The sequence below is a fragment of the Cyprinus carpio genome, chromosome B19, assembly GCF_018340385.1.
Source record: "Cyprinus carpio isolate SPL01 chromosome B19, ASM1834038v1, whole genome shotgun sequence".
NCBI lineage: Eukaryota > Metazoa > Chordata > Actinopteri > Cypriniformes > Cyprinidae > Cyprinus > Cyprinus carpio.
The window spans coordinates 26,740,758-26,866,789 of record NC_056615.1 but is presented as its reverse complement, the minus strand read 5'-3'; the positions used below and the strand labels follow the sequence as shown (position 1 = coordinate 26,866,789).

The 126,032-nt window shown below is 35.6% G+C and overlaps 3 protein-coding genes and 1 pseudogene across 3 annotated transcripts; 3 read left to right on the top strand and 1 right to left on the bottom strand.

Annotated features, from left to right (window-relative positions):
* Nucleotides 1-19,534: 19,534 nt before the first annotated feature.
* Nucleotides 19,535-20,690, top strand: LOC109062066 (fer3-like protein). Its single transcript, XM_019079149.2, has one exon. The coding sequence runs from the start codon at nt 20,031-20,033 to the stop codon at nt 20,463-20,465; it is 435 nt and encodes a 144-aa protein (XP_018934694.1). The 5' UTR covers nt 19,535-20,030; the 3' UTR covers nt 20,466-20,690.
* Nucleotides 20,691-23,067: 2,377 nt separating this feature from the next.
* Nucleotides 23,068-26,555, top strand: LOC109062075 (twist-related protein-like). The gene is made up of 2 exons (XM_019079156.2): nt 23,068-23,814; nt 24,510-26,555. The coding sequence occupies exon 1, from the start codon at nt 23,254-23,256 to the stop codon at nt 23,782-23,784; it is 531 nt and encodes a 176-aa protein (XP_018934701.1). The 5' UTR covers nt 23,068-23,253; the 3' UTR covers nt 23,785-23,814; nt 24,510-26,555.
* Nucleotides 26,556-61,061: 34,506 nt separating this feature from the next.
* LOC109056436 lies at nt 61,062-94,015 on the bottom strand (annotated as a pseudogene).
* A 740-nt stretch (nt 94,016-94,755) lies between these two features.
* Nucleotides 94,756-125,736, top strand: LOC109056447 (sorting nexin-13). Its single transcript, XM_042745346.1, is given in 26 exon segments — nt 94,756-94,952; nt 103,022-103,134; nt 103,250-103,352; nt 104,930-105,025; nt 109,040-109,161; nt 109,336-109,457; nt 110,503-110,607; nt 111,328-111,416; nt 112,223-112,306; nt 112,382-112,520; nt 112,698-112,786; nt 113,712-113,811; nt 113,892-114,088; nt 114,167-114,271; nt 115,576-115,708; nt 115,790-115,827; nt 115,909-115,978; nt 117,337-117,479; nt 118,461-118,568; nt 118,645-118,755; nt 119,901-120,062; nt 120,278-120,349; nt 123,107-123,252; nt 123,340-123,408; nt 123,492-123,604; nt 124,780-125,736. Coding segments are annotated over 26 exon segments (2,946 nt in total). The 5' UTR covers nt 94,756-94,868; the 3' UTR covers nt 125,013-125,736.
* Nucleotides 125,737-126,032: the final 296 nt, after the last annotated feature.

The window sequence follows — 126,032 nt, the reverse complement described above, 5'->3', positions numbered from 1 at the left end:
TTGGATAGTTATTTTATTATAATATTTTTTAATTTTTTTTCCAAAAAAGAGGGTATGTGATGTTATTTTATTTTTTTTTTTATAGTTTTACTCTTAGTGTATAACCATTTTTGACTTTTGTGTGTATTTTTATTTCACTTTAAGAGAGTTTAAGATGCAACATCTGAGAAAAGATGATGTTTTTATGATTTTATTAGGTTAAACTCTGAGCAATAAGGGTTAATACACAGAGTCAAATGACTTATGTGTGTGAGTTGTTTAGTCGACAGATTTTGCTAACACATCTCTGTTTTCTCCATTTCTCTTTCAGCCCTGCACCGCGGCCCCTAGACGGAGACGTCACGCTGAGAAAGAGGCTCCTGGGAGAACCGGCCCCGCATTGGTGCCCAATAAACCAACCTTTCAGCCTCAGATCAACAGCCATTAGACTGTTACCAACACCAACCTTCAGGTTAGAAGCTGAAAAGTGAGATTTGAGTCTCCTAACAAAAAACAAAACAAACAAAAACACACACACACACACACATTTTGAAAGAATTTAAATGGAAGATCCAGATCAAGCAAACAATCTTGGGACACTTTAAGAAATTAGTTGTAACTATTTTATCTATTTATTTAAATGTAGACCAGCAAATCTTAGGCCACTTTAAGTTGTTTATTTATTTACTTTACAATATATTGACCAGCTAACCATTTTAGGCCAGTTTATGCTGCTGATTGCTTGCTTATGTTTATTTTATTTTATTTTATTTTATTTTATTTTATTTTATTTTGGTTGGTTGTTTAATTTTATTTTTATTTTATTTTTTTTTTCATCTTATTTTTAACAGGATGGCAAGCCCTGCACTTCTTGTGCTTCAGACGTAAATGAAGGTGGGACCGGATCCATATTTACAAGAACAGAAAATCACTTGAGGGTGGACTCATTTGACTCACGCCAGTAAGTAACCACCTAGCAACCATCGAAAACACCCTAGTAACAACACATCAACATGCACCTCAAAAACCATTCTGAACATAAATGAAAAATAATGCATGTGTGAAATGAGATTCAAATGGAAAATAAAGATGACGTCATAGTTCCAAAAATTCCCCGGCTGACCTCTGCGGGGTCGCGACCTCCTGCAGAAAGTGTAGCTCCACGTCTCTGCTGCAGACGCTCAGCATCAGGCAGCGAGCTCAGTACCAGTGGTTTGACATTCACCCAGCTGGCCTGAATAACAATATCTCATCATTCTGTTAAGAAACAAAGCTGTAATGTTCTGACGTGTTTCTGGAGCAGTGCGCTGCGATCCGTATGGGGTGTGTTTTGATCTTCAGCATGTTGGTAAGTGTTGGATGTGTGTGTTTCTCTAGCTGTGGTTGTGTGTGGCGTTGCACGGGATTTTCTGGATTCTTGTGGTGCCCTCAGATATTGCAGGTTTTGTTGTTTATACTGCTGCGGTAGTTTTTATATGAATAATTATATCATGTGACGAGTGAAGCGGGGCACATGGACACAGGCTGTGTGATTATTTGATGGTTGGCACACTGGCAGAGACACTCCCTGACCTCACAGGACCCATAATGACAGCAGCAGACGCTCAGAGACGGCTCAGAGCCGCAGGTGCAGATGTCTGCCGTCTCTTGTGTGTGTGTGTGTGTGTGTGTGATAGACTCTCCAGACTTTGCCCTGTGCCTCTGTAAAACGAGCCCCTCCACCCTGATTCTCATCTTGGTCTGTGGCCCTGTAACCCCAAACGCATCCATCTAGTGCATTATCACACCAGCATGTGTCTGTGAGTGCCATGATGCTGCATTTCTGTTTAGAATGCTCTTTAGCCGCATTAAATGCCATTCACAACCCATTTTACTTCAGTAATGAACTGGAATTGTCAGAACTGGAATTGTTTATGTTTTAGGTCATTTTATTTTATTATTTATTACATTTTTAAATAAATAAATAGATATTTATGTTTTTTGCAATGGTATGCACAGATGAATCATAGAAAAATAAGACTAAGATTAGAATATTCTAGCCATTTATTTGTTTGTTTGTTTGTTTAATGGTAATTTATTCATTTATTCATTCATTCATCCATGCATGACGTGCACTGATGAATCAAAATAAGTTTAAGAATATTATAGGCTATTTTAAGGCTAGTGTTGTATGTGATGCAGCATTCAAAAATTTTTTCCAGTAGTTAAATAATTTTCTAATGGTTAGATTTGAAAAAGCAGCATTATTATTAACCCCCCCCCCCCCCCCCTTTTTTAATATTTATTTTCAAATAATTTTTTTATTTTTTAAAATAGTGTTCCTGTGGCTCAGTGGTAGAGCATTGTGTTAGTAGCGCAAAAGGTTGTGGGTTTGATTCCCAGGGAGCACACATACTGGTTAAAAAATAAATAAATGTATAGCCTGAATGTACTATAAGTTGCTTTGGATAAAAGCGTCTGCTAAATACAGAAATGTAAAATAACATTTTTTTTTCTTTTTTTTGCTTGCTTACAGCAATGACATGCACAGATGACTCATGCAAAATAAGACCAGGAACCTTTAACTTAGTTAACTAATTTTCCAATAATTAGATTTAGAAAAGTAACATTACCACTGGCATATGTTGAGAGTCATGTCAAGGAGTAAAGTGTATTTATTCATTTTTTTTTAAATATTTATTTTAAATACCATTTAATTATTTCAATTTGTATATTTTATATTTGTTATAATAACAACTGTTTCTTTGGTTGTTTGAACTTGCGAGGTGAATCATGCAAAATAATATTCTAGGCTATTTTTAGACTACTTTAAACATGTTTTTTCCACCCCAGTAGTTAACTTGTTTTCCAGTTTTTAGATTTGAAAAAGCAGCATTACCACTGGCATTTGTTTGAGAGTATTGTATTTGTATATTTATGTATTTTTTAAATAATATTTTTATTTATTTATGTAATTATGTTTGTATTTATTTACAGTAAAATGCACAGATTATTCATACAAAATAAAACAGGAGCAAAAAAGGTGATCACTTTATTTATTTATTTTTTTATATATTTTAATATTTTATTTTATTATGTCTTATGAACTGGGACATACACATTTGGATCAAAATAAGACTAAGACTACTGTTGTAGTTCATCCAGCACTTAAACTTTTTTTCCCCCAATTGTTAACATATTCCAGTAGTTAGATTTTTAAAAAGCAGCATTACAATTGGCAGACATAGAGATGCTTGTGAGGACGTTGCGCTGTTTTCTATCTGACCATGTTTAAAGGCATTTTGCCGCCAAGCTGAAAAACGTCCCCAGATTTCATCTAGTCCTGCTCATTATTTCATGTTTATCAGTTTATTTTCCAGCAGTAGAGCTGAAATATTCAGCATTGTGCCCATCGCTGAAGCTACAGACAGCAACAAATCTGTTTTATAGGCACAGAGTCCTGAGCTGTCTTTCATCTTTTAACCCTCGGCTCTGAGGTTCTTGTGCCAAACACAGCTGAAGTCTTTCTCTGCCGCTCTCATAGTCGTCAAACGCTCTGGCCTGAACGTACCTCGCCACCCCCTCCTTCCCCCCTTAAAATTTACAATGGAAAACTTTCCTCTGCACTTCTAATACCTTTTTTTTTTGGACCTTTTTCCAAAGCCTGTTTCAGCCGGTGTTGAAACGCCTGACATTTTATGTGTTTTCGAAGCAGAAGAAACGAGGGTCACGGGCAGGTTTCGTGCACCTGTGTAGGAAGTCGCGGGGAGCCTGGCGTGGCGGTCAGATCCAGTCAGCCAGATTTCCACTTTCAGCTCAGGAAGTGGACGCTTGCACTTCAAACACGACTGCAAACAAATAAATGCTGAAAACACAGCTCAGGTGCCAGACTGAGAGACAGCGTGGCATTTTTCTGGCTTTCTTTATATGCACTAGTGAAAACCGCTTTAATGAGAGCATTTGCTTGTATCTTATAAAAACAGGGGAATGTCAGGTGATTAAATTTTTAATGAGGTGACACCCAAACTTCCACCCAGAGAGCCAAAAGGTAAACAAGACACTCCCATCGGTCTTTACAAAATAAATGCCTATAAATATCCAAGTGTTTAATACAGCACAATTTAATGATGCACTGGGAAAATGGCCAGCTGAAGCTGTTTGCTGGCCACCTGAGTTGGAGTAATGTTGGTGTGAGATCGTCCAGGCCTGTTTGTGTGCACACTGAACTCAGGGCTTGCTCACACTAGCATAGTTCAAACCACAACATTTTATTTTAATATTTCAGTAAGTTGCGCGGTGGGTGAGTGGGAGAGCCGAGTTGTTTTCCTGCCAGACATGTGGTTGTGGATCTGTGACTATATATATATGTATGTGTGTGTGTGTGTGTGTGTGTATGTATATGTAATTTTTTTTTTTTTTTTTTTTTTTTTTTTTTTTTTTTGCAGTAGTCAACATTTGAAGTGGATCAAAACCTTTCATCAAAGTAAAACCAAAACAATACCCGCTCTTTATAGGACAACTTTGACAAAATTTTTTGGTCCACTTCAAATGTTGATGTGAAAAAAAATATATATATATAAAAATAAAAAAAAATATATACATTATATACAGTATATATACTATATATATATATATATATATATATATATATATATATATATAATATATATATATATATATATAATTTAAATCCTGTATTTTAAAATATTTAATTTAAAACATTTAAGCAATATAATTTTAAAAATGTACACACACATTTAGACATGTATATACATTTTTTAAGTATTTTTATGAAAAATGTAGATATTTTCTTTTCTTTAAAACTATAGACTTTCCTGATTTGTGACATCAAAGACAACAGACAGAGAGAATAAAATTTTCTCATAATCTAATTATGCGATAAACTATATATGTTGCTTGCCAAAAATTATTGTGTCAGACTGCACAGTTACTTTAAAATGGCTGTCAGTGGAGAAACATGCATTTTGACAGCCTATTTTTATAGTTTTAACATCTGCCAGTATGGTTAACTGACCCATGCTAACTATTCAAACCGTGAACCCTTGATTATGTCATGAAAGGAGTGAAAATATAAGAAGGGCGGAGTCATATATAAGTGGGCGGAGCTGCTCCGCCTCCAGACCGACACCTGCAGCAGCCAGTTCTGGAAACTCAAGCCTTTCCACCATAGTATTCTGTGTTTTGTGTATTTGTGTGCATTCAGCCCTCAGTGTTTTGTGTTCTTGAGAACCTTCTTTGTTTACTGATCTTTGTTAGTGATTATTCTGGGATGTAGCTCCGGGCGGCAGTTTACACGGCCAGTGAGATCAGTTACTGGTATTTACAAGTTCTTAGTGAGGATGTTTTTTACTGTGTTTTGTATGTGTGTGTTTTTTTACAGAATTGATTGTAGTTAATTTCTCTCTTTTGTATGATTTTTTATTATTCTTTTTTCAGTGGGTGGGACGGCTCCCATGACCCCCTGCCTTTCTCGCCACAGCCCACGCATTAGAGCAGCCATTGATAAATTGCCCCATGTTCGGCCTTCACGATTAATTCCTGCCCCTCAGCAGTGTGAGGGCTGTGGCTTTGGGGGTTTATGTTGGCAGACGTGAGGCGTAGGTTGAGCATTCGAAGGCCGCGGCGTTAGTCCAAAAACAACATTTCTCGTCGGCCACCAATGCCTGACAAAACTGGCACAAATCCGGCCGATACGGACTCTGATGTGAAGTTAAATGGCTGGGAAAAGTGGAAATGAGGCAGTGTTGTCTTTCGTAGCTCTCTACAAAATATCAGTCCCTCGTTTCCTTCATCCAAGCATGTTCTTCTGCTCTTGACAAAACAAAGCCCGGCTCGGCCGTCTCTCATTTAGAAGGATCTATGGCTCTCGGCCTCTAAATAAAGTCCCGGAGGTTTTCCAGAGATGATGGAGAGCGCTTTGACGTCTCAGTTGGAGCGGCGTGCCAAACTCTCAGGCTCTCCAACCGACAGAACGATATCTGGGGAGAAATTCAACAAACTGTGCGTCGATGTGCCAGAAGACTTAAAGCGACACATGAAACGGAGCGCTTTGATTTGTTATGAACTGCTAGTAAATATCTCGGCTTCGAGCTCCAGGTCCTCCAGAGGAGAGGTTGATTTTTTTGTGCTTGTTTGCGTGGGTGTTTTTTTTTTCCATGCATTATGGTTGTGTTGTGTATTGCAAGCCAAGGACCTTTGAGGAGTGTTAATTAGAGAAAAAAAGTAGTCCAGGTGCATTTTTGAAGCCTTTCCCATAAGAGTCTTAAGATTTAAGTTTCACTAAGGTTTGTAGTAAATAAATTTGTTTTTCCCCATTTATTTTAAGAAAATGAGTCATGCTTGGCAGAAAGTTTTGCACAGACATGTTGGTATTGTGTTGTGAGTGGTTGCCAGTTTATTGATGATGATTAGTTATTCAGTCGTATCTGACTCTTGGCGATCCAGTGGGCCAACTCTCACCATGATTTCCAATCTTCTACTTTCTTTTTCAGCTATTCAATGCCTAAGTCTGTGTCACTTCTAATAATATCAAGCCAATGTGTTTTTTGACCAGTTTATTAATTGCTTGCAAAATAAATAAATAAATAAAATAATATATTAAAATATTAAATCAGCATGCACAACTACTTTTGAGTAATTGGGAAATAATCTTTATTTATTTTTTGTATTTATGAGTTATAGTAATGCTTGCCTTAAAATCTTCTAATCAATCTCTCTCCATAATGGATTTTCAATTTTTTTTTTATACACTGAACAAAATTAGAAATGCAACACTTTTGTTTTTGCCTCCATTTTTCATGAGCTTAACTCAAAGATCTAAGACTTTTTCTATGTACACAAATACCTATTTCTCTCAAATATTGTTCACAAATCTGTCTAAATCTGTGTTAGTGAGCACTTCTCCTTTGCCGAGATAATCCATCCACCTCACAGGTGTGGCATATCAAGATGCTGATTAGACAGCATGATTATTGCACAGGTGTGTCTTAGGCTGGCCACAATAAAAGGCCACTCTAAAATGTGCAGTTTTACTGTATTGGGGGAGGGGGTCCGAAAACCAGTCAGTATCAGGTGTGACCACCATTTGCCTCACACAGTGCAACACATCTCCTTCACATAGAGTTGATCAGGTTGTTGATTGTGGCCTGTGGGATGTTGGTCCACTCCTCTTCAATGGCTGTGTGAAGTTGCTGGATATTGGCAGGAACTGGAACATGCTGTCTTATACACTGATCCAGAGCATCCCAAACATGCTCAACATGCTCACTCGATCCACAACGTTGACATCAGCAAACCGCTCACCCACACGACGCCATACACGCTGTCTGCCATCTGCCCTGTACAGTGAAAACCGGGATTCATTGGTGAAGAGAACACCTCTCCAAAGTGCCAGACACTACTGAATGTGAGCATTTGCCCACTCAAGTTGGTTACGATGACGTTCTGTTCTTACAGTTATTTTGGTATTATTTAAATACTATTATAGTTTTTATTATTATTTTAAATGAGACTTTTATAAATTATATTTTTAATATGTAAAAAATGACAAATAGAATTTTTATATAACTATGTTTTTTATGTTTTTGTTTTGTTTTATTTATTTATTTATTTATTTTTATTTTTGTGTGGGTTTTTAAAGATATTTCTTAACATTTTTATTTCAGTGTTAGGTTTAGTTTTAGTTAAATTTTAGTTTTTATGTATTTCTAGTTGGTAATATTAATGTTTAAACTTAGGGTTAAAATAGGGTTAGTTCACTCAAAAATGAAAATTAGTCTGTGTTTTACTCACCCTCGAGGCATCCTAGGTGTATATGACTTTCTTCTTTCAGACGAATCCAATCCAGTCCTGGCTATTCCAAGCGTTATAATTGCAGTGGGTGAGTGTTTTTTTTCAACAGTCTACAAGACGTCAAATAAAGCACACACATCCATAGTAAAACGTGCCTCACATGGCTTTGGGGTGTGAATAAAGGCCTCATGTAGCGTATCCATGCGTTTTTTTAAGAAAGATATCCATATCTCAAACATAATAATCACTTTTCTCTCACTTCCGCAAACTGTCGTATACGCGGAAGCTGTTCTGGTGGATGACGTAGTAGGTATTATTTTTTTTTGATGCTGTTGTGTATGTTTGGTATCTCTAGCTTTTTTGTTGGGAGGAAAGGAAGCAATGTTTCCTTAACTTAGCATAGGAAAACCAAGTCTCCTCCTGGCTTATATCGAAATCCTCCAACATTTTTCTTTACAAGTCCTCGGTTTGTACTTCTACAAACTTCTTCTTTTTATGTAAACTTTATTTTAGTTAATACATTTTTTTAATACTTTTATTTAACGATAATAGCTCTGCTTGCTTGTCACCACCAAATTAGATTCCATTAAATGTGAGGTATTTTGTTTGTAATTTTGGGTAGTTCCCCAATGTTTTTCCGGCCAGCATGAAGGGAAACGGAGTGGACATTAGTCAAGCGGGGAATTCTGCGAGGATTTGGAGTCTTAAGTTTGTTAACTGGTCACAAAAATATATTTACACCCACCAGTTTAGTTTTCAGTGATGTAATATTTCCTGAGCTTTAGCAGGGCCGTGTTGGGTTGCGCTCAGAGCCGTGTGCATGCGGCGCGCTCCGAAGGGGGGTGAGTAATTGAAAAGTCATGTTTTATGAACAACATCTGTTTGGGGTTTTTACTGCAGCTCCTTGCCGAATGGATCCAGAGAGCTGCAGAGGTGCTAAAAGCCCCAATCTGACAGCACACTGCCACCACAACAGCAAGGTACTTTACTTTACTTTTTCCATGATATCCAGTGAAAACGGGGAATCTGTGTAATGCAGAACCATCACGGCATCTTGAAGCACCTTTATTTTTAAGAGTGTAAATAGGAGTTTTCTGGGAGGGCTTGAAAGGCGGAGCCAAAATAATGATGTAATAATGTCTGTATTCTGTGTTTGTCCAATCAAAGCGTTGTTTACAGACTCTGCACAGCATGATGTGTATTTGTCAGTAAGTTTCTAAGATTCAGAACGTAGGGTCATTGTGATTTGTTATTGGTTATTATGACATGGTTTCAGTGCTTTAATGATGGGTCACAATGATCTCGATCTTTTTAAACGAAGCCAAAACAATAACATTCCCTCGACGTTCGCTGAAATTCCCGAACTATTCAGAGAGACACGCCGTCATATATCAAGGCTTACAAAGACAGTGATTTCATTCTTGGGAGATGAAAAAACTACAATTCAGATAAAATAAAGACAGTAATGGAAACAAAAATAGCGGACGGTTTTATCTTTGTGACGAACAAAGCAGGTTTTCTAAAAGATCCTGAACTCAATGTCACAGTTGGGTCGTCCTCTCGAGCAAATAAATACTGCTGCACCTTTTACACTGACGCTAAAAAAACACAGCCAGGGCCGAGTGGGGAATTGGACGGTTTGATATTTTTGGGCTAGCTGGAGTCTCTCTCTGGTCACCCAGCTGTGCAAACATCCTTCAGGCTTTGTTGGGGAACGGCAGCCAGTAATCCAGGGAAACAGCGGGAAGGTGGCGAAGCCTAGGAGGCAGGTCTCTGTGATGCAGCCACCCAAACACAGCAAACAGCAACAGAAGAGTCGTCAATTGTCATCAAATTTTTACATATTATGGAATCATTGTATTAAGCCCCGCCTCTTTGGAAGTCTAGAATGCTGATGCACACCACGAAAAATTAAAGTTCTAAAAGGGGGTTTTCGCTGTGATGTCATGGAACAGCTATTTTGGGTTCCAGAAAGAACCTTTCAGTCAACAGTTCTTAAAAGAGCCATGTTTCACAGTTTAATAATCTAAAGAACCTCCTTCCACAATAAAGAACTTTTGTGGAATGGAAAGATTCCATGGATGTTAAAGGTTCTTTATGGAAACATCTATGCCAGTAAAGAAGCAATATTTTTTTTTATAAGTCTACATTTTTGTTGGGATATTTCCCAAAGGAAATGTAGATGTTTCCCCTTAGCAAAACTTGTGTGTTGTTATGTGGGTGTTGCTAGGTTGATCTAATGGCTGATCTAAGGCATTATTAATGTGTTCTGGGTGGTTGCCTACTGTTAAGAGAGTCTATAAAAATGTATGAAATTAAATTTGCATGTTTTTTTTGGCACATTTTAAACATACATGTAATATATTAAATAGGTTTTATCTTCAATTATTTTTTTTATATTTTCATTTTTTTTATTTTAATCTTTCGTTTATTGTGTTTTTAATATAATTATGTTTTATGTATTTTAAATTCAGTTTCAGCAATTTAGTTTTAATTTATTTCCAATAAGGATTTTTCATGCTTCAGTTATGTTTTTCATATTATATTAATATTTTATTTTATTTCAAATTTATTTGATAATAGGCCACATTAAATGTGCTTGGTCATTTCTATAATTTTTATTTATTTATTTTAATTATTACTATTCAGGTTTTAGTTTTTATTTACAACTTATATTTTTGGTTACAGCTTATTTTCAAAAGTATCCACACTCAATTCTAATAATATTCTGGGCTCTAGATAGGTTTCACATCTCTCTTTCAATATAAAAAAATGTTAAAGTCTCTACAAATATAAGTTTTAAATATACTTTTAATATATTAAAGCGGTAATTCACCACCGGCAGGATGGGCTTTTAATAAAAGGTATATAAAATTATAAAATAGAATCACTTTTTCTTTTCTTTTTTTTTATTTTATTTTATCTGTGCTGCAGACTTAAGAAAACCAAAAACTTCAACACCCACAATGCACTTTTGATTATGGCACAGCTGGAATTTTTTTTTTTTTTTTTGCTGATAATTAAATTGTGATGTCTGGGTTAAGGTAACATAAAGAATAATGAACAATGTGTACTCTCTTTGTTCATTAAAATATACTAGCGATATTGGAACAATACAAAGTGAAAAGTTTGTTTAAGAGTTTGTTCAAATCTCAGACCTTTAGCTAACACCATTAATCACATCAGTGATCTCTGACTGGTGTGACTTCCTTCAGCAGGTTTCTGCTCTTGTATCTGGAAAAGGTTGCACACAAATGTGCGTGCACATATGTAAACTCCCAAAATCTCACACTAAGGCCTGATTTCTGTTGGAAAATTAAACAATGTGGTTTCTCTAAAATAGGCTTTTATAAGCAGGCGGAGGAATCTGGCAGGGTGAAGCTGGTGGGAGGAGCCTGAATGTTTATTGGTCTTTTGTATTGGTAGTGTGAGAGTTTAGTCTGACAGTCATCTCACTCACACTGGGGGGGAAGATCACTCCTCAGCCTCCACACAGCTGGAGAACTTAGCCAGCCTTAGATTTAGCAACGAATATTTTTGGCCTGTAGGGTTCTACAGAGGTTAGGTTTTTAAGATCAGTTTACTGGTTTCTGGGTTCTTTCAAGCACCAGAAAGATTTGGTTTCTTTGTTTTTTGAAGCGAATATTTTTGGCTTTTGCATATGGTTTTTTGTTTACATGTAGCTGTCCTTAAATGAAAACAACGTAGCTATCCTGTTTTTCCGGCCAGCACGAAGGGAAAAATGGAAAACAATCTGTCAAGTTTGTTGGTCACAAAAATATATACACAACACCCACCAGTTTAAAAAGTGCATGATAAATAAAGATATTGTCTCTCAAAAGAGAGAGTCGGTTCTGAATCGCCGTAACGAGTCGTTATATTTTCAAATCTTTTGCCTGTTATGGGTATACGTCACCGGGTAACACATTTGCATAATCCCCGCCTGCCCGCGAAATATGAACAGAGTCAGACCTGCCCACAAACACTTTTGCTATTAGTGCGTTTACATCATGTTGAGAAGACGCGGTGTTCAAGGATACCACAGAAATACAATTCGAACCTTTTGTTGTGTGCATGTCATTTTACCAAGGACTGCTTCTCTAATCTTGGCCAATCAGAGCAGAGTAGGCTTGAGGAAGGGACGGGTTTGCGCCGAACTTGCTGGGAATGAATCATTTCCTAATCATTGGCAAATGACTAATATTAAATGTATATTCATTACAATGTTTTCTGACCTTAGATGCATTTAAACTCCAAAACAATATTAGTACACTTTAAAATACCATATGACCTGCTCTTTAATATCAGTGGAATCTTTCCATTGCATAAAAGGCTCTTCATAGGGATTAGATTATTATAATATTTTGATCACTGAAGGGTTCTTGTGAAAACCCACTTTTGGAACTATATTTTAAAGAGTGTTGGGATGGGTTTTCTATGTGAATATATGTTAAAATGTAATTTATTCCTGTGATCAAAAATTAATTTTCAGCATCATTACCCCAGTCTTCAGTGTCACATGTTTCTTCAGAAATCATTTTAATATACTGATTTGCTGCACAAGAAACATTTCTAATCTTATCAGTGTTAAAAAGAGATGTGCTGCCCAATAGTTTTGTGGAAATGGTTGTACATTTTATTTTTCAGGATTCACAGCTGAATTGAAAGTTTAAAAGAACAGTATTTATTTGAAATCAAACTCTTTTGTAACATGTCACATGTGATCCATTAAATGTGTCCTTGCTGAATAAAAAAAAAAAAGAATGTCAGTGTGGTTGTTTTTCAGGCCAAGAGATCTAATAAAGCTGCAGCATTGGCAACATCAGCCTACTTAACAGTAAGTAATATTCTGCAAATAATAGTTAAAGATCGCACCTTACACACTCACTCTCAACTGCTATCTAGTCCACATAGTTTGTCTGTCCTTCAGTCTGTTAGTGTGTGCATGTGAGGTTCAGTCACTGTATTACTGGTTTTATTTGGCTCACACCCCTGTGAGGATCATTAGCCGTCCTGAAGCACACTAGACCTCTCTCAAGTCCTTTAAAACATCCAGTTTCATGTTTCTTTGCTGTTTTTAAAGCTCCAGATCTCAGAGCAGGTCATTTATCTGTATCCTTTTTGAAGGCATAAAGATAAATGTTAGGATTAATCTCACCAGTAACATTTGATAGTGTTAAAAGTTCTAGATGAATAATTTGATAATCTTGAGAAGTGTTTAAACTTCCTTGTTAACATTATAAAGGCATAATGCTTTAGAAGTCTTAAAATATAGTGCACTAGTTGTATGGACTACTGTTTTAGAGCTTGAAAACGTCATTGATTTTAATTGCATTGAAAAGCATTCTTCTAAACTTCTTTTTCCACAAATCAAAGAAACTCATACAAGTTTGGAACAACATGAGGATGAGTAAATGGCAGAGTTGTATATTTTTAGGTCTACTGTCCCTTTAAGAAAGTTGGCTTTGAGATGCACAGAAGATGAAGAGGCTGAGAGAGCGAGCTGGACGCAGACAGAGGGAGGACAGAGGGACACGGGAGGGATGGAGAGAGATTCAATTTCAGATTTATTGCTGCATTGCGGCCCAAATGCATTATGAACGAATCTCAGAGGAGACACACCAGTTCAGATGCCTTACACCAAACCTGACAACATCCACATCTGACAAAACACATTACTGATCTCACCTGGTAGCTGCTAATTTACTGCGATTTTGTGTGATAAAACTAAGATTATAAACATTATAAATCCTGAAATGTAGGTTTTAAACTTTGTCATTTAGTAAGAAGTGAATGACTTAAAACAGGTTAAAAAAATCTCCCAGATTTATATCGAGGACCTGAGCCATATCTATAGAGACTTAAAACGACACTGTAAAAAGAATACCTGTAAAATTTACAGTAAAAAAAAAAAAAAAAAAAACGGCAGCTGTGGTTGCCAGAATTTTACTGTAAAAATACGGTAGCAGCATTTTAGGTTTTACGGTTTCAATTTATATTTACACTTAAATACCATAATTTCATTAACTGATATAATGTTAATATACCAACCTACTGAAGTACTGAAATGTGAGATTTGTACCTCTGTAATACACTCATAGCCACCAAAAGCAGGTGGTGATGAGAAGGTCACATGATGAACCAAAGCCCATCACAAGCAGCTTTTAAATATTAACATATATAGAGGGTGCACAGAGTCATTCACACAAACACTAAACACCATCATGGTAACACACATGAAACTGAAATAATGCAGCAAACATTAATTTAACAACATTAGATGTAACATACAACCCTAATGTACAAAACTGCATGGTAATTTTAATAAAAATAAACATCAAATTTAAAATGTAATGCAGGGAATTCTGGGAATGTCAATTTACGGTTCTTTTTCACTTCCAAAAACGGTATACTACCGTAAAATTGCATGTAATGTCCATTGCAGTTTTTAACCGTATGTAGTAGGGGAACTTACCATTAACCATTTAACAGGTTTTTCAATGTCATTTGTTTTTTACAGTGGACAGTTCACCCAAAAATGATTATCTGTAAATTTACTCACCCTCAGACTACCCAAGATGAAGGTGAAATTGTTTCTTCAATAGTACATTAAAAGAAGATTTTTAGCTGAGACTGTGGTCCATGGTGATTCATAAAATGCAAGTCAGTGGCTGCCAGCATTTTAAGAGTTAAAAAAAAAACATATCTAGGAACACAAAATTAATACCCTTGGCTCTTGACGATATATTAAGGTCTTATGAAGTGAAACAATCAGACTGTGCAAGAAACTGAACATTATTTACAAAATTATTACCTGTAATCCAGGCAAACAGGGGAAATCTGATTGTTTATCCAATGAACTGATTCACCTATTCTCTTAAGTAATCACTCAATGACATCACATTTACACAATTATTATTACATACCCAATAATGATGTGAAATGTGGATTTTTTTACATGTCTAAAGCATATAAAGCGAATAAACTAGTCTTCCATGAAAACATTAATTTTGCCCCTTCATTCAAGTGTTTGGTTCACGCATACACATATCAGCGGCTCTTCGGTCTGAGTTAAACTGATTCCTTAGTTCAGGACTGTTGGAGCGTTGAATCAGTTTATTATTCAGAGGATCAGATACGCTGGAGTCGGAGTGACTGTCAGGCGTCCACAAGTGAGTTTTGATTGAGTTACTTGTAATCTGTGCTGCTCGAGTCCACAAACTCTTTCAAACGATTCAGTCTGATTTGGTAAACCGATTCAATCAGTTCACTAAAAAGAAATGGTTCAAAAGAATGATTCATTTGCGAACTGAAGAATGATTCAAGACTGACTGACTGAAGCTCTGAATTACAGGTAATGATGTAGTAAATAATGTTCAGTTTCTTGCACAGACCGATCGTTTTGCTTCTTAAGACCTCCTATATCGTCAGGAGCCAAGAGTATTATTTTGTGTTCCTTGACATGCTTTTTTTGACTCTTAAAATGCTGGTGTAGCCACTGACTTGCATTTTATGAATCACCAAGGCCCACAGTTTCACCTAAAAAATCTTCTTTACTGTTCTACTGCAAAAAAAAATGTAATCCAGAGCTAAAAAAAACTAAAAATTTGTTCTACTAAAAAAAAGTCCCCTACACACTTTTCAAATGATGCTGGCAACACTGTAGAAACCACTCCAAACACTTATGAAACTGCATAGCAAAGACCGATTAGAACATCTTAACATCATATCTTAACATCATATATTATAAAAATCTCATTTTAATTCTAGCATGGATTACAGTTCTTTTGTTTTTCTTTTTTTGGGGGGTGTTTTTTGGGTGTCTTGCTGCTCATTTAACACCTCTCTGACAATTCATCACCGTCACCATCTTTCTCCCCGGCCACGATTACATTCCTTGTTTGTTTTGTATTCTGCTCAGTCGAGTAATAGCTTTTTTGTAGTCTATCCGCAGATCTCTCACAACAAAGTGAGAGGAAATGATCCCGGACTGGAGCTCTGGGAAGGAGGGAGAGAGGAAACGGAGGCTGCTCTTATCTGCCGGACTGCTCCGATTCCAAACCCCCCGGGCTGAAGAACTGGATCATGCAGGTCTTGGGTTTTACCCCACACTACCTGCAGGGCTCAAATAGCCTCTGTTGAGTTTTCATGTGCTTTTGTGATGCATGATATGGATTGAAAGCTCTTGTCGCTCCGCCAGTGTAACTATTTCATTGCCAAACTCAGTCTATAGATGACCTTGAGTTACTAAGATTGACTTTTCTGTTTGCCACTGACATATTTAAAGCAGTGTTGCTAATACCAACTAAACCAACAACAAAAAAAATAAAAAATAAATAAAAAAAATCAGTAATTGAAATAAAGCTTAAATTAGAATAAATAAATAATGTAATAAATCTGTAATATAGAAATAAATCTTAAAAATTAAAAATATTGCTATAATATTGGCAATAATTAAATTAAGTTGAAATGCTGAAATTACTAAAACTAAACTGAAACAGATAGAAATGAAAGCTAAATAAAAATTAATAAAAATAATAAAAATGACATACAATGTACTGCAACTGAACTAAAATTTTAAATGAAAAACAACAAAAAAATATAAAAAGCTAGTTCAAAATGTAAGTCTATTACTTTTAAATTACTATAATAGTATATAATTAATTCTTAAATTAAATTAAAGCATTGATTCAAATGGATATGTTGACAGAAAAACTGAAAATTCTTAATACTTTTTTAAAAACAATACTTTTATGGTGCTTTTTTGTAGCTTGACAGCATCTGTCTCCAGTGAGCACTCTATTTGTGTTTCTTTCGGGGTGAAGTGTTACTGTAAATGGATTTACAGTGATCTGTGTGCAGGTGTTTGTTTCAGTGGAGTTTTTTGTTTTTTTGTGAAGTGTTAATTTTTGTTGTTTTAGGTTTATTTTTGTTTTGGTTTTTTTTTCAGTGGAGGAAACATGAACTGCTTGGTTTTCTCTTTACTGTATTTCTTCGCGTTTTATTTCTTATTCAAGATCAATATTTACCCAGCAGTCCCTGGGGCTCGGGATTACCTCATATTCTCCAGGTCCAGCTGTGCTTTCTCAGCGTCTCCATAGCAACCTCAGGAATGTGCACATCATGTTTATCCTACTGCCAGGAAAACAGAGAGAGAGAGAGAGAGAGAGAGAGAGAGATTAAGGAAAGGTTTCTCTCCTTGAGTCACAGGTACTTGAGTTAAGCTTGTTCTTTGTATTAAAATTAAAACTTTTTGTGTCATGTGACACATGTAATGATTAGTAGTCACTTCACAATCAGATACACTACCATTCATAAGTATGTAGTTATGGTGAAGTATAAGTTGATATTTATATTTTTTTAAGAATTGTTTTATTTTTTTGATTGATGATTCTGTAAAATTGTGAAATATTATTGCAATTTAAAATAGCTGTTTTCTGTGTAAAAATATTGTAAAATGTAATTTATTCCTGTTATCAAAGCTGAATTTTCAGCATCATTACTCCAGTCTTCAGTGTCACATGATCTTCAGAAATCATTCTAATATGCTGATTTGCTGTTCAAGAAAAATTTCTGATTATTATCAATATTGAAAATAGTTGTGCTGCTTTATATTTTTGTGTAAACCGTGATGCATTTGATTTTTTTACTGTAGGATTGTTTGATAAATAGGGAGTTCAAAAGAACAACATTTATTTGAAACAGAAATCATTATAAATGTTTTTATGGTCACTTTTGATCAATTTAATGTGTCCTTGCTGAATAAAAGTATTAATTTCTTTACTTACAAGAGAAAAACTTCATGGAAACTTCTCAGAAATTTCAAAAGCAATGCTCATATTGCCAAAATGGATCCACAAGTTAAATATTACATCAGTTCACCTGTTGCAAACTACTGAAAAACAAAAAAGCGTGACACTCAACACAAAGTTTAATGAAATGCTACCTATCTGCATTTAACTAAACTGACTGCCATTTTGGTTGTTTTTATATTATTTTACATTATTTTAAATATTTTTTTACTTGATGTTTTGTTATCTTAATTTTTGTAGTTCTTAATTAATATTGATTATCTGCTGTTAGTTTTGGTTCTAATGTTGTTCCAAGGATTCCAAAAGAATTCTGATTATGATACGATGTTGCAATTGAACTATTTTTATCAGCAGAGCAAAACTAAACAAAGTAGCAGCTGCTATTTTGTGTCTGAATGTCAGTTACTCAGTATTAGCTTCTTTTTATTGAACTGTTGTATAAAAGCACCTACAGTATCAGGCTGGAGATCATGTGCTGAAAATGATACTTGGCAGAACAACACTGCTTAAAAAAAGTGTAAAGCATTTTCTTTAAATGTACTGACTGCTTCATTCTTTCTTCTCAAATGAAACTTAAGTCATTTGGACATAACTAGATTTTTATCTTCTCTGGCACGGTGAGGTCATGCCACCATCATCCAGCCTTTAATGATGATGGAGTGTTTTGGTTTCTGTCTGTGTTTAGCAGATCAGCATGAGTTTTTCTTACGAACTGTGACCACATAAATCAGCAGCCGCTGACTGTGTTCTGGGACATCCTCCCACACGCATCTCTCTGCTCTTCTACCTCAGCATTTCACATCACACTCATCGTCCAAACGCTTCGCCACTGATCCACTGCCATGTGGAAATGTTGCTACTTCATCAGAAACTCCTATTTAGCGGTCAGAGATCTGAAGTCTGAGTCCTGGACACCTGGAGGACTTTATAAGATGGATGGACAGATGGATGGAGGGATGGATGGATGGATGGATGGATGGAGGGATGGATGGATGACAGAACAAAAAATTAATAAATGATAGATGTATGATAGAACAATGGATGGATGATAGAATGTTGAATGGAGAGAATGATAGATAGATAGATAGATAGATAGATAGATAGATAGATAGATAGATAGATAGATAGATAGATAGATAGATATAGATAGATAGATAGATAGATAGATAGATAGATAGATAGATAGATAGATAGATAGATAGATAGATAGAAAGATGGATGGATGGATGGATGGATGGATGGATGGATGGATGGATGGATAAAATGATAGATCAGTAGACAGATGATAGAAAGAATGGATGGATAGACAGATGGATGGATGTATGATGAGCAAAAGGATGGATAAATGGATAAAAGATGGATGGATGCATAGATAGATACATATAATGATGGATGAATGGATAGAACGAATGAAAGATGGATGATAGATAGATAGATAGATAGAAAGATAGATAGATAGATAGATAGATAGATAGATAGATAGATAGATAGATAGATAGATAGATAGATAGATAGATAGACAGACAGATGGACGGACGGACGGACGGATGGATGGATGGATGGATGATGGATCGATAAAATGATAGATCAGTGGATGGATGATAAACTGAATGAATGGATAGACAGATGGATGGATGTATGATGAACAAAGGTGAAGGTGGATGAAAAGATGGATGGATGCATAGATAGATACATAGAACGATGGATGAATGGATAGAACGAATGAAAGATGGATGATAGAACCATCTATAGATAGATAGATAGATAGATAAGATCGATAGATGGATAGATAGATGGATAGATAGATAGATAGCTAAACAGATAGATAGATAGATAGATAGATAGATAGATAGATAGATAGATAGATAGATAGATAGATAGATAGATAGATAGATAGATAGATAGATAGATAGATAGATAGATAGAAAGTGAACAGTGGAAACTTGGTCTTTTCCATGGCAACCAGCAGCTATTTGCACTAATTTGCAAAAGAAAAGCAGTGGAAGTGTAGTGTGCTCTGGGGGAATGTTATATTTGGTCTATCACAGTAATAGAAGTCTCATTATTTAGCTTTTCAGTGCACCGGGAAACCGAGCAAACAGTGACCCTTTGTCAAGCACCTCATCCCCTCTCAGGATCTTCGCGGCCCTCGGCCATCAAATGATCCAGCGCAGCACAGAGAGGCCATGCAGACGTCCCTCAAGTGCCCTTCATTGAGAGATCTGGAGGCATAAAAAAGGGACACACTCAGGGTGGAATTGAGAGGCATATTAAAACAGCAGGACTGGGGTCATGGACTGCTGCCAATAGGATCTAACTTCATGGATCTGACCAGATTTCGAAATAGAGTTTGGTGATCCACGCGACATGGACAAACCTGGCCACCTCTTCAAAAGCAATGCAGTCTGATCATGTGCTGTTTAATCACAGCGCATAGACTCTGAAAAAATGGATATGCAAAAGTCGTTTCTGAGTTCTGCAATGATCGATTTGGTCAGTGATGTGGACTTCATGGAGATGATGCCAAACACATCCGTTATGGCCCCAACGGAGACCCAAAGCACCGACTGCAATGGACTATACCAGGACTTGACATCTATCCACGAACTCGACATCTCCACAGCTCGATTAAATGACTTTTACACGTCTCCGGTGAGCGCCAGCAGCGGGAAACCCATGCGCAAACGGGTGATCAGCAGCGTCCAGCGCCAGGTAGCGAATATCCGCGAGCGCAAACGGATGTTTAGCCTCAACGAAGCGTTTGACCGACTGCGCAGGAAGGTTCCCACCTTCGCCTACGAGAAGAGACTGTCACGGATAGAGACTCTGCGCCTGGCCATCGTCTACATCTCCTTTATGACGGACATCCTCGAGAACAACTGAGCTAGTCAGTGATTCAGTCGCATTGTTTAGATGAACGTTTATCAAGGTATTTAAAGTTTATTATGGAAAAAAATAATTTTGGCCTACCTTTATGGCGTGAGATCTGTATGCTGGAGTTAATCAATAAAATATGGACTGGAAAAGCATTTATGTAAGGCTGTAAAAATAAATTTCAAATGCCATTTCGCACCTTTTTTTTATTAAAGAACCTTGAACAGGTCTTAAAAGAACCGGGTTTTTTTTTGTTTTGTTTTTAACATTCTAAAAATCTAAAGAACTTTTTTTTCTTCACTATAAAGAACGTTATGTATAATAGAACGGTTATGGATGTTAAAGTTTCTTCACAGAACCATCGAGCCGGTAATGAACCTTTATTGGGACGGTTTTACAGCTGAAAAGTGAAGAGTTCTGTAGGAATTATTCATTATGATATTATTTGACTTCTAATTATTTCAGATATTGTGTAATATATCAAAATCCGTGTTGGAATAATGCTTTGAAAGTGGACAGTTAAATGAAATCTCATCTGCAGGAGTTTAAAATACCCCAAAAAGTAATTTTCCATGCCCAATAGTGGTGTTTTGGCCTATACAGTATAACAATATTTTTTTATATTATATTTTTTAAAATCCCCATAGGTTCCTTTAAGATTGGTTCCAAAATAGTTGCATTTGTTTTGGATTTTGGGGTGGTTTACGTTATAATTGTATTTGGAAAAAAAAGAAGAAGAAAAAAAAAAACATTAGGAGCCTTTAGCATTGGTTCCAAATTATGACATGAATTTTATATAAATATATAAATTGTCTTATTTATTTTGGATTTCTGAGATGATGTTTGAGTGGTTTTAATGTATCTATTACAATAAACAAATATTTTTTATAGCTGTAAATCAAACAAAGTATAGCCTATTTTACAAGAAAATGTTATGAGTATTTCTACTTCAAAATGTCAAGTTTGTCGCTGTTTGTTTGTAATGGTTTGTGAAATGTATTTTTTGAGTGAAAATTGTACACCAAATTATTTTGTATGTAGATATGGGTTTGTTTCAGGACTCTTGACAGATCTCAATGGACACCTATTACAGGTAAACCAAGAACAGGTGCGTCGCCTGGACAAGCGGCTCCCAGAATGACTATATATATATATATATATCTATATATATATATATATATAGATATATATATATATATATATATATATATATATATATATATATACTTTTGAATTAACCTCTGCATTTTTAAACAGAAAATTCCAAGTCATTTTGATCATTTATATATAAATTAAAATACAACATATTTATCTGTCATCATTGTGTTTTGGGTGAATCTTGAATTCACATTATTACAGATGTGAGCTGCGCATTTACGCACGATGGCACGTTTGGTTAAGTTTCGTCAGTGCGCCCCCTTGCGGAATCTTTAAACATTGGCTTTTTACACTCAAAAGGGAGCGTTTCCGCGGTCTTGCAACATTAGAAGCCTTTTAGTGGTTTGAATTTGAATGTATAATGCTGCTGTGTTATATAACATTTACAGAAACGTCAGTTTGTGCAGACAAAGGGGACGCTTTGGGTGTATGGGGAGCGTGTTTGTGTTGGACTGAAGCGGCCACACAGTTTGCGCGTCGTCTGCGCTTGGCGACCCGCTGCGTATGAAAACGCTGCAGAAGGAAACCTGACTCTGCAATAACACTAACACAGACATGCATTTCAGAACACGTTCAAATAAACAATGAGGTCTACTTAGCCAACCCAGATTCGCTCTTTTCTTTTTTACAGTGACTTTAGGTGGATTTCAGCCCGCTGGCTGAGACGAAAGCGCAGATTGGCAGTAAATTATATTAATACATTAATGGCATGATTAATGCTTTGAACGTAAAGCATCGCTACTGACCAAAGAAAACCTTAATTTTAAACTTTTAAGAGCTTTTTTGGTCCAACATTTCCAGATCGCAAATCAAGTCTCTGCACTCATTCCAGAAACCACACTGAAATCTGTCCAGCTTTTTAATGATTACATATTAATCACTCTAATGGGTTGGCAAAATAGCTAAAGATTAAGTGCTGAATGTTTCAGTTTTTTATGATATTACTTGACGGTTTTGACTATTTTGAGCGTTTGATGTGTTTTTAAGAAATGCATTCAATGCAACATATTATTATTCTAGTTTGCTTCTATTCTGTATTGCAGTTCAGATATCTGCAGACGACTATGAAGCTAAATATGTCATCAGTTCATCAGCTCATTTATCAAAATTAATCACAAGCCTACCATTAATTTGTCATCGTACGTTTCAATATTGAATGTTTCAGTATTTTGGTTGGATCACACTGATGCTTCAATGTTTTGGCATGATGGATGTTTAATATCATTTTTAATATGTTTGGCGATATGTTAAAATCCAAAAATAGATTCTATTTTATTCCGTTTTTGAATTCCATAAACATCAACATTGGTTTAAGGTCGAATACGTCATCGGCGCGTACGTTGTTTCGTTTAAACGCAGCGCTGTGATTGGCTCAGATGTTCGCATTAAAGAACTGAATCTTGTATAACGCAAACCTCTTGGACCGAGCTCCTCTCCAGCCTCCCTTCTCTTGCGTCACCCGCGCTTCTCGTCCAATCGCAGGCCACCCCAAAAAGTTTGCGCGTTCCAGACTATAAGAGCCTCCAAACTTCCCTTCAAGTTTGAGAAACACCTCCGTGACGCACAAGAGGAGCAAGGGACCCCGTTCCGCCGGACAGAGGGAAACTATATCACTTGCGTTCTCCAAACATCAGAGGTGATGTTTGAAGAAGAGCCGATGCAAGAGGAGCCCAGCTCCCCGGAGTCTCCAGTGGACAGCCTAGGGAACAGCGAGGAGGAGCCAGACAGGCGACAGCAGAAGCGCTGCAGCAGGAAAAGACGCCAGAGCAGGAAGAGCGGCGACGACGCGGATAGCCCAACTTCAGGGAAGCGGAGCAAAAAGTGCAGCAACAGCGGCAGCGGTAGCGGCGGCGGCAGCCCTCAGTCTCTGGAGGATCTGCAGACGCAGCGCGTCATGGCGAACGTGCGTGAGCGTCAGAGGACTCAGTCTCTAAACGAGGCGTTCGCGTCGCTGCGCAAAATCATCCCCACGTTACCCTCGGACAAGCTCAGCAAAATACAGACGCTCAAGCTCGCGGCTCGGTACATTGATTTCCTGTACCAGGTCCTGCAGAGCGACGAGCTGGACTCCAAAATGTCCAGCTGCAGTTACGTGGCGCACGAGAGACTCAGTTACGCGTTTTCCGTCTGGAGAATGGAGGGCGCGTGGTCCATGTCAACATCCCACTGACGCACTGCCGCGCGCTTTTGGTGCAGCATGGTATGCGATGCAAAACTTCACAAGTCTCTCCGGATCGCATTCACAATCTGGCAGTCACAAGTTTGGACACATTCATTTATAAAAGTTTAAGACCTAAAAGCTCGTGTTTAAATGTTTCACATAGACAGATATTATAGGGATATTATAGATTCAGTATAATGGCAAAAAGTGACCCAGTTTACCTGAATTCACCCCGTATATTTATTTAGAAATAGAATTTGAGTAGATAGTGATGAGAAACCAGCATGCACTTTATGAGCTGAAATCTAGAAACAGAAAACGCACAAATATAAAGTTTTCATTTGTCTCACATGTTTTAGTCACTAAATCATTCCCGTACTTCATAATCTGTGCTATTTCAGTGTTTGAATGATTTTACATTTTTTTTCTGCAGCGTAGAAAATAGTCATAATGCATACTGAGCAGATGTGTCCAAACTTTTCGCTGCTAACTGTATGGTCCTCTCAATATCATTTAATGTCTAAATGAACCGTTGTGCATTTTGTGTTTTCAAAACATGGTTCTATAAAAAAGGCTACTTTTGTACTTAACATAGTTAATAATTTAGAAATGTTTTTAATGTTGATGCAACCAAAGTTTGGGGGCTTTTTGCAAACGTTATTTATTTTCTGGTACACACACACACACACACACACAAACTTTCATCTTTGTTTTTTTTATTTTTATTTTTTCAGATTCTCGGCCCTGAGCATCGAGTCAGAGGAGCTGAACCCACCGGAAGAGCGACACCAAACAAGGGCGAACATAAGGATTATAAAGGGAAGGTTCTGGAGCGTCATGACGTCGTTGCGAGCACTTACAGTTGTGAACCAGGAATTACAATCAGACCTGTGCTGTTGTGACGGTGAATGTGGAAAACATGTGCTTCTGTCTGTAGACCAACAGAGAGACCCGCTGACCCGCTTCTGACAGCAACTGGCGTCATATTTATTACAGAACGAATGAAGGAAATATGGAAGAAACCCGGCTCATAACACGATCTTTGACTGGTCCTAGAAAAGACATTTATTTATTTATTATTGATTGTCACAATGCAGAATAGATCTGGTGTCTATGCATTTTCTATTTTAAATACGATGTAAATATGTGTATATTTTCTGCAATAAAACATGGTTTGAAATGTACTTATTGTTATTGCAGTTTTATGGATGATGGATTTGAAAAGTAGGCTATATGAAAACAAACGAAAATAAGCTTTTGCACATAAACAACTGCAATAATTATTCGATACGATTTTTTATTACTTTTTTTTTTAGATTACATCTAGAAGGAAAGACTCTCACCAGCACATATACAGGCATACTCAACTCATTTAAATATTGCAGTTTTGTTTTTTATATCAAGATGTTGTTATGAAAAGTAAGGAAAGGAAAGCATTTGAAACTGTTTACCAATAAGCATGTCGAAAATTAAAATAACGAACGTTTATTCTAAGCCAGAACTGATTCTTATCTTTTGCTATTTGTTATTTAAATGTTTATTTTTGTTTAGCAGTAATGCTTTTTTAAAAAAGCTAAACGAAATAAATGCAAAAATGGGTCTAATAACTGGACAAAATGGGTTACACAGAAATTATGTTTGCATGTTATTTTCTGCGATAACACGCCAGGAAAATAATAACATAAAAAAATAATTATGAAGACATTTGTGTCGTTTGCGCGGGTATTTTAACCCAAAAGGAGAACATATGACAGGAGGTCTGCAAAAGCGTTTAGGATGCTGTGAAGAATCATTTGACGGGCTCCAAACATGTATGGAATCCCCAGATGTCTAAAGAAGAGGGGTCAGGAAGGTCACGGAAAGGTGCAGCGGGTCAAAACCAACATTTAACAATCAAGACTCCTGTACTGTATCTATAAATTAAAGGAATAATTAAGAATAGGCTAATCCTATTTAAAATGCATTTAAAGGAGGAAAATGATTACTGAAAAAAAAATGAGGAAACGGGAGGTTTTGATATAATTATTGTAAAGTAAAATACTTTAAAACCCATCGCGATCATCTCAGACAGCCACTAGAAACCTGCAAATATTTTTTGCAGTATAAAATTTTAAAACAAGTCTAGTTTTACGAGCCCCAGAAGCAGGGTGTGATTCGGGTTGATCTGGCGTTCGTTTGTGCTGTCACTGATCTCTCCAAAGGTTTGCATCGGTTTTCAAATGCAGCCTCGATCCAGGAGTTTGGGGACTTGGCGAGGGAGAGAGAGCGAACGCGAGAGCTCAGGCACCTGAATCAAACTTATTTCTACCAGATGTTGTTAATATTTTTCTTAACGTCACGTGAATAGAACAGATGCTGAGTTGCACAGACCCGCCTTCACTGCACGCAGTCTAACACAAATATCCTTTGAGTTCTTAAAAAGAAGTTCGACTCGATTGGATAATGATGGGAAACCTGGTTTTGTGTGTTTTGAAATGCAGCAAATGGACGAGGAAAAGGCAAGGATTCGGGATTTCTGTTGGAGTATTTCAGGGATTTTATCATGCATTGAGGAAATACCTCTGGTAATTATTTATCTAAAACTTTGCATCTGGATTCGGTTTTAACTCGGTGTGTCTCAAGTTGTCAGGCTGAACATGGATATACTGCGATTTTGTGTTTTGGCAATCTAGTGCTTTTCACTCAAATAAAGAAATGTGAATTATTATTTCGAATGCAATGTTCCTGTTTTTTTATGCATGCTCAGAAAACAAATAAAAATATCTTCACTGCAAAATCAAGCATGCATTATGACTGCAGTTTATTTAGGCCTTCTGCATGTTCGTCAATGAAGTGTAAAAGCAGGGGTGAATCCAGTTAAACGATTTGACGAATGTCGCATCAGTTCCGACCTGCAGGGCCGTAAAGATTCACCATCTTCAAACGAGCATGTTCGTGTTGTGTTAAACTTGAGTCTGAAGCGGAGAAGCTCTCGTGGAACTGACTGACTGCATGAGATTCCTGATCTGAGTGAGTTATACAGCATGCGTCTGCACAGCAGCTCTTTTATGTGTGTGACCCGATGGCTTTGACATCATGATTCAAAATCTAAAGGCGTTTAAAGACATAAATGCACCAGCATGAGTTCAAATTGTAGGTAGAAACCTATAAAATGCATATAATGTGTACAAAAGAAAAAAAAAAGATTAATGTCTAGTATTTCTGTTGGTCAAATTGTATTTTTAATTGTACTTTCTTAAAAACATGGCTTGACTGAATTAAACAGTAACATTTATATAATAAAAATGCATATTAAACAAAATTGCACTGAAATTGTCAACAAGTCAGAAGAAAACAGAAAAAATTCATAATTTTCTGTTTGTTTTGTCACTTCAACAGGTGTAATTTCTGATAAATATCTTAAATTTATACCAAAGTCAAATATTCCATTTAATATTTTTATGGAATTAATCTGTTCATCAGCAACTCAGAAATCTGCATGCTTTTGTTATGCATAACAATTGAGAAAAATAATAAGATTAGTTAAATTTATCAAAAAAAAAAAAAAAAAAAAAAAAAAAAAAAAAAAACGGGTGCTTTTGTAGGAAAGAGGAAAACATTCCTGAGTTTATGGTGAAGTAAAATTAAAATGTCTATTTCTAATCTTGAAGCGAGCACAGATATTGTTACTCTTTTAATTCAACCATTAAAGTATTAGTTTGTAATGTCATAGTTTTCCTAATCTTATAAACAACATTTTAGCATAATAATATTCTGTCTCTGGGGTCCACACTATAAAGTCAGACTCAACAGAATAAGAAGGCTAAAACACAATATTGACTTTTGAAGACTCTTTGATGGTGCAGAGAGGTCAAAGGTCAGCTGTAGTTGTGTATTCCTGGACTTTTTGGTAATACGATTGTTGATCTGAGATTGTCCATGACATGCTGCTTTAATTTTGGCTGAGTGGAAACTTCTAGCACACAATGATGCCTCAAACTGCTCAACTCAACAAAGTGTGTACATCCTGGAAGACTAGATTAATATACGATTTGATTTGAGCGAAGGCCTTTTCATCTCTGATTTACTGGGTTCTGCGCTGTAAGCAGAAACACATGGATTCAGCTCTTGCATGTCACTGCTGCTCCAATCCCATACAGAGGAGATTCTGATCATATTTAAATGGTTATGAGCAGCCAGATCTTGTGTGCCTGTTTTAATTGTGTCCAGAGATTCATTGCACTACATTTCTTTCATATTCAGTGCAGACGGAGAACTGCAGATCATTCAGCCACAGCAATATCAGATTGTGCTTGGAATGGCATTCTATCTTACTGTCTGCAGCATATTTAATTATGCACAGCATGGTCATTTTCTTTGCATGCGTTAGATTAATAAAAGCCCAGTCTGATATTATACAAAGTTCTGCAATTAAAATGTGGCTTAGATTTTTAGTAGGATGCAAAACATTAACATTACCACATTTCAGAGACATTTTCTTCTCTTCGACCGTTGATTGTTTTGATGCAAACAAGCCTTCCAAATAAGAAACCCAGTGTTGAAATCTTAAAAATGCACAGACATGACCAACCAAGACATTTTATTGGTGTTAAAAGTCGTCCCACACAATAACAGGAATGCAAGACATTTTCAAAACTTGAGCAATATGAAAGTGTTGGCCGCATGTTGTTTTGTGGTAGGCATATTTGATTCAGTGTGTTGAATTTACTGTGGTGTAATGTGTTTCAGATAAACCCACCCCTAAACAACATGTAAAAAATGCAATGAAAATGTTTGGTTTCTTTACATGCTGGTCAACATAGTGGCTGTTCATGGTCAAAATAAACTGCAAACTGAACCCAACTTTATGTTGCAAGTTAAAAAAAGAAATAAGGATTATGGTTAGTAACCCAAAAGGTTGTAGGTTCAAACCCCAAAAGGAATGAGTGTTCCTGTAGTAAAAATAAATAAATAAATAACGTCTGTAAATAAAGAAGAATCAAGACTCTCTATCATAGAGTCTTACGAAATAAGAATCCGTTTACTGAAACCTTAAAAATGCACAAACATGAATCGCTCAAATTCGTCCCACACAATAACAGCAATGCAAGATATTTTTCATAACTTGAGCAAGTGTTGGCAGTATGTTGTTTTGTGGGTTGGCATATTTAATTCAGTTTATCCAACGCTGGTTTCTTAATGTGGTATAAAACCGCCCCTAAATGGCACGTAAAAACAAAACAAAAAAGGTTGGTTTCTTTACATGTCAGTCAACTAGTGGCAGTTCATGGACAGAATAAGCTGCCAATTGAACTCAACTTTATGTTGCAAGTAAAAAAAATAAGCATTTTGGTTAGTAACCCAAAAGGTTGTAGGTTCAAACCCCAAAAGCAGTGATTGTGCCAGTTGTGTAAATCACTTTGGGAGTGTCTGTAAATAAAGAATAACATGATGTAAAATCGAATCTTTCTTATAAAGCCTCACAAAAGTGCATTATGCCAGTGCCTGGTCACGACCTGCCTCACCACAACCGGTTTGTCCTAGTCCTCAGGTCCTCTGGATGTGTTTCTGGCGATGTAATAGTGAGGTTATTGTGTATATATACCACCCAGGCAGCTGTAATGCCATCTGTGTCACATGGCAGAGCGACAGGGCAGCTCCGGCACGACCGCCAGCCCACATCTACCTGTGGTTTCTGTGAAAATAAACAGGCAATCAGAACGCAGTACACAAAGACATCACACACTTTCATGCAGGATAAAAGAGCTGTTGTCTGATATTTATTTGTGTTTGCTGGTTGCCTCCTGAAATAAGTTTCAGCCTGTCCGAAGAGGGTAAACACAATGCAAAGTAGAGAGAGAGCTCTGATTTAAATCATCCTGTTGCTGTCCAATAGATTTCAGTGATGGAGAGGGTGTTTCTTCAACTATGGGTGCTTTGGGAAATTAAACTCCCTTAAAAAAACATTTCAGATGCTTTAGTTTGTTTTATTTGCATACTAAGAAAATCTAGCAGTGATTTTCCTTTTAAGGTTCATTAGATTTTTATGTACACTAAATAGATATTAATTTAAAATAGTGCATTATTTGGCAAAATAACAGCTTGAGAATATGGACATGATGCACACTAAACATTCTAAATTGGAAGAGTTTTCTTCACACATCACGTCTCATATTTCATATGCAGTGTATTTAAAATTAAGGATTTTAACAACAAAAATTTAGGTAAAACTACTAGCAAGTATCTTATCTTAAAGACATTTGAAATGTAGTAGAAATAAATAATGAAGATCTAATGAAAAGCAGGTCATGGGTTCAATTCAGGGAATGCTTAAACTGATGAAAAAAGTACACGCTACCTTGACTGCATTCATGCTATGTAGGTTGCTTTGGATAAAAGCGTTTTCTAAATGCATAAATATAAATGTTTAATGTGACCTACATACTACATTCAACAAAAATCAACCACTGGGGGAAAAAAAGTGCACAAAGTTGAAGTAACACCCCTACATCATGACTGAAATGAAGGATGTTCTAGGAACAAGAGAATATAAAGGAGTCACTTGCTGACCTGTTTCAGTAAGATGTATGAAGCCAACTCCCCTCTGACTTCCTCTGTTTCGCTTCTGGATCAGATCCCTGCTTGGAACAGAAAGTTATGAGCGTGCATTTGCCCTGCTTTATTCCCCTGAATGGCTGGAATACACACCAGGTCAAATCTATCCACTGGAAACTTTTAAAAGTGAAATATTTTAATTAGACTGGACCCTGAAACTAGCCCTCGGCATTTCCGTATAAGCGTTTTCACGCCAGTCGCCAGGAAAATCTGATGGGCTGGATCAGACACACAGTGCAGCGCTTTTTGTTCTAGGTTGACAAACACTGCACATTGTTCTTGAGGTCCACGGTTTGGTTTTATGTTCACAGATTCAGCATGAATTAGCATAATTGTGGTATGATTTGGATGTTCAACACGTCAAGTCAGCGGTAAAGACAGACTTGCAGCGTTGGACAAGCTAGCGATTGATCCAAAGCTGAGAAAAGTGAGAGATTGTTGGAGTGGTGACCTAGCGGTTAAAGTATTGTGCATGTTTCAGCACTTCAGTCAAGTTCTCAGTCACAATTTCCCATCTTTTTCTTCTCTCTCATAAATAAAAAGTTACAAAAATAAAACTTCCTTGTAGAAAACACAAGCTTCAAAGATGGTTTGCTGGTTTAAGTGCGATTAAAATGCAATTTAGTTAAGTGAAACTTAATAATTAAGCCTTTAATTCCAGCATACAATCAGAAAGAGGGATCATGACATGAGAAATCAAATTTTTCTTGATGTTTTGACATATAGGCTGAGAGGGCTTCATGCAAGTTTCATAGCTTAGAACGAAATCCTGTTTATCCGCCATTTTTAACGTAAGAGCGGGCGCGCCATTTCTAACTTGAATGTGCGAGACTTCCGGTCTTATGCTTTCAGTTATTTTTAGCTGTACAAAAGCTGGTTATGCTGCTTGATATTGCAAACACTTATTTCTTATCATATTATTTTAATATACTGACTAAAAATTGAATACTTCTACGTCATCGTGCCATGAGCTTCGCAAACTGGTGTTCGGCGCTTGACAGCTGGACACCTGTCGACACACAACTCTACTCTACAGTTTGTAGATGCACATTCAATTTCTGACGTGAGGAGGACAATGGAAGGGTACAGGAACTCGTAGTAGCTAGTAGGCTACTCTCTGGACACGCAAGGATGCTGGCGGCAGGGACGAGTGGAACGGCATCCCGGATCAAGTCGTAGGATTATATGTTTGTTCGGACATTTGTTTTGTAAACGAGGCACAATTATGGAGACTTCACAGAGAATCGGTTGTTGGAAGATGAATTGTATCGATCTGACAGCAGCTGCATCGCAAACCGTAAGTAAACAATTTCATAATGTTTTAATATCATAGTCTTCTTTTTTTTTTTTTTTTTTTTGTAAATGGGTTTTGTATGGATAATGATTTCAAAACACTTGCTCAAGTGCATTAATGAGGGGCCTTCCCATAATTTTTCTTCGTATTGACTTTTGCCAATTATAACAGTGGGCTTTGACTGACCCGCCTTAGATGACCCGCCCACTTAAAATAGCATTTCAGATAGAGGGGCGCAATAAGGGTTAAAAAATATATATATTTTTTTTTGCTAAAATATGACTGTTTTTTTGTGAATTTATTAACATTACAAATGACCCTCAATGAACATATTAAAATAATATAAAATCCATTTCATGACCCCTTTAATTTAAATAATTAAAACTAAAAAATAAAGAAAATAAAACACTCTAACTAACCGAGTGGTATGTAAATGAATGAATGAATGAATTAATTAATTAATTAATGGCCTGGATCTGAATTTCTATATGTCCCGCTAGTCAATAAAAATCGTTCTTGTTGTCCCAATGCCAATGCATAAAGTACACTTCCAATTTACAAATTTAAATTGATTTATTGTGACAATTTTTCAAGCACTAATTTAACATTAAATTATTTATTTTTTAAAAAATATATATTTTTGGAATACTGGTGTTCAGGTAGTTGTCAGCTAAGTGCCCAAAACCCTTAGAAAAAACAAAAAAACAAAAAAAAAAATTCTGGACTGGTCTGACCAGTGGAAAGCAGCCAGGTATCCAGCTAGAAGCAGTAAATCACCAAAACATGGATTTTCATGGAAGTGTGTATTATCACATCACAACATTATTCCTTTTCCTTCACAGCATCTGTGGTACTTTCTACACTGATGCAAATTCTGTCAGAAGATGTACTGGTTGTCAAACTCAGCTGTAGATTCTGGTCATGTGATGTGCATTGAGAAGCGAAGAGCATTTCTTCTTAAACTTATTGTTGGAAATGCTGCATGAGATGTACTTTATTCATGTGTATCAAACAGCCACATTCTGACAAACTAAAGGGCCGTACACACCGGGACGAATATCGGTGCGCGTTATTCGCCAGCGTTTTTCAACGCGTTTTTTTTGTGTTCACACCCAAGCGATTTTCGCTGACGATGAGCCGAGTGAACATGCAAATTCATTCCCTGACATTAGATGGCGCTTAATGTAAAACAGAAATACTAGAAATACTAGTTCTCTTTTATCAAGATTTTTGTAATCGCTGTCGCGTTTGTCATATAGTTCTTTGTGTTCCGACACCAACGAGACCAGCAACTCTACATTCATCTTGCCTTGCATCTTATTTCTTCCCGGCAGTGTAGACGCTACTTGGCGTATATCTTCTTCGCCATTACGTATGTGTGCTCAGCAAGACAGTTTTGTGTTTGAGCGCCCCCAAGTTGTGTTTTACTGTAACTTCAGAAGCTCCAGACACGTGTGCAAAAGCGCCATTCTCATTGGTCGTATAGTTTTTTTGACGCGGTGCGTCAAACCAAAAAAACGAACCCGAGGCGTTTTTTAAAAAATGACATTTTTACGCGTGGCGTTTTTTTTCGCGTCGGTGTGCACACTCACATTGGCGCCCTTTGTTTAGTCACGAGGCGTTAAACGTCGGCGAATATCGCGCGCGAAATTCGTCCCGGTGTGAACAGGCCTTAAAGCCGCGTGTGTTTGAATGCTCGGATTGGCGCCCTTTTTTCGTTTCAGAGAGGCTTTTTCTTTTCTTTTTTTCCTTTTTTTTTTTTTTTTTAAAGATCTGGTTAATGCATCTTTGTCAGGCTCTCCTGGAGGGGATCTGTGGGGGGTAAATGCAGACCAGCATCCCCCTGGGGGGTAATTAGCCTTCAGTGACACCTCCAAACATTGTGCTGCCCCCCTCCAGGGCAGAGCTTCAAGGCTTCATTAAGCCTCGTTGACTGGTGTCAGCCTGACACAAATGCTAAACAGATACATACGTGTATAAAGTTCATAATGAGCGCATGATTCGTGCTTCTTTTCAATGTGTCAGCCAGGTTGCTCAGGGTACATGCATTGTGTCAAGGCTAAAAAAAATAAAAAAAATCTGCATACAGACATGCATGCATGCATACGCACCAGTAGTCTTTGTTGTTGTTTTTTTTTGTCCAAAAATCAAATAATACATTTTTTTCTATCATTTATATATATATATCTTATATATATATAAGATATAACAGACATATCGCATTCCGAAATGTCTCATTGCAATTCGCAATGTAATGTCAATATGTTGCCAAGTGGCACTACAAACCATTTTCAGTAATATGTTTATTCAGAAAAATATGATGTTTTTAAACAAGCTGTTTAAGAGCTTCCCAGTCGTGATGCTGCCTTAGTAGGGAGCTGCCTATGTAGACAGTTGACAGCAAGGCAGCTCATGTTGAGTCACTGCTATGGCATTTTAAGTGTGTATTGCGTTACTGCTTGACTCACTGTAAGAGTGATTCAAACAGTTTCACATCCTGTCTGTTACTCGGAGCACTTTAGAGGAAACAAGAAAATTGCTCTGTGTTTGAAAAATCGTAAAGAAAAATCTTTCCGAATGAGTGAGCTTGTTTTTTTATCCTTTACGAGAAAATGTTGTGTACACATTTTGAAATGTCAAACCCATCAATGAAGTTCGGAGATGTGAACGCTTGCATGCTGTCCACCCACCAGAAATGATTCAACTACACATGCTGCATTCAAAAGGGAAGGAAGCGGAATTATTAGATGTTCGTTTTAGTTTTAATACAGGTTCTCTCACTGGTGCTTGTTTGCATGGTTGGTTTCAAAAACATTGCTGAGAAGTGAGTGTTCAACTTTTATTATCCCTCATTTATAGGTCAATTAAAACCTGATCTCTTAGATCCAGATTCATGAAGCTTTATTTATTTGCAAACTCTAGAGTAACGTTTTCCTACGAGACGGTGTCTAATTCGTAAACAATTCATTGTTTTGATTCATTGAATCAGTTCACAAAACTTTTTAAGCTGTGTTTCCCAAAATCATCATGATCATGACCAACATTTGAAGTTGTACAGATTGAACTGAAGTTTGCAATGTTGCAATTTAAAATGTAGCATAAAACCCTAATGTACAGAACAGATAAGAAACATTTTTTTTTTCAGTGAAAAACTATCATCAAATGTGAGCTGTTGCGCTAGAATGTTAATTTATCAGGTTTTTTTAACTGTAAATTTAAAAAATGACTTGTTCTTATTCACTTCCAAAAACTGTATACTTAATTTTTTTTTTTTTTTTTATTATTGTAAATTTCCATGAAATTTCCATGAAATATACCATATATTTCACCATATATAGTACGGAAAAGTTAACCAGTTAATAGGTTTTTATCATTTTGACCATCTTTACATGATAAGATTATGATAATTTACAATACAACCATTGGCACCAATGCTCTCTACAATCTACTTAGGGTTAAGCTTTTGGGAAATGCTTTATCTACATTGTATGGAGCAAAAAATAAATTAATAAAATAAAAAATAAACAAATGAAAGAAAACACTTAGACATCTTTCAAAAATATTATCTTTTGTGTTTAGTAGAAGAAAATAAGTCTGGTTTGAATGACATAAGGGAGAATAAAAAATAAATAAAATAATTTTCATGTTTGGATGAACAATGCATTTAAAATGAGGTAAATGTCCAGAAATGATGTTCTTTTGTATAATGAGACTAATTTATGTGTTCATATTTCATTCACACTCATTGTTCATTGAGTATGTTTACATGCACTCATTTTCATAAATCTGAATGAATCCATCCTGATTTCAGATTCAGTTTATGAACGCAAACTTTGCAATCCAATTCACATTTTCAATGACATGACATGAATGAATTTCTGATTTTATGTGATCACCAAAACTCCAAGTTGAGGGTGCTGGTTTGTGGAGGTCAGGAGCAGGTACCTCCTGCTGCTCTGCATGCACCATTTACTCCAGAGAGAACGAGAAAAGTAAAGACAGAGAACCTGAAACAGATGGTCCATCGCCCCATGCAGTCTTAACCAACAACAAGCGCTGCTCCAGCACTTCATCACCCCTGCATTTTCTGCCCCCCGCAGGGGTAAAAGAGCCTCTCACACCCTCAGCTCCTCCACGGGGGCCCGCCAGGACTATACGGAAGTGTGAAGCTCAAGTTAAAAGTTGTGGACAGATAAGAGGTTTTAAAAGCCCAAACTGGGTTTTTATGTCTCAGCGGGGCATTGTAAATCCTTCCTCATTAGGTCTCCATTCCTCCTTCTTCCCATGGATCTGTTTGCATGTAAAATGAGTTTTTAGTGGTGTTTGCTCAGTCAAGCATCAATCTTACTATTGCTCATACTTAGGGTTGAGATTTCAAGCTTTAATCCAGAGAATTAAACTATGTTTGTGTAACTCATCCAATGCCATTTGCGTTGCAGTGATTAAATAACCACCTAGCAACCATTCAAATGACCATAGCAACGTGCAAACAACACAATGGCAACCTCTTGGCATCATGGCAGTGAGTTTCAAATCTTGTTGACCTTGTCTTCATTAAAACCCGTAGTTACATCCTGTTTTGACATATTTAACTGAAAATCCAAAGTTCCACAACTATTATTAATAAAAAAAAATAAATAAAAACTTTCCCTTCAATTTTTTTCCGCCTTCTTTTCTCTACTGTACTGCCAGAGCTGCCTTATGAATTCCTTTGTGAATGGTTAAATGCAGATCAGGGCAAACCCAAGCTTTCAGTTGCATTAAAGGAATAGTTCACCCAAAAATAACTATTCAATAACGTTTATCAAAATAGATAATGTTTTTTCAAACATTTCTTCTGTTGAACACAAAGTGACATATTTTGAAGAATGTTGGAAATTAATGTTTATTGCATTATTTTAGTGCCTTGTGCTACCATGATTTTGACTTGTGATGTACTTAAATAAAAGAAAAATAATACTTTAGTAGGTAGTACTTTAGGTTGATATTTTACTGTTAAATCAGTAAAAAAAAATATTTATTTATTTATTTATTTATTTATTTATTCATTCATTTTACTGTAAATTTAAGTTCAATCTGTAAAACCTAAAAAGTTGTAGCTATATTTGTAGGGTACATTTCTGACACATACTGGCATACAGTGAATTTAATAGATTTTTTTTATAGTGTGTCTCTTATGAACTGGTACTTTTAAGTTAATTGTTCCAAAAAGACTAATTAATTTAAAAACAGCTGCAGAAAATGTAATCATTAAAGGTGAAGTGTGTTATTTCTTCCTATTACTGCCACACAATGAAAAATGGAAATGCAAAAATGATTGTTATCAAATAGGTTTTCTAAATATCTTTCATTGGTTGTTCAAACAAATAGTCCCTCCTCCAAACTCACACGACTGGTTTAGCTACTGTTGCAATGTTGGGCTCAAACCAACTGAGCAAAAAAAATAAAAAAATAAAAACGTGTTTCAACCCATGAATGTATAACTTTTATCTCTGCATATTAGACTGAGATAGTGAGGTATTTTAGCTTAGAAAAACACGACACACATCACCTAACATTAATCATTATATTCCGTGAGGTTCCCATCCCGAGTTTCAGACATTTTTCTGCACCTCCTTTTGGCGACCTTTCAACCTTCCCTCCACATTAAAAAAAGAAAATGGATCGAATGCATAATGACTGTTTTCCTGTGCCGTAAACTCCACGACAGCAAAAGGGCGATAATTAGAGTCTCCATGGCAACGGGCCCAGCAGGCTGAAGTTTCGTTTGAAAACTCGCTTAAGGCTGAAGTTGAACAAACTTCAAACAGACGTATATGAACGTGAGAGGGGAGTAATGAATAAATGGATTTGAATGAAAACAGAGTAAGAGAGAGAGAAACCGAACAGGTTTGGACTAGGTCTGGATTTCATTAGAGCCAATTACCTTATCTGTTTCATCTCTGGAGTGACCCGCGGGTGCGCTGCTCCGGACACACACTAATACACACACACACACACACACACACACACACATGCATGTAACTATACACGCCAAACACATTCACACACACCGCATGAGCACATACCTGCAGAGAAAGAGAAAAAGCAGCCACGCTCCACTGCTCTGAACTTCAGCGCAGCTCAGAAGTGCCATGTTAGATTATTTGTTATATTGAAATAGGATGAAATAATGTTTTTCTCTCTCAGAGGTGTTTATTTATGTAATGTTCTTCAGTGAAGGTGTTGATCTTTCCACTGTACGGCATCTGAAGTGTCATTCAAGGCTGGACTAACACAACAAACTTCATGTGAAGACAAATATGAAATGTTTTGCTGCTCGAAATGTTGTTAAACATCTGTGCAGCACCTAAAACCCTCAGAATGCCACGTTTAATTATAAAATATTAAGTCTTGCATTTTCTTCAGAAAATGCAACTGGTACTTGCCCATGCAAAACTGGTCACCACTTAAAATAAACATAATTTTAACGGTAAAAGACTATAAAAATGCCACTATTAATTGGTTACCAGTAAGTTTTCATACTCAGTATGGTGAAAAACTGTGATAAATCTAATGTGACATTTAATGTGATTTTACAGCATAATATTGTTACATTTACAGTTTGTCAAAGTAATCCAAACAGAAAAAAAAAAAAAAAAAAATGGCCAAAATATATTTTAAATACTATGCTGAATATGTCATAAACAGTGAAGCTCAGTTAAATATATTTTTGAATTAAGTATTAAGTTAAGTTTTTAAGTTATAAAAGCATACACAAGTTTAAAAAGAGTTGGGTGGAAATTTTATTTACAATGAAAACAGTTGTAATGAGATTGTCTCTATTAGGACGTACACAACAAGATGAGGTACTCAAAATTAACTTGTTCAAACTTATTGAATATATGCTGACAGCTTGATATCTTTTAACAGTCAAACACGTCTTCTAGGTGTTTCTTTCTAAAGGTTTTTCTTTAGGACATTGCATGCAGATGTGCCTAATATGGGTTTTAAAACCTTAAATATTTTATGCATTGCATTGATGTATCATATCTTTACTCATTTGATCGATGCATATCACCCCTAGTTGCTGTTTGCTTAGCTAAATTCATACTTGCCCTCGCCGAATATCTGTCCATCGCAGCGATTCAGCTGAATGACGCGTAATGAACGAACCAGTGAAGGAGACAGAACAAAATAAACAACGACAAAAGAGTCGGCTCACTAACCTCCACAGATGCTAATTCTGCCTAATGAATCGTGACACAATCAAACCCAATCGCGCTGTTTAATTGGCTCCCCATTCAGGCAGCAAAGAGGAAACAGCTAAGATAAACATGGCATGACAGGTCGCGCTACACACGCGATGTAGCTAAACCTTAGCATGCTTTCCTTTTTAACTCAAAGAGCAGAAGATTGTGAAATACAGCGATTACTGCTCAAAGAAACGAACACTGCCCAAACCCAAACCTCTGAGGAGATTCACTGCCATGTTTGATTAATGGCTTTAAATATGAGAGGAAAACAAACCTTATGCTATGCTAACAAGGTCCTATTGCATTTGAGAAGGATGGATAAGAGTAAAAAAAAAACAACTTACACCAGTCTAAGATAGCATGGGAAAACCAGCACCTTAGACTGGTGTTTTTGTAGGCCAGCCTGTAAACCTGTTTCCATCATCCTGTTTCCTCCGACAAAAAATACTATTTGGATTCTATTGGCTTTTGGATTATTGCAGAGAATAAGCTCTGTGACCCACAAAAGTTTTTGATTCTTACACGCTTTGTTCAAATTGAACACAACTATTATGAATTTTGGAGCCTAAATACAATTGGCAGAAGTAAAAGCTAAAGTTAGTCTACAAATGCATGACTTTAGTATCACCATACTAATCTTCTTATGCTTTCGGTCTTTATTTCAAATCTACAAGTTTGAGTTCAACTGAATTAAGTTGAGTTAATTGAAAGTTTGAGTTAAGAATTTGCAAGAGCTCAATTATAAACCCAGTGATTTGTTAGCAACCACCTTTTTCAAGACAAGTAATGAATTTTGTGAATTTGAAAATATCTTGAGCTTGTGTTCACCACAGACCATATTTCAGGCATTTAACCAAAAATTCATTTAAAAAAACCATTGACTTCAGATCGATAAGACTGGAAGTTCAGAAATGCAATTTGTTGAAGTTTTAAGACTTTTTCAAAAGACTTAAGGAATTTTAGAAATTTTGTTGTGTTCTTGTAATTTTTATATGCCTGTATACTGTTGTTATTAATATTATTTCCGTATTGGTTTTCTTAGTACATCAAGTTAAACTAAATTAAGAAGTTGAGAAGATTAAATGAGAAATGCTGCCTTGATAACTAACAGAAATAAAATGTTTCATATATATATATATATATATATATATATATATATATATATATATATATATATATATATATATATATATATATGTACATTGTACATGCCCCTCTCTCTCTCTCTCTCTCTCTCTCTCTCTTTCTCTCTCTATATATAATTTCAGTTTACATTTTTTTTTTCTTTTTCATATTTTTTTATTTTTTTAGTTATAGTTCACTATAATAGCCCTGTGCAAAATATAAAGTATCTTTGACTTTGTAGCACAATGCATCTTTTTTATGTGTTACTTCCTGAAGGTCTTGTATTAGCGAGAGCGAGGGAGAGAGAGAGAGAAACTTTGACTATTTTTTTTTTTTTACCACCATCACACGATCACTCTGAGTTCTGATGGCTTCCATGTGTGGTGTGTCCAGCTCTCTGTCCGATGTCATATCCTGTTCCAGGCTGGATGTGCTGTAAGGGTCTGCCGTGTCACTGTGTGAGAGGGGGAGTCTGGGTAATGATGGCAGGAGACCCTGCAGGTGTTCAGCTCCCCTTCCAGACATGCATACCAGTGTCAGAGCTGAGCTTTTTAAATACAAGCCCATGTTTGCCTCCTGGAGCTGATTTCCAGGGGCATTTCCAAGTATATCAAAACACACTGTATGTCATGCAATTTTGTCAAATACCTAGATGTAATCAATGCATTAAAATAACTAACTGAAAATATTCAATTTAATGCATGTTAAGTTACATATAAAATTAAATCGGTATCAGCTCATGTTTTATGGAATAAGAAATTAACACATTTTACCGCCATATTTAGAATTTCAGGGGTATTTCTGACACTGATACTATCACATATTTACCTAGCTAGCATAAATATATTTAGTGGGTTAAAATAATGAATTTACAAGTCTATGTCATAGTAATTATGGGTAGTAACTGATTACATAATTTGGATTACATAATCATATTTCAAAAATGAAAGCAATTATATCACATTTTAAGTTATTGTTACTGTTTTATGGATTACACATATTATTCACACAATGGCAGTAAATTCATGAATTATCAGTTCACCCAAATGCTTTTTTTTTCTTTCTCCAAACTCCTGCTGTAATGTAATGTTTAATACATTGCACAATGCTGATAACAAGGAATGGAATATATATTTTATATTAAGTTATTTATCCAGCACTGCATATAGATGATATCCTCAGTGCTAAGAGATAAAACTAAAACTGAAAGCCAAAAAAACTGACACTATCTTGCAAGTAAATATTTCTGTTGACTTTGCATGAACCTCAGAGTGATGCTGTCGGTTAAAAGGTTGAGTAATTTCTGTGAGTTTGTGTAGGTGGACATGTGTGTGTAAGTGTGTGTGTGTGTGTGTGTGTGTGTGTGTGTGTGTGTGTGTGTGTGTGTGTGTGTGTGTGTGTGTGTGTGTGTGTGTGTGTGTGTGTTGAGTGCTGAAGTAGAGGGTCACTACTGGTTCACTCCAAAACCACAGTATTGTCCACCTGAGCAAACAGAAAAGAGGTGTGGTTGCATGTGACGGCTGTCACAGAGAGATGGATGAGGATAGACAGCTTATGACAGACAGACTGAGGAGGAAGAGAAATAAAAGGACTGGTACAGGAAGTCAGGGATGAAGAAACATCACTAATCTGATTTCCAAATCCCAACCTAGTCACACTAAAATGTCTCTGTGTGGCTGCTTTTACTTCATTTTTGGATGATTTCATAAAGCCTCTGAGGTTTTCAGGTGTTCATGTGTTTTATAGACGCTATGGTTAGATGACAGTACTGTATGAATTCAGTTTGTTTGCTAAGTGCATAAATGTAAACGTGAAAGCTGATTACTCTGCCTGATTGAACCTTACATGTTTACACATTTACATTTATTTACATTTGTATTCCTGCATTTGATGGACGGCTTTCCTGTAGCTCAAACAGTGAGCATGACGCTAGCAACACCAAGGTCATGGGTTCGATTCCCATGAAAAGCAAGAACTGGTCACATGCAAACGTGTAGCTTGAATGCAATGTAAGTCACTAGATGAAAGCATCTGCCGAATGCATGAATGCAGATGTAAATTCATAGCAATTTAAATTGCATGCAAGCAAAATAAATTTTTTAATTTATTTGAAATTTGAAGTTCAGATGTATAGTAGAAACAGCTTTGTGAATAAAATTCGATGCTGATGCTGAGACGGATTTTGCTGGGCATTTCATATCAATATCACAGTGAAAATGCATTGAATCCACATCTGTATTTACATTTAATAATCTAGCTGATGTTTTATGCATAATGACTTACAGATGAGGAAACAGCACAGGCAGTTTACCATAAAAAAAGAGACATTTATTCTTGTTCAATGCGTTGTTTCTCTCAGAAATTTTAATGCTTGTGAACATTATTTCATGCTTTCCAGCACCGAGAGGTTTAGATATGGCTCAGAGATGGTGGAGTTGTGCAGATGTTTCTGAGATGCGCAGCTCCTCCATCAGTCAAAGCACAACACACACAGCGGGAGTCCTTTGAGTCCTGCTGGCCGCTGACACCACGCCAATACACACACACACACACACACACACACACACACACACACATCTCTGCTTTCACGCAAAACTCGCAGAAGCACTTTGAATTTACACAGCAGCCAAAGAGACTCTTGATATTAAACACGGGTGTCATACGAAACAAAAGCAGAAACAGACAAGAACATTTTTTAAAATGTGAAATACAAACCATCAGATAATACAGAGTTCACTGATACAGGAATATGTATGGTTTATTGATAATAATGCAGGTGCACTGTAGTAATGTAAGTATAGTGTAACTACAGTATATTAAACAAATAGAGTGTAATGACAATGCATGATCTGTCTGGAATATGAACACATGACCAAAAAGCTTATATCTTATTGGTCAATGAATATTTTTGGCGAACAGAGGAAGGGAAAATGGTGACAAGGACATTTTTAATTTTATTTTTTGACATTAGACGGATATTGTCCTCTATTTGAACAGGTTCATATCAGTTATTGTAGTATCATTGATAGAATTTTATAGTTTTTGTTCATATTTAATTAGTAGTTTAGTTTTTATGATATTTTTTTTTTTTGTTTTATTTACTTTTAGTTATTTTAGTACTTAAAGTTAATTCAAGATAAACTAAATGAGAAATGCCTTGCCAATTAGCTGAAATGTTTAAGTTATTATTATTTTTCATATTGCATTTTTTGTATTTTTTTTATGGTTTTAGTTTTAGTTAACGATGATAACTGTCATTTAAATTGTGTTTTCTATGTGAATACCTGTCAAAATGTAAGCATCATAACAGTCTTCAGTATCACATGATCCTTCAGAAATAATTTTTTTATTATATTTTTTTGGAAACCATGACACATTTTATTTTTCAGGATTCTTTGATTAAGAGAAAGATCAAAAGAACATTATACAGGTCTATACTGTCACTTTTGATTAATTGAAGCATCCTTCCTAAATAGAAGTATTCATTTCTTACTGACCCCAAACTTAGTATACGGTAGTGTATATTTTATTGTGAAGAAACCTTGTGTTTAATGCCCAGTTAAACTGCACTAACCTGCCCGTGGTGTACCTCAGGGCAGAAAGATTTCCTGTACAAATACACAACAGTGATTGTATTGTTTTCAGATCTGGAGCCAAATTGGATTTGTGATTTTTTTTTTTCTCTATAAATACATACATCCAGAATTACCGGCCGAGTGTTTGCGGTGAAGTCCACTGTATTGTTGCTGTTTTCTTTGCTGTGTTGCTCTATTAGATTTTTTTTCCATCCTTGGTTTCCTGAACCTCCAAATCCACATGAAACAAACCCGAATCCTGCTGGATTAGAAACAAAATGCCAATAGAAATAACCAAGACAGAAAGCATACAGTATCACATCCTCGACCCCCAAACAACCAAAAACTGACTCACAGCCTCTCTGGAAAACAATATTTATTCTTCATCTCTAAGCTCCTTTTGGAAAAAAAGGAATAAAAACAGTGATCTTTGTTCTTTTCAACTAAAAGTCTCACTGGCTTGGGTTTTGACACAGATGGCCGTCACGGTTTGGGGCTTGAAACAATCCAGACAGAACTGGATCAGTCGCTCCGCTTGAACACAGAAGTACACAGTTGATGCTCTTCAAGCATGTTTGCATAGATAGAGATAAACAAAAACTACAGTAGCCATGTAAAAAATGTCAACCTGACCCGATTAATCCTACACTCTCAAAACGGATCTTCCATCAGTGTTTTTTCTCGCATGCGAGCGCCATTAGTCATGCATAGAGGCCGTGCATGCTGGGAACTCACATGGTTTTATATTTGGAGTGGTTCGTCTTGTGGAATTATTTCGTCATTTCTTTCACAGCTGGAGATGCCCAGGTTCCAATTGCTGTTTTGCAACCGAAATCTTAATTAAGCAGTTTATCATGCCGGGTTATGCTGAATCTCTCCGCCTGTCTCCACGTCTATCTGTCGCTCTCTCCTCATACCACTTCATTCATCTCCAGTCCGCTCTGTCCACACCATCCAGATAAGCCAGCTATATATTTTTGAGAGAACTGTAAATTGTAGTCGTTGAAAGGCAGGAATAGTCCAAAGCATCGGTTAGATTTGCTCTGGCTGAGATTTACTAGGGTCATATTTATCTGCAGACCCAGTGGACGGGTTTAAAAACAGGGAGGCTCACTCCAGCAGCACAGCAGATGAAATATAAACTCCTCGAAAATCAAATGATAAAGGGCTATCTGAGTGGAACACAAATTTTCACCCTGACAAGATGTTAAAAAACATCACTTTATGAAGTGTGTTACTGCTCAAACTGTTAAACATCTGTCCAGATGCCAATGTTTTGCTCCATTCAGAAGTGAATTTCAACTGAAGCATTAGTAAGATTCAGAATTGGCATCTGATTTTGAATGTAAGAAAGCAGAATTAAGATAGTTAAAACAAAAAAATATGTAATATATATAAAAATATGTATAAATAAAAATATATATAATATTAATAAAAGTTTTTATATACACTTTTTATTTCCTTTTTTTCAGAAATTAAATTTTATATTGTGTGTATATAGGTCTATCTATCTATCTATCTATCTGTCTATCTATCTATCTATCTATCTATCTATCTATCTATCTATCTAGTGTGTGTAAAAAGAAAAATAAAGTTCTGTTTTTACAATTAAATTTATTAAAAATGTAAAACTGTTACATATAAAAACACTGTACATATTACTTTTATTATATAATTTTATTATTATATAAAAAAAATTTAATTAATTTTATTTAGACTTTCCTAGAATGCATTACCTGTGTTAATTCCTGTTCCTGTCATTTCAATTCAACTTCCTGTGTGTTGTGGCCATTTCAGTATGAATTCACACTTATGAATTGAAAAGGAGCCAATTCTTTGATTCTGAATAGTGCACAACCCTGTTTGACACTAATAAAAACAAAGGCTATTTACATTCTCGTCGAGTCTAAAATGTGCAGGACTATCGAGCTTCAAAAATCACAGTCAAGCTCGCTTTGAACATCTGCATTCGTGATGAACTTGGGAAAGCCGCGGATTGAGGTTTCCGTGGGGTTGCAGTTCAAGGGGCACAACCCATAAAAAAAAAAAAAAAAAAAAAAAAAAAAACTGAAAAAAGAGCTTTCCGCTATAATCAAATGCTAGACTGCAATAGCAAGCATTCTGTCTTACTGAGCGCCTGATCAAAAAGCAAAGTGCCGGGCTGAGGAAGGGCTTTCCGCTGTTCTGCAGCGGGGGCTTGATTTGTGGTCATGTCTGAAAGCAGATCTGCTCCGTCTGACCTGTGTTAGCAGGAGGGAAATCAATGTGCTGATTAGGAGAGCGGATCGAGTTTCTGATTAAAACCGCAGCGTGTAAAAAAAACAAAAAACATACACTGAATCCTCATCTCAGTGCAGGAAGATTCCCAGAATTCCTTCAAATGAGGCGTCGGTGACATCACAGTCTGATAAGGGCACAGACTGATTTGAGTCGTCCAGTTCATGGATGTGTGTGTTTCTTGAATGTAAACAGCTGAAATGAATAGTGAGCTGAATTAGTCAGCGCTTTGGCAGTGGCAGGATAGATTATCTTGCTCAATGTGATCGTAGATACAAATTAGACGGCGCTGTGGCCTGGCGGAGAGCATTAGGGCTGCAAGATTTGGCCCAAAAATAAATTAAATAGTCATTATTTTGATAAATATCACATTTGTGATCTGAATTTTGATATGATAAACATCTACTGCAGCGTCTCATACTGCTGCTGCTCACCAACGATCACACTGAACAGAGACTTGAGGTGGACTTTATAGACGTAACTTTAGCAAGAAGCTTGGAAAAAAAACTCTCAAAACACTTTTGCAATTACATAGCAAGCAACAGCCAAGCATTTTGGCATTTGGCATATTTTGCAATTATTATTAAGAAGAGAGTAAAGGATCTGGAAAGCAAACTTGTGCCAGATTCAGACTTCTTCAATGAGAACTGGGTTGATTTTCACATTTGGATTCACTGAAGGAGCCCTGAAAATGGTTTAGAATCACAAAAAACAAATCATATTTTCATTATTTTGGTAAATATTTGCAACCATGATTTTACTTGTGATATAACAAAATCGAACATCTCTATTATCTAACATCTAACATCTCTATACTGCTACTATTTAGACAAAAAAGCTAAAAAAAAACTTAAATTATACCATAACATACCCTAAAATACCCTACCAACCACAAAAGAATACTTAAAACAACGACTCACAAACAATCACAAAGCAACACCGCTAGCATTGTGGCCAGTGTTTGGGAATGTTACTTTTAAAAGTAATGCATTACAATATTGCGTCACTCCCTAAAAAGTACTTTTTATGGAAAGTAATGCATTACGTTACTTTTTTTCATTTGGAAGCACAGATGTTACATTCATCTAAAGTCATTTTTGCTAAGTGTGGTTGAACTGGATCATCAAAGGTCAGCATCAAAGACTGTGGTTTAATAAAGTGGGCTTAAATACTTAAAGGGTATTTGTGTTATGTAACGTTTAATTATTGCAGGTTTGCGTAATATTTTTTTCATTCCACTTTTTATTTGGTTTGAGGAATACTGAGTCTGTTTATGTGCAGTGAGGTGTGTGCAGTAAATGCATGTTCACATTTTGTCTAGAACTACAGTAACATCATGTTCACACAGCTCACACATTTTACTCCAGATTTTCTCAACACAGGGACAGGACAGCTGTTCATCAATACATGGGAAAACAAAGTAATTGCTGTTACTTATTTGAAAATGTCACTTGGATATTTTCTTGTAAATTCTGCTTTACTTTACTTGAAAAAAAAAAATCTGATCACGTTGCTCGTGTTGCTTTTGTGTTACCACCGACACATTGTAGCAACCACTTCTACATGGGCAAAAATATCTTTTTTTTTTTTTTTTTTGCAATTATTATTAAAAAGAGCATAAAGCACAAGACATGATGGGGAGAATCTGGAAATCAAAATTGGCCCAATGTTTCAGATCACATTCTCCCAGTGTTTCAGAAAAAAAAAAAAAATTCTAAATTGCGATATGACATAAATGTATAAACATACATTAGTAAAAGGTGAAATGAAACACTGTAACGACTTACTTGATAGTGTATTTTTTTATTTCACGTTCAGTGTAAATTCAGTGAGGACTGGGTTCACTTTCTCTCAGTTTACTTTTGGATTAACTGAAAGAGCCTGAAAATTGTTCAAAATCACTAAAAATATTTTTTTCGCCCTAGTAGTAGTGATACTTGTCTTTGCACACACACACACACACACAAATGGATATTCACTGGCTGTTTCCTTGATCACAGTGACAAATTGACAGCTAACAGAGATGCATAAAGATTACATAAGCTGTATCTGCTTCCAATAAAGAGGGTCGCAATCTAAAGAGCATCTCAAAGAATGAGAAAGAGACAGACAGAGAGCGAGCCAATGAAACACTACCTTGCTGTGGGCTATTTGTGTTAGTAAGTAAGTTAAGTATAACCTCTTTAGCCTCGGCATACCAGAAAAAAACTCATTTTTTGATGTGGCTCTTCATTGAAGAAAAACAAACATGGATGTATTACAGAGGGCAGAGCAGCATTGATTCCAAGAGATATGTGCGTAATTAGATTCATGGCATTTTTTCAGGCCTTTTATTAAATTATAGGGAGTTTCAACAATATTTTTGTAAACTGAATTCCTCCCTCTTGGGTTTTTAAACATAAGAAATGGGAGACTGTAGACTGATGGTGAATGATACGGGACGCTTTCATTTTTATAGAAAAGAAGTCAAGAGTGAGAGAAATGTCACAGCTGAAAACTTACTCATAGAGAACAAGAGAAATGCTAGTTGAAGTGAGACAATTAAAGGAATAATTCACTCAAAAATGAAAATTAGCAGGAAATGTCCTCATCCTCAGGTCATCCAAGATGTAGATGAGTTGGTTTCCTCATCAGATTTGGGGAAATGCAGCATTACTCACTTGCACACCAATGGATCCTCTGCAGTGAACGGGTGCCGTCAGAAAATTCATCCAAAATTCAGCCAAATCCATCATTAAGATATTTTAACCATGGAGTGGTGTGGATTCCTTGTGGATTATTGAGATGTTTTTATCAGCTGTTTAAACTCTCATTCTGACGGCACCCATTCAGGATCCATTGGTGAGCAAGTGATGGAAGGCCACATTTCTCCAAATCTGATGAAGAAACAAGCTCATCTACATCTTGGATGGGCTGAGGGTGAGCAAATTTTGGGTAGTAAAAAATAATCTTAATGCAGCTTCACTCAGTGAGCATTTAGCATGCAAACATGTGCTGTTGTGAGTTAGTAGTTCGTGCTAACTAGCAACAGCACATAATTTCATGCAAAATAGTAAATGCTCATTGAGTAAACCAGCATTAATTACATACCCATTCTCAGCCTAAAAGCTCCACTTTTTACCACAATGATGATGCAACATAACACAAACCATTCAAAATCCCCTATAAAAGGAGCCCTTTTTTCTCATCTTGCACAAAAACGCTTGAAATAGCACTTTATTTCAACATTTGCTCTCCCCATGAAACCCCATGCAGTGCATACTGGGAACTGCAAATCCCTGGCCAAGTTATGCCAACAAAAATGATTCATGCCTCCAGTTTTCTAATTTAAATAGATTGCATACAATAAAAAAGTTGTGATAAAATGATCAAGAAATGTGTTGCATTCGCTCATTTTAATTAACAAGCAGCTTGAGTTGCATCAGCAGGATTGTTCCTAATCTCACATACTATTTAAGACAGATCTACAATGATGAGGCATAACCGTGCCAATGTGCATTGGCTGAGAGACTGAGGACGTGTTTTTTGATGGGATGGGGGGAGGTGGAAGTGACCTAAACCTGAATGGATGAAGATCTCTTTGGACTGGAGTCTGCCTCTCATCCACAAAACGTCTCTCCATCAACCAGCAGATAAAACTTTTCTCTTTTGAACTCCAGGAGTGAGTTCCCCTCCTCCAGTGGTCTTATCTCCCATAACTTGAGAGGGAGTGCTGATCTTTCAGAAGGGTTGAGATAACAGCGTGGACCATAAGAGCAATCAGCCTGACAAACTCATAAACCAGCTCAGTTAAAGGCTCATTCATCTTCCTATACATGAGCTCTGTGTGTGTGTGTGTGTGTGTGTGTGTGTGTGTGTGTGTGTGTGTGTGTGTGTGTGTGTGTGTGTGTGTGTGTGCGTGTTTGTTTCATTGACTCAATTCTGTGGTGCAGGACATGTAAAAGTTAAATGCAATAATTCATCTAAAATATTCAACATTTACTCACACTTGTGTGCTCATATATTATTAGTGGAAAACTGCTCTTGCCAAAGTTGCCATAGAAAAACACTTCAAGGCAAGACTGTCAAGCTTTAAAACGACAAAAAAACTAGTCAATACAACTTTAAAAACTTGTATGGTGCACTTTATAGAGTTCTGGAGTAATAACATATTTTTGTAGGCCAAACCAGAAGTTTGCATCACCCTGGTTCCCTCGACAAAAACCCAACAGGATTTTTCCATTGGCTTTTGGATTATTGCAGAAAATAAGCTCTGTCATGTTCATGGTTATCTTCCCAAATTTACACAACTTTTACCAATTTTGATGCCTAAATACAATCAGCTGAAGTAAAAAGCTAAACATAGGCATCACAGTCACACAACTGCGTCGCCACCAATTAAGCTTCTGACAAATCTATTTACAAAATAAGTTATAAGAGCTTGCAAGAGCGCAATTATACACAATGAGACTGTGAAAATCTGTTTCGTTTAATGAGGTTTTTGTAGTCCTGTTTAGCCACTTGAAGGCAACAGCCTTTTTCAAGACAAGAAAAAGCTTTAAGGGGATATTAATGATGTATTTAATATGATAGACTAAAACGTGAAAATATCTTGAGCTTGTGTTAAACACAGACCTTATTTCATGCATTTAAAAAAACCCATTCAAAAAAAAAAAAAAACTTGACTTGAGAGCAATGGAACTGAATGTTCAAAAAATGCAGCTTGTTTCTGGGTTTTGGCCTAAAATAATATGTTATCCCCGCAGCACTCTATTCAAAGCTCTTAATTTGTCCATATAGCGAGTTGGCAAATACATTTGAAGGAAACATATCGCTCCCTCGAGTACTGAGGTTCATTACCACCATTCTAACTCAATGGGACCACACAGCTACAATGAAACATTGTTGAGTCATTTATTTTCATGTCCCCATCTTAGATATATTATATTGGAGCATGACCAAACATCTCTCTATGGCCACTTTTAACTTTGATTCAAAGGGTTGCATAAACCCTTGAGATGTTATCTTGCGTTTTAAAGAATATGGAAGTAGAAAACAAACAGTGAGTTTTAAAGTGCCCCTATTATGCCATTTTAGGGTTCCTAACATTGTTTTGGGACCCTTCTACAATAGGTTTACATGCATGCAAGGTCAACAAATGCTTTCATTTTCTCAAAATATGCATTTAATATCACCTCATTTTCCAACGATTCTCAATTCGTTCAAAGCAGTTCTAAGATTCAGTCTCCTTTCCGTTAGCCTACTCCTCTGCTCTGATTGGTCAGATTGACCAGTCTGTTGTTATTGGTATACCTTGTACAGTACATGTCGGAAACGATACGCACATTGACATAGTTCTGTATTTTGATGTGTTACTGATGACTTGTTTAGTCTGTTCAGAGTTTAAGACAATGTAATTCAATTCAGCAGAAGACTTATATTAAGGTTGTCAGGCAGATAAATTGGAAGTAACATTTCTAATCTAATGTGCATTAATAAAAGAAAAGTTTTATCATTTAATATACAACAAATTAGATGAAAAGCAACAGTCATCACAGATATTCAAAGATAAATGAGATTTTATGTTAAGAGTGTAGTGGTTTTACTTTTGATTTGACTTAGGGTCAGTGTTTATGTACTATTTACTTTCTAAAAACGTTTCTGGTTTTATGGTGAATGATTTATCAATGCACTAAATGTGGCATCTTTATAATCAAGATTTAATAACTTGCTCCGTCTCAGAAACAAATTTTTCTGTTTTCTGACATCACAAATGCCTCCAACCACTTTGCTCCATTTTACAAAGCAACACCCATTTTTCAAGATCCAATCAGTTCCTGATGGTTAAAATCTAATCTGAGTGTACTTTTCTCAGTTTTGTTAGATTACAGAGCTAAAATGCGTTTTGTGCATCGCTTTATGTTGACTTTAGGTGAATTTTTAAATATTGGTGTCAGTTGCACCTGCTTCCGCTCAAAAACCAAAATGAAATGTTCTTCACTGATTCCCACCATCATAACGAGACTTTTGACAGCTGCACCCGAGAACAGCGATCTTAAGTTTTTTCCTGATTCATTCATAAATAGCAGAATGTTTTGATTATTTGCCTTTAGCGGCTGTAGCAATGTTATTGTAGCCTTTAAAATCTACAGTGATAAAAACTCATGCTGACTTTTTAAAGAATGAACCTGTTAGGCTTCATTACGAGTATTTTCGGTTCTGTCAGTCATTGAAAAAAAGAAACAGGGAGCAAAAGTTTGCGGTGGTCTGCCCCGAGCGCACAGCTTATTGCGTCATTTATCCTGTAAAACTTGATTTTCTCCATCCATGCTGAAGCCGTAACTGTTGGCTAACCGAACAAAGCCACGTATTATAGTGGATGGTGCTCCCAGCCGTTTTGGACGGCATGAACAATCGGACGGCACCAGACGAGCGCGCCGCTTGGTAGCTTCAGAGTCGAACAGAAAGGCTTCACTGGGCCTGTGTTTGAGTTCAGGGTGGTCTGTTTTATACTCTCCGCATTGAGTTTTTCCCTTAAGCCCAGTGCTGTCCCACGCCACTCGTGCGGTAATAATGTACGGAAAGAATAACAGCCACGATACATTACTGCTTCATACCCGAACACCTGCATGTGCACACAGGAACGCTGAAAGAAGAATAACAAACCAAATTCCACATGCACACGGCTCATCATCTCTCCAGCTTTCACAAGTCTAATCTGTGCAGTATTCCTGCTGACAGGTGGACAACGTAAAGTTGTAAAGTTTTCACTAACAAAAGTTGCAACTGGTTTTGCTTACATTGGACTTCAGGTGAGGATCCAACAAAAGTTACTTAAAGGAACGGGTACAAGACAAAACAGAAGTTGCTTTTTAAAAAAAATAATTAAAAAAACAGTTGTGAAACAAAAAATGGCAGTTTTGAGATATAAACTCAGAATTGCATAGTGTAAATTCAAAATTTGAAGGAAAAAAGTCAGAATTCCGAGATTATTATATCTTGCGGTTATAAAAAGTTTTTTTTAAATAATATATATATTTTAGTTTTATTGTGTAAATGGGCTCCCATAGTCTGTCACATTCATAACAAGACAACAACAACAACAAAAAATATATATATATAAAAATAGACAACAACAAAAACATAAATCAAATCAAAAATAGTTTGTATGACTTGAATGAGTTTTGAGAGCTTAAAATTTTTTAGTCTGCTCTTCATAAAATATTGCATAGGAACAAATATGCAATATATTATATTGGAAACAACACACAAATCTACTTTAATAGTGCCTTTTTGTCCTATGTTAATCATGTCTTTTGAACTGGATTAAACATAGGCAAATATTATGTATACACGAATTGTTCAACATCTGTAATATGCATTTAGAAAATGCATTTCATGCCAACTTGAAGACTACTGATTTCTCTGTCCTAACTATGCACATTTATAGTTAGTTGCACTTATTTGTAGTTTATTATTTGCACTTATAAGTAAAGCATCTTATATGACTTATAGTATAGCTGCAGCATTTTTACTTACCAACAGAACAAACCTGCGTACCACCAGGTGAGAACCGCTGTTCTCCACTTGTTTTTTTGTTATAAAAGAGTTTGAAATCTTTTTAAACATTCAAAGAATCAGTGGTGGTGAACATCAGTTTTAAATATATTTCCCCGTGGCCCACGATGCAGGATTTCTTTCTTGCGTTATGAATCTTCAGGGGCACATAATTCTCTACATGGGTTTTGGATGACGTCATGTGAGCCCCATTTCAAAGCATAAAACCAAACTCTTTTATGCATTTTACACTCTTTTATGGTAGTATAATTCTTAACAGAGCATCTCTCCGCTCCGAACGTGTTGATATCACATATATTATGCACAACACAAATTTATTACCTTTCACACCAGGGTTTCTCTGCAGCACAGGTCATGCTGCAAGAATGTGCTTTCCTTTGTGTTTTTTCTTCTCTCCCCGCCATCTTGAGTAAAAGAAGGGAATAATAAACTTCTCGTGGGACCTCAGTGTCAATGCAGTAACAGGGATGAATGTTTTGTTTGTTTAATGATCAGCTCCGCTGCATTTCAAGATTAACCGGGATAATTGCGAGATACACATAAACTGAACACAGGCAGTTTGTCTTGTTTATTTGCCTGCTGGTGGAAGGGGGTACGGTCTCCATAAACCTGTGTGTTTATGGTTCATGTGCCTCTGTTCTCCAAAAACACAGATGTACTCTGGTTTATCAGTTGCTTTACGATCTTTCGTTTTAGCACTCCCTCTGTGTAATGAAAAAATACTCAGGTGATCATTTATCTGGATCAGATGCAGCTACTGAAGTGTGTCATTTTTTGATATTTTTTTCTCTATTAATCTTTTTAAATAAACTCAGACTCTGGAGTCTCTCGGTGGTGACTGACATTGTTTTTGTTTCTCCGCCAGAGTCGATCCGTGCAACATCATTAAACTAAATGACAGGAAGCTTCTCTTCTGTAACCTCGACCACACACATCACGAGGGGTTAAAATAGCCCCAAACGCTCCGGAAAGAAAAAATTATTGGCAGTTTGGTTGTCAGTCCAGTTTTTGTTTGATCCAGTACAGTCTTGAGCTTGAGTTTTCACTTAAAGGGATGCTCCACCCCAAAATGAAAATGTTGTCATTAATCACTTACCCCCATGTCGTTCCAAACCCGTAAAAGCTTCGTTCGTCTTCGGAACACAATTTAAGATATTTTGGATGAAAACCGGGAGGCTTGTGACTGTCCCATAGACTGCCAAATAAATAACAGTGTCAAGGTCAAGAAAAGTATGAAAGACATACCCTGTAGTCAGAATAGTCCATCTGCCATCAGTGATTCAACTGTAACGTTATGGAGCGACGAGAATACTTTTTGTATGCTAATAAAACAAAAATAACGACTTTATTCAACAATTTGTCTCCTCTGTGTCTCTCCACATCACCGTAGCGCCGTTTTGGAGAATATGAGCTGAACGCAGGCAGCTTACGCTCTTCTGTGTCAGCCGTGCCACACTTTAAAATCAAAACGTAAATACACGTAGAAAACATATCCTTGTGGTGCGGCTGAAATTGTTTGAATTTGTTGTTCAAATTGTTGAATAAAGTCGTTATTTTTGTTTTATTCGCATAGAAAAAGTATTGATGGCAGATGGAGTATTCTGACGATGTCTTTCATACTTTTCTAGACATTGACACTGTTATTTACTTGGCAGTCTATGGGACAGTCACAAGTCTCCTGGTTTTCATCCAAAATATCTTTAATTGTGTTCCGAAGATGGATGAAGCTTTTACGGGTTTGGAACGACATGGGGGTAAGTGATTAATGACTAAATTTTAATTTTGGGGTGGAGTATTCCTTTAAAATACCATTTAGCAAGCAAAATGCTTCCAAATTTACATTGTTGATATTCTAACCCAAAAATATATATTTTTTCAGTTTTTCAAAATTTCAGGTTTAGTTCAGTGTGTTACTAGCTGTTTCTCTGTAATTGTTTGAAAAGATGTAGCCATTTCTGAGTGAAAAATTGTTTCTACACCTATTTTTTTTATGACCCAGACAACATCAAAGGGTTAGTTCACCCCAGAATTACTCACCCTCATGTCGTTCCAAAGCAGAAAGACCTTTGGTCATCTTTGGAACACAAATTCTGATATTTTAGATGAAATCCGAGAGCTCTCTGACCCTCCATAGACATCAACACAACTGAAATGTTCCCAGATCAAAAAACCTAGCAAAGACATCAGTAAAACAGTCCATGTGACATCAGTGGCTCAAACTAAATTTTGCAAAGCTAAAGAATACTTTTTGTGTGCAAAGAAAACAAAAATAACGTAATTTATTCAACAATTCTTGCTGAACGTAAACAACGCTGATTACGCTGATTAGCTACGTCCTGGGGAAAGCACGCACATGCCTTGTGGTACTCTCCAAAATGGCAGAAGATGGTAACTTGGTGAGAAGAATTGTTGAATAAATTGTTAAACGAAGGTCTTATGGGTTTGGAACGACATGAGGGTGCGTAATTTATGATAATTTTTTCATTTTTTGGTGAACTATAATTTTATATTTTATTAAGATGTTTTGTTTTGTTATTGATGTGAGATGAATTATTGACTGCTGAAAACCAAAAGTTCAACTGATGTTTAGAAACCAAACACTGCAAGCACTTCAGCTGTTGTTTATGCATTTATGAAATGACACTTTTGGAAATGGTAAATATTGTGCATACTTTTGGGCCTCTGCAGTTCATGGATATATAAACAAATGATGAGCATTTTCACTGTATTTTGTGCTGAATTCAGCATGCTATTAAAAATAATGTTTATTATTATTATTATTATTATTATTGGCATTAAAGAACCTATAACATCCGTTGTAAATTTCCAAAGGACAAATGCTTCTTTATAGAGAAATGTTCTTTAGATTAATTAAATAGTCTTCACAATCAGTGCTAGATTAAAGAACCTTGATCTTTAAGGGTGAACCTTCCTGTTCTGTTGGGGTCAGTTTGACGGACACTCGATTTTCAAGTTGCTTGAAATACTGGTTAAACTATCTATTTCTTCATGAAATTTGGTGAATATTTACTTATTTTGAGTCATGAATGTGCATGGAAAGTTTCATCAGATAGATGTTTTTTGAAAAAGCTATACAATTTTTGTAATAGCGTTTGTGTTGGGGTGAAATTGACCACTGGTTTCACTGCCCTCTTCTGAACCATTCAAGGAAAACTCACTGTTTCTTAATCTAGATGAGTTTCACAGTCAAGAATGTTTGACAGAAGTTATTTTTTGTTGTTCGTTTTTTGGATCTCAATCACTAGACTGTTGCAGCACTGAAAAGAAGTGTGAGAAATCCATTTTACCCTCACAAGGGTTTGAGTTAAAGATGTAAAAACTATGATAAATGCTACTTACACTAACTACAAATCAAGATATTTGTACTTGAAGTTATTTGCATCTCAGTGCACAAATAGTCATTACAAGTATGACAAAAAAAGAAGTTGTCTTTTGTTTGTGCAACTAATTGTGAACATAAAAAGTGTGTAAAATTAACCCCTAACAATTGAAATTATTCATTTTCTTACATATTTTATATTTTCTAGTCTCTGACAGCTAGAAAGTTTTTTTTTTTTTCCACCATTTTTTAGCAAACTGCATGGAAACCAGTTTAACCCCAACACAGTTTTTGAACATACTGTAAGGGGAGGGTTTTCACCGAAGGCTTCTGTAGGAAACCCAAAACGGTTCTTCTATTGCATCACTGCAAAAACCCTCTTTTGAAACCTTTACCCCCAAAACTCCCTGTTTCACTGCTGTTTCTGCTACTCAGATTTGGCACCGAAGTGAACATAAATGGGTTATGCAAGGCCTAACATATTACCTGTAACCGCCAGAATAGCTGCAAACCGGAGTAGCCCATGTAGCATTTAATCTGCGGTGCTGGAGTTTGCTTTCACAGCTGGCTGCGGATGCAGGTGGGCCTGTTTTCTGAAACCCTGCTGAGCCTCAAGATGAATGGCATACCTCTGCAGGAAGGTGGAAGGCGGTCTAATTGGGGGTGGGTGGAATAATTCCTCTATTTTGAGGCATTTCCTAATCTATATATAGGAATGATGTTTGCCCTTAGTTGTGGAGAACCAAATGTCCCCTTGCTGAAAACAGAGAGCCGATGTCAAATTGAGGTCTGACCGCAGCGTTTTCCAGAAAATAAGTGTACAAGAGCCGCATGGCAGAAAACGTGACACTTTCTTTGTTGAGCAGGTCTGAAAGCAAACCAAAGGAAGGAGTCGCATTACAGCCGCTGGTTGTGTAACTGCTTGAGAAATAAATATTAATTTGATGAAGGATGTATGACGTATTTAAATCTTTGTTAGATAGTCCAACAAGGTTGTAGATTTGATGTTATATGTGACCCTGGAGCACAAAAGCAGTCGCTGGGGTATACTGTATTTGTAGAAATAGCCAAAAATACATTGTATGGGTCAAAATTATTGATTTTTATTTTATGCCAAAAATCATTAGGATATTAAGTAAAGATCATGTGCCGTGAAGATATTTTGTAAATTTCCTATACCGTAAATACAACAAAACTTATTTTTTGATTAGTAATATGCATTGCTAAGAACTTCATTTGAACAACTTCAAAGGTATTTTTCTCAATATTTAGATTTTTTTGCATCCTCAGATTCCAGATTTTCCAATAGTTGCATCTCAGCCAAATATTGTCCTCCTAACAAACCATACATCAATGGAAAGATTATTTATTCACCTTTTAGCTGATGTATAAATCTCACTTTTGACCCTCATGACTGGTTTTGTGGTCCAGGGTCACATATGAGCATATATCCTGCTAAACTGCATTTTTGTTTTGTTCAATGCAAGTTAAGTTCTATCAATGGCATAATCAATTGTTAAATCAGAAAATATTTTTTAAAAGGGAAAAAAGTAAAACATGCGGTTTAGTTTCAGTAAAAATACAACAATTAATGTAATGCACTTACACTGAATGAAAACTGGCTTTGAAACCATTTTCATTCAGAAATTACTAGTAAATTTTACAAATAATTACATAGATATGGCAAGTAGCACATTGAATTAAATGTGAAATTAATTAGAAAAACTGAAGTGGTATTTTCTTGTAAAGCATACTACAATAATCCTTATTTATTTTATATTTACAACTTCAAAAAAATCTTTTTGAGAGTGTACAACAATAGTATGTGAAGCTCGTATTTTTGTTAAAGCACATGAAACATATTCTATTCATAAAGTTCAAATTGTTTATTTACCATAGATGAATGAATTCTAGTTTTAAGCACTTATTTTGAATGTAAAAAGCAATTTTCTGGCTTACTGGGTTTACTAATTTTGCACAGGCATGTTTACTAAGCAATTATAAATGCACAATGTTTGAAAAAAAATTGTAGGCTGCATTTATTTGATCAAAAATACAGCAAAAAAAAAACCATGTATAGTATTAATTGTGTATGTGAATATATGTTAAAATATAATTTATTTCTGTCATCAAAGCTGAATTTTCAGCATCATTACACCAGTCTTCGGTGTCACATGATCTTCAGAAATCACTCTAATATGTTGATCTGCTGCTCAAGAAACATTCCTGATTATCATCAATGTTGAAAACAATTGTGCTGCAAAATATTTTGAAAACTGTGATACATTTAAATTTTCAGGATTCACAGATGAACAGAAAGTTCAAAAGAACAGCATTTATTTGAAATATAAATCTTAAGTGATGTTATAAATGTTTTTGCTGCCCCTTTTTTAATCAGTTGAATACATCCTTGCTAAATAAAAGTATTAATTTCTGAAAGCAAGGTATTGTATATTATGCCATAAATGCTGTCAGCAGAGCTTAACATGTATTGAAGCTTTAGAAATGCAGTCTCCATAGAGGTCTGTGATGTGATGGTCCTATATCTGCATCAGACACATTCCCTTGATAGCAGCCAGAAGATCACAGGTTCTCTTAAGCACACTTCAAAGGGTTAACCTGATCCCACAGCTCTGCCCGAGCACAAGAGGTTAACGCAACGCTCCCTCAACATCAGCCTGAGACATGAGGAGCTGTGGGAAAAATGTGAGAGAAAGACAGCGAGGTCAAAGCGGAGAGATCGCAGTCCTGTTCGCTCAGAATTACCTTCAATAATGAGACGAGTCTGAGGAGCTTTACAGAAGTTTACAAACAACTTTTATTTTAAAACTATAATGTCAACGTAAACATGACCTTTGACCCAAGGTTTTTCATGCAGTTATTGTTTCAATCTAGCGTAACAGTGGATAATAAACATTATTTACAGAGCAGTGAAGTAAAAACAGGCTCTTGTTGTACTTTTATGGCCACATGATTAAGAATCCGTCAATCATCCGTTTCATCAGTGACGGCGATTCATTCATCTGTGCATCTGTACATCTCACAGGCCTTCAACACAGTGTATGATCACAAAATGATATTGCAAATTCACAAAACTTTATACATCTCTGTGCTGGCGTCGTCGCGAACTGTGGAAATCTTGGACTTTAGATGTTATAAACATGAAATATCAGTGTTTTTTCTACAAACATCACATGGAGAAAAATTTGCGGCATTAACACCATTGGCGATTCACAGCAATATTACTGATTCTGTTCATGAACTAATGAGACATAAAACACATCTAAACACCAACACTGACTGATCTGAATCACTGAATTGTGAATCTGACTTTGACTGATTCACTGAATCATGTGAATGTAACACTGAGTGAATCATGTGAATCCATTACTGACTGAATCACTGAATCATGTGAATCCATTACTGACTGAATCATGTGAATGTAACACTGAGTGAATCATGTGAATCCATTACTGACTGAATCACTGAATCATGTGAATCAGTGACTGTCTGGACTGCACACGCCACAAACACAGACCCCATCATGTAAACAAACACTGAACACCCAAGGCCGGATTCATGAAACAGTCTTAAGAAAAAAAAAATCTCTGTAACTGCTAAATTTAAGAATAAAGTTATGAATATTTTGAAATTCCCAAAAACATTTATTTTTCTTCTCATCTTTTAGCATCTTTTATTTTCTCAAGCTTTTGCTAAAGACAAAACTTAGAAGAATTTGATTTCCTGGAAAGAATGTTCTTAAAAATCATCATAAATAACTTTATAAAGTTAGGATAACCTCCAACTTGTCTTAATTTCAGAAATGTAACACCATTAATTCATTTATTTGGGTTCCTTCAAATATAACCCAAAAAAAACAACAACAACAAAAAACTCGCTACTAGGTATTATAGATAAATATTATTGCTTTTTTGTTTATTTTGATTGCTTCTATTGTCCTCATTTTAAGCTTTGGATAAAAGTCTGCTAAATGATTAAATGTAAATAAAACTAAAACTTAAAAAAAGAGTAATAAATAAAAACTAAATAAAAATAAATGGTACTTGAAATTATGAAAACTTTTACTGAAATAAAATAAAAAATAAAATAAACCCAAACTTTTTTTTCCAGCAAGTTTCCAAGGCAACATTTCTGGTAAAATTAAATAAAAATGAATAAAAACTTTAAAAACTTAAAAAAAGATTAATGATTAAAGACATAAAAAAAACTCGAAAACAAATAAAAATGACAAAAATAAAACCAAAACAAAACTACTAAAACTTCCAACTAAAATTAAAATAACAACAAAATACAAAAATAACAATAAAATATCTAATTATTAATAAAAAATTATAATATTTAAGTGCTACTAAAATAACACCACTGATTGATAAACAGTGGTTGATTATTATGATCATACATGAAGTAGATTTTTTGCTTAATTTGAAATTGAGTTACAACCCCTAAAATTGAGTTGAAAGGGAAACTCATTTTTAATTTTATAAATTACAGCAATATAATTAATAATTTTCAACAGCTTCAGAACATATAGTATGAGACATATATTTGATTTATTTGAGTTCTCATACATATATCTGAGAACCTTTCAAGAATTGCATTCTTACAAACTTCTAGAGTTTATCTAAAGGAACTTCTTGACTTCTTTCTTAAGAAGACTTTGGTGAATCCGGCCTCTGGATGACAGCAGGGCATAGCAATCATTGCCTTTTAGTGATAAATCCCATCTCTTCCATATAATGTGAGCTTTTGTCTGTGACCGTGAAAAGAAATGAGCGACCTAATAGTTTTCATTGCAACAAAAAGTGTTTTCTCTAATTGTATGTCACTAAACTGTATTTTGTGTGTACATTGTCAGTGGTCACTGGTCGACCACCAGAAACAAGACAAAAAAACAGCAACAGTTTCACACCAAGGACTTGTTTAGCATCATTTCCGACAGACGTTTAAACAGCAGCAGAAAAGCTCGCTAGCATCATTTCCTCTGGTCACATGAAAAGCAGCTGCTGCGCTACTGTTGGTTTAATGTGGGGGGCCAAATGAAGCTCTGTGGTCATCGCTTTTCTTTATTTAGCTTCACACACAACAACAACAACAACAACCGAGAGGGGAGATCACAGCAGAGGCAGAGGTCAGAGGTCACGGACAGTGTCACACTAACAGGGCTGAGGACGGACACAAGACAGACGAGCACATGTTCACTCTCATACCTGCCCACTTTCTCTTTCCTTTCAGTATTCCACTTCACTTTCATCCTTTCTTACTACTTGCTGTCTCACTTTCTTCGGTTGAACCTCAAATAAATGTCCAGGTCACATTTCACTAACATTTGACTTTATTTTGCTTAAAGTAAATGGAACTTCTTAGATAAGATTTAAGATTGCTTTTGCACTGCCATGACAATCACATAAAAAAAAAATCTGTTTTGTTTTATTGTATTACAGTAATTCTTGGCCAAATTTTTAACCATTGTAATGGATCTAAAAAAAAATCTTTTTAGGTTTTTAAAAAAATAATATCAAACCCAAGATTAATGTTACGTTCTTTATGGTATTTTTGCATGATTTGAGTATTTGTTCTATATATCTGTCTTTAATGCTTAAATAAACATAAAATGTAGTCATTTTACTATATTACAGTATTTTTTATTTAAAGTATGTAATGTAAAATTAATATTATATTATGTGTGGCATTTTTGCACAATGATTAATTTATGCTTACATAAAAAAGTATTTATTTTTACTGTATTACAGTAAGTCCAGTGTCTCAGTATTGTAATGAATCTGAGCATTTTGCTTTCAAGTTAAAAACCGTATAATAATAATTATAATTAAGAATGTTAAAAAAATTGTCACAATGCATAAAAACTGTAAAGCTATATTTTCTTTAAGCAAAAAATATTTTGTAATATTTTATAAAATGTTATTAAAAACAAATAACTTTATTTATTTAAATAAATCAATAAAATATGACCTGAACATTTTTTTTTTTTGTAAGTTTTGTGAGATTCAGCCCTTCCTTTCCTCATTTTTTTCTCTTTTTCAAACATCAGTTTCCGTCATGTTTTCCAGACAGTGTTCGGAGTCGCTTGGCTTCATCTGCGCTGAACTCTCGTCCTGTTCTTCACCTGTGTGTCTCTGTGTGTCCCGTCTCTCTTGCTCTCTCTCTCCGTCCTCAGGCTCAGTTTTGAGGCGGATGACTCTGGCGAGGGCGGCCGCGGGTTCGCTCTGAGAGTTTCTGAAGCTGCGTATGACTCCAGAAGGGGGCGACGTGATCTGCGCAGACGCTCCCTCTTCCTCCTCCTCCTCCTCCTCCTCTAGATGGGTGCTGGGGTTCCTCAGCTGCTCGATGGACTGAGACAGAACCTACAGAACAAACACCAGAGAGAGAGAGAAAAGTAAATCATTTTATAGTTTGTATCGTCATGGATAATTTAATTACATCACTTGCAAAGCTCCATGGGATGAGTAGCTCAGTCCATTAAATACATATATGGCTTTGTTAATTAATTAATTTATTAGATTTTCTGACTTTTTAAAACCTAACTGGTTGGTTTGTTTGGTTCATATGGAGAAAATGTTTTGGGAAAGTACTTCTGGAGCTTGAGACAGTGTCTGCAGCTGTAAAAGGTCTGTGTGAAATAAAGAGTGGGTCAATTATACATGCAGATACATGTGTGTTAAAGTGCTGCCAGCGTCTGCCTGCAAATCCTCTATACTAGACCTCAGGAAATGAAAAAAAGAGATGAAATGAATGAGAGAGAGAGAGAGAGTTATATAGAAAAAGGTGTATTGAATAGAGAAAGAAAACAAAGTGTTATTAGAAGGAAAAAACTGGGTGTATGGGGCATTGAATGAAAAAGTTACTGCCCAATTATCCAAAGTTATATTAAATTAAATTGTAAAATTTCAAATATGTCTAAATGTTAAATGAGTTAAAAGCAGCCGCTGTAAAACATCCTGCTGGGATTTACTCACTTCCTCTCGTTCTAGTAAATCACTTCCTGTCTCAACGAGGCATCAGTCAGATCAGTTTACACCATCATTTAAGAGAAAAGTGCCCTTAAAAACTCCTATGAGGACCACAGACACACTGCAGGATACACAGGTTACACACACACACACACACACACACGTTCACACTGTTGAGCCTGGTGAAAACACTGCAGTTCTTCAGCACTTTTGAAACACATTTATGTGCTTCAGTCCATCGATCATCACTCGTGTCCAGTGTGAATTAGACAAAAGTATCCAGTCTTCATGTTTTTAAAAGGAATTTCTAATTGTACATTTCAGACACAGTCATTGGCTCACGTCTCCTAAAATCATTAGAAACAAAACACTAAAGTCTTTTAATGGTATATTTTAGATATGTACTGTGAATCTATATCATAAAAATAAATCATGACGGTCCTTTTGTTTTGATGAAATACCGTCCATTAAATGACCCTAGCACTCTATGCTTTTCTCTTTTGTGAAAATGCAGTTTCTCATGTAATATCTGATGTTTTAGTGCTTTTTAAGACCCAAACTTTTTCTAAAAGGTTTTAAATAAAGGAAAAATGCTGAATGTTTGAAAGCAAGTCTAACAGTTAAATGTGTTAAAAGCCCCAGTAAAACATCCTGCTGGGAATAGAATAGAATAGAATAGAATAGAATAGAATAGAATAGAATAGAATAGAATAGAATACTAAGAAACTGGAAGGCAATTACTGTAATATTTTATTTTCTATTTCCTGTACATTTTTGACCTCAACATTTTTGGCAAGTTTAATGAGATCCAGCTCTTCTTTTAAGCACCAGTTTGATTTTTAAGAAAGACCCAATCTTTTGTTTTCACTTCCCGTTCCACAGAATGCTTGGTGGAGCTGTGTGTTAGATGAGTGAGTGAGTGAATGAATGAATGAATGTTAGATGTTAGATGTTAGATGATTGATGTTAGATGAGTGAGTGAGTGAGTGAGTGAGTGAGTGAGTGAGTGAGTGAGTGAGTGAATGAATGAATGACTGAATGTTAGATGTTAGATGTTAGATGAGTGAGTGAGTGAATGAATAAATGAATGTTAGATGTTAGATGAGTGATGTTAGATGAATGAATGAATGAATGAATGAATGAACGAATGAATGAATGAATGAATGTTAGATGTTAGATGATTGATGTTGGATGTGTGAGGTGAGATACCTGGCTGATGTGGACGTGCTGGTGAAGCTGTTTCTGTTTCTCCATGAAGTTGTGGTGCTGTTGCTGCAGCACGAGTTGAGCCAGTGTGCTCTGTGGCAGCGGCGCTGACTGCGTCCGGTTCAGGGGTCGGTGCCGCGGTAACCTGCTGCGAGAACTCACTGACGGACGCTCCTTCATCAGCAGTGGAGATGTGACTGAGTGAGAAAGACGTATGAATTATACATCTGAGACGCGTAAAAAATCAAAAATAAAAGAAAGTAATTAAATTAAATTAAAAAATTATTCTAAATAAAAAATCTTTAAATGCAAGTCCAAATGTTAAATGTGTTAAAAGCACATTATATTATTATAGAATAAATAACAATAAAGAATACACATACACACACACATACATATAAAATTTGGAAAAGTAATTTTGGTATAATTTTGACTTTATTTTTTAAAATGTTACTATTACTGTAATGCTACTTCTGATTGTTAAATCCTTATTTTATTTTATTTTATTTTATTTTATTTTATTTTATTTTATTTTATTTTATGTCATTGTTAGCAATTCACTCCATTTTGCACCATTTCAGTTTACTATGTACTGATTATTTTTGTTTTATTTTCATTAAATGCAGTTAAGATGCACACTAAACTGAAATTCAGATCCAGTCTGTGAAAGAAAAGGTTATGAAAAGGAAAATGATAATATAGAGTGTTCATTTATTTATTGTTTATTATTGTTCATTGATTTGGAAAGAATCACGGTATTATTTCACAATAATAGTAAAATAATTGTTTAAAATATTTAAAATATTTTACTATTATTGATATATAAATAATAATATTCAGTATAATTATATAACAATAATATAAATCATAAATGTATTATTAATTAAATAATATATTCATGTATTATTGACAATATATTATTACTTAATTTAATATTTATTTTATTTCAAGTGCAGAATGTTTTTCATGGTTTTAGTTTTAGTGAACATTAGTAGCTCTGGTCTGAAGGTCCGTGTGTCCCTTCCTGTGCGCTCTGCTCACCAGGTGACATCATCCTCTGCTGTCTCTGCTCCTTCAGCAGGAGGTGTTGCAGGAGCGCCTGCTGTCCGTTGCTCACTTTAGCCTCCATGGAGACAGGAGACGCAGCGAGACCCTCTGCTATCCGATCCTTCAGCGCTGTTCCCGTCTGAAACAGACAGATCGCACAAACACTATTAATATTCAACGTTTTCCTATTTTTTGCATTTAGACACAGATTTCCACTCAAGCATGAGGGAGACTTGCATAACACCAGCATATGAAATATTAATAACCGTGCTTATTTTAACCACATCCAGTCAGCGTTCGCATCCAGCGTCGTCCATAATTTGCACGTTATTATCGAGCCGCGTTTAGAGCTCCCTAGTGAGTCATTCAGCTATTTTAAAATGTGAAAGTGTTGAAAGTATTCAGTAAGAGTGATCCCTGTTTTGATTTGCTGGCATGTTACGCGCTTTCCTGACAGCATTTCTTTAAGTTTTTAACAGCCCGTGATGAACGAGATGCTAAACTCACGCCTTGAAACCCTAAACTGAGGGCCTGTTTATCTAAGGGCTAAAGATCCCGCGGGTCAGAGGTCACGAGCCCCATTAATCCACACAAGCACTCAGTGAAAGCAGAAAATGAGACATGCTCCTAAACCCTCCGCAAACAGCAGCTCATCTCGGTGAAAACACGGCTCATCTCTGCGCTCTATAAAGAGGATCGTCTCCTAAGAGCGCTGTCTCCTAACACATTCCTCATACAGTATTTTGTGCTTTCACCACAAATAGATGGGACTCTATGTCTCACTGTCTCCTAAAAATACCTTGCTTTTTCTGCAGGATCTATTCATATCTGTCCCACAGCAGAAGTAGAGCCAGCGATGCTGCTTTTGTCTTTAGGCCTCATATTTCTCAGAGGTTGCTCTTTCAAAGAGCATGAGACCTTGTCTCCAGATTTTTAATTTCTTTAACAAGATGAAAGTTGTCATACAGTTATATAATGAATGTGGAAAGCAACAGGTTACAGTATTTGATGAAGAATATCTGAGCTCAGAGTGAGATCTCTGACTTTTCATTGCATACTTGTGTATCTTGTGAACTCTTGAGTGCAGTTTGAGACATTAGATGCATAATTTGCATACTTATGTTTTGTTTGTTTATGTGTTGTGGTATAAACAGTATAAAAAGGTATAAAAAGAAAACGGTCAGCTTTCATCGATGCTAGTTATTTGATCCTGCCTTGGTGTGTCCCGGCTGTAATGTAGTTCAGAACCACATTTCATATAACAAGCATTTCGAGGTCTTTGTTTTCGTCTATGTAGAGTTTGATGTGTCTGTGATGGACAGGAACTTACACAGATGTGTGCGTGAGCAGGGTGTAGAGCCAGCGCGAGGTTTGGCAGAGAGGGGGACGTGTAGAGATTCAACAGGCATGGACCCGTCCGTCTGTAGGACGCCCCCCTGAGACAGACAGCGCTGGAGCAGAGACAGACAGAAAGCATTACATCAGCTCTTATGTAACGCAGCCGAACACAAACACAGCAACAACAGTACAGCATGAGATGGAGAACATCTGAAGAACCAGTAGATCTTCCATATCAATGACGTAACCTTGCATAAGCATTCGGAGGAACAGATGTAGATATTGATTGTGTGTGTGTGTGTGTGTTTGTGAGTGTGTGTGTGTGTGTGTGTGTGTGTGTGTGTGTGTGTGTGTGTGTGTGTGTTTGTGTGTGTGTGTGTGTGTGTGTTTGTGTGTGTGTGTGTGTGTGTGTGTGTGTGAGAGAGAGAGAGAGAGAGTGTGTGTGTGTGAGTGTTTTTGTGTGTGTGTGTGTGTGTGTGTGTGTGTGTGTGTGTGTGTGTGTGTGTGTGTGTGTGTGTGTGTGTGTGTGTTTGTGTGTGTGTGTGTGTGTGTGTGTGTGTGTGTGTGTGTGTGTGTGTGTGTGTGTGTGTATGTGTGTGTGTGAGTGTGTGTGTGTGAGTGTGTGTGTGTGTGGTGTGGTGTGTGTGAGTGAGTGTGTGGTGTGTGTGAGTGTGAGTGTGTGTGTGTGTGTGTGTGTGTGTGTGTGTGTGTGTGTGTGTGTGTCTGTGTGTGCACGCTTTAACTAGGTGTGATGTGACAAAATCACAGCCAGAATGCATTCTAGAATTTATTACAGTGTCAAATTATAAGGAATGGAATTTTGGACCAGTGGGATTTTCACTGTAGACCTTTAATGCTTGATGGTTTCTCGAGTATTGCTATGCAGGTGCAAGGGTGTTCTAGGAGGTGACTAGCATATTGCAAATGTTTTAGTGTGTTGCTGTGCAGTTAGGATAGTTGCTAGGGTGTTCTGAGTGTTATTTAGTGGTTGGTAGGTGGTTGCTAGGGTGTTTTATGTGGTTGCTAGGGTGTTGCAAATGATTTTGAGGGTGCTTGGGTGTTCTAAATGTTTTGCCAGGGTGTTACTAGATAGTTTTTATAGTGTGTCTAGAGTGTTGCCAGGTGGTTGTTATAGTGTTCTATGTGGCTGCTAGGGCACTGTGAGGGGATTTTGTGTGTTGCTTGGTGGTTGCTAGGGTGTTATGAATGTTTGCCAGTGGTTGTTAGGGTGTTGCCAGGTGGTTGCTATAGTGTTCTATTTGGTTGCTAGGATTTGAATAGTTTTTGTGTGTTGCTGTGTAGTTATGGGAGGTTGCTAGGGTGTTCTGAATGTTCTCTAGTGGTAGGAAGGGTGTTGCTAGGGTGTTGCCAGGTGGTTACTATAGTGTTCTTTTGGCTGCTAGGATGTTGTGAATGGTTTGTGTGTGTTGCTATGCAGTTTTGGGTGGTTGCCACGGTGTTCTGAATGTTCTCTAGGGGTTGCTAGGGTGTTGCCAGATGAATGTTATAGTGTTATATTTGGTTGCTTGGATGTTGCCAGCTGGTTGTTATAGGGTTGTATTTAGTTGCTAAGGTGTTGCCAGGTGGTTGTTATAGTGTTCTTTTGGCTGCTAGGATGTTGTGATTGGTTCTTGTGTGTTTATGTGTAGTTCTGGGTGGTTGCTAGGGTATACTGAATGCTTGCCAGTGGTTTCTAGGGTGTTGCCAGGTGGTTGTTATTGTGTTTTACTGGCTGTTAGGATGTTGTGAATGATTTTCTTTTTTGTTACTATGTAGTTCTGGGTGGTTGCTAGTGTGCTCTGAATGTTCTTTAGGGGTTGCTAGGGTGTTGCCAGGTGATTGTTATAGTGTCCTATGTGGCTGATAGACTGTTGTCAGTGGTTTTCTACTGTGTTGCTGTTCTGTCCATTTGTAGTTGCTATGTGGTTTCTAAAGTATTGTGAATGGTTTTCATACTATGCAGCTCTGTATGGTTGCTAGGGTGTTCTGAGTGTTATCCAGTAGTTGTCAGGTGGTTTCTAGAGTGTTTTGGGTAGCTGTTCTGCACCATGTGAATCAGTATCAGTTAACGGTGTGAGTGTTAATGATATGATGTCATCTTCAGGTCATAGTTTTGAAGCTCATGAAGCAGTGAAGTCTCTTGCTGTATAGGGCTGTGAGGATGAACTCAGTCGGCTGTGTGCCTACAGGAGGAGAGGAGAGGAGCGTTCTGGCCCACGGCCCTTGAGGAAATGCTTGAGCAGAACTTCACAGGAGAAGCAAACCTCACCATCCCAGAGCCCCTCACCCCCTTCCCCAGCCACCAGCACAGCCAAAACCACAGCGGAAAAGAGCTGTCACAGTTAGTTCAGCACAGCACCGCCGTAAATGGACACACACACACACACACACACACACCTCAAACTCCATCTAACTCTTCTACATGCTGCACTGATGTTCTGATGTGATTTTAAAGGCGGTGTTTGTTTGTCAGGCTGATGGTACGAGTGCCCCGGGACGGGGTCTGTGTACTCTCAGCTCCAAACAACGGATCATTGGGGGCCCGACTCCTTCACCCCATAGTCTGATAAGAGTAATGAGACGTGGGACCGTGACCATTTTATTTGGTTTTAGTTTTGTGGGTTGTATGCTTCAGTTCTCAAGAATGCAATCAAAGGAACAAAACTGCACGCAAGTGCATGAAACTCTGATCCACAGCTGCTGCTGTGCTGAAGACTACTAACCTGTTTGTTAAGAGAGGATTCATTCTGACTTTACAAGCTACATATTTCACAAAAACAACAGTTCATTTAAAGACACTGCACAAAAGGCTCAGAGAAATGCTTATGCAATATTTGTTTTGCTTTGATATTTTGTTAACCAATGTCATGACATTCAGATATTTATTATTAATACTTGCAGCCCACAATTGAGTCATTTCTCATGTGACGAGGTTAGTCATAACAGAAGCTATATAGAGGTTTTGTACAGTGGCATAAATCGCTTGTTTAATTTTGGTGTATATCTGTGGAATAGTATTTTTGGTGACTGAATTAAATTTACAAAAGATTAAAAAAAAAACACAAAAGATACAAAACACATAGAAAGGATATAAACTGCAAGTAAAGTGTCTGCATTAATGTTTCAAATAACTTTTGTGAAAATGAAATGTCAAAACAATAAATGGGTAAAACAATGTTCCACTGTCATTCAGCATAACAGATATATTTATGTAAAAACAAAACCATATACTTATTCTGAGCTGTACTTATTATAATATATAAATAAGTGAATAAAATACTACTAAAGTGTATTCTATTTTAAATGATTAAAAAGTTAAACCTAATTGTTTGAAGGATAGTGTTAAATATTGGTAAAGATTTAAAATGACAGTTAATTAGTTAATTTAATTAACTTAATTAATTAGCCCTTAAATTGAGTTTATAATCAGAAGTTTAAATGTAGAAGAGAGCTGAGTAATTTGGTACCTCGATTTGAGTGGTGTATGACACGCCTTTCTCACTGTTGCACAAGCCAATGGGTGAGCTTGGTCCAGAACCTGCAGGGCTCTCATTGGCTGATGAATCTAGAGGGGATTAGATCAGGAAATGTTAAAAAAGAGACAACAGCGGTTAGGTCTGATAGTGACTGGGAGCTCCGCCCACAGCTGAAGCTCATTGGTCTGTCTATCAAACATCAGATGTACGTCCTGATTGGCTGAGATTCTGTCTCTCTTCACATTCAGTAGTTTGTTTGTTGATGATTGGTTTTTTGTTGTGTGGGGTGTTTTTATGTGTTTTTGGTTTTGGGTGTAGTGTGTTTTTTTCTCATGTTTTTTTTAGAGTTTTTTTTTTCAGTGGTGTAACGAGGACGCTGCCGTCTCTGCGGCGTATCGGTCCACTTCGTCGCTCAGAAACCTTCTGCTTGAGTCTGGAGCGCACCTTCAGATTGGGCTCAGATGCTGAGAGGAGAGACCAAACTGATGGGGTTAGTCATTATTTCAAATGGTTAAACTCACTTAATTTTGATTTATTTATTTATTTATTTTTTCAGTAAATGAGACCTTAAAAGACACTTTGATTCTCAAGATGTATCTAGATTTAGTAATGTTTACATATTTGTACTGGTAAACAATAATAAAATCTTTAAATATTAATATTTAAATATATAACGGCTCTCTGGACATTGTTAAAAATGTCACATAAGACAATTCAATTTTATGACGTGTCAAATATAGCTAGATATATCAAAAAAATTATGTAAAATGTAAATAAATTAATAAAAATAGAGATCTCGGTGCACATATACACATATACAAGTGTTCTACACAGAACCTGCTGAGTGAATGTGTGGCCGCCGCACTGAGGAATTCTGGGATATCTAGCAGCTGTAATGAGGTAAGAAGTGGAAGATCAATTCAAGCGTTCATCTGGAGGACATTAAAAGCATCACCACTGGCTGTAAGAGTCCAGTACCTGCCAGCCTGCCAATCACAAACCTCCACGGAAGCTGTGTTTAAACCAACACTGAGATATCGACACCGACAGAGAGAGCAAGAGTGTGTGTGTGTGTGAGAGAGAGATTTGGCTTTAAAAAAAGGGGAAATCCTCCTTTTTTTTTAGTCCCAAAATTCCCTGGATTTTACTCAGGCTGGGATGGAAAGCCAGCCGCCCGATTGACGCCACCTACTGCCGGTCTGACCGCTGAGTGGGCATCAAACACACACACATCAGGAGCCCGACGTGATTACAACACACTGTGGGCTGAGAGCAGAGATGAAACGAGATGAGGAATATGAAAATAAACACACACACACACACACACACACACACACCGCTTATTTGCAGGACTGATTCGTGAGAATATACTACATTGCTAAAAAAGAATAATAATAAAATAAACATTTATAACTTTAAATAAGTAAATAAATAAAATTTATAATAAAAATAAAAAATTAAATTGACTACCCCTAAAAGATAATTTGTTGATAAAAAACGTAAATAAAATGTATAACAAAAATAATACATTTGAAATTAAATGTAATTGTATTTATTACTTTTTTAAATAATTAAAATAAAAATATTTTGTAATTATTAAAAATGAATCAAAAACAACAACTACACCCTACCGCTAAAAGATAATAAAATAAGATCAAATATAACAAAATATAAAAAAGAAGTGTTGTGATGTTGTTTTATTTATATATAATATTATTATTATTATAATTATTATTATTAATTATTATAATTATAATTATAATAATCAAAAACAATATTATATATATATATATATATATATATATATATATATATATATATATATATATATATATATATATATATATATACATACATATATAAAATTGAAATTAAATATAAATGTATTTATAGTAAAAATAAAATGAAATAAGATGCCTATATCCTATCCATAAAAGATAACCTGTTGATGAAAAACAGTTTATGAATAATTTAAAAACAGAATACAAATTCTAGCCCTAAAAGATAACTTTAAAATAAAATAAAAAGTAAACAAAATAATGAAATAAAATTGAAAAATAAAATTAATTTCAGAATTTAATATAAAAAATAACATAAATGTAACATAACGTATAAAAAAATAAACGTAATATAATTATATTTATAATAATATACAATCATTAAAAATAAGATCCGCACACAGAAAAATAAGCCACAAATATCCAGAGGCTACAAATAATGTGCAAAGGTTTAAAATGTGCAAAACGTTTTTAGGCTTCATCAGGGCCAAAATAAACTTTTTTGCACATTTTGCACTTAATTTGTGTCCTTTGGATACTAAATTCATATGTGCGCTTTGAACTATTTTTTCATGTGCGGATCTTATTTTTATTATTTTGAACTTTGGAGTTTGACTTGTGTCTGGCGCTATGCTTTTCCAGTCTCTTCATTAAAAATATACAATAAAATAATCTAATAAAAATGTTCACAAAATCATAAAGTAAAATATAAATTAAATAAACAATATAAAAAAAGATAAAATTTAATTGAAATTAAATATTATTGTATTCCTAATAAAACAAACACATGAATGTGAATCTTTTTGAATGTGTTTGACTTCACAATCATGCATATAGTTCAAGGATGAGAAAGTTTGAATGTTTCTGAAGTTTCTACCACCGCTGTAACCCTTCAGTCCTACGGCTCTCGTTCGGGAAAAACCCAACATGCATTTTTTCAGAAAAAAATGTTACAAGCAATTAAAGAACCCCACATTAGTTGATTTATTAATAAAATTAAAGACGGCTGACAAAAAAGGCCAATCGTAATGAAAAGGATGCTTTGAGTTTCAGGAGCACTTGGACGAGATTACAGCGTAATTCAGTCTCTCTGACACATGATGAATAAGAGCTATTAGAAAAATACAGCAAAAATATTTGCCAAGCAATTAGCAGGAAGGATTTACACGTTTTTAATTCGCAGGGAAAATACGCAGAGCGGGCGGCATGTTTACGTTGGGTAACGTCATTAAAGGGCATTTTCAGCACAGCCCGACTCAAACTTCCTTACACAAACACCTGCGGGACGGAGGTACACCTGCCAGGCTTTATTTAGCTGCTGCTGACCGCTTCCATATGAACATTACCACATGCTTCTTATCTGAGGTCACTTACAGCTTCAGATTATTAACCACATAACAGAGTGCCAAATCAATACGAGATCTGCATCATACTGTTTTTCATTTAGAATTTAGAAGTCAGTGGCGTCTAATACCAGGATAACAGTTTTACTGTAGTAAAAAAAAAAAAATATATATAGTTCTTATGGACAAAATATATGTTGTAAACAGTGAAATACATTTATTTAAAATACCAAAATATATTCCAATCTTAAAAATACATTTTGGGTAAAAGTTCAGAGTGTATTCGTTTAAAAAAAATTGGATAAATTTATATATTTAAACAATAAGAAGATGTGTACAGTATATTAGTGCTGTCAAACAATTAATAGTGATTAATCACATCCAAAATAAAAGTTTTTATTTACCTTTAATATGTGTGTGTACTGTGTATATTTGTTATGCATGTATAAATACACACACATGCATATGGAAAATATGTTAATTTTATATATTAAATATATTTATATATATAATATAAGTTACATGAATATAAATATATACTGTATGTGTGTGTATTTATAATATACAGTATATGCACAGTATACACACATATTATGCAAACCAAAACTTCTATTTTGAATCCAATAAATCGCTATTAATCGTTTGACAGCATATATATATATATATATATATATATATATATATATTATTATTATTATTATTATTTAATATTATATATATATTTATTTTTTATTTTTTTTAAAAAGATGAAAATATGTATTTTTTTGTTGTATGGCTTCAGTGTGTGTTTGTGTGATTTTTCACCTGTTTTATGGTCCAGCAGGTATAAAAATGCAGCACACATCTCTTTAGCAACAAACGTTGCATGCTGACACACACGCTCAACACTGATATTTCAAACTAACAATACGGTTTTGTTCAGATCTCTAGTAGCAACAGTGGTGCTTGCACTAGCAGTATTGGATCGTCCCTCCCGCTGTTCTCTTTCCTTACACAAACAGACCTGTCGCCTGCACATCAAGAGCACTCAGCGTCCCGCCCCCTTCACACCTGTCAATCATTCGGATGTGAAGGTCCTGACCAGGGCAAAGAACAAACGCTACCTTCATGATCACCCGCCACCCCCAATCTGAGCGGGAATCGACTGGGAATGAGGCCTCAAAACAGTGTTGCCAAGTCTGCTGGTTTCCCGTGGAACTGGGCTTCTTTCATACTGTTGCTGTAGGTTGGGGGTTGAAGCGAAACTCTATTTTGGAGTGATAAATAGAATTTTGGAAGATAAAGCCACGAAATGCAATTGGGCTAGTTTAGGCTGTGATTGGGTTAGTTTTGAGTAGCAGTTGGGCTGGTTTTGTTAAGTAGACCTCTCAACCCTACCTCAAAATGTCATTTAAAACAGGGGCATCTACCATTTTATACTGTTGCTACGATTGGGTTAGATTTGATTGTGATTGGGCTGGTTTTGTTTAATAGACCTGGCAACCCTGAGGTCTACATACAGGATGTTTGACATTTCAGTTCACACATAAAAATATTGTTTTTCCATGTTTTGCGAGCGGTGTTTAGACATCTTGAAGCTAAAGGTATGAAACTGTGGGAATGATTACATTCGTAAAAAAAAAGGCTAAAATCCTTCCCTTCAGGCACAGAGAGGTGTTCTGTGTTTTAATGGTCCGCCTCTGCTCTATCTTTGCTCGTTCTGATCTACGGTCTGAAACTGGAGCCACAGGAAGTGGCCCTGCAGACCATCTTGTCAGTGTAGACAAATTATTCCATTGACAAAAAAGCAGGCTGTTTTTCTTCTCATTTTTTTCCCTGTCTTTGCGTCGTTCCTGTTGTTTTTGTATCCCCCCTAATGTACCGGACGGGCCTCTTTTTAAAAGCTGTTACCTGAGTTATTGAGAGGGGATGAAAAGCTGCCCCCTGGTTTTGTGCTGATCTCCGAAGCGGCCCGAGGCGGCGCAGACTCTGCACTCAGGAAAACTCTCCCTGGAGGTTTGCGGTATTCCGGCCCGCTGAGCCTCCCGGTTTTTTGGCCGTGCTGGAAATTCCGTGAAAACAGTGCCTGGATGAAAACCAGGCCCATTTTTACGTTTCATTTGAAAGAGGTTTCAGTCTTATCATCGAGTCAGGCGTATCACCTTCCTCTGCAAACTCATCTCCAAATCAGCCTCGCAACGAGACGCCGAAATATGCAGAAAATATCTGATTAAGGACCAGTTCCTGGAAAAGCAAGCATGTTTTCAGATGTACTTTTTCACGGTGTTTGCAAAATCACTTGTACTATCACTAACTCTCAAAAGTTTGAGGTCAGAAATATATTTTTCTTTTATTGAAATTAATACTTTTATTTAGTAAGGATGCATTAAATTGCTCAAAATTGCTCATAATGTTATATCTGGACCTTTCTTCTAAGAATTGTGAGTGTAAACCCCACATTTCTGAGTTTATATCTTGTAATTGTGTTTTTTTTTTTTTTTTTTTTTTTCAGAATCATAAGAAAAGAGTAAGAGTTGTGATATAAAAAGTTGTAATTACCTTTTTTATCTTGTGACAAAAACAAGTTTCCATAGAAATTTAGCTTTTTATATTCTAATAATATTTCACAATATTACTGCTATACTAATTAATGCTGTACAGTTGCTTTAAAATAGTCTATACTGTTAAAAGCACTATTTAAATAAAGGTGGCTTGACTACAGTATTTCTGATCGAATAAATGCAGCCTTGGTGAGTGGAAGAGACTTCTTTAAGAAAAATCTTACAGACTGAAAACTTTCGAACGGTTACTTTTTGCAGTATTTGTCAGTATTTATGTAAAACACTGTGCAGGGATTCAAAGAAATGACTTAATCTATAGTTTTGATCACATAAATGCAGCTCTGATGAGCATGCTGTTCAAAAACATTATAAAATCATACCAACCACAAACTACTGAACATCACCATCACTAACGCTAAGACTTTTTAACCTATAGGACACAATTAAACATGCAAAACAATCCCAAAGAGACGAGGTCAAAGGCCAGATGCCCACAAGGACCATCCTGAGCGCTCCTCTGAGGTGATTCGTCCCCGTACGACCCAAAGCCACCTACTTCCTGTTAACCTCTGCGCTATGATTAGGGGCCAGAGAGCCGGACTGGTCCATCTCTGCACCCCTCCGCTGGCTAATTGTTTGCAAACCTCTGCACGGGCCGCCCCGGGCTGCTTAGTGGACACAAGCGTGGTCATTCTCACCGTGCTGACCCCAAAGCTAAACAGGGTCACTCACAGCTGTGCCCACAGGCCACTGCTCCCACTGACAAGCTCAGTTGACTCCTGACCCCGGTGATTAAACATCGGCCAGATTCATCTGCAAACATTTAGGCAGTGTCACCTACACCGGGCCCCGTGACACTCCTGTAATGCTGTTCAGCTCAATGGGCTCCGTTCCAAAACCTAGTGAGCACCCTAGATAGACGGCATCAAAACCATGCTGCCTTCTAAGATACTTCTTTTGGTCAAACAAACTAAACAGTTCCAATAAGAGGTTTAGAGAATTATTGATTAAAAACATATTTTATTCAATACTTAAAATATTGAATATTTTAATATGATTAAAATTGGACAGATGCCCCAATATTTGCACTGAAAAAAAAATCTTACTTCATATTTATTTATTTATTTATTTTTATTAAAAATATCTAAAAATTCTTAATTCAAGATATATATATGAGAAGTAAACATTTTTAAGATGTAAAAAAAAAAAAAAAAGATTAAATCCTGTTTTCTGAAACATGTTTTATTAAGCATAAACTGAATAATTAAGTAAATGTATCTTCATTAAAAAATATATTATATATTTGTACTGGAATTTACATAAGATATTAAGTCTTGTTTTCTCTTAAATGTTTCTAAATTAAATGAGTTTATGAGGAAAAAACATATGCCAGCTGGGTATGAAAAATAATCTCGTTTCACCTTTAACTTAATTTTCTGACCTTATTGGCAGATATTTTTGTCTTGTTTTAAGCAAAAAATAAATAAATAAATAAATAAAAAAAATAAAAGTAATTATATTATTTTATTTATTTATTTATTTTTGAACAAGACAGTATCTTATATTATTTTGCTGCTCAAGTAAATGTATCTTATTATTTTATTTATTTACATTTTTTGAAAACAAGACAGTATCTTATACTATTTAGCTTCTCACGTAAATTCTTGATTTAATAATTTTTAGATTTTTTTTAATTTTTTATTTTTTTTGTGCAGTAGGCAAACACCATACATGCTGCCTAAGAAGGCAGTTGCCTATGTCTGAAGTAAACAGCTAGGCAGCTGAGCTCACTAGGTTTTGAAATAAAGCCATTTAATGTGGATTTACAGAGTGAGACCTCTATGTATCTATGTATATTCAGATTGCCCTTGCACTGCCCTTCTCAAAGACCGAACCTGAAGACTTCCAAACATGTCTCAGATTAGAGTGATTTTGTAAGGATCATAGGACGGCGTGACCTCTGAACTCTGACCTACCGGTCTTCCTGAGAGGGAAGTCCTCTCTGTAGTCCAGGCCGGAGGTCAGAGGGTATTTGAAGGTGGGCGGAGTCTCTCCTAGAGGAGGCGAGCTCTGCTCTGCAGGACCCCCGTGGGCGGAGCTGTGAGAGATGACATCATCACACCACCTTACACTGTGGACACTTTTGATTCAACACAAATCCTACTATTTTATTAAGCATTCTGGAAAAGAAGTCTGAAAGGCACAGATCTGCAGGACAGTGCTCTTGAATGGAGGTGAGGGAGGCTGATGTACCTGTACCACAGTTGGGAGCGGTTGAGAGGGTAACCGGCACCGGACGCTGACGGGTCTTTAGCTGATTTACTCATCAGAAAGTCATGCAGCTTCTGACGAACTTCAGTGCTTGCCATCGCACCTGCAGAAAACAAGTTACGAACGGAGTTAGACTTTATGACAGATTAAAGCATCAGATATCAGCCTATATGTGATTCTTTTACAGAGTTAATATGTAACGGAAGTGAATAGTTTAAGGAATTGAACTGTAATAAAATGTTATTTTGTATTTTATATACATTTTAAATATCAAATATAAAGTTACATATTTATTAAATATATTTTCAATGTATTTGTTCATATTTTTTAAGCCCTAATAATTTTCCTTGCTATCTGTGTTAATTTATTACATTATCTCAAGCATAATTTTAGATCATTTCATATTTTAATATTCAAATACAATTTAATTTGAATAGAATTTTAATTATTATTTAAATCAAATATTTAATTATAGTTTTATATTTAAATATTAACTTCTCGGGTTAAACAACCCAAGTCAACAGGAACCACAGCAGCTGAGTCACTAGGAGCAAATAACACAAACTCAGTTTTACTCTCATTTAAATACAAAAAAAATAATAGTAGTCATTGATTTTTTTTCTTTATTAAGATATTATAGGGTTGTTTTGACTGGCTTAGCGGCACATATATTTGGGTCGTCAGCATAAAAATGGAACGAAACATTGTGACTTCTAAGAATTGACCCAAGAGGGATCAGGTACATTGAAAAAAGCGGCGGCCCAAGGACAGACCCTTGAGGAACACCGCACGATAGAGGAGCCGAGGAGGACACAGCTTCACTGACCTGAACTGAAAAACTTCTGCCTTCCAAATAGGACATAATCCAGGCTAAGGCCAACCCCTTAATGCCCACACAGTTCTCCAGTCGCGACAATAAAATTTGGTGATCGACTGTATCGAACGCAGTCGTAAGGTCCAATAGCAGCAGAGCAACAGTATTAATTAAAATATTTATTTAACATATTTATATATTCATTCATATTTATGTATTTCATTTTTTTTTGCTTGTTTTAAAAACCCTGTATGCTATCTTTGACATTATCTCAAGCATTTTTATCTTTTTTTAAAATATTTATTTTACATAAAATATAAGCATTTTATATTTTATCTTTAATGCTTAAGTATAATTTTATATTTAAATATTAAATATAAAATTAAATAATTATCTCATACATTTTACTGTTTGTTCTTATTTATGTATTGCCTTGTTTATTTTGTTTTAAAACCTAATAATACTTATTTGTGATCTAGCCATTTAAAATGTTTGCTGTATGCTGTCTCTTTTAAGTATGGTCCACAAATAAAATGTCATTTTAATAGTCTCTAAACGTTAAAATAACTTAAAAAGCAATGGTATTTGTAAATCATGAATTCAATACATTTTGCTTTTTTAATAGTCTCACTCTTCTCAAGTTACATGTACAGCTCAGAAAGGAGAGACGTGTGCGGAAACAGCGTCACCTAGTGGCGAATGAAGCAATTTGCAGGATTAAGTCACAGGTGAAATGTATATATTATAAACTTCTACATGTCAGAGGTATACCATAAAGACAAATACTGCAGGAATTATCACTAAAATGAAATCTGAAATGACTGGCAGAGGCCTCGTGTCGGGAGACGGATGTTTTCTCACTGTCTTTAGATCGCTCCTTCTGTCTGTGAAGCTGGTGTTTCTGTGTCTCTCTCCTGTGAAGCTCCTTGTCGTCCTCCCTCACCTCCTCTCTCTCCTCCTCAGCAAACACCTCCTGCTGCTGCCGGAGAGTTAACAGAGCCTGCTGGAGCTGAAACAGAGAGAGAAAATAACCATAAACATAGAATACATGTAGCATTGAATTGGTTGCTAACCAGTGGATGCTCTGCAGTGAATGGGTGCCGTCAGAATGAGAGTCCAAACAGCTGATAAAAACACCACAATAATCCACAAGTAATCCACACCGCTCCAGTACATCAGTTAACACTTTGAGAACAAAAAGAAACTAATCCATCACTAAGACGTTTAACTTATTATGGACTCATATTTTAGCCAAAAAAGCAATGGTTTGGAGTAAAAAGAAAATTGTGGATTATTGTGATGTTTTTATCAGCTGTTTGGATTCTCATTCTGACGGCACCCATTCGGATCCATTGCTGCACAAGTGATGCAATGCTACATTTCTCCAAATCTGATGAAGAAACAAACTCAACTACATCTTGGATGGCTTAAGGGTGAGGACATTTCCAGCAAATCTTCATTTTTAGGTGAACTATTCCTTTACAAGTCATTGAAAATAAAGAGAAGCACTGCAGCATTTAAGTCCAGATGACCATTATTTTCATATTTTTGTAATTTACTTGAGTGACCAATCAGCATCCACACTGAATTTGTAAAAAATAAATAAAAATAATACTATTTCTGTCTTTCATGTCATGTTTAATTCAGTGTGCTGCTTGCTGTTTCTTTTTAATTATTTGAGAAATTTACGTGCAATTTGTAGAATTTTTATAACCACAAAAAACAACTGTACACGTACACACTCATCCACTCACACTGCGAGTAATGCGATTAAGCACAGTAATTGTTGACAGAGCAGCTCTTTCCTGCAGGTCAGCCAAGTGTCCTAAAACCACACTGACCTGCTTCATAAAGGAGGATCAGCTTCATCCCATCTACAAATATCTGACACAAACAGCGTCTTGATTTGAGTTTGACCGTCTGGCTTGGTGATTTCTCTCATTAGTTTCACCTTTCATGAATATACTTTCTAAACATATGATAATTGCATTTGCATACTTGACATTTCTTTGCAAATTGTGCTGCATTTGCACGTGTATTTACATGTTTTTGCATCTGGGGTCACGGTCAATGAAGGCTTGTACCTTGACGTGCTCCTCGAGCTGGGCCTGATGCTGTCTCAGCAGGTTCTGATGCTGTTTCTGGAACTCGGAGATGAGCAGCTGTTTCTGGATCTGCTGCTGTCTCTGGATCAGAAGCAGCTCGCGCTGTAACTGCTTCTCCCAATCGTCTGAATCACGGTCCCAGTCCAACATACCAACCTCCGACGTACTGCCCACCGCCGGCAACGCCTCTGGATCTGAGAGAGAGAGACAAGATTTCATGGAATACTTTGAGATTAGACTGTCTTCAAAATAGCTTTTCCAGTCACACTTTTGATTCATTTTAGTTTGATTCATTTTATATTACCCACTTAAAGAGTTGCCTATTATTGTAGCTATAGGTACTTTTGACAGTAGATTGATACTTTAAAACTAGTTTGAAACTGTAGCTTCCCAGGCTACTTCACTTCACTTAGCTTCTCAAATATTTTTATCTAAAACAACTTTCTGGTAAACATTGTCAGCAGTTTAACTAACTTTAACTAAATTGCTCATCATCAAGCTTCTGTTCAAACTGTTGCTCCACCATGACAGCTGTTGACCTGAAAGAGACAGTTTACTGTCACATACACAAACTTGCATTGCATTATGAATTGTGTTCTGGCACATTTAACTGTGCAATGTGCGAAATTGAGCTTGTAAGCTTGCATTCACAACAAATGCTGTATAAATACCCCAGGTTTAATGCTCATACAAATTGCAAACTGATTGTGTCAGAAATGAAGGATCTCAGTGTTCGCTGCATCAAAAGACCAATTAAACCCTTCTTTAGGTCTTTAAATAAACCCAATGGCAATTAGGGGCATAATCTACAGGGAGGGTCTTTTTATGGCGTCTATTTCAAGTGCCTCGAGCATAAACACGGAGGTATTTCAACAACCTCCCGTTCGAGCCCCAAATCTTATTTGAGCTCAATCTAAAGCGAGACAGCATGTGAATGTCACTTTGAGCTGCACTTAATGTATTTTTACTCATTTGAATGAAACAGCGAGGAAAGGAGAGGTGTTTGGCGTGTATGTGTGTAGTATGTGTGTGTGTGTGTGTGTGTTTAGAAAGAGAATGATCTGGCCTCATGCCCTAAAAAAAGCTGCACTGTAAAAACTCACTCGTAAACATGCCCTTAATCTGCTGCCTGAAACAAACTCCTCGCTAATAAAACTATTAGTGCATGTGCTGCTTTCCTCATGTGTTCTTCATCAGGCCCACTAACACAACCAGAAGAATGAAAAAATAACAATGAGATATGTTTTAATATTTCATCTTTTTTAGTATCAATACCTCAACATATCAGTATTCAGTATCAGATTCTCGGTTGTTTCTCAGATGTTTCTTGTGAGGAAAAGAAATCTCACAATTTGAGAAGAGAAAAAAGTCAAAATTATGACTTAAAGTGGAGATTGAAAAAAATTATAGTAAAAAGTCATAATTATGACAAGTCGACATTATGACATTATTTTGACCGTTCCTGTCATAATACTGACTTAGTATGCCATCAGTTTTACTTTTTATATAATAATTAAGACAGTATTTCATAATTTTTACCTTTTATCTCATAATTATTCAATGACTGCCGTAATGACTTTTTATCTCATAATTATTACAATGACTGCCATAATTATGACTTTTATCTCATAATTGTGACCTTTAATGTCATATTTATCTCTTAGTTTGACTCCTTAACAGTCATTATTTCTGCTTTGTATTTCATAAATATGACTTAGTATGTCATAATTTTGACTTTTTATTTCATTACTTTTTATCTCGTAATTATGACCTAATGTCATAATTTAGACTTTTCATCTTTTTTAAGTCAAAAAACAGTTATATGGCTCTTTCTACTTTTATCTCATAATCATGAATTAGTATGTCATCATTTCTACTTTGTATCTCATAATTGTGACTTTCTCATAATTTGACTTTTATCTCATAATTAAGACTTAGTATGTTTTAATTTCTAATTATGACCTGATGTTGTGTGACCTAAATTATGACCAAATGAAATTATAACCTAATGTCATATATGTCATATAATTGTGACCTATGAGATGAAAGTGATAAAATATGAGAGAAAAAATGAGAGAAAACTATCTTTCAAAACATTTTTGACTTTTTATGTCTTCTGCTATCTCATAATAATGATATACCAAATCATGCTTTTTTTTGATGTGAAGCGAATTGGGCTTCCACACAGAAGAGATCTCAATGGTGTGCTCAGATTCGACAAGTCAGAAATCAAACATCAGAAATCTCAATATGAACTCATTCATTTCATACTGTATCTCCATACTCTTACAGTATGTCAATTATTCTCTCGTTTGGGACTATTTTTATTTGTCCTCGAGAATTTTAGGCGAAACATCTGAGACAAAGTCGATTCTTAAATAAAACATGACCGAGCTCTCCATGAAGTCTCCTGAGCTATGAAAGAAAATCCTCGCTGCAGTGAAACCTTCCTCAGGTCGCACACAGTTATTCTTTGATGATAGGTTATGAGGGTAACTATGTAAGAGGCGACAGTTGCAGTTGAGTCAGAATATCGACATCAAGTCCACGTTCGGGCATTAAAATAAAAACCGTGGCGTTGTGAAACCATCTCTCACCACAGAGACTCCATCGGGCCCCCGGCCCAGAATACACAGACCACCAAAACAGAACCACAACACTGGCCAAAGGTGTCATTTGACACCAAAAATACTGCAGCATGTGCTCTGAATGCAATAATAGAGCCGAGACGCAACTATCTGACTTTCAAAACTCATGGTTTTTCTCCTGCTGTTATTCAAAAACATAGAAAAGAGTGTGCATTATAAATAAAGCCTTCCGGTATGTAGTGACGTGAGGAGTTAAGTCAGACGGAATGATAACCGGGGCTAATCTTAGCATCCTAATGCCTTAAGCCCAAAATACGGCGGCTAAGAATAGTCGAACTTGAAGTCAAGAGGCCAGAACGTTCAACATGTAGCCGCGGGCATTAACGGAGTGCAGAGGCACAAAGGGGTAAATAACTGCCCTCTCATCCCATTCCTAAAGCGGGACGCCACGCACAAACACACCTGAGCACAACACACTTGTCAAAAGATGTTTCTCAGAAATGACAAATCAAGTATGAAGTAAACACACATCCACCCACTAAACGCTGATTAGACCTGACAGTAGACTAGCATTCAGAAGTTTAGTGTTCAAAATAAATGCGTTCATTCATTAAAAGTGACAGTTAAGAAATTTATAATGTTACAAAAGATTTCCATTTCAAATAAATGCTGTTCTTTGGAACGTTCCATTTCAAAGAATCCTGAAAAATAAAATGTATCACAGTTTCCACAAAAATCTGAAGCAGCACAACTGTTTTCAACATTGATAATAATCAGAAATGTTTCTTGAGCAGCAAATCAGCATATTAGAATGATTTCTGAAGATAATGTGACACTGAAGACTGGAGTAATGATGCTAAAAATTCAGACATTTTAAAAATATATTCACATAGATAAAATATTATTTCACAGTTTTGCTGTTTTTACTGTATTTTTGATCAAATAAATGCAGCCTTGGTGAGCAGAAAAGACTTCTTTCAAAGAAAGGTAAAAATCTTACTGACCTCAAACATTTGAACAGTAGTTTATGGTGCTTAGTTCATTGGTTGTGTCCCAATTTGCATACTATCCATGCTAAATGGTGTGCCATATTACAATTTGTGCCTCCAGAAAAATGAAAGAATGCAAGTTAAAAAGTAGGCTAATTGATTGTGATAAAGAGGTCTTTTTTAAGTTTACTAGCATCAGCAGTCATACATTCAGTGCATAGTAGAAATATGCTTAATGGAACACACACACACACTTAGAGAAACATCTGAGAGAAACAACTCTTCAACAGATGCTAAAAACAGAGTAAAGATCACACCACTGCACTGTTAACATGATGAGTGATGAGCTGCTAGACTCAATAATTAATAGCTATTTTTGGAAGCATACTACCATATTTCCCTTACTGCAGGGCAAGAAGTATTTTTGTCTTCTTGTCCTTTACAAGCATCTAAAATTTTTAAATCAAGATATACATTAATTTGATAAGGAAAATGGCATCAAGCTTTTTCTTCTTTAAAAAAAATATCAAAATTAAGTGAGTTTAAGCTTAAATTTAAGAAAATAATAAATCGTCATCATCTGTCAGTGAGGTAATAATCTTGTTTTCCCTTTGAATTCAGTTAATTTTTTCTTGTTTTAAGTATACAACAGAGCACAATGCATGAGGTACTGTATCCCACAATGCAATGCGCTCAGCTTGACCTTCCATTTCCAGTGTGATGAATGAACAAGAAGTAATACCAACCTATTAATATCTCCTGCTTGACTCATTTTTAACAAGATCACCAAAAGTTAAGATGGTTTTGCATTAAAAAAAGGCATTAAAAATACAAAATAACTGCCACTCTTTTAATAAAATTCACAAACTAGTGAGGTAATGTGACAATTTAGCAAGCTACTGATTCAGATGTGTGTCACTGCACAATTCAGACTACTACATGTGTTTTTTAATAGTTAGTATGCAGTATATACTTCAGAGTATTCAGTAAGTAAGCTAACATGCCAAAACACTGCAAAGGGGAGTTTGCCGCCATTCATTTGATGTGAATAACTTGCTTTTGAAAAACCATACAATGAATACGAGATGAAAGAAAACACGAAGCTATCAGTGGTGTCTGGATATAGAGTTGACCTGGTTAAGAGCTGTTGAATCATCCACACACACTCTGATGTGAGATCTCCATACGAACTCAAACTCTTCTCATCGCTTCTCTCAAGAGCAAACCATCTGAGCTGCTCTCCGCATTCGTTTTATAGCTCTGTTCTCTCACTGCATGACAACTATTTGTCCTTTTCTAATTTCTCCGAGGGAATTTTAGGAGAAACATCTAATAAAAGGCTGATTTGTAAATGATGCAAATAAAATTCATTTTAAAATGATAAATATTCATGTTATTTGACTTTTTATATTGCAGTATATCAAAGTTTTTACATTGCAGAAATCAAAAGTGTCATTCTCATTACTTGTAATTCCTTTAAAATTACATTTGAGTCATTATAAAATAAATTACATACATTTTTTATAATTTAATACATGCATTAAATATTTTAAATAAATGTACTTTTTGTATTGTACTTTATCTGATTGTTTTATTTTTTGTGATCAACTTTATATTGTCTTTAGATTAACAAAATCAAAAACATCGATTCAAACAAACAAACAAACAATCAAACAGGGAAGGGGGAGCAACAGACATATTATCAATAATTTACCATCTGAAAGAGAAATAAAAAGAAGAAGAAAAAAGAAAAAAATGGTCTTTCTTACAATTTTTGTTTTACTTACTCTGTATGTGATTAATTTTCTTAGATAAATCAGAAAAATTTGAATTTTCATTACTGCAATGTGAAAAATATTTAAATTATAAAATTGTAAAATTATAGAAATGTGAATTATTTAAATTACAAAATAAAATTTTTTTTAATGAATTAAATATATTTTGATTTGAATTTCAGTTACAATAATAAAATAAAGTGGCATACAAAACATAAAATTATATACATTTTTATAATTTAAATATTTGTCTCAGTTACAAATTAGAATTGGTGTATCTCCCAAAATTCCTCAGGAGAACTAAAAATATTTTTAAAATGTTTATAAAACAAGACAAAAAAAATCTTAACTCACTTGAATTTGACAGATTTTTCCAAAAACTAAACTTTTCATTTTATGTTATTTTACTTCTCAGCTAAAGGTAGTTGAGGAATACAATACAAAAAGACTTAATTTTTGCAGTGTAGACAGCGGTGAGAGCAAATGCAGACTGGCTTCTGACAAACAGCTCTATACTGAACATCAACAACTCATTTGTTAAACATTGCAACGCTGTATCAGAAGTTCCTCTCGGAGCACCTGATAAACCTGATAGAGTTCTGCTGCTGTACCTGAAGCCATGGCTGTGCTGTGAGAGTCCAGGCGTCTCCTCCTCCACTCTGCACTGATGCTGGAGTCAGATTCATAAATGGTCTGCAGCATAGCTCGAGCTTCAGCGGCCCAGCGTCCTCTGCTCTGGTCCTGTCCTGTGCAGAGTCCTTGGGGTTTCTCTGTCTGTGCCTCTAGCAGGTAGAAGAGCGAGGAGACGTCACAGCTCTGTTCCTGCCTCTCGACCTCTGCACAGATAACTGAAGCAGCTCTGTTTCACGCTTTCTCTCTCTGTTACTCTTCCTAACCGCACTGTCTCTATCTCTCTCTCTTTCGCTCGCTCTCTCTCAGGTGCCAAGAATAGCAGCAGGACCAGCCCAGGACAGAAATAGGCCGGGCCAGACCAGGGGAGTAGAGCAGCGGCCAGACGCTCAAAATAGCAACACAAAAACACAGCTGTCTGCCTTCATCTCTTCTCTGCACTCTCTCATTCTCCTTTCATTTATCTCTGCATGGGTGAATCACACGAACAAACCACTAGCTCCAGTTTCACCACAAAACCAGAGGAAAGAAATACCAATCTAGGTCTTAGGTGAAGAAAATGAAGACTGAAAGGCAGTGTGATATTATTTTCATGACAATTAAGCACATTTAACACTAAATTCTCAAAACTGTGATGCAAAAAATTTTTTTTGTTGCTTAATTTCTGTTGCACAAAACAACATTCATTTACTTTAAAAAGAAAAAACAACTCCTTATTAAATCATTATTTTAAAATTATTGAAACAGACTGATTAAAATAAAAATTTTGTTGTGTTTAATGAAAATTTTAACAACTAATATTTTTTTATAATTTACTTTGTCAAAAATTAAATAAATTCAGTAAAAAAATTTGAAATGATAAATCAACATTACTTTTTTTTTTACATTGCAGAAAATTCTCATTCTCATTATTGTAGTTTATTTTAAACTTAAATAAAAATTAAAAATGTAAAAAATATTAATGTAATTTCCATGCTGGAAATATTTTCAGAAAAAAAAAAATATTTTAACATTATTGTACAATTACTCAAATTACATTAAAATTAATTTTAAATGGAAAATATAAATGCAAATTTTATGCTAAAAATACATTTTCATTTACTTCAAATCTGATTATTGTAATAATTGTCATTATTGTAAAATTACTAAAATTACAATATAAATATTAATGTAATTTTACTTTTTGTACTGTAATATTTTCATATATTTATATTAAATTCAGTACAAATTTTGTACTTTGTTATTGAAGCAGTATATCATACATTTTTCACAGTGAATTAATGAAAATTGCTGCAAATAAAATATTCAATTTAAAGTATAATTGTAATAAATTTCAATGCAAATAGTAAAATTACATGAATTCTTTTTTAATATAAATTGGGTCTTAAAATATACTTTTTTTTATCAGATATCTTAATTCCTTTCCTTTGATCTTTAGGTAAAGCAAACTCCAGATGTGTTCTTGTCAGGTTTCTTGAGTTCCCCTCCTCCTCCTCCTCCTCCTCTGACCCTTTGATTCTCTCTCTCTATCTGTCTCTGAGTTCCTCTGTGTTGGTGTGGACAGTCTTTCTGTCACTGTGTGTTTTTCTTCTGTTTGATCTGCTTTCTGATGCTCTGTCTCGTCTCATCTTCACCTGTTTCTCTCAGCGGTTTAATCTCAGTAACAGCATTAGCAGCACACAGACCTGTTTCAAAGGCAGATTTGGACACAAGCTGTTGACATTAAGCAGTGCACTTCCTGTTTACCAAAGCTTCCTCAGTAAACAAACAAACAACTCTTTGATTTTCCATCTGCAACAGGACACTCGTATTAAAATCTGATGTATTTCCTATTAAAACATGAAATTGTGGTGGAACATACGTTCTGAAAGGACTTGTGCTGTCAAAAGATTAATCGTGATTTTTATATATATATATATATATATTCTCTCCTGATGACCCTTTGAATCTCTTTCTCAGTTTCTCTCTCTTCACAAGACTCCAAACCTGATTTCATGGATTCTTTAAACAACATCATGAAAACACGGTTAAACCGCCCTGTGGGGAAAACACCTGACAGTCAGCCAGTTCAGAAGAAAAATAGGACGTAAAACACCGGTTAATGACGTGGAATACCCTCAGGCCTGCTGAATGAATTATTAGGAAACAGAGGAAATCTTTTTGTGCTCCAGAAAAAACACAATTCCCAGGAGCGAGACATTCCTAATGTGTGACAGAGATGAAGTTCCTCTGTGGCCGCAAATGCCATCACAGCCCTGTTTTCCCAAGCAGTTTCAGTGCAGTTTGCTAAAGCATGCATCACCCGGCACCTTAGCAACCAACCAGCACACCCTAGCAACCACATGTCAAAACATGCAACACTTCAGCATTCCTCCTGTGAATTTTGTACACACAAACACTGCTTTCTTGTGAAAATAAATGCATTTATTGACTTTCTAGTTAATAAGTGCATGCCCTTGATAATACAGTACATCATTGTTACTTATACTGAGTGCTTAACTCTTGAACACACACACACACACGCACACACACACACACAGACCTATAGCTCTCCTGCTCTTCCTCTCCAGACAAAACAATGGCAGTGTTGTAAAATAGGTCATCTGCACAGGTCGGTGACAGAGAAACAGACACTCCCAAGGTAAAAGAGGACAGATAAAAATAACCACGCCAGCAAAACAGCCTGTTCTATCTATAAAGACCAGAGTGTGTTTGGAACAGTTTACAAGTGTACTGAAAACTGCATTATGCACAATATGCACTATAATCAATTTGAATGGTTGATGTGTTACCCTGGCATTATCTACTCTATTTGTGTAGATAGAATATGTGGAACTATGCATTATGTAATGATAAACATTTCAAACAGCAGCTACATTGCTGTCACATGATGTCACTGGATTACTTGTTTAATCCAAGGAGTGGTAACATAATTATCTCGAATCTAACAAAAAAAAAAAAAAAATCCTATTTTGCCTTTTTGATTATTACATTTTGGCAGTCTAACCAATTCACACACACTGGATGGAGATCATCTACATATCACACCTCACCACACACATACAAGGAATCAGACAAGACACAAAAAATACACACATGCTCATGAACACAGCGCCTTCTTGAGGCTAAAATACACAAGTGCATGTGAATTTTATAAAGTGCAGGTGGAGATATGATGCAAACCAGATGTGCGTGCTTGAGCTATGGTTCAGAAGGGGTCATTTTTTTAAAAGAAATTAATACTTTAAGAATACATTAAGTTGATCAAACGTGACAGTAAAGATATTTATTATGCTACAAACAGTCTTATTTCAAAGAAATGCTGTTCTTTTGAACTTTCTGTTCATCTGTTAATCCTGAAACATCAAATGTATCACAGTTGTATCAAATGTTTCACATAAACATTCAGCAGCACAAGTGTTTTTAACACTGATAATAATCAGAAATGTTTCTTGAGCAGCAAATCAGCATGTTACTGTAAATGATTTCTGAAGGATCATTAGACACTGAAGACTGGAGTAATGATGATGAAAAGACAGCTTTGATCACTAGAATATACTACATTTTACAATATATTCACACAGAAAACAGTAAAATTAAACTGTCATAATATTTCACAATTTTTACTATATTTTTTTAATGAAAAAGTATACCAACCACAAACTTTAAAACTGTTGTTTAAATGTTTGCTTGTTTATGTGTGTATACAGTATGTGAGTTTGGTAAGTCAAACTGTATGTGTGTGTGTGTGTGTGTGTGTGTGTGTGTGTGTGTGTGTGTGTGTGTGTGTGTGTGTGTGTGTGTGTGTGTGTGTGTGTGTGTCTGTGTTTTATTGTGTTATAGATTGTAAGGGGAACTACATGCATATGTCAGTGTGTGAGGAATGTCACTGGTCTCCACCCTCGGAGCTTTGAGGATGGATGAGCCAAAATGAAGCTGAAGTTTTCAGTGCTGACATCATTTAAACAATCACACCATCTGCATCACTCAACACACACTAGTGAACTCGTTTCAAAACCCCTCAGACGAGACTCTCATACAACACACCGACTACAATATCAGCTACACTGATTCACATTGCATTCTTTATGTTTCTCACATTGTAGAATAACAATAAAAAAGTAGTTACAAATATAAAATAACATAATTAATCTAATTTATCATTATATGACAGATGTACACTATGTCAGAGAGGATCTGTCAGTTTGGGTCTCCCAAAAGCAGCCAAAGCATGTCTAAAGTGAGCCAACAAGCTATCGAGACATCTACTTTCAGACCAGTTTTGTGTGTGAGAGGTCAAAAGGTCAGTAAAGAGACGTACCTGCATCAAGCAGTGAGCTCATCAGGAAGCCAGCCAATGATGAAGTGTGTACAGCATCATGTGAGTCCTTTAACAGCGATATAAACACAAAACACACTGACTGTTATAATCACTTAGAAATGCAAAATGAACTATAGAATACAAACAGCTGAAAGCATCCCAATAATCCACAAGCAATGCAACGACTCCAGTCCATCAGTTAACATATTGTACACTTCCTCCAGTGAAAAAGTCCATCTCCTGTTGTCTCTCACATCAAAATCCACCCACGTATTTGTTTAGAGATGTTTTGGACTGTTTTGGCTTGTGGTGCTTGATCTGTGCAGTTTTCTCTCTTGATACAGACAACTTTTTCAAAACACATTAATGATGGATTTGTTTCTGTCTTCTCAAGACATTAACTGATGGACTTTTGTGTTGTGGTTTTTTTGATGATTATTGTGATGTTTTTATCAGCTGTTTGGACTCTCATTCTGACGGCACCCATTCACTGCAGAGCATCCATTGGTGAGCAAGTGATGCAATGCTACGTTTCTCCAAATCTGATGAAGAAACAAACTCATCTGGATGGTCTGAGAGTGGGTTTCAGCAAATGTAAATTTTTGGATGAACTACTTTAAGACGACACTATGGGCAAAAACATCAATTGGACTATTTTGCTTTTTATAATATATTGTTGAGGCTCGTGGAAAAACTTCCAAAATATTAATTTAAATGTTTATACTATTGCATCTATTTACAGCTGTAGATTTAATGATTTAATATTAGTGATTTTTTTAAACACTTTTTTTATGGCTGTTGACAGTATTTTCTGATTTACAGAGTGATAAAAGGAGATAAACAAAATCTCCTCTGTAAAAACATTTGACTCTAATGTGTCAACAAAATTAAGCAAAATGTTGATCCAACATTCAGATTTCTGTTCTGGAAATGTATGCAAATTTGTGCATATTTAATTAGATTATTCTGCATTATATTTTCATACTCATACCTTCTGACATTTCAGGAAAAAAATGGCATTCTTACTGATATTTTGATATTTTTAGCAGTTACCTTTCATAATTATTTTACCCTTTATATTTTAAAAAAAATCTATAAAGAACTGTTTAATGGCAGTTCAATAATAGCGCCAGACAGTGGCACATTCACACCATTATTTAGCAGACCTGTTGATCCCCGTTGCCATGCAGGTCAGGAATGCATGCATCATATAAATGTTGTATGCACAGCAATGCAGTAAAATCAACTGAGATGCACTGGAGAAACAGGTTCTGTGCTGTGAGGCGTCCTCTCTCTCTCTGTGTGTGTGTGTGTGTGTGTGTGTGTGTGTGTAGCTGCTGTCAGGTCTATTTATAGCATAGTGATGTGTTCTCCATGCATCCTATGAGCAAACGATGCTGGATATGTTCTCTACCTGTTACCAAGAGCTCCAAGCCCCCCTTTTTTAAAGAAGAAAACCACAAAAAAATATATGTATTTAGATTTGCATTATAATTAGTGTTACATTTCACTATTATTATTTACTAACCTGAATTACAAGTCATTATATATGCTAAATTTAAAAGACAGATTAAAAAAAAACTAAGAACTGTTCTAATTAATACCATAATTGCATGCTTGCATAATACAGTGCACAATGTCACATAAAATAAATTACCCTTATTTTACAAAAAAGCAATTCTCTGATTCAAGCCCGTGCAACAATTATTATATTAAATAATTATTTAACAGTGCACTTGCTCACTCTCTATCTATCTATCTATCTATCTATCTATCTATCTATCTATCTATCTATCTATCTATCTATCTATCTATCTATCTATCTATCTATCTATCTATCGGATGCTAAAATGAGACATGCACTCACCTGAAGGAGTGTCTCTCTGTTCCTGCTCGCTTGTGGGATGCTGCGATGGAAAGGACGACGATCACACACACACACACACACTCATTCATAAAAACGCACCGCGGATGTTCAGCGCGCGCGCTCGCGAGCACAGCAGCCAGACGCGAGATCTATAAATAGCGCGACAGAAGCGATGCAGCAGAATAACCCACACTGACTGTTCCTCACATCACTATACTGCCTTATATTACTCAAGACATGCTGACAGGGTAAAGAACATAACGCTATGACTACATGACCTTATACATCATACTGTAATGATAAAAACATGCTGATACAGATACTAAATATAAAATATATAGCACATTTTATTTGGCTTTATTGTAATTTGTTGTGGAAAGATATCGTTTTTTTTTTAAATTACATTTTTGAAATATGCATTTTTTAAAATAAAAAATACACATTACGTCAATATTTCACATTTTAATTTAGAATGTTAAAGAAATTATGACTTATAAATATTAACATAAATGTTATAAATTATTGCTGTCGGGGAAATATAGGCTTTTTTAATTATCAAGGAACATTAGGCTTTCATTATCATATTCATTCAAATGCAAAAACAATATGCAACTAAGCTTATAATACATAAATCTATAATATATATGTGTGGTGTGTGTGTGTGTGTGTGTGTGTGTGTGTGTGTGTGTGTGTGTGTGTGTGTGTGTATATATATAAATATACTATATAATATATATATATATATATATATATATATATATATATATATAATACATATATATATATAATGTGCATTACCCTGCAGGTTTGGTACTTTAATCTTCCTGATCTGTTTTTCTGTGCTCACTTATGGTCATAAACCTATATAAGGTTCAAAGTGTGTTTGGGATCATTCAGTGTGACGTCATGAGGAGCATTTGGCCTGGCGTCAACCGGTCTTTATCCTGTTGTGGGACTGTCATGAAGAACATACAGTACATGCTACTTATTTCTGCCTTGGACTGATAAAATCAAGTCTTATGATGAATAAGCTCACTTGGATTTTGAAATGGACTGGAAATATGCAGTGTGACCCGACCGAGGCTTTGCGCAACTGGAAACAGGTAAGTGCAATTTCATGATGCATTAGAATTTAAAATGAAGCTTTTACACAACGCAACGATACTGCAGTGAGTGCACTGTGTTTAAAACTGGCGACATGCTGTGGAATACGTTTGACCTCATGAGAAAAAAGGAAAGAAAATGAAAAAAGCACGTTCAGTGTTTCATTGTGTCACATGTTGAGAGCAGTGTAGGCTACTGAGAGTAGGTCAAACTGCTGGATCAGCACAACGACGCACGGTTTGTGAACTAATCTGATTGTGAAATATTTTTTTCCACAAGCCGAGGCACGTTACTATATGAATAGATCGTCGATTCTAAATAGGGTCTGTGCTATTTAAATTTACCAAAGATCACTAAAGATAAAGGTGTGTCGTCACGCGCTGACCAATCACGGGTTACGCTACAGGTAAACTTTTTGACTAGTATGCCCACTCTACAGCAGCAGCGTAGGCGGCTAATATTATAAATGTAAGTCTATATGAAGCGCTGTATTTAAAAAAAAAATGTACTCATACATTCGCGCATTATTTGATAATGAAGTTTCATTACGGCTAATTTCACAATGTGTACTTTTATCAATAAAGTATAATCATAATAATCGCCGAAATCGCATAGATAGAATCCCGCGAGCCAATCGGATCCTGCGTTTCCCATCACGTGACCTTTCATCAGACGCCCGCCGGAGTGTGCGCACTAGTTTTTACGTCGAGACTCTACGGCTTGTCGAGCTCGCGCTCATGGCGGCTGCAGGTAGGGCGCGCGCAGTCCAGAAGCGCTTCGGTTTATGAACGTAAGAAGAAAGGAAACCGTTAAAAATGTGGCGGGGATAAACTGAACGACCTCCGGTTTTGCATTTTAAATAATGTTTGCAGAGGTAAGTCACGATTTTCTCTCACCGCTTGGGCGGTGTGCTGTTTTCGTTGTATTTCCCGCCGCTGTTAGCTTAGCCGTGGGTTACCTGAACAGGTAAATAAACACACAGACGTTGAAGTACACACACGGTTACACACTTTAACGCACACACGACTTGTGTGCGGGATTACACGTATTAATGCGATGAGATTAGATGTTTCTGAGCGCGGACGGTAAGTCTGCAGCTAACGTTAGCTCAGCTAACATCAGCTGTGTGTGTGTGTTTACATCACAGATGTGTTCCTACATGAGTAGTGTGTGTGTGACAGCTGTGTGTATAGCGGCCGAGGGTGGAGATCAGGGGCTTTTGTGTGTTTTCTGCGTGCTTCAGCTTGTTGATGTTGAGTACTGGTGGAAAATGACAGATGCGTCGTGGCATGTGTGTGAAACTCTTGTTACTGTCATATATATGTGTGTGTGTGTGTGTCATTCAAACCTCTGATCGTGTATTTACACTTACATTGAACGTATGTTGAAGTAAAATGTCAGTTTTGTGTGTATTAGACCATTAAACTGTTGTAATCCAGGTCTCGAAATTGTTAATGATGACATACCTGATAACACACACTTGTTTTGTGTGTCTGTCACCACGTTGTTTCAGTATCTGATCATATGTTTATATTAAAAACTTAAACGTTTACAAAAGTAAAAACGCCTGTTTCATGAATTTGTTTGCATGATGGGAGGCCTGGATTTGATTGTGTTGCACTTCTTATGTTCAATTTATATTTATAGTTTACTAAAATAAACTATATACGTAATTAATTTTTTCGACAAACTGTACAGAATGTAAGATGTAATGTATGTTTTGTTTTTTGTGTCGAAGAAGCCAGAGTTCTTTCCATTCCGGTTAGATGAAGCTGGTCGAGATTAGCCTGGCTTTATGAGACTAGTCTTGTGCGTGAATGTTATTTCAGTTTTTTGATCATCTAATTTTAAAGTTACAAACTCGCTTGGGCTCTACGCAGTGTTGCAGACCTTGAAGTGTAGATGGTTATGATGGCAAGATAACACTCTGATTGCATGACCCTTCATTTCAGCCATTTCAGCCTCTAATTATAGTTTTAAAGTAAACTCCTGTTTTGGCTGTAAGTGACATTTAAAGGAATAGTTCATGAAAATTTGCTGAAACTGTACTCACCATCAGGCCATCTGAGATGTAGATGTGTTTGTTCTTCATCAGATTTGGAGAAATGTAGCATTGCATCACTTGCTCACCAGTGGATGCTCTGTGGTGAATGGGTGCCGTCAGAATGAGAGTCCAGACAGCTGATAAATACATCACAATAACCCATAAGTAACCAACACCTCTCCATCAGTTAATGTCTCGAGAAGCCAAAAGCTGCATGTTTGTAAGAAACAAATCCATAAGCAAGAAGTTTTTAATTTGAAACCATTGCTTCTGGCTAAAATATGAGTCCATAATAACACTTCCTCCAGTGATAAAGTCCATCCCCTGTTGTCTCTCACGTCAAAATCCACCAACATATTTGTTTAGAGTTGTTTTGGACTGATGGCACCCATTCAATGCAGAGGATCCACTGGTGAGCAAGTGATTTAAGCATTTATCCAAATCTAAAGAAATAAACTCATCTACATCTGGGATGGCCTAAGGGTGTGGCAATTTTCAGAAAATGTTCATTTTTAGTGACCTACTCCTTTAAGACCATGCAAATGCTGTTGTTTAGATCATAAGGTTTTTTTTTTCTAGTTGCACATGTGTGGATACTGTATCCTAGTATTTCAGCATCTGATCCAGTAATCATGAACATGAAAAGTCATAGAAATCAATAAGTGAGAGGTGTGGGAGCCTGATGATTTTGTTAATGGGTGTTACCTTTTGTTTTAGCTGTAAGTAAGGCATTGTTGAAACTCATGCACATGTTGTAGTATAGTTATGATGACAGGCATGATTAGAGTCTGTTATACTTGTTCTGTGTTGCAGTTATTTCAGGTTAATGATCTATAGATAAAATAATCTGTTTAACCATTTGTTTTGTTATGAAGACAAGCCTGCCAGTTGGTTGCATGCCATATTTCATCACTGAGAATCATGCATTTGTCAAAAGTTTCAGTGCATTGGAATCTGTGTCTTTATTTCATCCCCTGATGACAGGTGGATGAGGTGAATCCTCTTTAGTCACACGTGTCTCTGCTGGCGTATCAGGACTTGAGCACAGTCGCTCTGTCTTTGCATTTTAGGGCTGGACCTTGAAGTTAGTGCATTACTACTGCGAATGTTTCACTGAACCGAAGCATTTCAGGCCAGCCTGCTGTGATTCATGTGACATTATATTTGATTTTGTTTTGAACATATTGATCTATAGCAATGTCGTGCACAACAGGGTCTCATCATGTTTGTTTCTGTTGTTTCCTCAGCACTCCATGTGTAAATATTAAGAAGTATGCATGCTTGCACGGTACACTGCTGGGTTGTGTGTCAACAGAGGAATGCAAAACTGTAAATGGGCAGCACTTGACTAAGAGTCAGGCTCATATTACCACACGAGTAGCTCAGTTCACCTGTGCTCTGAATCTGTTCCAGCGTGCTCGATGTGCTCTCTGCATGTGCCCTGTTTATACCCATCAGATTTGCCAGATATATGCTCTAAATCTCATCATCCGCTCATTATCAAAGCTTTGGGAAGCTCCTGGTTATGGGGTGTTAATTAGCTGGTATTATTATCTAATACTGACAGGCTGTTATTTCACAGTTACACCATGTAACCTGTGAAATGAAGGAAGGGTTTTAAAAAAAAAAAAAAAAAAAAAAAAAAAAATATATATATATATATATATATATATATATATATATATATATATATATATATATATATATATATATATATCAATATATATATGTATTTACAACATCTTCAAGATAGATAGTTAGATAGATAGATGTTTCAATTTTTCACCAATATTAATTTGTATTTATTTCATCATATTTAATAATAAATTAACTTTTGTAGAACAAGATGGAAGAGCACCAGTGTTATTTTAATATCAGTAGTATTATAATGTTATTGTTTTTATGACTATTTTATATTATGATTTATTTTATTTTTATATTTTCCATTTTAATTTAAATTTTAAAGTTTTAGAAATTGTGTTGCTTTTATTCATTTTAGGTGAAGTTTCAGTATTTGTATTGATCGTGGTAGGACCCTTACTGTCTATGGAGGGTCAGAAAGCTCTTGGATTTCATCAGAAATATCTTAATTTGTGTTCCAATGATGAACGGAGGTCTTACGGGTTTGGAACGACACAAGGGTGATTAATTAATGACAGAATTCTTTATTGGTGAGCTAACCCTTTAAACTAATGAGAAATGGTGCCAAAATTAGAAATTGTACATTTTATTTTATTTCAGTTAAATTAAAAAAAATAAAATTTGAGGGTTTGTTTTGTTATAGTTAGTTAGAGTATAGTTAGAGTAATAATACTCCATGAGCAAATACAACTTGTTTTCTTAAAGACTAAAAAGTGTTATTTGATTTTACTTCAAGAAAAAGTGTCAGTAAGTGTAATGCAGCTATAATGTGGTTTATAGAGAGCTTGTACTCCTTTCTCTGTAAGTGCTACAGCTTATATCTGGACTATATACACAGCGTTTGATCTCAGGACAGCGGCACTCGAGCCTTGGGTATTTACACCACTCTTAAAATAGACCTCGGTGACCAGCCTGAATTAATGGAGAAGCCTGATGAGTTTTGTGCAGGATCACACTTGAAACCTTTGGGAACTTTTTGGCACTTACAATGATCATTTAATGAGCTGTTCTCAGCACAGATTCACTGTCTAACTTTATGAGGTCAGACTGTGTATAAAGGCCTCGTCTCAGCTGGGGATATTCAGGCCGACAGCAGTAGTTGCCACAGCCATGCAGCGTTATGTTAATGAATTTTGCGGTTTAAGAAGGAGCTTGTATGCAGCAGGTGATTGAATGGCAGTCAGTAGATAATAATCTTAACCTGGCTAAAGTCTTCGCTGACTCGTCCTGTGAGGAGAACGCAGCAGGACAGAATGAGATCAGCGCTGTTAAGAGACCTATACAGCTTTACACCTTTCCACTGACAGATGGATGATTCAATTCAATGATTCAGTCTATTAGATTGTATTAATGTCCCCTGCGTGTCTGTCCTCGAAAGTGCACAGCTCATCTGTCTTCTTACCGGATGGAGATTGTCACCTTATATAATGTGCTGCGATGTGAAAACATGGTAAAGGTAAAACAGCTGTTGGATTATTGTGTGTTTGACGACAAAGAGAGCAGCTTTAGTTTTCTAGTCTGCCGTAATCTGCTTCTATCTTCTTTAGAGGTTAGTTTGCTGGTGATAAGGGCTGAAACACGATGTACAAACTGCTAATATAATATTAAGTTAACTTTTAACTTTTAAAATTGACTGGTGCTTAAATAGACCTTTTTTATGACTAAAGGAGAATATTTGATTCAAAACCGCTTTTTCCTTCCCTAAATTTTGTTGGATTGATGTAGTGGTTAACTTTATCTTTGGTTTTTGATTAGGTGCCATGCTGATGGTTTGTTTTCCCTCATACTTGATAACATTTTGATGATGTTTACTCACAGACCAAATGCAAATCAGACAAGCTCATTGCTCTTTATCATCCTGAGGACTCACCTCTCAGTTTGTTTATCTCAGATTTTTCTCAATTTAGTGGAATTTGTATCATTATATGAAATATCATTTAATGACATTATTTTAAAGAAATACATGGTTTAATGGCTGGAAAATTTTCTCAATTCACCTGCAGTTTGAAAGTGCAATTATTTTACACCCTGGTGATGATGTTAAAACTGATTGAATATTTGCGGTTCATCCAGAACACGTATAAAGAAAGCCTGTTTGTTCAGCCCTCTAATAACACCTACATGCATTGTGTGGCATAAATCAGTCTCTAGAAAGCTACAGCAGCATGTTTGTTACACTGTTTGACCGAATCCACAGGATGTCAGCAGCACGAGTCATGAATGGCCTGCTGTGGGCAGAGGACTCAACAGGCTACAGAGGTCAGCGGGTCAGGACTAGGGTTTGTGGTCCTGAAATGAATCACAGAGGTTAAATCAGGGCTTTCATGTGCTCTAAAGGTCTCATGTAGCCAGACCGTTAACATTGTGGCTCATTCTGGCCAAGAGCTGCCCACTGTGACAGGAAGAGCACATCTGATTGACATATAAAGAGACCAACCATTCATCTCTTATGTAAAGTTTATAGGGCCCTATGAAATCAGTTTTTTTTCCTGTTTTCATTTTTCTGAATTCCATCGTTCCATCGTTGACTAATTGCTTCTCCCCAAATTACATTTTAGGGCCCTATTAGGTGTGTATATATAATCTGCGATAATATCATAATTGTTTTTAATGAATTGAGATTGTCGAGTATATCGCAAAAACCAAACAAAACACACCATAGAGTGCACGAATACATGATGTGATGAAGTCTGCTAGGGTAGACTAGTGCGCATGCACATTTTCACTGCATGATTTAGTCTATTAAAATGCATTTAGTAAAAATTTCACTCAAAAGATGCACACTTTTAGAAAAAATGGCTTATAAAGGTAAAAATGCAATTTAAACTTATTGGAAAAGATTAATTTCTATCACTGATGTGAACTGACCACGCAGAATATGAAGAATATCAAAAACTTTAGGAGTCAGCTGTCCATGATAGTCCTTAAGATATCACCACAATAACACACTCAGCAAAATATTGTCAAATTATCGTTATCAGTAAAATCCCAGAAAATATTGATATATCTTTTTTGTTAATATCGCACACCCCAAGGCCCTATAACATTTTATTTTTCTCAAATTCCATTTTATTTTTTACCAAATTCTTTGTTTTCCATTATAATATTTCTGGATAATATTTCTGGACAGGTTTCATCACACAGAGACACACAGGACATGCAGGTTTCATATTTAAATAGTATTTTTGAGGCTTCGTATTCACAGACACTAATCCATATTGCAATTTTATTTAAATGTACTGACCTACTTTTGATTTACTCATTCTAAATTTGGCAAATTCCATAATATTCCACTTTATACAGTAAGTTTAATTTGTATTAATGGATCCTATGATTCCGTCTTCATTTTCTGCATTGTTTAGGGTAAGTTTATGTGGAATCATAGCAATCTAAAATATCTTAATTTCTTTCTTTTACTCTTTTGCAGTCTTGCACTTTCTTTCTTTCTTGCTTTCTTTCTTTCTTTCTTTCTTTCTTTCTTTCTTTCTTATCTAAAATATCTTAATTTCTTTCTTTTACTCTTTTGCAGTCTTGCACTTCGTTTCTCTTTATTTCTCAGATGAATGTTTGATCATATTTTTGGCTGATGTTTATTTAACACACTTCAGCTGAGCAGGACAGACTCCAGGTCTGGCCCTTCAGATCCATGTGTGCGTGCGCGCGTGTGTGTGTGTGTGATTGGCTCAGGAGAAGGAAGGGAAGGGCACATATTGGGACACTGAGTTTCCTGTCCTTGCAAAAACAGGAAACCTGGCCATTGGACGCATTTACAGTCACACTCGCATCTCTCATCTGTCTCGTCTCTAGTTTATTTTCTCCCTTCAGTTCTTTTGGAGTCCTTAACCTGTCGGCTGAAAGCTCCTGCATTGTGCTTTCAGTTCTTCTGGGTCTCTGTTACGTTGATGATGATGATCTGGGGCGAAATGCAGCTTGGTGAAATGGCCTGTAATTTCACTACTTTAATTGCAATTCAAGAGCGATAGTCTGACCCTTACTGATTATATCAGACATGAGTGAGAACCAAATCAAAGAGACTTTTACCTGTGTGAACATTAAAGCAGTAATTGATGCTAACAGCAACACAACGCCTTTGTCTTGGAGATAAAACATTATTTTAATGAAATAGTGCAAAATACATTTTCACAGCTGTAAATTTCTTCAATTCATACACTATTTTGAACATTTTCGACCCTGATGGTGTGCTCTTTCAGTTATTCAGTAACTGCAATCATGTCATGGTTTTCTTCTGTATGTTCAATTACGCTACATTCATGCTGCTTTTATTCCGATCCGTTAACACTCTTTAGCATGAGCACTCAGTCATCCAAAGATAAGAAATAATGTCAATAACTCTCTCTCTCTTTCTGTGTTTGTGTGTTTCAGGCCAGTCTGTCCATCTGGGGATGGGGGGGTCTTGGAGTCGTCCTCTTCCTCATCACATTTGGACCCTTTGCCATCTTTTATCTGGCCTTCTACATCCTCTGTTTCATTGGCGGGTAAGTGGATCACAAATACGTCTCATTTCAGGCAGCATCAGTGCACTTGAAGCGCTGTAAGACCTGTTGATGTTCCTGTATGTTGATGCAGTCTCTCTCTTCTCTCCTTCTCTAGGGGATTCGTAGTGCTGCTTTTATTTGGAAAGATAAACTCAGAGAAACACCTGGAAAGGTGTGAACACTCATACCTGCCTTCAACACAGACGGCCATACTGAAGGTCTGCAAACTCTTGCATGTCTGTCTTCCCTTTTATTTATTTTTATTTATTATATTTACCACAACATACACAAGCATTTGTAATGCATTTAATCAGTGCAGTACGACAAAATACAAAACATTTGAATTAATCTTTTAAAATGTAAGCAAACAAAAATTTCCCTAACAAATTTTGGGGGGAAATTTTGGACCAAAGTGCTGCACAACAGGACACATTATTTATTTATTTATTTATTTATTTATTTTGTTATTGTTTTTGCTTTGAGAAGTAGATTCTACTGTACAAAAAGAATATATTTCTGTCACTTTCTACAAGTTAAAATAAACTTTTATTTTGACAGGTTTTGTGAAGACCTTTGAGGTTCTGTGTGTATGTGTATATATATATATATATATATATATGTATATATATGAAGATAGTTTTTTTTTTAATCAAATTAAAATTGGATTTATTAAGCTAATTCATTAAAAAACATTCTTCTGCTTTATAGAATATATAGTCACTGACATGTTAACTAAGGTTCATAATTAAATGAGTGAACAGGTGTTTTCTACATTTTTATTTACAATAACATTTACTGATAAGTCATGCCCATTAATACCAGAAATATTTATTAAAGGGGTGGTTGATTGTGATTTCACTTTTTTAACTTTAGTTAGTGTGTAATGTTGCTGTTTGAGCATAAACAATATCTGCAAATTTACAACACTGAAAGCTCAATGCAAACAGAGACATTGTCTTTTAAAATGATGGCAGTTTACTGCCTACAAATACAGTTCGTAGAGACTACAACGAGCTACTTTCCGGGTCGGTGACATCACAAACCCTGACATTTACATAAACCCTGCCCCCGGGAATATACAACAAAGGGGGCAAGGCCATGTTGCACTGCTTTAGAGAAGAGGAAGAGTTGTTGAGTTGTTGTGAAATGTAGTAGTGACTAGAAGTGCACGAAAAAATCTATTCATATATGAATCTCGATTCTTTCTTCTAACGATTCTAATGGATTCAATGTTCTAAAGCAATGGTTCTTAAACCTGTTCCTCAAGTCTCCCTGCTCTGCATCTCTCTCTCTCTCTCTCTCTCTCTCTCTCTCTCTCTCTGTCTCTTTCTCTCTCTGTCTCTCTCTCTCTCTCTCTCTGTCTCTCTCTCTCATTTAGATCATCAGCTCATCACAGCTCCATCAATGAACTGTTCCAGTAATACACTTCATGTGTACAGACAGACAGATATTTTTCACATAGCTATGAGAAGTGTTAAACATGTGCTTCCCGTGGTAGCGAGCAATATTTGCTGGCAAAAACTTCTTACTGTTATAAAAATGCTACAATGCAATCATGTATTCTGCTGTATTAAAGCTTTAATCAGGATAAAACCGTATATTAAAAGCTTACATAAACAGTTACATTTATATCTAAAAGTATGAGACAAAAGTATGCTCCCATAAACACAGCCAAGCCTAAAAAAAAGGCAACCACCCCTTTAAAAAATGAAATTGCTGATTTTTATTTCATGATGACTTTGGATTGTGCTTGTGGTTAACTTCTGAATTTGAATTCTTTGTGTTTGTTCTTCAGGTTTTGGAGGAGATGAAATCAGAGTCCAAACCCATAAAGATCGATCGCCGTCTGACAGGATGATGTATTATAGTTGATGAGACTGTGGAGGGTGGTGTCGTCAAAAAAAAAAAAGAGAGAGATAAGCGCACATTCATGCTTTTGAGGAACCTGTGGTTTCCCCACTGATGAGTTTCTCTCAGACTGTCGAGCTTTCACTTCACAAAAGCCGTTTGTTTCCGCCCATGACATGCGTCAGACACTGGATCAGCTCGTTTGAGAGTTTAGGCTGAGCTGCTGTTTTTCATAAAGCAGATGAGCACATGACACTCGTTTTCAGTCAGTGGTCTCACATGCTGTACTGAATCAGGTTTACGTCTGCTTACAATGCATATATTCTGCTGGGGTCACTTTTTTTAATGCTACAGATTTGCATTTATTGTTGGTGAGAGAGGTTTCTTTGCACCATAAAACCACCATATTGATGTTGCACAACTGTTTTACACCCTCTCTTTGACATTTAGAAAACAGGTTGTTTTACTGTTGTATCTTAGATATGTAAATGACGTACTAGTGTTACTCAAACTGTTGTTCAAGTTGCAGAATATTGAATAGGTTTTATGATGTAAATATATATTTGTTTTATGTTAATGGCTCCATTCCAATACCTAGTGAGAGGCCTACACTGATAGCTACATCATTATGCACACATACCACTAAATTTTGAAATACATATGCCTACACTTTATTGGCTGAATAACTGGCGTGAAGATGACGCATGAGCTCAGTCTAGTGATGGGAAGTTCGGTTCTTTTCCGCGAACAGGTTCTTTCGGACAGTTCGATTCAATAAACCAGTTGAAAAAAACAGTTCACCGGTTCTACGCTCGACGTAATGACGTCATTGGCGATGAAACAATGATCCACTTACTATACATAATCCATTGCGATTTATTTGTTATTAAATAAACTTACGTTTCGCCAGATTGCCCTTCATTCAAGCCCTCGGTTTCCCCGCTCACCAAAAGAACCAGTTCGGTTCAGACGCACTGTGTGTCAGTCTGAATCACGCATGCGCAGTATCATCAGCTCCTCGGTTCTCAAATCAGACGTGTCCGAAGGAAACGGTTGTTGTTTGTTTGTTGTAGTGGTGTTATGAATGATGATGCAGGTTGTTGTTTAGTGGAGGAGGAGAACCGCTCTAACCGGCACGCTGCAGTTCAGTATCATCAGCTGTTGAGCTTCTTGTCGGGTGAATAACTACATTCCGCCCATTTAAAAAAAATAAATGCGTGTCCTTGAAAGTGCGCCGTTTTCTAATGTAGCCTATTTACTTCAACTTCTTAGGTAATAATATCAATGATATGATGTTTCAGATGCGTCATCAGATGCGAAATTACAAAACATATACCGTATTTTTCGGACTATAAGTCGCACCTGAGTATAAGTCGCATCAGTCCAAAAATACGTCATGACGAGGAAAAAAACATATATAAGTCGCACCGGACTATAAGTCGCATTTATTTAGAACCAAGAAACAAGAGAAAAACATTACCGTCTACAGCCACGAGAGGGCGCTCTATGCTGCTCAGTGCTCCTGTAGTCTACCACTGAAAACAACTACAACTGCACTGTTGACAAGCCTCTCCCGGCAGCGCGTTGTTCAAGCACCCATCTGTGGACTCGTTTCCTCCAGCTCTGGCCATCTTGCTTTCAGCCCGCGGTTAGTTTTTTTGTTTTCTCTTCATTTGAGAGTTAGAGTAACCTCTGTTTTACGCCAGTCCCTCACAAGTTTCTCACTCACTCCAAACTTTCTTTCTGCTGCTCGATTACCGTTTTCGGCTGCATATTTTACTATCTGCAGTTTGTAATCTGCAGAATAGGATTTTCTTTTTGGGGGCATTTTATTTGCATTCAGTCTTTCTCAGTTGTCTTTAAGTTAAATATTTTCAGTTAACAGTTTTCAGTTGTTTTCAGTGGTAGACTACAGGAGCACTGAGAAGCATAGAGCGCCCTCTCGCGGCTGGAGACGGTAATGTTTTCTATTGGTTGATTTTCTCTTGGTTCATTTCTCTCCGTTTCATTTCTCTCAGTTCATGTCAAATAAATTGATAAATAAGTCGCACCTGACTATAAGTCGCAGGACCAGCCAAACTATGAAAAAAAGTGCGACTTATAGTCCGGAAAATACGGTACATATATTTAATTGTTAGTTGATAAGGTCTGTAGGCGGAGTATGTGTGAAACAGGCGGACAGCATACGCACTGCAGACGGAGTATGTGTGAAACAGTATCTATATATATAATATATATATATCTATATATATATATATCTATATCTATATATATATATATATCTATATATATATATATTATATTATATATATATATATATATAATTATATATATATATATATATCTAATATCTATTATATATATATACTATATATATATATATATATATATATATATATATATATATATTATATATATATATATAATTTTTTTTTTTTTATTGATTTTATTTTATTGATTATTTTATTTAAGTCAAGTCATGTTAATTTGTATAGTTCTTTTAGAGCTAGGCGATAATATATAGTTTACATCATGCATTAAACTTAATAATTGAATTAAATGATTAATGTTTAATGTAATTTATGTTTTAATTCAATTTAATAATTACATTAAATTTATAATTACATTTAATTAATTTAATAATTAATAATAATTTATTAACATTTAAAAAATATTGGAGCCCTGTGAAATATTCTATATAAATATTTTTCAGAATTCTCAGTTATCTGTTTTAGTTTTTCTGGATTTATTATTTAGTACATATTTATTTTCAAAAGCGATGGTAATCTGCAAAAATGCATTTGGTGCTGCCTTGGACAAATGAACGAGAACAAGACAGCATGGTGTTACCTACTGTTTTGAACAGCTTCCATGTGGAGGGTGTTGCCTAAAAATGTTGTCTTGGTCGGCAGCAGTCTAGGTTTTTGGAACAAGGCTGATGTGTTCAAAAACGGTTCCTGTTTTTTGTGATTTAGTTTCAGTAACTGATCTGGATGGACTAGAGAGACTTGTAGACGTGAGAAAAGACCGATAAGTATCCGTTTTTTCCATGATGTGACCGCATTAAAATCTTGTCCCATAGTATAAGACCTCTTTATGAGTGAAATCCCTGTGTAACTCATCCTATGTAAGTCTGAGATTTTGAGGAGATTGCATTAAGTTTAAGACTCAAGTCCTCTGTCTGTTCTGCTGAGCTTCACATCTGCTCTGGAATGTCTACCCAGAGTCCTTTGCAGTAGCAGTGATGGGTCATTGTGTCTGTGCTAAAAAGAACGAGAGCATGTGATCCAGAAAAATACATTTCCTTGTGAGGCAGTATGAAATCCAAATTCTGTGGTTTCCATTAAATTATTTCTAGTTTCCCTTTTAATGGTTTAATTAATTTATTTAATAAATAAAACTTTAACAATTTTCACAATAGTAAGGCTATAGGAAATGGTTTATTTTTTGGAAATTTTGTGTTATTTTTTCTAGATTTCTGAGAGTCTTCATGAGCATTTTGCTAATTCATTTGAGAAAAACTATCATCATATAATATACATACAGAAACTCAAAGGTCTTCATGGGAAATAAAAGTTCAGTTTAACTTGAAGAAATTGTGACAAATAAATTACTATTGCACAGAAGAAAGTATATCTCGGTTTAATAATAGTAGTAGTAGCACTAAAATTGATTATTCAAATGTAATTACTATTGAATAGAATCCAGAAAAATTAAAACGAAGAACACAGAATTTGGTCAAAATTTATTGGAATTTGAGAGAAAAAAAATGAACACATTTATAAATGCCTATTTAACAAAAATCAAACAAAAAAATGTATTAATAGACTCATAATTGAAATTAGACTTGCTTTTGAATTTAACCATTTAAATGAAGTCTAAAAAAAATTAAATCCAGATCAATTAAAAAAAAAAAAAGAATGGAATTTGGGGACCAAATAAAATGGAATTTGGAAAAACAAAAGATTAAAAAAGGGATTTTTATAGGACCCTAGAAATGGTGTCCTGTTTGTTTCAGGAAATGATCGTCTGATCCTCTTCTCATGTCGTTCATCAGGTCATCCAGTTCGCCTTGAGGGACTATATCCAGTATTGGTATTACACTCTGAGTGATGATGAAACGTTCCTCTTGGAGATCCGTCAGACAGTCCAGAACGCACTCGTTGAGTTCTCCACCAGGTAAGACACCTGTCTGACACAGATCTGCTTTAAAATCATGTGAGTGACAACACCTGACCACAAACCAAACACTGCATTCAGATGATCTGACACATTTTCCCTGCTGAACGCAGTGTTGAAATGGAGACCGTTAATCTTGTGATTCATTAAGTGCTCAATCTTTCCTTTCCTCAGGTCTAAAGAGGTGGACTGGCAGCCGTATTTCACCACCAGACTGGTGGATGACTTTGCGACTCATCTGCGTGTTTTCAGGAAAGCTCAGGAGAGGCTGAACGAGAGAGAAGATCCAAAACAACGTAAGGATTGTTCTCTTCTCTCAGTTCAGACTCTCTGTGTGCACAGTTTATCAGTGGCAAGACTGCAATACTGCTAAAACTTCACACTTACGTCTCATTAGTTAATGTTAGCTAATGCATTAATCAACTCATTTGTAAATGTTGTGAATTAATTAATGAGTGTACATGCATTTATAAAATGTATCCATCTCAATTTAACTGTTCATTTCAGTGTTCATGTTAGCTCATTGTTAGTTAATTAAATAATATGAACAGTTTTTTTATTTTAATAATATATTATTAAATGTTAAAATACGTTTAACTAAGATAAATAAATGCTTAAGGAATATTTTTATTTGTTTGCAGGGCTACTGTTTATAACTAAAACTAAAACCAAAAAACAGTAAACGGTTAAAAAAAAACGAAAATAAAATATAAAAAATTTATTTTATTTCAACTGGTTGCCAAAGAAACATTTCTCATTTTCATTTAGTTTATCTTGGTGAATTAACATAACTGAACTAATACTGCAATAAAAATCAATGAAAACTATATAGACATATTAAAAATTAATTAATTAATAATAAAATGACAAACACACAATTAAGCACTAATTTGAACTAAAATTAATTATTGAATTACAAGTTAATTAGCATTAAAATCAAAACTTTAAAATAAACGGTAAATCAAAATAGTAATATACATTATTATAACAGTATCTCAGTTGTACAAAAAAAAAACCTGATTTTTAGTTCATGTTGACTGAGCATAACTGTAATGAAGCAAAAAGTAAAAATGTCTTTTCAAACCCATTTAACTTTATTTCTTCTGAGGAATGTGTAGGTAGATGTTTTGAGGAGTGAGAAATGGTGCTGTTTTATTTGTGGGTTAACTAACCTCTTAAAATAGAGTCAGATGAGCTTTTTATTGCGTCACAGCTGATTAGGACGTGATGTAAAGATCTCAATATCAGGATTAACCTGAGTTCACTGAGTACAGGGCGTCTTTAATGGGAACTTAATTGTACTGACTCATGTGCATGACGCTGTCTGTGTGTTTGTGGCAGGTGACGCTCCGGATGAGTTGCTGGACTCGTTTTTTGAGGCGGAGGTGGAAATGGAAAGGAAGATTTGTAGAGATGTCGTGTGTACGTCACGCAAGGATGAAGAAGGTAAGACAAACACGGAGGATTTGTGTCTATAGACAGTTGAGAGACTCCAGCCCACTGATTCAAGAAGTGGTTTGGGTTTATGTCAACAATAGTCATGAATAAGTTGAACATGCTTCTCATGCAGATCTTATATACCAGACCAGCTGAAAGACTTAATTAGCACAAAATATAAACATACACCCAGTCATGAATGCAGGGAAGTGCTTTGAGAAATCTTAGAAACAAGATTGCTGGGTGGAGAAGTGTGCATAAATGTGCCCTGTGACTATAAAAGATGTCATGTGATCACATCTGCGTTCCATCATCATTGATCACAAATCATTTACTCACCCTCATGTCTTTCCAAAACCAACTTTCTTTCTTCTGCAGTTGTTTTGAAGAATGTTTACGCTGCTGTTTTCCACACACCAATAGTTAATGGGAACATAGTAGCTGCTGAGTTTCAGAAATACACAAAAAAAACAATGTAAACGTAGATTCTATGGTTTCTGTGAATTCTTTAAAAAAAGTCTTATGAAATTTAAGGACAAAAAAAGTCTTAAATGGTGTAAAAAATCTTAATTATCAATTTTAGATGTCAGTTTTAGATGATAGAAGAATCACGATAAGGCCAAATGTGATTGATAAACTTCAAAAGGCTATTTTTTAATAAATGTATGTGAGCGCTGCACATTTCCAAGACAAAACACTGTGTTTAACAGTGTTTTTTTTTTGGTGCAGGTTACCTGCGGGATCTCTGTGAAGTGCTGCTGTACCTGTTACTACCTCCTGGAGATTTCCACAGCAAGAATATGAGATACTTCCTCAGGGTGAGACACTCACACATGCTAAATCAGTCCCAAATTCATTCAAATAGCATCTTATCTTTGGTCAGCTAAAAAAGGGATGAGAACTGTAATGTGTTTATGTGGAGAAAACCATGCATTATTGTTATGCAAACATTGTGTGATTTTTAAAGACCTGTGACCTTCTCTGCCTTCCGTTGCAATGAGAGTAAAATTAAAACTGTTAAAAAATAGTTTTTGTTATTTCAAATAAAACTAAAATAAAATATAAGATGAAAAACTGAAACCTATAAACTTGAATTGAAATGAAAATGGAAAATATAAAAATAAACATTGATTCAAAATATTAATAATTCAGTGCTAAAATTACACTGCTCTAAAAACATTTTCTAAAATGAACTAAAATAAACAATAAAGCTAATATATATATATATATATATATATATATATATATATATATATAATACAAAAAATTAAATGATAAAAAATGGAAAGTCAAATATTAATTAATACTATAATATATCAAATAACATTTATTATAATTTAAACTGTTGGAAAAAAATTGCAATTTTTCCTATAAAATGCAATTTGGAAAATGTCTAAATTATTCTCTGTGGAAATGGGCATTATATCACAAAAGATGTTGATAGAGCTTAAGTTGTATGCATTACAGAACGTTGCTTTAAGACACTAGATCTGGGATTTATGGAAAGCAGACACGTGCTTTCGGTTTATGTGATCCTGACAGGTCTTGATGTTGAGAGTCTCGGTGTCTTGCACATGAACAAACTTGATGTTCATTTACTGATTGACTCTTTGATGTCCTGCAGGAAGTTTTGGCCAGAGGAGTTCTGCTGCCCTTAATTAACCAGCTGAGTGACCCTGATTACATCAACCAGTTCATCATCTGGATGGTGAGACCTGCTCGGCTCTTACAGTCCAAGAGCGTGTCATGAAAGACCTTTAAGAAGTTTTGTGTGTGTGTTTAGATTCGTGACTCCAGCTGTAACTACGAGGCCTTCTTGAACATCTTAAAGCTGACAGACAAAGCGGCCGAGCTGGAGGCCGTCAAAGACAAAGTCCTGGAGGAGCTTCAGTACCTCCGATCTCTGGACACGGGAGGAGACGGTACACACGCTCACTCATGTTCACACACACTCGTTTAAGTGTTAAGTGTTTTTTCATTCGGTTGGAAAATAAACAATGAATTCTGGGGTTTGTTTTGGAAAATTTGAGAGCAAGTTCAAGGCTTTTTAATAACAAACACTGTGTACTCTTAATTTTCTCTCTCTTCCACACTCACAGATATCAACTTCATAAAGAATCAAATCAATAGTTTGCTCTTTGTGAAGAAAGTCTGTGAAACACGGATACAACGGCTGCAATCAGGGAAGGTAAACAAATCTGTCCTGTTTCATTCACATTTGCTTTATTATAATACATGAATATTCATTAAAACATTTATATTTCAATTTCTTTTCAGTAATGATTAATTTATCATTAACAATAGTGTAAATTAAACATATGAAATTATTCCTCTTAATCAGGGTTATTATAGTTAACTGAAAGTAAAACCATTTTCATTTCTTGAAATAAGACTGAACTGAAATAAAGAATATATATATATATATATATATTTAGCTCCTTGCCGAGGCAGCATTTCTCATTTTAATTTTATTTGACCTGATGTACTTTAATGACTAAAACTGAAATATCAATTAATAAAAGAAGAAAAAGAAAAAATTAACAAAATGAACAAAATGCACAACAAAATTAATTACACTTTAAAATTAAAAAGAAAATGGAAAGTTTAAAAAATAAAAAGTAATTTGAAATATTAATAAAAACTGTAATACTGTCTTAATAAGAATATGTCATTAAATTATAAATATATAGTTATAATTTTTATAAATTAAATAATTATTTTATTATATACGTTTTATTAATGATCAATTAATTATTACAGAAAAGTATACAGATAATTAATATAATTAATTACTATTATTAATAAGAATATTTTTGGAAAATACAGAAATGACTATTTTTCAAATGTATTATTATTATTAATAACAATATTATGCTATTATAGTATTGCAAACAGTTATTTCTGTATGTTCCAATATAATTAATAACTGTTATTAATAATGATGTTTATTACAGAAATACAGAAATAACTTTTTCAAAAACATTATAAAATACATAATAAAATTGACTTACTGTACTGTATCTTACTAGCAGTTAATCAGTTGTGACAATTAACATTTCAACTGCCAATATCTCTTTTTAACAGTTTTTTTATTTATTTTTTTCTCTGAACAGGAAGTTGATGCATTGAAACTCGCAGCTAATTTTGGGAAGCTGTGTGTGATACCGTTGGAGCATATATTAGTGCACAACATCGCGCTGCAGTTCTTCATGGGTGAGTGGAGGCGGATGCACACAAACTGTCCTCTCTTTAGATATCTTTCCTCAATACCTTTCATCTCTCTCTGTCTCTAGACTACATGCAGCCCATGGGCGGTCAGGCGATCCTGTTCTTCTGGCTGACGGTGGAGGGCTATCGGGTCACGGCCCAGCAGCAGCTGGAGGTCTTACAGAGCAGCCAGAGAGACGGGAAGAAGCAGAGCAGCCAGACCACCAAAGGTCTGCTGAGAGCCGCCGCGCTCGGCGTCTACGACCAGTACCTGTCCGAAAAGGTGAGAGGATTGAGATTTACCGCTAAGAATGTGTCAAGGGTCCATGAAGTGATGTTTGACAGGTTTATTTCCACTCAGGCCTCTCCTAGGGTGGAGGTGGACGAAGCGTCTGTGACCAGACTGGCTCAGAAACTCAACAAAGAGGATCCCACACCTGAGATATTTGATGAAATACAGAAAAAGGTAATGACAGATGTTCCTTTGAGCATATGTGACCCTGGAGCACAAAACCAGTCTTAAGTCGCTGGGGTATATTTTTTTTCTAGCAACAGTCAAAAATACATTGTACGAGTCAAAAATATAGATTTTTCTTTTATGGCAAAAATCATTAGGATATTAAGTGAAGATCATGTTCCATGAAAATATTTTATAACTTTCCTACTATAAATATATCAAACCTTAATTTTTGATTAGTAATATGCATTGCTAAGAAATTCATTTGGACAACTTTAAAGGTGATTTTCTCAATATTTAGATTTTTTTGCACCCTCAGATTCCAGATTTTCCAATAGTTGTATCTCAGCCAAATATTGTCCCATCATAACAAACCATACATCAATGGAAAGCAATGAAAAAAACAACAACAATAAATATTAATATTGTAATTTTACATTTGTTGTATAAAATATTATATAAAATAATATTTATTTTTTTAATTATAATAACATCAATGATGATTGTTGTTATTATTAATAATAATTATTATTATTATTATGTGTTTTTTTTTTTTTATTTTAATTTTGTGATTCTTTGCAGTTCAGTAGTATAATAAAGCAAAGAAAATACAACCATAAATATTAGTGTTGTACTTTTACTGTTGCTATGTAAAATAATAATTACAACAACAACAATTATTATTATTAATTTATTATTATTATTGTTTTTTTTATTAAATTATTATAAAATACTTTACAGCTCAGTAGTATTATTGTGATGATTCTTGGATTTTTTTTATTTTTATGGTTTGATTAATAATAATAATAATAATAATAGTAAGTAAATACAAATATAAATATCAATACAAAATAAAAATTGCAATGTTTCCCCATTTTGTTCTGCCTGTTTTTTCATGAAATAATTCACATACAGTTTAATGGCCAGTAAAAATATTCATGGACTGTAAAGTCACTTCAACATTGATCAGAAATGTTTCTTGAGCAGCAAATCAGCATATTAGAAAGATTTTTTAAGGATCGTGTGACACTGAATACTGGAGTAATGATGCTGAAAATTCAGCTTTGATCACAAGAATATATTACATTTTATTCACATAGAGAACAGTTATTTTAAATGGTAAAATATTTTTGATCAAATGAATGCAGCCTTGATGAGCAAAAGAGACTTACCGAGGATCTTACCGATCTAAAACTTATGAACAGTAGTGTATACAAGTCTAATTTGAGATTTTTGATGGTTTATCATGCTGGCCTATTTGGACCAGTATAACCATTAAAAAGCCCACTATATTAGCTGTCTGTGTTCCTCAGGTGTATGATATGATGTTGCGGGATGAGAGGTTTTACCCGTCGTTTAAGCAGCACCCGCTGTACGTGCGGATGCTGGCCGAGCTGGACATGCTGAAAGAGCCCAGTTACATGGGGTCAGACCACGGGGACGGAGGTGACAACACACACACACTTCCAGATGAGTCTGTTTACACATCATCTCCTAAAATTCATTCATATTTCTCTGTTTCTCCAGAGTCGTTCAACGGGTCTCCAACAGGAAGCATTAATTTAGTATGTCAAATAAAGCCGTTCATATGTAATATTTACATACATCAGGTGAGTGTGATTGTTTCAAATGATTGTGTGTTGTAGTCATTAGATGATCTCAGCAGCGGGAGCGTGGATGAGTCTGCTCAGCTTCATGCCTTTATCTCTGATACAGGTGAGAGCTTTACCTGCTGTTAACCATTTCAGTAGATAAATACTGTACAGTTTTAAAGTTCAGCACTGTGTCCTTACCAGTCACAGTGTTTTCTGTCCTCAATGAAAATCAACATCAAAAAGTGTTTTTTTTTTTTTTTGTTGTTGTTGTTGTTTATTGCTTATAATGTCTAGACAATAGCTTAGCTGTCTTTATTGCATTATACCTGGTTACAACATTGTGTAACAATATCTAAAAAAAACATTTCACCTTAATATCAAAAGAAGAAAAAATGCACATTGTGTTATGCTCAAAGATAATTAAAGGGGTCATCACATGCCAGTTTTCCACTAGTTAATATGATTCTTTAGGGTCTTAATAAAAAGTGTATAACATACTTTGGTGGTAGTGTAAAACAACACCTATTTTAGCCTGTCAAAAACAGCTCTGTTCACAGTGATCCGTTTCAGTGCATGTCACTTTAAATGCTAATGAGCTCTGCTGACCCTGCCCCTCTCTTCCGTGGGTTGACGAGCCATACTCATGAGACTGTTTAAATTACCTGCGGAACTTGCTAACTAGCACGTTATTAGAAAAGGCGATTTGCAAAGATTCATAAAAATTTTTTTTAGGCTCCTCCCAATTCTCGTTGTTCTGCTAAAAGTTGTGTATTAAGTATGTGTTAAATGATAAATTATGGAAAGTATTTATATATCATTTAGTATTTGTTGTATTTTAATTTACGCAATTTTTTTAATTATAAGGTGAAAATATATATATTTAGACACACACACACACACACACACACACACACACACACACACATACTGTTATATAAAGACATATATATTTAAAATATCTTAAATATTAAATATTTTCAATATATATTTTAAAATAGCATAAATTAAAGTACATCAAATACTACATTTATATATAAAACATAAAACAAGCAGTTACAAAAATTGTCCACATGCATTAAAGTTGTTTTATTCCTTTAGTTTCTTTAAAATGTTTAATTGAATGTTAGTAATGACTCATGTAAATGGTAATTGTCTGTGTGTGATTTAATGAGCTGTTCAGTGTGTGCCTGTGAACTCTTCCTAGTCATCATTTCTCATTTTCAAGCTTCATTTATTTGAAGGAGCAACGCTTTTCTTCCCACTTTGTGTTTGTTCTTGTTGTGACACTATCACTTCACTTCCTTACGTTCATCTTTTTTTTCCCTCTGTCCCTCTGTCGTTTGTCTTGTTGTGCTCTCTCTGTTGTGTGTCTCTCTTGTGCTTCTCGTTCTCTTTCCCCTGCCATCGTTTCCATCGCTCCTGCCTCTCTCTCCCGGTGTGCTGTAGCTGATGCTTTTCTAAACCTACTTCCTGTGGCAGGCGTGTGTAACGAACACGGGAAGACGTACGCTCTCTATACCCTCACCGTCATACGCAAGAACTCTGACGGCAGCGAGGACATCTGGAAGACGTACCGGCGCTACAGCGATTTCCACGACTTCCACATGCGCATCACAGAGCAGGTGAGACCGGTTTACCCTTTAATGAACATCACACGTCAACTATCAGATCGGTTCGTTTACTGCCTTTAAGTTATGCAGATTTTATACTGTATTTCTATATAATAGTAAAAAAAAAGTAATTAAAATCTGCGTAACTTAAAGGCAGTACAACTTAGATCAACATGCTAGAAATGTGGTCTGAAATCACTTGTCTTTATTAAATTTTTCCTTTATAGAGCTGTCTTCATTGTGATGCGTTCGTGTTTAACTCATTTTACCATGTTTAAAACACAAAAAAAGAAAATGTGAAAAATGTTAAATAATGACATTTTTACGAAACCAATACAAGCCACATCGATATATGTTTATATATACATTGATCTATATATAATTATTTTTTTTATTTTTTTTGGAGATGAAATTCAATTATGGGGATATATATATATATATTTGTTGTGTGTGTGTATTTTATTTTATTTTTGTCAAAATTGTCAAAAATTTATACATCTAGGTAGTTTGTTGTACTGCCTTTAAATTAATTTTTTCTCTGTAGATTTTATTTTCTCATTTACTATAAGAATTATTTTTATTATTATTTACTATAGTAGAAATTGTAATTAAAATCTGCATAGCTTAAAAGCAGTACAATAAACTACACTGATGCAGAAATTCTTATTAATCCCTTAATGAGATTTGGGGGAAAATTTGCTTACATTATAAATAATGTCATAATTTTACCCCACCTCTCATTTTAAAAATATTCTTTTACTTAAAAAAAATATATTTCTGTGTGTTCAGCAATATTGGTAGTTGAAATCACCATTAATTATTAGCCATGCAATACGCAAAGATACTTGTTGAACTTGTTGACTGGTGTTTAAATTCTGTGAAGTTTTGCGAACACAGAGTCCTGCATGTGCCTAAATATTTTAGCTGAACTCAGTCTGATTTAATTTGGTTTGATAGATGTCATGTTTTCTAACCCATGTGTCCCGTCTTTAGTTTGAGAGCCTTGGTCCGATTCTCAAGCTTCCTGGCAAAAAGACCTTTAACAACATGGACCGGGAGTTTTTGGAGAAGAGGAAGAAGGACCTGAACGCTTATTTGCAGGTGGGTCAGATCAGGACGGGTGTTTATTTTGGGTTCTGCTGGCTCAGGTGTGCTGAGAGCTGAGTTTGTCTTACAGCTGCTGTTGAATCCGGAGATGGTGAAGGCCTGTCCCATGCTGATCCCCTACGTCTATGACTTCCTGGAGAACAAAGCCTACAGCAAGGGCAAAGGAGACTTCGCACGCAAGGTGAGAAATACCCAAAATACAGAAAATGTTTAATATGATCAGGGAAGGTGTTTCAAGTCCAGCAGGGTGGGAGATTTAGCTTATAAAAGTATATCTTGGTATAAAACAATCAAGGCATACACTAAATTTTCAATAAATGACATTTAACCATTTTTATTTATATGCTCCAGCATAAAAAAAAAATAAGATTAATGTTTAATGGTTTAAAAGAAGTCTCTTCTGCTCACAAAGACTGCATTTATTTGATCAGAAATATCACTTAATAAAACTTGTGAAATATCGCCGTTTCAAATAGCTGTTTTCTGTGTGATTTATTTCTGTGATCAAAGCGGAGTCACATGATCCTTCAGAAATCATTCTAATTTTCAAGAAACATTTCTGATTATTATCAGTGTTGAAAACAGTTGTGCTGCCCAATGTTTTTGTGGAAACTGATACATTTTTTTCAGGATTCTTTGATGAATAGAAACTTTAATAGAACAGCTTTTATTTGAAATAGAATCTTCTGTAACATTATAAATGTCTTGTACTGTCACTTTTGATAACTTTAATGCATCCTTTCTGAATAAAAGTATCAATTTCTTTAAAAAAAAAATCATATTGACCCCAAACTTCTTTTTTCAAACTTTTTTTTTAATGCTTGTAAAATAAAACATGGAGACTTCTCTAAACTTTTTTTTTTTAACGATAATGTAATCTAATCATTAAATCTATGCACTGAAACAAAAATCACTAATAAAATTATATGAAACCCCATAGATTTTATCTAACAAACTGCGTTACTTTGACACCCTTTTGGGAGACAGATGCATAGATCGAGAGAGCGCCAGACTAAAGGGGCGTTCACACAAACAGCGATTAAATTAGTAGTTAATGAGAGTTATTCGTTTTCTATGAGAGCTGGCATTTCAGGACACCCTGAGGAATAGAAACACCGGTGGTGCAAAAAAGTTGAGCAGGTTTAACATTAAATAGCAACAGCAAAGACATGATCCGAATACTGCGGTTCAGTAGGAACAGTGATGAAATGGCTGTGAGCGTGAACGCACCTCCATGTATTACTCCAGAGGGGCCGCGGCGTAGAGTTGTTGTCTGCTAGGATTCGCCGTTTTTGTAAACTTGTCCTGTTCTCTGGACTCGGACAGATGGACACGTTTGTGAATCCTCTCCGGAGCTCCATGCGGAATGTGTCCAATGCCGTGAAGTCACTGCCGGACAGCCTGGCCGAGGGAGTGTCCAAAGTCTCAGCAGACATGGGCCGCATGTCCGAGAAACTTGGCCAGGATATTAAACAGTCCATATTTAAGGTAGAGCACGTCTGGAGAATCTCAGAGCACTGCGAGAAATGCGCAAAAGACCAGAGACCTTTGTGTTGCCTGTTTTTCTGTAACTGGGAAACTTAGTCTGTGGCGTTTGTCAGTCGTTTCACATGCATGCGCAGGCATGTAGGCCAAATATTTGCACTCAAATGCCGTTCTTTTATGAATGCATGTCATTGACTCCAGATGTGTCTGATCCACAGGTGCCTCCTTTAATCGCAAAGTCTGACATCGATCCCGAACACTGCCGCGTCTCGGCCCAGCTGGACGACAATGTGAGTCAACATCAAATCAAACATGGCCAAATCACTCGAACACAGTGGCTTGTTGCTTTTAGTTTGTGTAAAGGTGCTGATATGTTATTTTAATAATTGTAATAAGCAATTCTAGTACAAGCTTTATGGTATAATGTTTAAAAACATGCATAAGTATTAGTGTCGTAATTTTTCTTTTACTCTGCAAATTATTATTGTTGTTTCTTATTTTACAGTACAATATTATTATAAAATACCAATGTATTTCTTTTTTGTTTTCCTTTTTTATAATTTAATAAAATATTTATTATTATTATTAAATACTCAGTTTATTTTACAGTACAATATTATTATAACCATAGTAATTATTTCTTTATTGATTTTTCTTTATTTTTATTATAATATTGATTTAATATTTATTGTAATATTGTTATTACTATAGTAATTGTTTTATTTTTCATTTTATAATTTAATAAAATTATATTTATTATTTTCATCATAATTGTATTATTGAATACTGATTTTTTTTTATTTATTTTACAGTACAATAGTATTATTACCATAGTAATTATTTCTTTTTTTTTATATATATATATATATATATATATATAGTTTATATTATAATCAGGGTTCCCACTGGTCCTTGAAATCCTTGAAAGTTTGTGAATCTGAAAGAAAAAATTTCAAGGCCCTGGAAAGTTTTTGAAAATAAACATACATTGATACAGGTCCTTGAAAGTACTTGAATTTATTTTGTGCAAGAAGTTTTCTGGAAAAATTTCCATATTATTCCCTCTGGTCCGCTAATGTGTTATTTCACCAACACTTTGTGGCCTATGTGTACTAGCTTGCTTGATTTACACTAGTTATGCGCATTTACGCGTCACGTTAAGTGTTTCCCACGTGAGGTACTTTGTGTTGTACGTTGACATGATGTTAGAGTGACCATATTTCCTCTTTTCCCTGGACATGTCGTCTTTTTGGACCTAAAAAAATGCCTCCGGCCAGATGATTTTTGAATCGCCCAAAATGTCGGGGATTCAGCTTTTACTTTCTACAGTCGCCAATGATTGTGTGCGTTATTTTATTAGAGCGCTGCAAGGGACTGTTTTCTTAATCCTGCTCCCACTGAATTTCTGACCATTATTGCCCGCTCCCGTGATTTTTGTGTCCAGTCCCGCCCGCTCCCACAAACATTCTAATATTGTATAATTTTTGCGCATCAGGGAGCATATATCAATACACAGAGTATTTAAATCTCTTTTGAATGAGCGCTCACTGTTCACTTTCACGTCTGTTTACGTGCTCATGCGCGCTCTGTGTGAAGTAAGATCAGATATTTGTCAGTGAGCTCAGGATCTGTTGAGCAACAAATCCTCCAGCATGGTCTATCAGCCATCTCTCTGTCCTCAACCCGTGATCAGTCAAATCTGACTCCCGCAGCTCGTGTTAAATGCAGGGTTGCAAAGTCTGTGGGTATTTTTTTTTTTTTTTTTTTTTTCTGTGGCTACTTTTAAACTGTTAATGGGTTGATTTTCCCCGGGGGTTAAAGGTCTGAAATGTTGCTTAAATTACATTTGACTGAAATGCTTGTATTGAAACATTTCACATTCTGCCTGTGATAAAACTGTGCTAGATGTTAAGTTTTGTGAAGGAGGGCCACTGGAAGCTTTTTAGCTGTTTATGATCAGTATGCATAACAGTGACTGTAAAAAATGTATTTTAGGTATGGAAATGACATATTTTCAGTTTTGATATTTGGTATATGGTCATTGCGCTACTTTGGGCACTACTTTAACCAACAACCAAACACAGTGAATGTAAAATGTCTGTTAGGTATGGATGTCCTCTTTTTGGAAAACTAAAATATGGTCACCCTACATAACGTTCATGCGCGCACAAAACTACTACGATGGTACCTCTATGTTTCACAGAGACACCGTGAAATTAATGTTGAATTGCTTTGCTTGTTAAGATAATGTAAACCCATGAGGTAAGAGCATATTCATATATCTTAAAGCTTCTGGTTACATGAGCCTGAACTCTTCAAAATAAAATCCATGCAAAAGTTAATATAATTTTAGAATACAGTATAGGATGTACCGAATATTCTTCAGTTTCATGCAAAACAGAAATACAACAAACAGAATATCAGATCTCTGTCATGGCCAAAAATAAATGCATAGTTGTGTTTGAGACATGAAAACTGTAACAATGTATCTTACAAGATAACACAATGTAACCACACTCTCACTTGAAATGTGTCTTCACATCAAGTCCTTGAATTGGAGGGTATTGGACCTGGAAAGTCCTTGAAAAGTCCTTTAATTTGAAGTTAATCAAGGTGTGGGAACCCTGTATAATATTGATTTAATATTTGTTGTAATATTGTTATTACTATAGTAATTGTTTTATTTTTCATTTTATAATTTAATAAAATAATATTTATTACTTTCATCATAATTGTTATTATCATTATTATTAAATACTGATTTTACAGTACAATAGTATTTTACCAGTGTATTTCTTTGTGTTTTTACATTTTTATACTTTACTAAAATATATTTAATATTTATTGTAAAGTGTTATTACCATAGTAAACATTTTTGATTGATTTTTCATTTAATAATTTCATTAAAATAATAATATTTATTATTATTTTCATTATTATTATGAAATACAGATTTTTTTTTTTTTTTACTTTACACTAGTATTTTACCCTAGTAATGTATTTTAAAGCTGCAGCTGTCAGTTTAATAACGCTGTGCTGATGAACAGGTGGATGATAATATTCCACTGAGGGTGATGTTGCTGCTGATGGACGAGGTGTTTGATCTGAAGGAGAGAAATCAGTGGCTGCGCAGAAACATCAAAAACCTCCTGCAGCAGCTCATCAAAGCCACGTATGGAGACACCATTAACAGGTGCGACAGACACACACACACTAGTCACATGAGGTTGCATTTCTGCTGTCTGTTCAAAGCTGAACATATGTTTTTGCTTCATTGCAGGAAAATTGTGGATCACGTCGACTACATGACCTCGCCTGAGCAAGTGTCTGATTATGTGAAGAGATTCAGGTGATGATTTCAAGCACACTGTGTCTGTTTTGACATGTATTGATTCTGGTTTGTCTTCTGACTGGGTTTTTTGACCCTTGCAGAGACTCTTACTGGCCAAATGGGATCCTCGCCGAGACGCCGCCCCGCAGAGACAAAAGCTTACGCATGAGGACGCGAGTCGCCGCCAAGACCACACTCCTGGGCATCATGCCAGGTATACACACACACACACACACACAACAGCCTGAATCTTGAATATACAGACATTTATGTGCATTCACAGCACAGACTATAGTGGAAAATCTGTAGTTATTATGCAGATGGCACTCTTAATGTTAGATGTATGTATTATCAAAAAAGCCAAAATGTCGATAACATTTTTAAATGCTTTTGAAAAATCTCCTATGCTCCTATGTTGAAAATAATTGTACTGCCAAATATTTTTTTTATGGAAACTGTAAAACATTTTATTTTCAGTATTCTTTAAAGTAGGGCTGTCAAATGATTAATCACATCCAAAATAAAAGTTTTGTTTACATAATATATGTATGTGTACAGGGTATATTTATCATGTATATATAAATACACACACATAAATTATATATTTAGAAAATATTTACATGTATATACATTTATATATTTATATTCTTATATTTTATATTATATATAAATATATTTAATATATAAACATAACATATTCTTGTTAAATATATACATGCATGTGTGTGTATTTATATATACATAATAAATATACACAGTATACACACATATATTATGTAAACAAAACTTTTATTTTGGATGTGATTAATCGTGATTAATCATTTGACAGCCCTACTTTAAATATAAGGTATTGTCTTATGTAACATTACAAATATCTTTGCTGTCACTTTTGATCAATTTAATGTGCCCTTGTAGAATAAAGGTATTAGTTTATTAAAAAAAAAAATAAATTAAGACCCCAAACTTTTTAATGATTGTGTGTGTGTGTGTATGTGTATATATATATATATATATATATATATATATATATATATATATATATATATATATATATATATATATATATATATATATATATATATATATATATATATATATAGTACCACAGTTATTGTTAACTACAACCATAAACAATATATTTTTAGTTTAAATAAAATAAATGTTAAATAAAATAAAATAATAAAAACATTTAAATGTAATTTATTACAGCTAATGGCCAAGGAAACATTTCTGATTTTTATTTAGTTTAACCTGATGTACTACAATAACTACATAGACATAAATTTTAAATATTAACATCATGATTTTCTGTGAAGCTGCTTTGAATCTGTTGTGCAGAGCACTATATAAATCAATCTGACATGACTTGAAATGTTCTCCTTCCATCAGATGAGTTGAAGCACATCATCGGGGCGGAAACCACACGCAAGGGCATCCTGCGCGTCTTTGACATGTTCCAGCACCAACCACTGAACCGCCGGCTGGCCTGCGTCTTTCTGGAGGGCTTCCTGGAGACCTTGTTTCCTCAGTACAAGTTCCCCGAGCTGTTCGTGAAGCTCCACTCGCGCTCGCCCCGCGTGCTCAGATATTCACAGAAATTGCGCAGCCTGCAGAAGAGGTGACAGACGGATGCTTCTCCCGCCGATGCAGAGGGGGAGGAGGAGCCAGCCGCCGCCCGCCGCAACAGAGTCGCCCCGACGGTGGCGTGCATCCCGAACCGCTCCTCCCTCTTAGTGCCTCATGGCTGTTCTCGTTTCAAGCACTGTATTGACACGGCCGTAGCAGACAGGATTCATCTTATCATCGTGAAGCGTTTGGTCACGTCTGAAGCACTACGAAAGACTGCAGCGCCCGAGCACCGAGCCATCGCTCTTTCTGTTTGCCGTGCATTTCTGATCTGATGTTTTGAATGACACTGTGTAGATATATACGATTTGTTTGGTTTATTTTGGGTTTGTTTTGTATTTGGCATCGGTCGCCTCATCGTCAATATTGTAGGGTGAAGGAAATCCGACCGAAGCAACCTATGCACCTTAACACTCATTACAAGCAGAACCATATGAGGAGGGTCGGCAGCGATGTTTTATGAACGTTTTGTGGCACTGAAACTGAAATAGGCGTAACGTTATCCTGCCAACCAGTCGGTTGCATGAAGTGGGTGGGGTTTAAAACAGACCACGCCCCTCAGCCTTTTGCTTACATGTAATACTTAAGCTGATCTAAAAATGACTTAAAGGAAAAGTTAATGCAAAAATTAAAATTTGCTGAAGATGTGATCATCCTCAGGCCATCCAAGATGTAGAGGAGTTTGTTTCTTCATCAGATTTGGAGAAATGTAGCATTGCATCACTTGTTCACCAATGGATGCTCTGCAGTGAATGGGTGCCGTCAGAATGAGAGTCCAAACAGCTGATAAAAACATCACAATAATCCACAAGTAACCCACACCACTCCAGTCCATCAGTTAACATCTTAAGAAGAGAAAAGATGCATGTTTATATGAAACAAATCTATCATTAAGAAGTTTTTAAGTTCAAACCATTGCTTCTGACAAAAAAAGTCCATAAGCCATTATAATGCTTCCTCCAGTGAAAACTGGTCTGGTCTGAATCAGGAGAGAAATCTGCACAGATCAAGCTCCG

Coding starts and splice junctions, on each gene's coding strand:
- LOC109062066 (XM_019079149.2), top strand. CDS start 20,031: ATGGATATGCAAAAGTCGTTTCTGAGTTCTGCAATGATCGATTTGGTC.
- LOC109062075 (XM_019079156.2), top strand. CDS start 23,254: ATGTTTGAAGAAGAGCCGATGCAAGAGGAGCCCAGCTCCCCGGAGTCT.